Consider the following 117,607-nt stretch of genomic DNA (forward strand, 5'->3'; position numbering starts at 1 on the left):
TCTTGACGTCTCAAAGCGCTTTACAGAATATACTATAAAGTGAATTGACTGTATCCTTTTTTTGGGGGTGAAACGTGGCAACCAATGGCGCATGGCAGTGTAAATTTAAGTTATGAATTGAACTGCACTCTATCATTTACACACCTTATCCCAAATAAGACTTTATCCTGACGACTTAAACGGAGAAACAAATAAGATGACGGTGTTTGTTGGCCCCACTGGGGCTTAGCTAACATCACAGCTGAGCACAATACTGTTTGCACATAATATCTACAAATACACCCAAACACTGCAGCAGGAATTTCAGAAGTGGTAACTCTAGCTGTGTTTTTTTTTCCCTAGCCCGAGGCTACTGAGGTCAGTTGTATTGCTCCAGCTGAGATCACCGAATGCAGCAGAGGGAAGGGATTATCTTTGATGATTTCTTTAAGTATATAAGCAACGTGAGCCACACTCACATCACCGCCATTTTAGTTAGACTTTCTATTACTTTTTTTGCATTCTCCACCACCCATTCCATATACCACCCTGAGGCATAGGACAAGCGTGTAGTCCGGGCTCTGCTAAGCATCTCACTTAAACATCCCACACTGGGGTGATTGAAAAGCAGTATGAATGAGAGCTAGTGGGGGCACATACCCTCTTCCCCTCTCAGGTCTTTCCCTCCCTCGAGGTTATGGACCTTCATGTCTCTGAGGGGAGGGTTTCTCCCAAAAATGTTGCTTAGCCCAATATTGAGACTCCCCAATTATCCCTCCCTTCCAGTGCAATGCTCCCGAAATCAGAAACTCTTAGAGTTGAACTTGCAGCAATGCACTCAATGCTACTGCCTGTTTGCCAGAATGATTTTGGATGCCTACTGAACCAAGAGCATTGCTTTGGGCACTCTTGGCAACTTTAGCAAGGCAGGAAGGCATTTAGCCTGTAAAAGCAACCACATCCTTGCAGATGTTATGTGGACAAACAAAAAAAAGGTGCTGTATTAGTATATCCTAGCTGCATAGTAAGTGTTGCAGAAAGTCATACGATATTACCTGTACGGTTTGCAGTTCTTTTCATCCCTGATGGTCTGTGCAAGTTTGGAGCTCAATTCAATTTTCATTAAAAGAACCATATTGAATAACAATTTTAAAGAAGAGAAAAAATAGCTGGCTCGACATATTTAAGGTTATGGCTAACTTGACTTGCTGTACAATTTTCGAATGCGTTTTTGCAAGGTTCATTTCAGGGTCTCGACTTTGGTGTTTTATTTATTACAGCATAAAACATTTTGCCTAAATTATGCATGGTTTAGTCAAGTATAATCTTACTCGTCGGGAGGGAATGTGCGTATTAACATCAGCAGCAAATTAAAGTTCAACTCACGTTTGTGCTCATTCCAATAACTGGACAAAGAACTATTTTTTTTGGAAAAAAAAGTGTCAAACGTGTGTGCAAATGCAAACTGAAGCACCATTCACCTTGTCAATTTGATGCCGACAGTAATAGATATTGATTTCAGCTACTATACGACATTGAGTTAAGTTACTATTTCAGCTACTATGAATGCAGCTGAACCCCACATACCACACCCCTCTTTAATCTTTAAACTCTCTCCCTCCTCTGGTGCTGAAACTCACCGCTGCAGAGGTGATTGAGGCTTGTGTTGCTCTTAAGCCCACGAGTTGCAGGAATGCGAGTGGTGTCTGAGAGCTGAGTGAATCTCTATCCCGCATGTTGTAGCTAATCGCTTGGCAACGCAGATGCGAGCAAAGTGACATTAGCCATGCCTGACATCATGTTCCTGGCTTATTTCCACCACTCTCCACTGCTAACAATGACCGGAGTTGGCCGAGTGAATGGAGATTTACAAAAAAAAAGTTGCTGTTCTCTGTCGACAGAGAGAGGGAGAGAGAAGTGACTGCAGTTTCTGAGATTTGGACATCTCCATCGAAAAGAGAAAATAAGTCTAAAATAACAATCTGGAGTGACATGACAAGTTAGAAAATCATAACAAACGGATCATGGCAGATTCTTCTGGCGTTTATGGACTGGCTTTTTTCCATTAGCTGGTTTAGTCAAGAGATTTCAACTTTATTAAAGAAATATTTAATCATCCTAGCTTCAGTCATACCAGTTTATGCTGCCTTACCTCTAAGCAGAATTGGGACGCACAGTGTGTTAGTGCGATGATATTTAACAGTGCATAAAAATGGTGAAAAATCTTAGTTGCCCATTAACAGCAATATTATTTGTGCACTACTCTGGGAAGCCAGAGAAATCCATGTTAATATATCTTGCAGGATTTTTCTATCTTTATGCAGTGCAACCCGGCTCATGTCTAAATGGAGCCTTCAAAGCCACCTGGAAGGAATGTAGAGAGGTAATTTTCAAAATAAAACAAATTAAAAGTTAGTATCAGGACCCATGTCCCCATTTGGAGTTACTTCAAGACTTTTTTTTCTAAAAAGCTGCATGAGATGAGCAGGGAATAGAGTTAATTATAAATTCCGTGTGTGACCAATTCTTCATCTGCTCCTACATTAATAAAGGGAGATAACGGACAATGAAGATGTTTAATCTTGGACATATAAGTCTTTATCCTGCCATGGAATAAAATATACCCTTAGCACCGTGGCATTTCATAAATCAGATGCAATTTTGAACGCAAAATTTAATTTTACATTAAAATTTATCTGCAATTCTTCAAAATGCAAAGCCCCAAGTCAGGATTTTGAGCTCCCAGTCTAGCCTGACATCCCCCAATTGCAATGCTGAGGGATCATTGCAGTGTTAGTGGTGATGGCTTTTGGATGAGATTGCAAAGCTTACGAATAAGCAATCATTAACTACACTTCACAGTAAATCCTGTGAAGGCGCTTTGAGATTTTTGACGACCTGATTATATAACAAATGGAAGGATTATTCCAGCGATTGAAATTTGCATTACATTTATTTATAATCCCACAGGGAGAAATTGGTACAATTTACAAAATAGGCCAGACTGGGCGTTTAGCTCACGTTGATGGACAGGAGGCTATGTGGGCCGATGGTCTACTCCTGACCCAGATAGTTAATCTTGTTACCAGTGCATTCACTAAATGGACCCCAAAGAGCAGGACAGCTCCCTCACCTCTGTTAGCATTACTATAACATGTTGCCTACAGTTTCCTGCTGTGCACGAGTCAAAGATTGGGATGGCAATCTAAGCACATGATCCTACACCAATCAGTCTCTGTATAGCTGGCGGTCATGTAAATTCCAATTTTCATATCCAGTTTTATAAGCAATACATTCTGGAGGCATTACCAACAATGAAGGGAGAAAATAGCTATGGAATGTTGGTCATCTTTGTTGCTATCTGATTGCTGATAAGCACAGAGTGACCAAAAAGTCGTGATGACTACGCTATTATCTAAAATAATCTCACAATATCATTTCTTTAAGAATTATCAGACATTGTAATGGGATCACGACGTGTTGACCACCCTATATAATCATCACCCAAACGATTACTGTGCATCTTTATATAGAGGAGTTTTTTTTAAGTACAATAGCGGGATATTCTTTGTGAAAATTAGATAAATATCATTTTCCAAATTTCTGGCATTGCACTCATAGAGTTAACAGAGTACACACCGAAACATTTTCATCGATTTGTTTGGATCTGTTGAAAGCCATTTTTAGAGTAGGTTTATAATAGATCAGCCTAAACTGGTTTCTGAATCCTAGTGTGTATAACTCCATGGGCAGCCAAGTCATGAGCTAATCCCAGTGTCACTCCAAAGTTTCCATAGTCTGATTGGTTGTCAGTAACTCCCCCAAAGGTCCTCCTTCCTTTCAGGATCCAGAGTTCTTCTCAGAGCTCTCCTCCACTGCATCAGCCGGCTTGTCTATGACTCTCACTTGGAAGGGAATGACTTAGTTAGTTTCAGCAGTGTTGTGTAGTCAGTCCGCAAACGTTGTCAGTGAACGTGTGTTTCTCCCTTTTAACAGGCACCTCACCCAAAAAGAAAGTCAAAGTCCTGAGACAACAGCTGGGACAGTCTCTCTCTCTCTCTCTCTCTCACTCTCTCTTTCTTCTTTTCACAAACTGTAGTTCCTTCATCTGCAGAGCAGGAAGAATATGACTGAAAGTTGAAGGGTATGTGTACTATGCTTATTTATGTAATATGAGCTGTCTTCTTGATACTTACTTCAGGCTGGTCACTGTTTTACTAAATGCACTGCAGTTAGCAGTCCTTGTACTTATGTGCCCATGAAGAAATCCTTTGTGAAGTCTGTGTTAAAGAGAAAGAGAGCTCACAGTGGCATGACATTTCAGTCATTGCATTGGGCCCATCTTGTTGATAGCGGAAGAGAATATGAAGTTAGAAGATGTGTAACTTCAACAGTCAGTAACAGTTGGGACATGAAAATGTATGCGTTTTCCTGAATTCTAAAGATGCAATTAACCAGCCCTCTGTTTAATGATAGATTTTGTCATTACTTATGCTAATTGGTGCACTGTGTTGAATCTTGTCTGTGCTTTTTCATCACGGTGCTGTTATCATGCTGTTGTTGACATCAGTTTGACACTGGGCTGTATGAAGAGTTGTATAGATGCTTTATTAAATGAACTGAAGGATTTGTTTGCTTAGGCATTTCTGTATGTGTGCACAGATATATATATGTATATACATGAGTATTTCAGCTGTTTGTGTAATGTGGGCATTATGAATGTGAGCTACCACCTCCAAAAAGGGGTAAGTATTGACCACACATGAAAATCAGTACACAATCTGTTTGTGGTACTGCACCATGGGCAGTGTCAGTGATCAATTGACACATTATAGTTCAGTGACAACACATGAATATCCAGATGCTGTGTTCAGTTCTATGTATAACTGTTGCTGGTATAATGATGCACTAGAGTTCTGTTGTGGTGAGAGAAGAGTTTCTCCCTCTAGTGAGCTAAATGCAGATCACCAAAATCCTGCTTCATTTATATCCTGCAATAGCTTACAATATGATGTGCAAGTATGCAGTAGTCTTCGGACGTCCTCCTGATGTGAAAGGTGCTATACAAATGTAATTTGTTTGTTGTTGTTGTAGTGGATGAAGCGGATGTAATAGAGCAATGAATATCTGATTGCAGGACTGTAACCTAACGGAAAGGTTCAGGAAATATAATAAAGCCAGAGGTGAAGCCAGAGCAGTTCGGGAATATTGTCCATTTCCCTTGTTTAGGTTTTGCTTTTACTTCACTCCCTGGCGTCTAATATTTAAAGGGGTGTTGCCTTCACAAAAATAAGTTTGTCAAGCGTCTTCGTGTTGCTTATAGACATCACGGTAAATTATGTCAGAACAGATCAGGAGGTCGTTGACACAGTGAAATTGTTGCCATGAAGCTGACATGCAGTTCTCATGGCCCTCTTTTAAACAGCAACAAAGAAGGATTGCCAAACATTTTTCCATGATGACAGTAACCTTTAATAACTATGTGCAACTTTTACCTTTTTTGTTTAAGATTTCCATTTCGAAGAACATTCCAGTGTCTTGGCTGAGCCCAGAATGATGTACACAGAATGGTATTATATTCTCTCGACCTGCAGATTTTTATCCAGAAAACAATTTGTGATAGATAAGGGAAATTGACATATAAAATGCTATTTCGTTATGAAAGGATAGTTTTCAGGGTAAATCGGTGCTCAGGTATTTATCTTGCATGCGTGTCAATGACTTTCATCTGTGTCATAGTCCATACCTAATCTATAAATCTCGTGTTCAGAACCTAAACTCTTAGCTCTACAATGTGAACTCACATTGTGATTAAGTTATGACAATGTTGAGGCGGAGTAGGAACTGTGTTGCTGTATGTGTTGTATTCCATCAGTGCTACATCTTTCCGATGTCTGTATTCTGTATGTTGGTCTGGGCAGTAGTGTTAAGGAGACTTTCATTGTCTTGGGACGTCCTCCGACATGAAAGGCGCTGTACAAATGTAATTTGTTGTTGTTGTTGAGGCAAGTTGCCTTCTGTAAGAGGAGCCATTCCAACTCCAAAGACTTGTAATTACATTCTGCTGAATCTCTCCAAGGAAATGTCTATGAGGAATTAATTACATATTGTGGTTAAGTGAAATGGCTCCAACGAACATCTTCTTGTTATGATTTATAACTTTAAGACTATTCTGTCCTCTTCATGTTACAGTAGTGACTTAGTGCAGATTCGATGGTGTCAGATGCTTTCTGTACGACTTTTCTCCGAATGTCCTCCGTCTTTGACTAGTGCCTGTCCGTTCTTGTTTAATTCAAATACTTTGTGAGACTAATTTGAAGAGAAATGTTTTTAAAGACTTATAAAACTGCACGCCCTTTAGGCAGGCGATCAAGTTTTGACAAGACTTTACCTGCATCATGATGTTCTGATTGGTGCTTAGGATGCAGTCTTACAAAAATACTGGGCTGTATTGCAACTGTGGTGAGGTAATGTAAATATATTGTATCAGATATGTCTTTGTGGTGTGTCCTGTATTGCTATTTTCTGGAGAGCCGTTTTGTGAGAAATGGCTACCCTATATACAGTATACTTACTTATCTATATGATCTGCCACCATGAGCCTTAATTCCAGCTTTTCCCTTTTCATCTTCACTGCACCTTCCCTGAAAGCATTGAAACCAGAGACCATTCTTCACATGTGTGAGCCTGAACATTGGATGCAAGCAGGATAGATCACTGTAAATGACTGAATAGTGATAACGAGCTAAAACCCCAGGTCATTATTCCCCCTCCCTACTCAAGTGTACTGAAGCTGCTCCAACTAAGTTCAGTTAACTCATTGCAGGCTGAGAATTGAACCTCTTGATTCAAATAAAACTTGGATTAAACCATGGCTGTGCTCTTGCTCTTAATCTGCAAGTTCACCTGAATTTCTTAAAATGAAGCCGTTACCATTATAGCTTTTTGCTGAAAAACTATGCCGACACTGAGAACTGCGAGTTTCTCCAGTGAGTAGGTTTCCCAGCTAACAACAGACATTCAAAGCTTTGATTTTTTTTCAGTGCAACTTAATTACTATTGTTGATAAAAGATTAATGGTATCAAACGTCTCCTCTGTCGCCGGAATTACTTGCAATTTCCCAGCCTTTTCTGCCATCTGACAAACAATAAATCAAAGTAGTGATGGTCTGGTTTAAATATCCGTGGTTAATTTCTGTGTTTAACTCATCACCATCACTCAGTTAAAGACAACCAGCAGTTTATTGCACTGGTGACCTTTCGCCCCTCATAGTTATCATTCAGGTTTGGTAGCCCTTTTCTGATCATTAAGAATCACAAGGGATATAGGTACCCTGTTATCTCAGTAAAAGTTATTGATCAGTGTGGAATTGATTCATATTGCCCTGGAAGGTCCCTGGTTGGGTCTCCAGTGTGTGTTGAGCTAATCAAAGATCTTAGGAGTATGGGTCACTGCAACTTAAAATGTGTCATGACTGAGCTAATTTCAAATGCACTGTGACAGGATTGATTAAAGTCTGAAACAAGGATCAGTTTTAATAGTTTACATACTTTAAACAGTTAAATAATCAGACAGCAACAGGAAATAGCTTACTACGTACAACGACCAGCTACTACACTAAAAACTTGATAGCTTAAGGGCAAAATTTTTGCTATGTTAGTTAGAAGCTCTAGTTAACTAATGTTAAGGAATACCAATTAGAAGAGAGGTGCAAAAGTTCTTGGTTATATGAGCAGTGTGGAGCAAAGGTACAGAGAGCTATGTTGAGTTAAATGTTGACTGAGATTCTACAAGATTAAATTTTAATTAATCGGTAGGTATTTGAATTTGTTTTACAGTGTAATAAGAACCAGCATAGCAAACATTCACATTTTTGCAGGATTGCATTTACAAAGACATTGAAGGTGTAATTCAGTCCGACGCAGCATTGCAGTGTAGTGGTAGCAGAAAAGCATTGAGTTTATACTTGAACAGCTGAGTGTGGCTGTGCTGATCCAATTGTGGATCAGAATTGTTCTTTTCTGGAAAATTGCAGGATAATGGCATAGTCATATATCCAAACAAGACACTTAAGTGAAGTTGTATTAAATTACAAAGAAAGTGAGATAGACAGACAGACATAGTAATAAATAATACTTGCAGCTACAGGTTTTAGTGTAACCTGGCAGTTATCCAGCTTGTTGTTTGTCATAAAAGACTTTCTAAAAGGCCGAATAACATTCCAGGTAACTTAGTCAATGGCATGTTGGAAGTTGGATCAGAAGATTCTGTGTTTAAGTGGGTCCCCTCAGTCCCTTGCGCTTCAAGGGAGGTGGTGGTGTGGGGGTGGGGGGTGTACGGGGGTGCAGGTTGGTGAGGTAAATAGGACTCTCCCTTGTATTTAACTGTCTCCAAAGGAAAACACCTGGCAAAGCCAGGCATGTGCAAGTACGTCTGCCTTATCAATCAGACTTGGATATAGACATGTCCTTGATTCTTCATGCCAATGCCCCCGAAGATAGTGTTCCCAGCTGAACAAGCATTGTGAAAATGTAACAGTGTTTTTCCTCGTGGTTATCATTACGACTGAAAGCAAAGTTTCAAATAGCAAATTAATGTTATTGGAGATGTGCACGTTTCAAAAGTCTCATTTATTCTATTACACGGTTCAGTTGCATCTGGCTAACACGTGTAGATCTGAAATAGTTATATGTCAGGACATAGTTAACCTCTGGAGCGTGAATAGTGTGTCATAAAAGAGCAGCACTGTATCCATTCATTCTGACTGCAGTGTTACAGCTCACCCACACGTATCCAACAGACCGATAGTATTCCAATTGAACACAGCAGAAAGGATATGAGGAGTCCAAAATCATAATGAAAATTAGGATGGTCCAGACCTTATTTTGGTCACTAAATGTCATCGACATATTTATAACAACCTGCATTATTTCATCTACCAGCCCCCCCACACCCCCACCACCACAAATTTAACAGAGTCTGAACGCCCACTTGTTGAAATCTGCATAAAATTTAAAGAATGTAACTGACGAGTGAAAGTCAGCAGGTAGCCCACCTCAAAGATGACAGTCTTGACAATTTTTATAAGCTCATTTGAACTTGGATGTCACATTAGTCAATTATTGAACATAGGAACAGGAGGAGGACATTCAGCCGCTCAAGCCCGTTCCGCCATTCTATTAGATCATGGTTGATCTGTACCTCAACTCCAAACAGGATTTAGTTTTTAAATGCAATGCCCAAATGCAAACTGCAGGCCAGATCCAGACAGTCTATAGTCTTAGCGCTTCCCATTAAAACTCACTTATTCATTTCTTGTATCTTTCTTGGCTCTCCTTACTTTTTCCATCTTTTTCTGCATTCTCCTTATGTCTTGGGGTTTCTCCCTCCTTTCCTGGTTCCTGTATGTTCGTTGCTAATTTGCTTTGTTTTTTTGGCTTCTCGTTGTACTCCTGCAGTGAAGGAAAGAGAACATATGTGGACGAGCAGCAGATACTATTGTTGCTCATTAGCCATCAGTTTAGATGCGGTCAAAACTTTTAAATTCTATTTCATCTGTAAATTCTTTTTTTTTACAGTAAAATGCCTTTGGAAACACCACCAAGTTCTTTAACTTCCAACCTTAGTTCATTGTAGAAATCCCACTTGATGCTAGGTTGGAATTTATGTGTCACTTGAAAATGATTGGTATATAAAACTCAGATTAAAATCCCCAGGTACCCTCTGCTCTAAGTAAAAACATTAACTATTTGTCCAAAGTGGTAATCCGAAACTGTTTGGTGCACAAACGGGGTTGATGTGAGCATAAACACTATGAGATCAACTTTCAGTTCAAACATAGTTGCTTGGTCTGACCTGTGTGCAATTTAAACAGGACTTTAGAAAATGCTGCCTTTGGGATTAGACTTCTGTTGGTTTAGAGAACTCCAGCAGATATTGCCTATTATAGGCAGATTGAGAAGGGTTACTGCTAAACTGAAAATATTTACCTCCAAAAGAGATCTTATGATATTGTGATAACCTATTGCTACCAGGGGCACATCAAAATGTAACCAAGATCATAGCAAGACAATATATGATTGGCACAAACCAAAAATCAATTAGAAATATGTTTTCTCAAACTGATGCTAATAAATGCCCCCCAAAAAATCCACAAAATACTGCAGATGCTGGAAATCTGAAAACAAAAACAGAAGTCGCTGGGAACACTCAGTAGGTCAGGCAGCATCTATGGAGAAAGGAAAGTGAGTCAACATTTCGGGTCCATAACCCTTCGTCCTGATCTGCTGAGTGTTCCCAACGACTTTTATTTTTAATAAATGCATAATTCAGTGAGGGTAACATTATTAGCCGTACCTGCTGGGATTCATTTGTATTTCCATTGTTTTATCTTGAAGAATTTGTTTTTGACATACCCCTTTCTTGTTTGAATCGGGAGAAGGAAGACATGTTGTATTGTCTGTTTGTAAAAGCAGCAAAAAAAAAAGGTGTGTTACATTGTGCCATTTGAACACCCATATTAGGATTGCGTCCCTTAAAGGGATGCATAGAAGAATCATGTTATTTGACAATAGAAGCGTACAGCACAAACACAGGCCATTCAGCCCATCAAGTCTGTACTAGTGTTTTCTCCATATGATTCATGTAATCTAATACCTTTCTCCTCCTTGCTTGCAAAACCCTTTATTATTCCTCTTTCGAAAGAATGTATTCAAGAACAGTTTCTGGAAATAAATTCCACATTCCAACCACTCTTTGTGTTACTGTTGGCTCATGTCAGTGTGATTTTAGTAATCTTAGCTCAGTATTCATATTTTGCAGGTATGCAATGTCAACATTGGTTGTAATGATTTTGAACAGAAATTCTGTAGTTCACAATCACAAAAGCAAAGTTTAAAAGTTTGGAGGGCTCGTTTACACAGAAGTTTCCATTAAACTGACCAGTTGCTTGGACCGTATGTAACATTTGAAATGTAACTCTTCAAAGTTATATTTCCCATGTAAATATTTACAATTCCAGTGGATACAACATCAACATTCATTATTTATTTCCCAATTTGAAGTCGATACAGTACAAACATGATCAGTGCCTGAGCCATATATAATAAATATTATTTGCTAACGGTGAGAAGTTGACTGATTTCAAACTTTGAGATTGGCTTTGGAGATTCCAAAATTCAAGTTCTTTAAAACCAAGCACAAGGCTGAAGCCGGAATTACTTAAACCAGTGATACAAACCCAACATGGGGGTGGTTCTAATTCAAGCTTCCCAGTGTAATTGAAATTATTCAGTTTAGCTTAAGATAAGGATGGCAAATAAACTGTGCCATATAGAGTTTAACTTTATTTGGATACATTACTACCACTCCATACCCCAATAGACCCATAACCAAACAGAACCATGAGGCTATGTATTCTCACACTCACTAAATTACCAAGTATTAGAGACAGGGTTCACTAGACTCAAGTGGGTATTGATTCTGTCCCTATTAATTCTGAACTGGCAACAAACTGGTACGTGTTTTCAAAGTAAGAAATATATACAGTTGTGAGCAGACATGCGAGCACTCCCACCTCTGACTCAGATACTCACGGGTTCTAGGACACTGGAACTTTTGCTTAGGCTAACAGTGGGTTGTGGGATATATTCCATGAAGTAATACATGATTGACAATACAGTGTGAGATTAGATATGATTTGAATTAGACAGATGCTATGCCAAATTGGTTCTGGGCATGATTCAGTAAGATGCCTCAGCACTTGTGAATCAACAGATGCTATGAACTAACTGAAATAGAATCTCTTCTGGTACACTGGGCTAGAAATGAAATGTTTCAGAACAGATTCGATGTGGATACGTGTAGAATCGGTTACAAAATTTTGCATTTTTTACCCCCCCTTTTTCAAAGTAGTTGCATTTAGAATTTCAATTATCATTAATTGGCTGTGAACAGGAAATTGGAATGGCAGTAAAATCTAAACGTAAAAACATTGGATACTTAAGATTAGATAAGATCGGTCCAGTCCATTACATTGCAGTGTTCCCTTACCCACCTCAGACGTCACCTATTAGGTAGGGTGCAAAACAAATTAGACGATGCTGTCATTTTTCTGTTAGCTAGAGGAATGTCACCCTTTAAGGGGGACCAGGGCAGTATTATTGTTCACTCTGTTTCCTTACAAAATATTCATAATAGTCGTGAAAGTTTTAAAGTATTTTTTTGCAGCAAACAGTACGGTGCTGTGTTGAATGCCTCCAAAGGCTTTGGGTGCTCAAACAGAGGTTTTCATTGTTCACTGAATGCAGTGTGACATCCACATTTTATCCACTCCTCGAATAAAAGCCCAAGTTCAAACAGGAGGAGGGGAGGAAATGAAAGAAAGTATACAAAGACCTTCCTTGATGCATTAGTTTCACTGTCTGTGTTTACTGTAGTGACAAAAGGATTGAATATCTGTTCATCAAGGACAAGATAACCTTAACAATAATTGTAAAGAAGCTGAACGGCTTCTGTACATAAAAGTACAGTTTGCAGCAAACTTAGAAAAGCGATTTGTGTAACATTTTCAGGTAGGTAGAATTATATAAAAAAATTAAGGCACAATTAGCTCTCTTTTCCATTACTAATAATGGAGATGAGCACTGTAAAGATGAATGAATCTGGGCTTCTTGTTCACTGTAAATCATGGCATAAACGCTCACAGGGGACAAACAGCCAGTGTAGAGAATATTGCTTAGCTAATAAAAGAAGGTTAATGTACATGTTTCAAGAACAAATGGAAACTGTTATTAGACTCTAAAAAGTGACAAACAAGTCTCTCTCTCTTAATCTAAAGCATTTTATCTCGTTGGCACTCATTCAGAATGGTTTGGTCAATTGATTAATTGATCCAAAAGCACCACATTTTCATTTCACTCTCCGTGGAAGCTTTCCTGTAGGTACTAGAGTAAAGCATTTACAAATAGAAGACTTTGGAAAATTGTTGTAAACACGTGCTATTTACCAGCAAGTGGAAAATAACCCCCTTATTCCTGGAATCATATCAGATTTCATATTATTCTTGACTGGACATTTCCAATTCCAAAGAACTTCATATGTGGCATCATCTTCTGTCCAATTAGCTTAAGGCAAGTCTCCCGTAATCTCTATCGTGGAGCTGTGCAAAATGACAGGATCCAGGGCAGCAAAAGATTGATGGTGTTTGGTAAAAAGCGCTACATTGCTCACACAGCTAATTTCTGATTCCCCAAATGCCTTCAACAACAGACATTAATCTTAAACTACAAATTTTCACCAACTGAGAGGGGGTAAACCTGTCAAGCACATCGAGCCAGGTTCATACGGACCCAGTGGATGAACGTAGAGTGGGATTGGCAGTGGCTGAGAATAAGTTCCTCCTCCTCCTCAATAAGCGAATGTTGCACAAAAAAACTAGTGAAATTAACACTACGTAATAAATAATAATCCTTGCATTTAATGTAGCTTCATTTCACGTCCTCAAGACATCTCAAAGAGCTTCAAAAGTTTTATTGTAGAGTTTAATGACTGGCAAATTCAATAGGTAAATGCAGAAGCCAATTTGTACACAGCAATTTCCCATAAGCAGCCATGAATCGAATGACCAATTTTACCTGGGTGAATTGTTGGCAGGACACTGGGAGAAACTCCCCTCTCTTTTCAAATTGTGCCATTGGATCTTTAACGTCCACCTGAGTAGGCAGACATGGCTCCCAGTTTAACATCTCATCCAAAGAGCAGCACCTCCAATAATGCAGCATACTCCAGCACTTTGTTGGAATGTCATCTTAGACTATATGAGTACCAAGTCCCAACATGGGGCATGAACCCACAACCTTTTGACTCAGATGCGAGAGTGCTTCCAACTGAGCCAAGCTGGCATACATATATATGTGATTTTCTCCTTTTTGAACAAAACTCACAGAAATCTGTGAAGTAGCATCACCTTGCTTCAACATTACTCAAGTAAGGATAGTTTTACTGAATATTTGATCTGCCCTTTCAATAGGTTGCGTATCTTCATTCTTTCCGTTGGAATATGTGGTAGAAGGGGTCATCCAATTTAAGGAATCAAATTTGGAATTTGGCACATTTGGATGTTGTCCCACAGGAAACAAGGGATTCATTTTAGGAACGGAATTGTTTTTTTAAAATGGAAAGTCCTACTCATTTAAATTGAAAGCATTATGGGTTTATTGTTTAATTGTAAGCGATAATAAAGGAAGCTCCACCCAGGTCAAGAGTAATGTCACTTGTGTTGTGGAACCCATTATGTAGCAGTTAAGCAATTGATTCTGAATCCATTATGCAATGTCACAGAAAATCTTGGTTACAATTGCACTTCTTTTCCATTATCTTGCCTTTTGGATCTGACTATGTCATGCGCCATCTATTGAACAGATCTTAATATTATAATTTTTTTGACTTTTAAATGAAAAGACGGCATTTCTATTTGAATAAACAATTTTGTAAATTCTTTTAACGATTACAAAAAAATTATATTCAAGGTTAATACTTAATTCAACAATTTGGCAAATTCTGGATGTGCTAAAATTCTACATCAATGAAGTAAATATAGATTCAAGTGGACCTTCTCCCACACTATGCCCAGATGCCCTGATCTCAAGATTCTCTCACACTACTTGCAATCTGGGTACTTGTTGGCAATAGTCAATGAAACCTAAGTTTTAGAAGTATAGAAGACAGCGTTCATCGCTTATCTGAGTATTTTTCATGTTTAAAATACTGTTAAGTGTTACCATGTAGTATCAATCTGAACTTCTTCAAGGACAAAGTGAGCACAGTTCAACTTTGAATCAAAAGAATTAAACTAAGATTGCTAGACTGTCCGTCCTTGTTTTCAAAGCATCCCAAACTGATTATGTAATAAATTGTAGCCATCAGCAGCCCTCAATGAGTCAATACAACTTGTCAAGTTGTTTCTTGTTTGTTTATTAAACATGTGAATTTAACTTGTATCGCAATTATCCTCAATGCTGTTTATTAACTGGTGCTGGTTAATCATCTTCAATGCTGGGTCATTTCTTTTCTTGGATCAAAAATTCACAAAGATACACAAATTCTGCTTGAGAAGCATCCTAAGATGACTTCCATTGACCAATCCTCCTGCTATTCTATCTTCCCTCCTCCAACTTGACCTCACCTCACAAAAATGGGATCAACCCCTTATGGATCTTTCTGTTATAGTAACTAATTAGCTGATATCCAGTAGCACTTATTGACTTTACATGTCTCTTCCCCTGCCTACCCATTCTGGACAACGGGTCTGGTGTGTAATCTTGGGTTATTGTGTGTGCTGCAGCCTCAGAAAATCTAAACATAAATACTTATTTTTCACTGACTTGAAGCAGTTGATTAGTTTGATGATGTGCTTCCTTTTTTGCACAGCTGTTCCTGAAGATGCATGAAAACGATTATATTCAATATTGAACAGTTTGCGTGGAGCAGATATAACAACTCAGCATTTGGCAAAACAAACACAGCAGGGACTTGGAGGAAGAATTCCTGCCATTTGCTGCTGTCCATTCTCAACACTATTTCCAGAACAACAGATTTGTCTTAGTGGGATCCTGTCAGCAGCACAATCTCCGTATCATTGAATGATATTCAAATGCTTTTCTTCATGCACCAGCAAGGGAGCTTAAGAGCCAGGATAGCCTCTACAGTAGGTGATTACTGACACACACTGATCATTTAGTTGTACTTTGTAAATGGCAACATAAACAGTAAAATATATAGCTTCAAACAGACCAAGTTTTAGGCTTGTTAAAACTGCGGCTGTTTCATTACCGTTGTAATTAGCAAGGGTGACCCCAATGATGAGCAATAGTATTCACGAACAATTAGTTACTGTACTTTATCTTTATGAAGCATCAAATAACTGTCAGCAATCGAGCATTATGTACATCAGGCTGATGTATGCATTTATCATGGAATGTATCAGGGCCGCAGAAAATAAATCGCGCAATTTTGCTTTTTGGGCATTCTGAGAGAAATGGGGCCTGGGTGGCGGGGGAGTGCTACAGAAAAAAAAATTCTGTAACTTGGTAGCTTCTCTTGTCATCTGTTATACAGTCTGTGACTGTAAAAGTATTTGAGAAACAAACCCTTTTTATGATTTTGTAGAAGGCTGTAAATTGCCTGGACTTCTGGCCTCATTAAAACTTTGTGTGAAAGCCTTTTAATCACTCCCATTATTCTCAGTATTATAATGAAATGCGTTGATATTTGCAGGAAAAACTCAATGTTAATTTCTAAATCAGGAATATAACACTTTACATCTACTGCTAACTTGGTGAAAATGTGCAGGATTCCGGCACNAAAAAAGTCATGTTTACTTGGTAAAAGCATTTGAGCCAAATGAGATTTTCTTGTATTAATGAGGTTCAGGGCTGTTACTACAGTATAATGGTGTTTGTTTCCATCAGACTCTTTAATAATCCATTTAATTTGAAAAAGTGTTTGGGCTGGACTCCTAAAATCACAAAGACAATAAACCTGGTTTAATACTTTGCAGAGGCTTAATGTGGTTTATTATACTTCAGAGCAACACTAGCCTAATTGTGAAGCAAGACAGTGAAACAAAACAGTAATGCTGACAGCCCATTGTCTTTACCATCTAAATGGGCATTACTGAAAGTTTGCTTGTAATTATAAATATGTGTCACAGTACAGTGAGTTTGATGCCACTTACGTAAAACAAGTATTCCCTAGCAGTGGGGATTAGATATGTCTCCTCTATGCTTTCTTTGTCAGTTTGCATGTTCAGAATTGGATGGATTATCCGGCTATGAAATTATATAAAACATAAAGAAAAAGTCCTTGAGTCAGCATTGAACTCAATATTTCACAAACGCCCAATACAGCAAGGTGATGTATTACCTAATTTTAGCACAGGAACTTTTACTTGTAACAAAAAAAATCCAGTTATAAATTTTACCCTAGGGATATTCGTATTTGGAGCCTTGCACCCATCCTCAGATCTTCATCTCTCATATGCTGTCAGGAATTGACTGTTAGGGGAAATTTACACTGATAACTACAGGTTCTTGTGCAGCTCAAACACTTAAAATATTCTGCTATCCTAAAATCAGTTGCCCGGAGCACATGTTCAGCCAAAGGTGGGTAGGAATGAGCAGCAATCCAGCCATGTGAAATAACTCCATTAGTAAAATAAGGAAGAGTAGATTTTCTTCTTTGTCCGTCTTTAACATGAGGGATGTAAAGAGAATTGATACATTGATTGATTAATGGCTCTCAACAGGGACTGGACTTAATAACAAGTCTGATTACCTGTCAGTGTGTGATCACTATCATGGCAGAGGGAAATCACTCACTTAATGTTTTAATGACAGCAAGATTTTCTGCAACAGCAAAGTTTCAAAGCTTTTCAGAAATGGGCCTTCATAGGAGAAACTTGCAAACATCCTGAAAAAGGATCTTACTTAACAAACAATCTGGTCACTGAAGAAAATCAGCCAAGTTCCAACTGTTGGTTGTTATCCAGTGACATCTGTTGAAACATATGGTTTGTGGATGTTCAGTGAGAATAGGATAAACTCAGTCTATACCACCTCCCCAGCACATCCTGATATTTACTGCGTGAATGAACACAAGAAGAATAGGCGCCTGAGAGAGGGAACAGAGGGAAATGGTTGAACCTTATCCCAGAACAAGCCAATGCCTTCAGGAAAGGAGGGAAGATAATTGGATAAGAAGCAGAGATTCTGTACTATACTTTGTAATTCTATATAAAGTGTGCAGTGCGGACGACTATTAAAGACTCCCCTGAAGCTAGGGACATTTATAGCAACATTAAAAAAATGTTTATTAAAAAAAAGCAGTGAAATAAGCATCATATGAAGCAAGAGTTGCCAGAAAGCAAGTTAAATGCAAAACCTTAGTCTGTGGATTCAGATGTTTTTTATAAACCACTTAGATTCTGCTCTTGTCGCTTATGACATTATTTAGTCCTCTGGATTTGGTTACAGCCTTGTAATTCATTCCTGGGTAGCTATTATTCTACATGTCCTATCTGGAATGGGAATCAATACAAGGAATATATCAAGTGAGACAGAGGCGTGCATTTTATTGCTCTCTTGGGAAATCTGCAACTTCCAGGGGAAAAAAAGAAACAAAATGATTTTCTTCCACAGACATACAGCACTTCTTACAAATCAGAATTGGAATATTTCAGAGATGAGAATAGGTGTACGTATTGAAGTAACTCTGCTGAATCTCACATCCAGGCTCTTTCCGACAAGAAACCTTGAGCCCTGTTTATATTGCAATTTCGCCATTAGCTTGAGTCCCATGATATATGCCCAGAATGTTGGATTGATCTCAGCTGTAACTAAGACTGAGTTAATTCTGTATTGAATTTCAAATTCATATCAATGTGAATTAGACCAGTTTAGATGTATTCAAATTAAATTTAAATATTAGCCCAATTCAGATGATTTAGACTTTAAAAAAGGTCAGCAGGGGAACAATTTGCTATCTTGGATATTCTCGGTAATGGCTGAGAATGGGCATTACTGAGAATACACAAGATACTAAGGACCTAACTGACAGCTCTTTTTTGAGTGTGGTTTGTTTGTGTATGTTAAATTTTTATAAAGGTCTAGCAACATTCGGTTGTGGCAATCTTATTCAAGGACTTTGTGGATCAGCCAGTCAGTTCATTCCATCCATGAATTGCCTCTGATAAATATTATTTTGTAAATGACTTAGGGGATCTTACGCCACTCCCTGATCAAAATACTCGCGTCTGTTCTCAGAGTTAATATTTAGACAGACCATCAATGGATTTTATATCAAGCTATTAATTGCACAATCTTGTCCCGCTTTCCAGCTTGCTCTCCACATCCTTTTGCCTCCCCCGAAACGAAACGTTGCTAAGTTATGGAAAATCTTTAACTGGAGTTTATCGCAACACAAGATATAATACTATTTCCATTGAGTCATTAGTGCTTATCAATGACTACATGATATGGCAGGCTGATGGTGGCAGGATGGCAAAGATTTAGCATTTATGATCGTAACATGAATCAGTGCTATGCCATAGCTTTATGGTAGTTAATGCCACTTCAAGAAAGTAGTCTTGAATAAGGTTTTCTCATGAGTAAAATGCACATTCATTATCAAGTGAACTAGGAAACTATCTCATGAGACCAGATCAAATGAATGCATAGGTCTCAGAGGGTCTAAAATAATTAGATCCAGACAGTTTGACTTTAAAATTGGACAACAGTTCGTATTCAGGGATAGACTGAATGCTTTATTCAATAAATGTCCTCATTTGCTATATCCCCCTCAACCCCTATTATAGTTGCCCATACCAGTATAGTTTCAAATGCTGTGCTAGAAGTTTCGGAATGAATCATTTCCATTTTGATTGATTGCCGCTCAATTCAAATATAAGCTTAGAGTTTTCCAATAAAAAAATGAATCACCACAAACCCAGGCTGATTGAAAAGTTCAGGTTTTCTCTAATGTCGATCACTGTCCTTTTTTACACAGTGGTACAAATACCGAGGGGCGAGTGAGTCTCCGTTGCCAAACACACACACAGAGGTTCAGCCATTGCAATTTGTATAACGGGCCTTAAATAGCTAGCATAGGGCAATCTATTCCTGCTTTTTCATTAGGGATTTAAGTGAAACACCGCAGTAGTCCTCGTTCCAGTGACAAACAGGTTGGTAATGTATATAAATGAATGAATATACCATCTGCTGTTCCATCAGTTTTAACAAGACATTTGCATTTTCTTTTCTCTGGAGGCTGTAGTTTTACTTGTTTATGCAATGACCTTGAGGTTTACAGCGCATAACTGGATTTTATATCAAGCTATTTATCAGAATCCTGCAATATTTACTGTGCCCTTTGGGTCAGATTGCAAACATGGACTGAAAAAACAGTCATAAGTTTGGAAATAGTTTAGTGTGACACAGTACTTAAGACTTTCAGCAGACAGTAGACTTTTACCATCAATCATAGAAACAGGCAATAGAGCAAAATATTATTGCTAATTCCACTTTATAGTGTTTTCAGTACGAATAGTCCAGTGACTGCCAGTGTGAATGATACTGACACTTGGCTCACTGGTACTTGTGATTGCAACTGAGCCAGTGAGTGGACTGCTTCAAATCTTGACACACACTGCATTTACTAATAAAATTACAGGTATGTGGAATGCTGAGTAAGATTGATACATTCAGTCCTCTTGGTTGCTATTATAGCTTATAGTATACTTTCAGTATTTTCTCTCCTTTTTTGTTGCATTTCCTTATCTTACACATCATCTCCGCACAAAGGACATCTGGTGATCTTTTCCCAACATTTTACCAATATACTGTACCTGGCAGAGCCACATCTCATTGAAGATCTAGGAGAGTGCTCTTGTGTGTTGATTAAGCACTGCCACCTTAAGTATAGCATGGGCTGAGTGTAAGATAAGATCCCTTTACTCTGTCGCAACAGGGCAACTAACCACAACTTCAGAAGAATACTTGAACTGTACCATTTCGCTCACAAGCCAACAATTGATCTTTCAGATCAAGGCTAACCATTTTTAAATCCATAACCTGCTCACGATCCATAGCAGAGTGTGTTGCCAAGTTCAACAAAGCAGCAATGAAATAAGATAAGTCAAGAAAAAGGTGGCTGGTTGAGATATTTGAAACCACTATACATTGTACGAGAAAGGGTATACTTAGAGGTAAAGAATTCTTCAGTCTTGAGACTCTGGGAGATAATTATTTTAACCAGGAAAAGTGCATTAGTGGTACATAATCTCTTAAAAAAAATAATTTGGTCACTTCAATCCACAACTGTTTGTGGGACACTGCTGTGTGCAATTGGCTGCCACGTTTCGTCCATGAAATATACAGTCACATCACTTTACTGTATATTCTGTGAAGCACTTTGAGAAGTCTCGAAGACATGATGAGACGCTATATCAAAATGCAAAGATTATTATTCAGATCTGACCCAGGAAACCTGGGTCAGCTCTGAATCCCAGTTAGTATTTTCATTTGAAATCCTTCGTTGGTAACTTGTCAAATCTCAAGAATCACAGGTCGCAGTGCTGAGGCAGATGCCCACACTCAGCCTTTTATCCTTTGTTTCTCAGTCTATGAGAGCCCTAAAGGGAAAGAGAATAGGGATAAAAGTAGTTTATGCAGTATAAAATAACTTGAAGGGGCTTCAATAAACAGTGAGAAATTAATACAGATAAACAAACCATTTCTGGCAGGACTGAGCCTCTTGTGAGAAACAATCCCTTTGAAGTTCCACTTTTGATCTTTACTGCTGTGCTGTTATCCAGAAGGAGTTTGGTGCTGTTTTACATTAACTAGTCCTACCTCCTGAGGGGTGTATTTTTCAGCAAATGTTTGATGGTTTTGAGAAGATTTTGGCTCTGGAGACAATTTTTCCTCGTGAGATTCCTACAAAACACTTCATTAATGTCTCAGAAATCTGGACTAAAAAAAAACTGCTGGAATGCAGATCACAAGTTGAGTAAAGGCATCGTGTTCCCTACCTACCCAGCACCCCAAAAACAGATTTATTTTCCTCTTGAGGTAGCTTTCCTTTATACTATTATAGAATTTCACCCGAGGATATCATAAAACCAATGCCGACTGCAACTGTAAACTACAGGTAGCAAAGTATTGAAAAGCTGCCAAGTTCTAGTCAATAACAAGAGGGAGATTAAGCGAGAGGTTCAAGGGGAAAGGAGTATCTCAACACTTGTTTACCGTCAAATATTGGAGCGCCTTGGGACACCTTGGAGTTGGAGTTTTATTTGTTGTTGTATTTGTTATTGCTGTTATTGAAACTTTCTCTCTGATTTATGGACCTCGGCGGTCAATGTTTAGATTTTGTAGTCATGTGTTGGCAGTTTATGGAATATTGCTGTGTGTGGCAACCATCTACAAATTATGGTCACTGCACGTGACAGTGTTATTCCTGCGAAGGACGCTATATCAAATGAAAGGATTATTATTATTGTTGTTATTGCATTTCTCAATATAAACTCACACTGACACATTCTGCAAGGACCAGCGGAAAGTCTGATATTCTCATGCACTAAACTCCATACATTTACCAACAAGCAGAGATTTAACCCCAAGAATGGGCACTTATGTAATTAAAATGGCAGTAGCTCATCAGATATTATCTTTTTAATCTTTACACTTTTTTGGTCCGATTTGTGCTCATCTGTAAATCCTAGTACACAGGCAAACCGTTAAGATTAAGACATAGAGCTGAATTGTAGTGGACGAAACACACACTTCCCTCCCCCCTAATAGTGGGGTGACCACCTTAATTAGTTAATTAAACCTCTAGTCCTGCTCAGTCTATTCCTTACAACAACAAAAAGTCCAACTTCAATGTAAACTGTCTGCTTAAAAACTTATCGGTGGCAAATTATAATCTGGGCCAGAATGACCTGTCCCATTAGTTTTTGAATGTAAATGATATACGTTGTAAATATGTTAAGCACTCCGAGATGCTACCCTATGTGAAGTGCGCTAAATAAATGCAAGTTGTTGTTGTTGTTGTTGATTTGAATTCTGTCGAAAGAAAAAGAAACAGTGCCCAACCTTCAATCCAAATAAAGACATTGTAATTTGCTATAATGTTTTACTTCAGACTTGTAGCTGTAAACCTGTAATGCTTTGCACTCAGTCTAGGATATCAGTGCCTAATATGACGCACTATGGAACACTTATAGCAAATGAATGTTACAAGACATGAAATGCTGATCCGCTTGTGTTACATACTCCTGCCTTTTTTTAGTGACCAGTATATAAACTGGAAGATATTGGCTTTAATAAGCAGGAAGCTTACTTTACTAGTACCAGCTGCAACAAGCTATCGTCTTACAGCTGCTGGTGGAGACCCTTCAAATAACAGGCCTTCAAAGGCAAGAGGGCAAAACCAGGTCCTTACTGGTTAAATGTAAAACAATCAATCATTCTTGACCTTTTAATCCATGTCAAGAATTTGAAAATGCCTATTGTTTGCACAAAAGTTACAAGTGTAACATTGCTTTAAGAATGACCATACAATCTTTACTTCAGCGGCCTAACTATCTTTTAACTTTGTTTTCTGGGAACTACCAGGCCTGGTTTGTTGACATTGCACTAATGGGTATTAATGTACTCTGCTTGGGATTTCTGGATAGTCCAGAAAATGCTTCAGACAGATTAGTGTTTATTGGTGCAAGTAGGTTCCAAGTTCAGGCAGGGAGTTTTAATTCCCAATGCTGAAGTCAAAATAAAGCCTCCGAGCTGAATATGGCAATACCTGCCCGATGAGAGTTTCAACTCACCCACTCAAAGCGAATGGAATTGGCCTTCATGTGATTTCCCAAAGTAACTGTAGGCTGGTTCCCACAGTCACAAATTGTTAACAGTTTGACCACACAAGATGTTTGAGATTTTACAATGGATTTTTTTATTCCATTCAACCTCAGAAAAATAAATTTTCTGTACAAGTTAAATGTTTGTGTTGGAAATTGAAAAAATGCTGACAATCTGAGGCTTTTTCTCATTTAATCATCTCAACAACAACAACTTGCATTTATATAGCACCCTTCACGCTGGATAATGTCTCGGAGCAAAGGTGTCAGTAATAAAAGAACTTTCGTTTTAATAGTACTTTATTCGTCAAATGGCTCAAAGTGCTTTGCATTAATTGTTGTCTACTGTTTTTGTAGGCTAAGAGAAGTTAATATTTTAGTTCAGTTCTGGCCTACAAGGAAATTAGTCTGATAGGGTTTCAGCAACAGTTCACTTAAGTTAATATTTACGCAAACTAATATTCAAGAACTTGGGTTGAACAAGGCTGGGTTTTCAGATCAATTAGAATTTCATTTTCGGGTTCGTTAATTATTAGACTTAATTTTTTAAGTTCTTGCTAACCAAAAAGATTCAGGTTTATTAAATGAAAAGTAAGCCCTATTCAAAAGATTTCTGTGTGATTTGGATAGGTGGCTAAATAGTAAGCTTGATCTTTAGTGTTCGTTGTAGGAAGGGTTCTGTGAATATCAGGGTTTCCAGCTCGTGTTGGAGTTGCGGTGACAAGGTAGTTAGCCATCACTTACTCTGGTAGTAACAAATGAATTAGGCCCTTCAGGTATTCAAATCAATCCATAGCATCATCAAGACGATTGACTCAGGTTGACTGTGCAGAGGAACCTATATCTATTCTCTGCTCTCTAATAAACTATCACATTTATTGGCTTAAACCAACTGGTGACTAAAGATTTAGTATTTCAGAACTTCTGTTTCCTCAACGTGGCAAATTCATTGCCTGAACCATCGCTCCTACAGTCAGTTAACTTATTCTTACAATCTAACAAGAACTCCCATCTGAATTTGTAACCGTTTTCAAGGCTCTGGTAACCTATTCCAGTCATTAATTACCCTCTGGGTAAAGCAAAAACTCCTACTAGTGCTGTATTTTGGCCAAAATAAAAATGTACATTACTGGCACAGTAAAGAAAGATAGAAGACCAGCTAACAGGTTGCAGTAACATGGCATCATGCTGCTTTTCATCAATCATCCCATCCTCTACAACCTAAAGTGGTCACCAATGTTCGCAGTAATCAGATTGCAAAATATTGCTCAGTTAAATTTCCAGGAATACTAGCAGCAATCAGTAATCCTTAATCAACAATACAGAGAGCAACACAAGTAGTCTATGTCCCTATGGACAAGGGTTGTTTGGCTTAAAACCAGTTTAAACAAAATCAAGACACCCCATTGCATTATAGTAGCAATATCAACAAAGAGTAACACACACCCTGGAATGATTTCAAAGTTGTTAATCAAATTTTATGAGATGGAAGCATTAAAGAGATTCCCACTAGAGGGGCAGGACACTCTTATAATGAATCCACACACCAGCAATTGGTTCAAATGCTAAAATCAGGAGACATCGAACGTAGCATCCAACAGCTTCAACGTCTCACAGTGTCACGTTGTGCTGTAAAGAAGGCCGGAATATCAATTTATATGCAGAATACTTCAATCAGTAAAGAAAAGAGCTCCTGCAAGTAGGCTTTCATTTAAATATTTGATCTCAGGAATTACCAGAGAGCCATGAAAAGAAGATTGGGAGCTCTTACTGGTTGGATTGTGCTTTAATATTCAGCTATTGTTGTCTTAGTTTTTAGAAACAGAACATTTGTTTGTTGTTCTGCAAACCCAAAGCTAAGTGAAGGGATTATAAACAAATAAGAAGCATGAAATCATAGTGTATTTCTGTACAACTCTGGGGAGAACACTCCTGTATAAATCAGTTTCCTTGAGGGGACCCACCAAGGTATCAGATAGCAGCGCTTATAGAAGTACTACAGATGTAATATGACCAATTTAAATCCAGCAAAGTGAGGCCTGGACACTTCTTGAGCAAAAGAACAGACATTTCTCAACATCCAATTGACAGATTGAAAAGGGATCAGAGATGAATGCTGTAAATGAATTCAGGACCGAGAGTGTGCAAAGCAATTGGAGCTGTGTTGTTTTGATTAATTCCTTAAAAACAAACTGGATATGGATCTTCTTGGGAATAGTAATGGACATAATGTTCTGAATGGTGACACATTCCTGATGAGAATAAATCAATTTTAAGAAAAAACAAGCTTTTAAAATAAAGGTATTCGGGCAGATTGGTGTGATATTTTCTGCAGTACATTGGAAGAGTGTACGAGCAGGAAGATTGTCAGTAGAATTTGGGAATACAAATTTGCTCGTGCTGAGCAATGTATTCCATAAGAGTGCTGGATAAATGGTTAATTATATCGTGCTGCACTCTGATCACAGAGTAAGAAGAGCAGCTTTGTTTTCAACACGTGTAGCGATTAATTTGTGGTCCAAAACCTGATGAGCAGTCAGTGAGAAGCACACCTATAGTTGCAACTAGGAGCAAACATGTTCTCCCTTTGCCACCATCACAAGGGGTCATCTCATTCCCTTTTCAGATGAATCACATGGTCTTGTTGCTTTGAAGTATGGCGATCACATGCAGGTGTGGTATTATACTAAAGTGGGTGGAACACTTGGGAAAAGGAAAGCTAACCTTCCCAGCTGTTCATACCAGAACTATTAAAGATCAAAGGCAAAGTGGGAAAAAAATAACAGCGTGCATCTTACAAGTTTCTACTCTGCGTGGGTCAAAGGAACTGAAGTGGATTCTTAGCAGAAGAATGACCCAGGTAAAACAACAGTGTTGTAGGTGATGTGTAAGACAAGATGGTATGTTAATTGGGTGAATGATTAACAATGCATATATTGTTAGTAGTCATGGATTATGGAGAAGATGCTTTCTGTGTTTTTCTTTTTTTATGATGAACGTGTATACAAAGCAAATTCTAACAGATCACGGTGCAGCAAAAAATGTTCAACTATCCATTTTTTAAAAATCAGTGAAGATGTTAAAGAAACGAGTTGGATCAATAGTCCCAGTACAGCAATGAGTAATAGAGAATGTTGATCCATGGACAATGTGTAATTCAGATTATCATAAAACTGTTTATGTTGCTGTCAAGATTACCTAGGGTTATAATTCATATTCATGGAGCAGTGGCACACAGAATTTAAAGTAACAGATGGTCCTAAATCAAAGTTATTAAAAATTTGCTTGACAACTCAAATGTAGTTTTGGCTACTCAAAATTAAAAAGGTAATGGAATAACTGTTTTACGGCCAAATTATGTTACTGTTAATGGAAATGACCTTGTACAGGTTAACGATGTACTCCTTTACGGCTAATCCACCGTTACGAGAAATAAGAGGGACTCAAATTATTCTGTGAAAATTATCTGTGATTCACCAGCCAAGTGGATGCTAAATTCTAGAATGAAAACAATCTAAATGATGGCATACACAAACAAGTTGATCTAAAAGTGCTAAATGCTTTCTTTTCTAAAAGCAGGAATTTAGTGTACCTTCATTCATTAGTCATTACACGTCACCATACTTTTTAAATATTACCTTATATTCTCTAAAACAGCTGATTTGCCTCCCTCTAGCTGCAATGATAGGAATAATAGTGGTTCTCTGTGGCTGCATCATGTCTTTCTAAGAAATAGGGTTGGGAAAGAAGGCACAATTGCAGTCTCCCCAGTCCAACGTGTAAAATATAAGATAGACTTTTCACATTTGGAGGATGCCTCAAGCCGCTTCACAAGATTTGCTGCAAAGTGTAGTGACTGAATATTTTGTAGGAGAACGTTTTGGTCTTGTTGAAGTGGCAGCATTGGGAAAGGTCTTATTCTTATATACTAAGTCCCGTTTTCAGCAGGTTACTGGGAGAAAGGAGCAGAGCTTAGGCATTACCTCAGGGAGAAAGGGGAAAGAAAAACATCAGCATGCATTCCCATCAAATCATCTCCTGGCAGCTAGATACTGACTGACAGTCTGTGCACAAGTCACCTGCTTGATCTATCAACAGAAATAATGCAGGGTCCAACAGGATAGAAAGCAAGTGGAATTAACATGGGAGCATTTCTAAATACAATTTGAAAGTTGACATAAACCATATAATTACAAGCAACATTTCACACAGTTACAGTTGATGTTCTGAGGTCTCATATGTATGTAATGTGTGCTAATGACTCGATAAGTCCCTCTCATAAACTCATTGCTCTTGAGGTATGATGTCATCCACACATGTTAGATAAATTCAAACCCATCAGCATGTATGCTCCTCTGTTTCAGTGTAATGGAAACCTGCAGGAAGCATAACAGAAAGTCAGTGATAATTTATTATACACAGATGTTAAGTACTCCACATGAAGCAGCATGAAAACTTGCACCCTTCCCATTAACGTTTCCAGAAATTCATTGCTTTCCTCAAAAAGACTAAAGCTGCTGTAAGCCAGATCTACCCATATAAATTCTTAATTATACACATGTTTATCGGAAATGCCATTTTATTCCCAATTTACAGGCATATTTGCAAGGAAAAATTGTATGTTTTAGTTTGATAGTCCCAGATTGTATTTCATGACCTACAGAATATTGCTAGTTTTTGTGATTTGCTAAACATATGAAGCCATTTTTGACTTTCACAAATAGGAGAAGCGTGCACAACATATGTTTCTGTACAAGTGTAAAATCGAAAGGTGTATCTTTGAGAATATAAACCCCTGTATTTGAAGGGGTGCTATAGAAAGGCATCAAATAGATGGCTTGACATGGGATCGAAGCAAAATACAGAGGAACTATTCTCTGAGGACATGCTCAGTTCTGGTGTCATTTACCATGAATAGAAACTCGTTGAACACACCAAATATCCCAAGGTGACCACCGAAGAACCCAATTTTTCAGAGATGTATAACAAAAGTAGGAGGACCTGAGTGAGGTAGCATAAAAAGGAAAGAATAGGGTACCTGAGAATTGCAGGCCACTCAGAAAGAACGTAGCCAGGAGAAGTGACAGGTGTAAGAGGATAGTGTGCCAGCATTTAACACTGAGGCTCAAAGGCATAATTTATCTGTGGAATTAAACTATTTTCTGTATGAAAAGATCTCCTCAATGATCCGAGGTGGTCTGAAAGCCACACGTATGCAATCGATTGGTTCCAACCCATTCACGAAGTAGTTTATATTGTTGCTGTTACTAGTGGATGACTATAGGACTACTATATAATGAGCTTCTTTCTGGAGTCAGAAACGAACATATTCAAGTGAAACCTACAATTACAAATCTGTTCAATGCACATTGTCCACCACAATTATTTGAAATTAATCACATATACAAATGGTCATTCTTGTGATTTCTGGTAAACCTCCACTCCTTCTCGTAGATTGACTAAGCACCTCCTGATCACCAGGATATCTATCTGGTCTAGGAAACAAGTTACTATTCATCTATGACACTCATTCAAGGGGAGGAGGGGATTCATTAGTGTATCTTGTGTTTTTTTTAATCAGGCGTTCCAATTTATTATCCTCGTCTGTGCTTCTGACACCGTTGCTAAATAAGTACCGGGAAATAGTATCTCCCATGATTCTGGTCACTGTGACCTGCTGGGTTGAATCTTGGCAGAGTTTCATGAATAGCACTTGTGTGTTGATATGTTGCAAGCATTCCATCAGATTAATGTGGAACTTTACAATTTGCAGTGGAATAAAATGTGTGCCCAGTAGCACTTTGTGAAAATTCTGCAATTGACAAATTGTGAACGAAAGACCTTGATATATTGATGTCAATCAGCAAAAATAAGTGTATGAATATGTTGAATATAACACGACTCTGCTGTATTTGTTGTTCCACATAGAAGCACCTCACAGTAAACATCCACAAGCCTGTAGTTTTGTCACACAGATACTGATCTATGACTTCACTATTCCTCCAGGAGACAAATTGAGGTTGATTGCCACAGTGCATTAGGTTACCAGAACAGACAAATATGCCACTGGCTTCATCCAAGGAATTTTGCAAACAATAAGGTTTTGTCTTCGAAGTTGGTTTGCAGGACACCAAACAGTTATCTTCATCTAGTGTTTGTTTATTTTTAGAAAGTCAAACCTACTCTGAGCAAAACTGGGTAACGTTCTGTTCTGATGTTTCATCAAACGCACATTTTCTGTATTTAATGTATTTACATCAAGCAGCTGTCAGCAAAACTGAAAGGCATATTTAACATTTTCTATTCATTTCACATCACTTTGGCATTCCACGGTTAATAATCGTATGTTAAGATTCCACATTGATTTTCCTGCAGATGTGTGAAAGCCGCAGAATTCATAGCTACTATGATAAAATCAACATTATTTTTCTTCCCATTTTTCCTACACTGGTTAGTTTGTATGAAATGTCAGGAAATATGGTTGAGGCCAGGACACTGGACTCATTTTTTTAAAAACACAACTTGGATGAGTATTGTGGTAGGCTAGATCAAATGAGGCAATGGCATGATCTGAATCAATCTAGTGCAATGTTTTAGAATATGGAGAACATGCCAATAATAACTAATAATAATACTTTTTGTATTGTGCCTTTCAAGTTCCAAAGCACTTCACAGAATATATTGTAAAGTGTGGCTTGCACACGTGTTTTGTGGGCAAACACAGCAGCTAATTTGTACTCAGTAACCCCCACCCCACAAATGGCCATGAATTGAACAATCAATTTTATTTGAGGAATGGTTGGCCAGGACTCCGGGAGAAACTCCATTCTCGATGGTTCTCAGTGAAGAGGTTCAACTAGCTTCATAAATTGAGCATTGAAATGTAAATGGCTTATACAGTGATCAGACATCTGAGTCGCAAATGTTGCCTTATTTTTGAGTAAATTTCCCGATGAAGATATCTAAAATTGGAATTTTACGTTTATTCAGAGTGCGCTGTGAGTTAAGAAATGCTATCCATTTTTTTGGTATATTTGGATCATTGTTTTTTTTTGCAATTTTATGATGGAAATTTGCAGACATTATATTGTAGGAAGCAGAAGAATAGGCCTTTATGAGTGGTGACCAAACCATAATATTGAAGGCTTATGTGTTTGTGCAGCCGGTCTAAAATATGGGTCTGTTCACAGTTGGAGGGCCATCATTTGTTGGATAATCATTGGGTTACCAGTCCTTCAGTCTGCACAATAATGTGCTCCTGTCTGAAATTTCTGGAATCCCAGAACTTATAAATACTAGATTCTCCCAGGTCTGTAATCTTGACAGCATTTATATGTGTGACCAACTTAAATAGAATAAATGCCTTGCGTGATTGTTAACATGTTCCCAGTTTTAAAGCGTAGTCAGCATGCCAGCAAAACTGATCGGGTTCTTTGAAGACTATTCAAATAGGTTGCTATTGAAATGCATCAAAACGACTGTTTGCTCAACTATTTGGAGGAATTACTTGTGTACTTTACGCAGATTTTGACAAAGATGCTTCACATGTCAATTTTTTTTTATGCTGCCTTTTTGCTATAGTAGCTGTCAAAAGGGAATCGGAAAGGTATTCGAAAAGGAATAAAGTTGCAGGGCTATGGGATAAGAGCAGGGGAGCTGGATAGCTTTTCAAAGGGCCAGCACAAGCACGGCATCATATGGCCTCAGCCATATCAAAAAAAGGTTATGAATTTCTCTTTCAAACTATGTTCTCCTGTGTGGATTTAAGATAGTAATAGCTGGAGAGGACAACATGGTTACCACAAGTGATTGCAGACGGTTGCTATGCTGTGTTCCTCACGGCCTCAATAATGGATCAGTGGAGCTTTTGGAGACTTCAGAAACAATTTGCTCTTTAATCTCTGAAGAACCAAAATATTCATATGAAGTCCCATGAGAAGAATTACCCAATTCATAGCTCATGCGCTTGCGTCGCAGCAAGCCTCAATGAACAATCAGCAGGGATGGGCGTCTAGGTAGCTTCATACTTCTAGTTCAGGTTAGGCTGTGTGCAAATCAAGCGAGTAGATTTCATACCCAAACCTGAAATATTTAGACTGCTCCTACTACAGCAGAGATCGCTGCTGCTCCTCACCCAGCAGGGGCTTGGTTGCCCACTTATTATGTAAGTCAGTATAATCTATTGCATTTCTTGTAATGACCTTATATCCACACAATTTTGAAATCAACAAGAGGGGAGGGAGGGTCGATCTTAATTTGTCTGGGTATCAGGCTCTCTACAATAGTTTCACCCATACAAAAGAGTTTTGGTGATGTCTCAGAGTTCTTTAGAGAATATATTGTAAAGTGAAATTGACTGTATATTCTGTATTCCACTCCACTTTCAATTCCAGTTGCCCGATAGAAATAAATACAAAGTTCTACACATGCACAAACGCTGTAATATTACAAAATGGTTGAATTGAAAGGTCCTGCACTGTCTATTGATGGCCCAATAACCTTCATGAGGGAATGGGACCCAATTCAATTTCCAACTCTTGAGATTGTAAATTTCTCCTGAACCCACCTCAGCAAAATTGGGTCAGGAACCAGCTCAATTCAGATTTATATTGGACACTTGGTAGCAAATCACTGCCCAAATTACAGCAGTATCCTTCCAAACAAGTCGCATAAATGCAGAATTAATTACACATATTCAAGGTTGAAGTGCACTTCAAGACAGTTACACATTCACAAAGCGAGTAGATTTCATACCCAAAGCTCCAGTCCCCAAACACTGAAGCAACATACTCTTTATCCACAGCCACACAAAAAAAAATCATTCAAGCAGGCAGTGAATAATGAACTTTTAAAATCCAGGCCCTCTAAAATCAGTGCTCACTGCACAAGACAACAACAAGAAGATTCCATTTATAGAGCGCCTTTCACATTGGGAGGACGTCCCAAGGCGCTGTACAGTTGGGTCAGGACCCGAGCAGGGGGGAAATGGTCAGGGTGAGGGGAGGGAAGGGAGGGAGCGAGGAGGGGGTAGAGAGTCGAGAGGGAAGCTGAAGGCACGGTCAAAGAGAAGATATGCATTCATATAGCGCCCTTCGCGTAGGATAGTGTCTCGGAGTACCACAGCAGTAAGCGCACAGCAAAACACTACTTTTTGCTTATGTGCCCATGTTCAGTTAAGGCAAATATTTTTCTTCCCATCCACAAATTGAGGTCACCTGCCACATTACATTTCAACAACCCAATCTGACTAAAGCTGCCTCTGGCCATTTTTTCAGAGGTTCATGATGCAGTTAAATGTATAATCATCTGAATAAGGCATAGGGGGACTGACTAAAGAAACCAGAGCTTTCAGATGTACAGTGAACACTCGGAGTACAGTACGATATTTTCATTTATATGGACCTGACAGGCAGAAACCCAACCGGTATAATAAGCGATATGCTTCCGATTTTGAAGGCTCCTCTAAACACAATGGTGTGTTTGGTTGTGATTTTCTTTGTCCCCAGCTTTCAAGCAGTCTCATCACCACAAGCTGCAGCTAACATCTCTGACAAAGTAAGTTTTTTTCACTTGTTTTGCTTGCACTTTGCCTTCAAAGCAGCCAGAGCTAGTCAGGAAGAAAGTAGGACTCAAAATGTCCAGATCTAAATGACATTTTTTTTGAAGCTACTATTCTGAATATTTTATAATGTTTTTGCAAATAATGCAATTTCAATTTTAATCAAATCTGCTGCTCATATGCCTTATCCCTCCTTTTGTTTTTCACATGCTCCTCAGAATCATTTCTCTTCTATAACTTGTGTCATTTTGAAGATGATCAAGCTAGTTAGACTGTATTGTAACCAAAAATAGGTTGAATATTTGAAATGAATATAGAAATTGACAGCATACTTTCTAGTGATATGACTCATAGCTTATGTATAGTATTAACTGGCATATAAGGGATTTGAAATACAGCAAATCTTTGTTATAACTGAAGTCATTTATATATTGAGATATATTGTATTTTTGTTAAAAAACCCAGTTTTGCACTATATTCAGTCACCCACTTGGGTTCCGAACCTCTCACTAAGAAGTATTCTCCAATGGAGATTGTGTCTAGATTTCAACCTATTCTAATCTTGATTCAGCATTTAGCATTGCATGTAAGAGAACAGCTCAGAATCATCTATGGGGGGAGAGCAAGGGAGGTGTGATTGATTTGGATAAATCTTTTCAAAGTGCCGGCACAGACATGATGGGCCGAATGGCCTCCTTCTGTGCTGTATGATTCTATGATTCAATTTGCTGACTTTTATCTTTGTTCCATTGGGGAAAGCTTGACCTCGCTCCTCACCCTTTCCCTTGACACAACACAATGTTTACAGTCTTATTCCCACTAGTCTCCATCTCATTTACTTTTTTTGGAGGGGAAGAGGAAGGTGTTTGGACACTCCTTAATGACTCCTTGCTCACCCAGCCCATTCATAACTTTCCACACACGTTGCTCTATTCCCCAGCCAAGTGCTAGCAGGATACCTTTGCCACAATCTAGTGCACTGTAAAATGTGACTGAGCAGACAGACTCCTGTTTAGTATCTCCCAATATCACAGTGCAAATGGAGGAAAAAAAATACACCTCGAGGCATTCAATGTGTGAAGGTACCTTTGGAGTTCTGATCTCACTGTTTGTTGCAATCCACGTCACCTTCACAAATTACATGCTGCCAGCACTCTAAACCGTTCACCTTCAATACCAATGGGATCGGATTTCTCCGGAGTACATTTTGAGCCCCAAGCTAGGAAAGCTGAAAACACAGAACAAGAATGAGTTCTGCACAACGCTGTAACCTCATGGGCTGAGTACAAGGTTAACAAGTTACCAGAGCATAATCTAACAATAGAAGCCCTTCACTAAAGCAGGTCATTTTAAAGTACAGTTTAATCACAGTGCTACTTCTACAGCCAACAGCAACAAAGCAGTGACTGCTATCAGAGGCTCTTGTTGTCCAGTTGTTCCCTCAAGCTCTGTTACTTGTATTTTAGAAGATCTTTACTGTGGTAAATTTTATTCTGCTCAGAAAACATTCATTCTAATTTATGTGACTCAACTATGGTATTTTCACATTTTAGTATTTTTCTATTCTTTGCGTGAGTGTTTCATATTTAATTCAATTGGATGTTTTTTTCTGCATGCAATGATTTCAGCTTCTATCCCTGACTGTTCTGAGTCCACTCAGTCTTACCAGTGAGGTCCTCTACGTTAGTAGATCTAAGTTCAGGCTTGTTTCTGTTCCACTGTCAGCATATCCAAGCCAAAGCTGCAAGATGTCGATTTTACAGGCTGTCTCTCACATTCTTAATGAAGTGAAGTCTAACCACAACCTTACAGATTTGCCAAAATTGAGCTGTAAAGACGCAAAACGCTACTAAATCTCTCTCACTGTAAACTTTTTTAAAATAATTTTTATATACAAAACCACTAACGTGGCTACACACCCACCAACAGTACCTGATCTCTTTAAGCTGCAGCCAGTTACTCACACTTAATAAGAAGCTAACCAGTTCACTGGCAGGCACTCATGGACACGTGTGCATGAACACATTCGCAGAAGCGAACATAGTAAGAACACTGTAGCACAGCAACGTAATCAAAGGAGTAGGGTTGAGGATGTACTGCAACATGCACCCTTGTGGTGTGTGATCAGGTAAAGTCACTATATAATGGCCTCAACTCGTCCTGCCAAATGACAAGTAGAATTGTGTAAATTCTGTGTGGCTGCAATATCCTATGAATCACACACAAAAGAGTAGCCATTCCTTTGGGCCTTTGATCCGCTTGGCCACATACACACAAACACACACACACACAATGGTACAATTTTCTCACTTTTACAAATGATCGGATTCCGCTGAATGTTACAATTACAGTTAAGTACTGTTTGTTTCTTATTTATTCTTAGAATCAAACCAAATGATTGCCAGGCTCAACACCCTGTTATTCATTTAGGACAACCTGCAATCATACAGTGCCTCTTATTATCTACTCAGACCAGCCCACACATTTCATTGATTAGTTCGATTAGATTTAAAGGTCACACAAAGGCTGCATCAGAATTCACATGAAACAATGGCTGTATGATTTGGAGCAACACATTACAAATAAGCATTCAAGGCTGACCGAGTGAAAAGCAGGTCATTGAATCCCGACAAACATAAAATGAATTGGCAAGTAGGTTTGAGTTACACCCACAGAAATCCTTTCTCCTTTTGCAGCCCTTTTCCTCACAGCATTCTGGTGCAAGTCATTTCTGTTGAAAAATATAAAAATTGAGAACAAAATTCAATATGTGGGGTTTACTCAACGTCTACAGGACGTCAGGTAAACAGCGTGGGAGGTGTGGGGCCACAGACTACACTGTTTAGCGGGTTTATAACGGGGTGGGGGGTTATGGCAGATTCCACTGAAAAAATGCGACCGCACTTTTCTATCCGCCCAACATATTAGTCCCCGATTGAGTATATCTATGTATTCTGTCCTGCAGTATCTGGGTTCTTTTCCAGTGAATTGTTAGTGCTTTTTCAGTGCATCTGTTATCTGTGTTGCTAAAGTGGCTGCTGTAGTTTTATTAAAAAGCAATTATTACATTACATATAATGGCTTTATTCAGCCAGACATACCACGTTCTGCCTGATTTCACTGAACCCATCATCACCATGTTTTACAACGCTAATCTTTTCCGCTTAAATGGATCTCACAGAACAAAAGGAAAACAAAAACAACAACAACAACCACAAGACTACATTTGTATAGCACCTTTCACGTCGGGAGGACGTCCCAAGGCGATAGACAGTGTACAGTATTTCATGTGAAAATTAAAATGAAATAAAAATAGTTAACCCTTTTTCAACTGATAATCTTGGCGTGTTTATAGTCAGTGTACAGAATTTCATGTGAAACCATGTAGAATCATAATAAGAAATTACTGAATTACTAGGATAAATCATTCTAAATTTGTGTCAAGATGTACTTGAAGATCTCTTTGGAAGACACACAAGTTCTTAGTAATCAGTAGATCTTCTTCACTAAGCCAGGTTCCAAGTATTGCTATACTGACTCATGCTCACAAGTTCTGAGAGCTATGGAAGAGCTCCTGTAATTTACAAGCGCGGGTGAAATACCCTCCACAGCGACTGAAAAAGCTACAAACTGCTGCTTGAAATGGTATCTGTCATGTAATCGTATACACCTTCAAGTCAACTTCAGTTGTATTCTCCTTTTACTGCAATCTTGCTACCCTGCCTTGTTACTCTGCTCAGTTCATCCATTAATTAAGGGAGGAAGAACAAAGATTGGGCTGGTGTAATAACTGTGAGAGCAAATCATTATATAAAGATATAGAAGTGTAAAATAATGATGCAAGCACTCAGGAGCTAAAGGCCCTGAAACTGTCAACGCTCAACTTGACTAGTGAAATCGCCAGCATTCTGTGTCTCTCTTAGTCAGATGATACACAGCAATGCCTAGTGATGTACACAAAATATACAGTCAATCCACTTTACAGTATATTCTGTGAAGCACTTTGAGCCGTCTCGAAGATGTGATGAGGCACTATCATTAAATGCAAGGATTATTATTATTTTTATTGTAGGCTTTGTGTTTCACATATTTGCACAGAGTATCCTGTAATAGTGAATACTAGGGCCAAGTAATAATAATAATAATAATCCTTGCATTTGATATAGCGCTTTTCACGTCGGGAGGACGTCCCAAAGCGCTTCACAGAACACACTGTAAAGTGAATTGACTGTATATTTGTGGGCGAACGCGGCAGCCAATTGCGCACAGCAATGTCCCACAAACAGTCGTAGATTGAAAATGACCAATTTATTATTGTTTTTGGTTTTAGAGGGATTATTATTAGGCTCTGTGTGGAGTAAGGAAACTTGCCCAAGGTTTCGCCCTCTGCCTGGAATTGAACTCAGGTATCTCGCTTGCAAAGCGAGTGCTCTAACCACTGAGCTACAGGACTCCACGATCATTCTAAATCATCAATTCTTGAGAAATGGCAACACTACTTTCCATAAATCAATCCAGCTTTGTCCTGCATGACACGATGCTGCTTCAAAATTCAGAATGCATCAGAAACTTCCATGTCAAACAACCATTGTAATAACTAGACCATTGTCTATTTCAAAAGAGCAAGCTGCCCAGTGAACTGTATAAATGTGAGCAAACACCTGTAAATAAATGTAGATGGTAATTCGATCTTAGGATTCAAGAGTCAAAAACAAACAGCTCAATTTTCATTCTCATGTTCATGAGATCACCTATTTATTGGATTACTGCCTTGTAATTCACTTGTAGGGACTCATTATATAAATCACCAAGTTTTAATTGATTAATTTCATCAATTTTTTCTCAGTTTAAAAAGGATCATAATTCCCTTTCTTCAGTTAGCCCAAGAAACACTATCTTTAGATTAAACTAATATCTGAAACCAGCTTAAGAGGGTTTAACTTTAAGACCTGAGAAACATACAAATATTTATTCTAAAGATTAAACGTTTGCTTGGTTACGTCTCAAATATTTATAGTTTATTACACGATCCTGCTGCCGTTAAGCACAACAGACAGGGAGCAAGATTGAAGTCATCTGAAATGTCAAATCTAGTTTAGAATTCTGTTAAAAAGAATCCTGTAAGAATATTCACCAAGACCCAATCACTCAAAGCCTCTGATTGACGAGTGAGCATTATTTTTATTTGTAGAATCAGACTTCATCCAGCACCGAGCAACTTTGTATCTCTTAATTGGTCCTCTGGAATACTTTCTTTACATTGAAACGTACTAGATGTGTGTTTGATGAGCACTTTTGCAGTAAGTCACAGTTTTAAGCTTAGACAAGTATTGGTCATGTGAAGGGTTGCACGTAAATAATTCCAGACTTTGTCCATAACAGAGATGCCGGCAGGGATTCCCATACTAACATCATGATGTTACTCCAAACACAGTAATTAGATTTTGTAAGGCCAAGAACCTGGAAAGGCCTCTTCATAATGACTGCTAAATATTGTTACCCCGGTTGTGGGGGCATTTTTGACAAACAACCCAAATCTGAAACATATTTACAATAATCATTAAGGAAATTTTGTTGAGCCTTGTTATTCATTATCAGTGATCAAATTACCACGAAAATTGCTGCAATGTATAAGGTTTTTCGATCAGGTCATACGAGATAAATGTTAATGATTCCGATGACTAATTCAGATCAGTAAATGTTTGCAGGTGCAATTCACAATTTTGAGAGTTTTATTGACAGTTTTATGCTTTCCACGGAAAGTAATGGAGGAGAAAAGGGCTTTACTGTATTTAATGACCATTTGTACCGTTTTTGCTCAGCTTTTCTTGGCATGTTCATTGATGGCGTCTCTGGTATTTGTTAAAACTCTAATTACTTTTCCTTGCTTGCTGCTATAAAGCACATCTAACTTCTGCAATAGAAGTTCTCACAATTCAGATAGTGATTCAGGGTATTGGGTGCGGCAATGGTTTCAGCACACTGACAAGTGGTGTCTCTGGAAAGAATGACTTTTACAGCAGCAAACAGCTGGTGTGCTGCTGGAGAAGTTAGAGTCTGGAAACAGAATAAAATGGCACTCCATAGGGGAACCCAGTACTGAATAACAGGCGGCTTGAAGATCTGCTTTGGGAAACAAACCAGGCTCTCTTAATAGCACTAAGAACTTGTTCATTTCAGTTGTCCAGTCTCTATTTGTTTAACATTTCCATATGCAATGGTGTGACATTGTTCGTGCCTCTTTGCGAATAACAGACTTGTGTGTGTGTAAGTCTCACCTCACTCAAACAAAAGTGTAAAGAGTAATATTGTTGCTATACTGTTGGAACCAAAGGAATGTGATCCGTAGAATATAAAGAAATAGGTCGAATAATAGAGAGGGTGAATTCAGATTGGTATTCAAAGTGAAATCTAAGGCCTATTATAAATATATTAAATTCAATATCTGAATTGATTCCAGGTTTACAAGGCAATAAGACATTTTCTTTGTATTTTTAATGGGCTAATTCCTTTCTGGAATAATTAGTTCCAGCTGCACTAAACAGATTATGCTTTGCAAACATTTAAACAATGAGAGAACTAATGTGTGTAGATTGCAATTCTCAGTGGGTTAAGTGTTGTATTATTCATAGTGCCTCACGTGTTTGCAGTCCCAATGGTGCTGTGTTTATTTAGCTAAGTGCTGGACCTCCCACATAAGTCAACCTTGACAAATGTCAATCATTCACATCTCATCAGGATTCTTGAAGTCAGCTGGTGGAAATAAGTAGCCAATACTCTAGGGCAACAGCAAACCATCCAAATGGTTCTTTTAAGCTTTGTGGTAAAGATATGAAGGCAAGTCCTGAAGACCTGCTCGCAGAAAGGGCATCTTCTCGAGTCCCAAGACCCACTTCTAACAGAGTTTAAAGTACTTCCCTGGTTGGGGTTGCACCATCCAAGGCTCACTACTGAGCAACTTCAGCCCCAGAACCATAGGAGTCGAAATTCCAAAACAAGGAGAATAACTGTTCATTATGCTGTCAGTGGCAGATTGGCCAGTGATGGTTTTGCTATAAAAGTCAAAGTTATGTGGTTTTGGAGATTCTAATCTTTATAATTGTGGTCGCTATTAAAGATTTTAATTTGGTTTCATTACTGCAATTTCCTGGTTCCCGTAAGATGCAAAATGCACAATTAATGGGTCATTGCCATTTTTTAAGTAAGTGGTATCTCAATGGGAGAGTGCAGTGAATCAGTTAAAGTGACGGTAACTGGAAGCGTGCAGTGAATCGAACACAGAGACACATTATTAGTGTGCAATGAATTAAGTAAAGGTGACAGTGTAATGCCTTTTCAACAGCCCATATTAGGGTCATTGATTCCTGCGTGCAATTTGTTGATTATTTTGTTAAATTGATTCAAATACAATTAGAAAGTAGTCATTAGGAGAGTCCTATCTGTAAGGTAGTTGAATTAGTTTTTTTGGGTCTTAAATAAACAACTCGGCTGTAACAACACAATTCAGAACCGCATTCTGTTTGCGGGAGTGTTAGATTGCTCCGGGTGACATTGAATTTAAAATTAGAGTAAATGCAATCGAGAACAAAAAATTCGGTATCTCACTTGTGATTTCAATATTTTTCTCTTGGTCTTTTTTTTAATATCGATTTCCAAAACAAGGAAATTGTTAATTAAATGTTTAACTTTCGTGAAGATAACCAACAAGAGATCAAAGACCTCACCTTTGTTTTTTTAAAAGGGATGGTGATGGGGGAGAAGGGGGAAGGAGTTAAGTTAATTGAATAGAGCTCAAACACAGACTTTATTCATGCGATATGATAATATCATTTGATTTGGTAATAAAATTGGTATTTTATCAGATTTCAACTGTTTGACCCTATTGTATCGGAGTTTATTTGAATTGTGCCAGAGATTTCATAACTTAAACTGCCTTCAGACAGAAGCACTGATGGCTTAAATAGTACTCCCCATTTCCTCGGCACAGTACCAACTACAAAACGCTTAATTTAATGGATGTAGACATTAACTGACATTTATTTCGAAGGTACAATTGTATTAGAAAAGAGTATGAATTTAATCTGAAATGAGAGCCAAGCATTCATTCAGTAATAACGTGGCCCTTGGATAACGTCATATCCATAAGGTCATAAAATGAATGCTCTGCCTATCCTACGAATTCCACTGTATCCATTTAATTGCTAATTGCTGGTCACGTGCTGCTCAAGGCAGAAACATTCATTCTAAATGGAAAAGTTAGAACAAAATATTTTGAACAGATTTCTCTGCTTAAATGCACAATACTTTGACCCAAGTGAACTTTAAATCAGTTTACTTTAAAGATATTCTTGGTTTACAAAAGTGTTTCATGAAGAATGTTACTGCTTGGACATACTGTCCAGTGGATTTTCCTTTCTGTATCTCCATTTTAGGATTCATTCCAAATTAGTTTGGCTGAAAATATATAAATCTGGATTCTGTTTCAATCATAAGTAAAATCGTTCACTCAGTAAATGCATACTCTGATGTAATCCTGAACCAAACAGACCAGGAGGGTTCCAACTTGGAACCTCTGAGAAATTGGGTGACCCCAAACACAAGCAGAAAACAGTTTGTGTTTGTAATGTCAGGTTACAAATGTATTTGATAAATAATATTAAAAATCCTTCATTTGCTATATCACCTTTCAAGTTGGGCGGACATCGCAAAGTGCTTCATAGGATTTACTGTAAAGTGTAGTAGCTGTATTTTGTGGTAAACTGTAGCAGCCAATTTGCACACAGCATTGTTCCAAAAATAACCATGAACTGAATGGTCAACTTTAAGTGTTGTTGGCTAGGACACTGAGAAACATTCTCTTTAACGTCTACCTGAAAACAGGCAGACAGGACCTTGGGTTCAGCGGGCTCCGGCCTGCTCTATGTCTCCCGCCCGACCCGCCCTACCATCGGTGGCCGGGCTTTCAGTCTCTCTTCCCCCCCTCTCTGGAACTCCATCCCACAGTCCCTTCACCTTGCTTCCTCCCTTGCCTCCTTCAAGCCCGGTCTCAAGACCCTCCTCTTCGATCGTGCCTTCAGTCGCCCTCCCACCTCTCTGCCTTCCCTCATCCCTACCCCACTCCTCCCCCATGTTTGGGTCCTGACCCTTGACTGTCCAGCGCCTTGGGACGTCCTCCCGACATGAAAGGCGCTCTATAAATGTAATTTTGTTGTTGTTGGGTTTAACTTCTTATCCAAATGACAGCATCTCCAAAAATGCAGCACCTCTTCATGCACTACAGTGGACTATTATCCTAGGCTTTATGAGTTCAAAGTCCCTTGAATCCAGAACCATCTTGACTCAGAGGGGAGAGTGCTACCAACTGACAATAGTATTTTTTACTCTACATTGATCAGACAGCGCAAAATCCCACCAGAGAAAACACACATGGAACGGTATTGTTTGAGGACAAAATGTGTCAGTGCAGAAGCTGCTTAATTCAAAGGAACTCATTTCCCTTTCACTTCATTAATTTTTATTACTTTCCCTGTGCGATTCTGCTTAAGGTCATTTTGGATTTGCTACCAACCATAATACTGATTTAGATTACGTGATTATGTATTTTTATTAGTAGTATTGAGTATAATCTATACGTAGAAAAGACTGATCATTATACCTGTAATTCGCTATCAACTATTTTAGACATTGTTATTTTAATATAACGAGAGACGTTTTTTAAAAAAATGAAAAAGCAGAAGTGAGCATTTCCTTCTAGGAATTCTCTTTGTGAACCAAATCTCCAGTCAGTCGGGTTAGTCAGTCATTAAGGAGCTAAATCCAATTTGTCCATTGAGGTAAAACGGTTTAGATTTCTGAGTTTTGGGGTCAATGAGCTGAGCTCTGGTAATTAGCTAGAGCATTGGATGCCCAAGAGATTTGGGAAAGCTGAATGATTCTACACATCTGTTTCCTGGATGAACTCTTGCCTGCACAGAGTTTCCAGGTCATGCGGTTCTAAAGGGCATTGCTTTGTTCTCTTTAAAAAAGATAGCATCTCCTCTTTGATGGCTTTTACAGACAGTATTTGCACATATCAGAAGATCTTCTTCACCGCATCATGCCGTCAGTCTGCCTTGGTTATGCGCGAACTCGAAGTCAGGTTTGCTCATTTCATTTTGCTGATGTGATTTGTAAGACTGACTAAAAGGCTGATTTGGTTGCATTATCTTTGTTCGTTTCACGTGGAACCAAGAGAACATCTAATCGTATTCTAAACAGCATTTGTCAGCCCTTAATTCTCAGAATTAAAATATATACAGTTCTCCCAACCCTCCCTCCCTACATTGTTGCTGCATCGAAGTTGAATATAAACTAAAGCTTTCCTTTGATAACATTTTACAAGGTTCAAATTGAGAGTTTCACTGTGGAAACACAGAATCTGTAAATTACAGGCATCAACCTCACTGCAGATAAGATCCAAGGCTTTATTTGATAGAGCATTGATCCACTCTTCGCTCCTCCTTTCATCCAGATGAATGTGAGTGGTCGGTTTTGCCTTAAATCTTATTTAGAATAACAAATTAATGGCTATTTCTCAGGAAACCTTTCAGTGCAGATTTTCCAGTGTTATTAAAGTACATTTTGTTTGCAATAAAAAAAAGTCTACATCTGCCTGAGATTTGCAACCAGCTGCAGAGGCTTGTATCAGGTAGATGTTTCATGCTCTTACACNTTTTTTAATATAATTAAGAAACGCATGCATTCAGCCTCTAGCTGATAAAGCTGGTACCAGAAGCTCAGTAACTCTCATCCATTGCTGAATATACTTGAAGTGTAAACAATCACTAGCTTTGGATTTTAATAGGAAAAAAACACTTTGTTTATTCAGTGACTAGTTGAGGCCCACATTTGTATTGAGCAGACAATAATAATAATAATCCTTGCATTTGATTTAGCGCCTTATCATGTCTTGGAAATGTCTCAAAACGCTCCACAGAATGTACCCCAAAGTGAATTGACCGTAAATTTTGTGGGCGAATCTCATCTGAGTAGCAGTAGAGGCATTACTTTGTCTCATAATTGGCCTCAATGCTATTCAGTACTCTTTCATGTGTGGATACTGGGTGACAAAGTGGTTAGGCTTGGAGACGAGAGAAAATAAAATACATATTGGAGATATGACTGGCTTCCTTGTATTATGCCCGGCTAAGGAATCGGGAACTAAGCCCATTGGCTGTTCGCGGTCATGGTGTAAATACCTGCACCTTCCATGGCACAGTCCATTGCAGCTCATTTTTCTCCCTTCCTCCTTCTACTGACAATTGCAAATCTACAACAAAGAAAAGTAACATACTGTTTTAAAAAAAACCTAACATGACGCCAACCTTTTTCCTCAGTAGCGATTTGACTCTAGCACTGGGAGAACAGAGCTAAATAACAGTCCCTGCAGGGCTAACCCAGTGAACAACGAGTCATTCAGTGTAGTGTTAACAGCAGAGTGCAGAAACTGAGTAATCCAATACAATACAAAATTGCATTTGTATAGCGCCTTTCACATCGGCAGAAGAATGTGTGCACTGTCTTCATGGATCTTTGGAGCAGTGTTGTCTCTCTAGGTATAAATGTTAAAGGCATTAATCAGTATGTCACCCCTCTCCCTTCCCTTCTCTCCCCCACCTCTCCCCCGCCCACACACACAAAGTTACGCTACGTAAACTTAAAACTTAAAGTTGTCAAACAGCAATCAAGGTGTTTTTGACCAGTTGTCTCCGTCAAAAGTATGTGCACTCTTCCCATTTGGCAGCATTGCAATGTGAAACTGGCCAAGAGCTCAAGCCATTAAAGGGGAACGAAAGTAGAGTTGGATTACTGCGTGCTATCCCAGTGCTGTATGTTCCTGGAGTCGGATAGCTCAGGATCGGTTCCAAGGCCATTCGAAAGTATCCACCCCCACTGAAGTAAAGCACTGCAGAGCCATTCCTGGATATAAGCGGTGATGTAGCTGAGGAGAGGAGCAGATTAGAAACTGGGGCTGGGGGTGCTCAATGCCCCTCAAGATGTAAGGATATTTTACAAGTATAAAGTGCTCCCTTAGATTTTCTTTCCCCGTTAACCCATCTGTAACAGGACTCAATAAGGTGTACAAAAGGTGTGCATTTGTATATCACCCTTCACACAGGTAAACATCCCGGAGCGCTTTACACCAAGGTGTAAAGCGAGACTTGTGGAGCCTGTGTCTCTTCATAGCAAGATGTGTGGGCGAAGGCATCCAAAATACCTGTGCAGTGTTAGGTAAACCTTACCTATTTTTAAGAGACATAATCCATCCTCATTGCAAAGCTCTAGCAAATGAAAGGTTGTCCAGGCCTGCTGGCTGAGACTCGTCATGATAAAGAGCAACTCTTGTCTATATAGTTTGTTTGTTTCTTCATTCTAATGCACGAGAAGAAATGAATGAATCAATCCTAAACAAATTTCCCTATTAAGCAAACATTCTCGATTTAACAATGTGCTCGAAAGCTTGGCACGCACAGTAGAATTTGTTTAGCCAACATCCTTTTAGCTGAGATGGATAAAAAGATAACATATTTAATGAGGAACTTTTTGTTATTTTTGTCAAAAGCAAATCTTAAGACTAACAGGATCTGTCCTTTGTGAATCCAGCTGGTGTTAGAACAGTACTCAGCTGACTGGCACAAGCCAAAAGCACCCTGCACATTACACTCGGCATACAATGACTTTCCACTTACGTCTGAACACATCTGTGTATGGAAAGCCATTGATATTTTCTCTTGGAGCCAATTTCACTCAGCCATATTAACCCTGTCCTACGATTCCTTGAATCTATTTGGCTATCCGCCATTATTTATCCACATGAATTGAAGACTGGCACCGTCAAGGGTCACATACGGATGTGAATCTATACCCGGTAGAAGGAATAAAGAGTGAAAGGTCTTCAGGGAAGGAGGAGAGAAAATGGCAGAGAGAAAAATAAAGGAGTGACCCTTTTATTTTTTTCTGTGTTTCTGATTTTTTTTCCCCAACAGCGAGTTCTGGTATCATCGTTAGGAAACTGTCCGGGAAATGCTTGCTTGAGCCTGGCAGTGTGACAATCAGCAATTTGAATTAACATCTGTAGGCATCAGTAGCCAAGGGAGCTTCAGTCACTTGTCATTTGCACTGTGCTTGATGACTTAATTCCCAGCTCCCTCACACTGTTGAGCTCAGCAATCTTTCCTAGCCAGCTCCTCAATGTCATTAACTGCTTGTTTTTAGAAAATGAAACCGAAATTAACAAAAACAAAGGGCATTAGCATTAAGCATAATTGTATCGAACAGTTTAGAGGTGTTTTTGTATTCAAATCAGATAGCACTCTGTACTTGCTTGAAAATGTTTCTTTTTCTGGAATGCAGTGTGTACTCTCCCTGGAGAGATGCATGCATCCTGCTTCCATAATTCTTGAAAGTATTAGCCAAGATTTGGGGGCCTCAGAGTGTGCATTGGGGTCCCTGAGTTTAACAAACTAACACTGCTAGCCATTGCATTCCACAACTTGCATCTCCATAGGCTCCTTTCACACCTTGGTGTATTTGTACACCTTATTGAATCCTGTGCTCCAACAGCCACTTCCTGCAAATCATTCCCTACTCTGATAACCCATTCAATTAGATTTACCAAATTAATAGCAATGTGTGGTCAGGTTTATTGAGTGAACCTGTACTCTTTAGAAACTAGGTTGCCTCTGCCCAAACTTTTCAATTGAGATTCCTGTAGCTAGTAGGGAAAAGAGTTTTGCTGGATTTCTGAACCTGACTGCCTTATATGCTAGCGTTCCATTCAATGTGGCACCATAGGTTTCACAACCCACAACATATTAAAACAAAGTGCTAACTTGTAGAAAGTTTTCGTTGGGGCATCCCATGATCAGTTTTGCATATCAAACAATTCAATATTTCATCATTAAAAACTGGAAGGTGTTTCACAGTATGAATGAGTCAAGTCTTAGTTAAACTGGCCAGTTAGCTACATTAATAATAATAATCCTTGCATTTGATAAAGTGCTTTTTACATCTTCTAGATGTCTAGACTGCAAAGTGATTTGACTGTATATTTGTGGGCGAAACGCAGCAGCCAATTGCGCACAGCTGTGTCCCACAAACAGTCGTGGATTGAGTGCCAAATGTTACTGCTTTTTATTTCTTGATGGATTATTATCAGGCGTGCGGAGTAAGGAAACTTGCCCAAGGTTTCACCCTGCCGGGAATTGAACCCAGGTCTCTCGTTTGCAAGTAACCACTGAGCTTCAGGACTCCACATTCTGGCTCCTGGCAACACAGCTGGAACAATGATAATGCATTCTGTTAAACAACCTCAGAAAATGCCACTGGCGGAAATGGTCAGCATTTAGAATGATGTTATCAATAATGTAGCAATACTGAGGACAAAGAGGACTAATGTGTGCTGTAAGTGGATCACTGAATGGATGTACAGTATATTAACAACCAATGCTGTGTTTCTGAACTGTCATGACACGCGTTGCTTTGATCTGAGAGTTCAAAATGGGCCGGAAGTTTTCATACGTCTCTTAAGAGTCCACTGTCATAGTTGGTCTGGTGATTTCAATGTCCTGCTAAGAATAAATTCGAAACAGTCTGTGCAAACATTACAATATGTTTTCCCAGAGTGTGTTCCATTATAGGCTCGTCGATACAACCTATTAAATTATCAATTTATTTCATCCTTTTTTAAAAGTTGTTCTGCAAGTTGTGGGATTTCTCAAGATTAATTGCTCTTTTATTCTCAATAATTGAAGTTGTTAGTGGTTTGCTCCTTCTCCGACAATCTCAATCTGATCTTCTGCAGCTATTTAATTCTAAATGCTCGACCATATCTTGCTCATTAGAGGCATCAGGCTTTCTTTGTTCTGCTTCTGCGAGTCCAAAACTCAGTTCCAGTGGTATCATGTCGGAAACGACTGCCTACATCTTTATTACTGTAAGCAGTTAAAGAATAGCAAACTGGAAATAATGTCTTGCAGACTGATTCAGCGCTCTGAAAATGCCATGGCAAGATCCTGCCACAGTGAAATTTGGAGAATACATTTAGAACAAGTTCCCACCGAACTTCACGTAAATCCACACAGAGCAATCAATGCATTTTCTGTGACTGTGAGATCATCAAACCCTGCAATCTGGCAAGGAAGGAAACTCTTTCATGTTGATTTACTAGATGTTATAGTACAAAAGAATCGTGTACAAACATATCCCATGCTGAGGGAATTAACTAATGTCAAGGTTGTGTTGCTTTAGAGAGACGGACAAAAGGTCTGGTTTGAAATGAATTTGAGAAGTGTACCCATAAATATGAATAGAGATGATCAACTACACACACACACACACATACACACAAAGACTTCACGAAACACAATAGTTCTGAAGCTACTAAGAACCATATAAATGTTGTGCCTTGGAAAACATTGATAATAAGAGGTTGTAAGGTTTGATCTTTGCATTATTAATTTTTAGGGCAGAGAGAAACTTTGCAGAATTTACCTCTCTTTTGTCCTCCTAAACCCAAAAGGCAAAATAACATCCAAGATGTGCTACAGTCTGACTTAAATACAATTTGAAGATTACAGTTTCCCAATAATGTGGCCGGTGAGAAAGGAATAACCTTTTTTCACCACAAGTGAAAATTCAGTTGCGTTTCTGCCATGGAAATAGTTCCAGAATTGGATGAGAGAAAGAGCAGAGAATAGGATCCAGAATTGTGATGCCATTCTGCTAGTTACAACATGTTAACATGGTATCTATTTTTTGTCCGGAAAGATAGCCAATAATATTATCATCAAAGAGGGTATATTTTCTATGTATATTAACAGCACTTGTGATAACAGTATCATCGAGAACTAATGAGGCAAAATCCCATGTGGGTCAAAGCACAACTATATATGCAAGTTCTTAACAGAAAAACAGTCAAAAAAAAGATTAAGGCTGTAATTCAGAATGTGTAAACTTCTGGACACACTGAAATGGTACGTAAACAGAGTGAATCTAGATCCAGGTGAAATTTTCCTCCCATAAGAGTCCACGGTGACATTTACCTTGTATGTCTTAGCAAAATTAAAGATGTCGTAAAACAAGGGAGTGCAAAATAATCCAAGTAAAGAGATAAGAAACAATAGCAGGCGTGGAAGAGAGTACTTGATTCACACTGTGAAGCAAGAAAGCTCGACACTTGAATTTAGTTCTATTTTCACAGCCATCAGGGAGCAGAGAATTTCATCCCATCTGTCTGGATGGGATTCAAACCCACAGGTAAACGGATAAAGTTCCAGTCCACAGTATAGCACCGCCCAGTCTACTTAGGATAATAAAACTAAGTACAAGCAGAGACTAACCACGTTTGTTTTTGTTCAAGGAAATACTGGAAACTCAAAACTCCTTTGAAAATATATAATCCGACTCCAAAATGTCTTTTGTGGTCCGTTGTCAAAAGCTCTGAAAATATTCAAATTTGTTGTCCAACTCGATGAAAAATGGCACTTTTAGCAGTGTTTGGGTGGTGCGGGGGAAGGGGGTCAATCGCCCAGTATAGTAAAGCTTGTGGATTCTGAGAATGCCACATGAGAGATTCTTGGTGTTGAGGTGGAGCTATCATACATTTGTGTATTACTACATCAGGCAAAAGGAATTACACCAAATGTAATGGGCTTCATCCAAGAAGCAATGTCATTGACCGTAAGTTACTCAGCACTTCCATGAGCATTCCCCTTCTTGGCTGTTTATGGCATGTTGCTGTTTGTAGAGTGCTGCTGTGTTCACCTACAAAATGTACAAAAAATCCCGGGAAGCTCTCCCAACATGAAAGGCACTATATCAAAAACAAGAATTATTATTAACTAAGCTCCCACAAACGTGGAAGTAAATGTCCAGATAGCCACCGTTTTGTTGTGTGACAGTGTGGAATTTTAAATAACCGCGTATTTGTTTTATTCAAGCATTTCTTTATGTGGCCAGCTCAGTGAAATACACATTTGCAGTACCTCTTGAAGCACCAAACGAACTTGACAAAAACAAATAAACCTCCTGAGGAAAATATTGCAAGTTCAATCATATTAACAAAACAGATTGTTGCTATTAAGGATGTTAGAGGATAATAAACGTGAAATGTTGCGCTTTATGTCAGACAGTTAAGGAACTAACGCAGACCCCTCCTTAAGATGTCTGTCATAGCCTAGTTCTCCTGCAAATGCTTTGTATATATTCAGTTTAGCATCTCATCCAAAGAATGAGCATAGATCAGTTGTGCTTGTAATTGTTTTGAGATACATTTTTAGTTGTCAAAATATTTTTAAAAAGGGGGAATATTTTGATCCACTCAGTCACAACTTTTGGAACGGTTTTAAAGATTGTCTTCTTAAGGCCATTGTTTCTCAGGACTGAGTTGCAACACTACTTTTCTATTCACTTTCCATTCTGTCAAACATAGATAAGGAAGCGTCCAAGCATAGTCCAGCCCTTGTATCTGACTTCAGAGTGTTAAGCCATTTCCTTTTCACTCCTGTTCTACATCAATTTCCAAATCGAGAAACACTTGAACAGAAAACTGGGCCCAAACAGACAATGTTCCCAGTTATCTGCATCAATAAGAGCCGATGCAAGACCAGCAGGAATTAAATGATATCGGACCACTTTAGGATTAAATATGATTTTGTACAAATGTTTCATGTTGGTTTTCTTAAGATTGTTGCTGAGAGACTGATTAAGTGGACTGTGCTGCAGATTTGCCAATCAATGCGCCACTTTTCTAAATGTTTCCAGATCCGTATCACTTTCGCTACGATTTGAAATTTTGTTCTGCTTTCCTCTGTAACCATATTTGTGTGTGTTTTCCTCCATATCCATACGCAATATGGAAACAATTAAAATATTTGATCAATGGTATGTGTACAGGAAAACAGTGAATAATCACCAGGAAATTGTGTGATATACAGGAACAGGATGTAATAGCTGCAGAGTCCTTGCTTTCCTCCTTCAATTAAATAACAGTCCAAAGCGTATTTCAGAAACATACCAGCTTCTTGCTCGCACATTTTTTATGAGTTTCATGGAGTAATTCTCTGATCGTCGATAAATTTACTAGCCTTGGCGGGTGAACCCCTTTTATTCTCTGCTGGTCAGGACACCAACCAGGCATTGAGGGAAAGGAAGCCATAATTAATACTTCCCTAGAGGAAGGGCTGCAACTTGGTGCTAACAGCTTACTGTTATTAGAACTGTTACTGTTGCCCCAGCTGAGATCAGCTAACTCAGAACAACTTAGGGTTTGAACCTGTGACTTTTGGGTCTGTTTTGATTAGTGCGGTCTGTGCATCCATTTGGCCATCAGGGGAGCTATGCAGAATTTTGTTCGATCTTTTTTCCACCCATTTACAAATGTGCATCGTCACAGTCACTTGACTGAAAGAGGAACGCATATTTCATTCCCCCCTCGTCCCCAATCCTCATGTCACATTCCAAGAGATGTACTTATATGGCATCTTTCAGATAAGATATTAAACTGACATTCCTCCAAATTAATTGGCCAAATTAAATATCACCACTCGGGGCTCTTCAGTTTTGAGAGAAGACAACTCAGTGGGGAGCTGTGGAGATATAACATTTTAAATGGGATAAATAAAGCAAACCCAGAACAATACTTTAGGATGCACCAAAACATAGGTTTAAGGTTAATAGCTGAGTTAAAATCATTCCAAGGTATTTTTTTAAATAACATCTACTCATGTCAGTGTATAACTTTTATACAGGTATGGTTTATTTTATGCTGACGGTGGTTCAGATTGATCTAATTCCTGACCACAAAATATTTCGAAAGAAGCAAAGGTGCCTGAGCTCAAAGGGTTAAACTGCATGCATTTCTTTATAGCATTTTATTTTCTATTGGTTTAGCACCTTTTACCAATTTTAATCTTCCCTTTCCCAGTATAATTTACACTTCAGTGATTTGATTTATTACTCGAGTCACACTTGCCATAGAGTCCTCCACAAATGAGAAAAGAGGGGATACTTTAATTAGGTGAATAGACAGATTTATTGCCTGTTACACTGGAGACCTCAGGTTCTATAGGGCCATCGTCTCCTGTATTCTATTTGGTCTTTGCAACTTGTGTGTAATAAACCTGTTAAACTTAATCATAGGCATTACCTCTACTTTAAATTGGTTTAATACATGCAGTTATACGACATGATCCTTTGTTCAAGAGTTTTAATACATACTGTAATAAGATGGCGTTAAAAATCTGGTTGACTGGCAATATTATTAATAATGAAATACTAAATCATTTTTCCGTGTGTAACGTCGATCTTACTTCTCTTTTTTCAGTAATCCATTTGCCAAAACAAGATGAAGGCTGCTGACACCGAAGGGGGCAGCTAACAAATTTCTTATATTGTGAAGCACATCTGCTGCATGCATTAGGATCTCGGCAGGCGATTCCTACCACTGGCAAAATTACTTCACACTTGAATGTCTCAATGTCTCCTTGTGGATTGTAATGCCATTTCGATGCTGTGACAGGCCTACATCTAGGTCATATATCCAGATATTGGGAATGGATACCGACACCGTGACTGTACTGAACTTTACTACAATCTCCTGAGTGAGAAATAGAACACTGATAAATGACATGTGATTATTTGACTAGTGCAAGTCATACTGACATATTAATAGTGGTTTTAACTTGACCATGCATCCCATTTGTAGGCTTTGGAGCCAAGCCTTCTGAACCCAAAACTGGATTTACGACCCGATTTCTTCTGAGAAAGACTTGAGGATATTCAGGTTTATATTGGGTATATGTGACAGCTGGAACCCCAAAGCAGTCAGTTTAATGGTAGAGTACTGTTTCTAACCAGAGACGATTAATTACCTTTGTGACAAACAGTCGGGGCAAACTCCCTGCGAATCTGTGCTATGGCGGCAGCATACAGACTGGTCATTAGCACTGTAAACTGCTATAACAGTGTTACAATTGATCAGCGTTTTCAGCACACTGTACACTACTGTAATGGATCTTGCCAGGCTTTGAAGAATGCTACTGGTATTGACTGCAGTGTAGCCCATCATGGTGTATGTTCAGAGTTGCTCAGCCCTCCAGCTTTTCCTACTTGCAGTCTAAGACTCTCGGGTACTCCCGACCTGAACCACAAGTTGTCAACTACTGAAAGTATAGCCGCTTCCTCTGACATCGCCTCTGAGGATTGTCAGCAGTTTCTGCCTGGCAGTACTAGGGTCAAAAAGGGACAAGTCACACCAGGTTTGTCCAATCTGAAAGACATCACTGGGGATGCCATAAATTTGGCAAGTGGCAAAACTAAAGAGTTTTCATTCGAAAAGATGAAGTGTCCCTCAAGCCACGTGAGCTTCAGGAAAGGAAGAAAAGTAAAACCAGATGTGGCCAGCAGAAAATCTGCAGACTTTGATATAATTAACAACCATATCGGCAGTGACGAGAATTGTCCTCCTTTTGGTTTTGCACAGAAATCAGCTGTTGAGGAGAAGGGGACGAATCTAAGCATATTGCACGAACACAACATCAGCAATGCTGCACCTCTGTACCTCCAAAACTTCTTAGAAGAGAATTTAATTGCCAAAATTCTAGAAAAAAATAAAGCCGTTAGTTCGGGCTCAGGAGAGGACATAAGGGTTTGCTTGGACATTCTACTGAAGTGCTCAGAGGACCTCAAGAAATGCACAGAGATTATTAAGCAGTGTATTAAGAGCAAGGCCCTTGGTAATGTTGACAGAGATGCCAGCAACAATCCTGATATAATCTACAAGAATGTAATGGCCAGGCTTTCCAGCTACCTGAAGAAGCTGCCTTTTGAACTTGAACATGGGTTATCTGGGCACTCAAACCAGCATGATCTGACTGAACTGGTGAACAGTCTGCATAACCTGCAGCAAATGCCATATACCCCATTTGGGAATGATCAGCCTCCTCGATATGAAGATGTGGTCCAGTCATCAACATCTATTAACCTACCTCTTCCTCCGATGGAAATACAAAAGATCCATAAAGATACTAGCGGCAAGAGTACAAGGCCTCTTGACAGTGCTCCTGGTCTTCCATGTAATGGTAGTCTTCAAAACAATGGTATCCAACAAAAAAATACGATTGCTGTAAATCATCCCAGTGCACTACCTCACTTAATATCATCAAATTACACTGATAGCTGTTCCTCTGAAGACAAGCTCCTGTCCAAGAGGAGTGACATTATATCAAAAGTTCCCATGGAGCCTCTTTATATTCAGGAGGATTGTGACATTGACAAACTTTTGGGCCAGGATTCAAAAGGGAAAGGACACTTTGGGCTGTCACAGCTCAACCTTGACAAGCAAACTTCTTCTGAGGTTTGTAAGGGAACAGGAGAAATTGGGGTTCCAATCACCAATAACTTGGGACAAAAAAGAACCCATGTTGAGACAATGTCTGACTCTCCAAACGTTTCCGCTAATTTAAAAAGGGTGTACAACTTTACAGATCCCTCAAAGGTTACTCCAAAAAATGACAAAGATATCCAACAAGAAGATATTGAAAAACTACTAATGGAATTAGAGTCTTTTTCTCAGACTATAGAAGATGGACAGAAGTACAATTCTTCCAGAGGCAATGACGTTGATTTGAAAAACTGCAGTCCACAAACGGAACATCATCTTTTGGCTCCTGACTCAGGAAGTAATCACTTAGATGCAACACTGAGAGAAAGTGTAGCGTTATCGCCTAATGTAAGTAAAGGTGACGAGGACGATGGAGCCCTCCTATTACGCATCCTAGAGAGCATTGAGGGTTTTGCTCAGGAGCTCGTCGAACGTGGGAGTAATAAGGACATTTTAGCAAGAGAAAAAGAGGTAATGTGGATACTCCAAGACACATTAAAACAGACTACAGAGTCTTGCAAAACAGCAGAGCCAACCCAGACAGTTGTGGCTAAAGACACAGGCTCGCACTTATCAGTTCAACAGATCCCAGAGGTGATCAAGGTAAGTCTCGAAACTGCACACAATATTGGAATTCTGATTTACGGTCTTCATTTCTTACTGTCCACCCAAATGATTTGCTTTCGCAATTTGCTTCTTAGGTAAGAGGCACTTGAAGGTTAGGTAATTCTTTCCTTGAACCGCCGCCACTCCCATCTTTTTCCTCGTCTCAGAGAAAAAAATCTTAGCCAAAACTTATTTCCAACTCTCAAGGATAAAGAGATACATTTTGTGATGAAGGGGTGAAACGTTATCCGATCTTTCTCTTGCATTTGCTGATCGATCTATTATGTACATCTGCCATTTTTTTATTTTTAACTTCATTGGCAATTTAGTACATCAAAGAATTTTGTGTTTTGAAATTAAGTCTTTGAAGTTGGATATTGGGTGTCAACTATTGTTCTACTATAGTTGAGTTTTTCCTGGAATATGATTTATTTCTGCTATAGAACTGGATTTTCTAATTTATTTATAGCTTCATAATCTCTTCTGCAGATTTTAGTGTTCAGAGATCATTCACAGTACTATTTCGTTGACCTGGGACAAGATATTTTTATTCCTTTGTTTATCTTCCAGTTCAGTCCTGATTAGCTAAGGATGGAGGATATTTATTTAGTTGCACATCATATTACTAATGGAATATATTTAATGAAGGCCTTTGACATGTAGTGGATGACTTTTGACAAAAATGGCCCTTGAGAACGTTAACCATTATTCAAAATCAAATATGTGTAAGGGGTGTTTAAGAATATAATTTAAATGGCAATTTGACTGCATTTTATTGTGGTGTAACAATCATTGTAGAGATTTTGAAAAGGTTTGCCTAGGTCCACAAGTTGATTGTGTCAACTTCTCTGGTGACTCATTCAAGCTGAACCAAGTAATGCATAACCTTGGTGAAATGCTTAACCCTGAGGTGAATTTCAAACCCATCTGGTTCATCGCCAAAATAGCCCTCTTCCATCTCTGGAACATTGCTTACTTATGCCATTTGTCTCAGTACTGCTGACACTCTTATTTTTGCACCAAAGTCGATTCTGAGATAGTTTTTTCTTTTCTAAAGCTTTCCCTGCCAGTCTTCCTAGATCCACTCTCCAGAAATTCTAATCGACTCAAAACTCTGGAGTCTGAGTTCTCTCCAGCACAAGACTCTGCATTTCCAAATTGCTAAACCAAGCCAAGCTTTGTTGGCTCCCAGATCCTCAGATCCTTGTTCCATTTTTCAAATTCCTCCACATTCTTGACCCATCCTAACCAATCTCGCTCGCCCTGTATTCTCACCCATACCTTCTGCTGATGCACTTTATATATGATTTTCTCAGTGTTGAAATCCTGAAAAAATTCTAGGAATAACCTTTGTGTGTTGCAAAGCAAACTTCTCAGTCCTCGGTATATTTGCAGGACTATTTCCTATTGTTGTCTTGAGGCATGGAACAGGGGAAATTAGAAGTGCGTCATGAATGACAATGGCAAACTATGGGATTTTAGCTAGTGAAACTCCAGTAGTAGTGCATCAGACACTAGAGGTCCTCAAGCCTCACCAACATGCACTTAATACTCTCAGGAATTGGGCAAGGAGGGAGAGAGTCCACATTCCATTCCACTCACATAGGAAATTTCCACGTGTAGGAGGCCGACATATATGGAATTCTGTCTAGTTTGGATACTCTTAAGCATGATGATGTGTTTCCGCATCTGTCAGACACCCGGCTGACAGAAAATAAAGTACATTCTTTGAGTTTAATTGAAGTCAAATTCCAGTTTGCACTGCAGTGTAATGTATGGGAAAGGAATTAATACGGACGTCAAATGGACATTATACAGATGGCAATTAACACAATGACATGTTGTTCTGTTGTTTGGCCTATGACCTAAATAGAATGAGCTTGTAATCCATCACAATGCTGATTTTCCAGTTATTTCGGCATTGATATAGAACTAATAATAGTGATGAATTACAAAACAGAGTATCGGTTAAATTATTTTGTAATTAGTATGCATGTCAACACTGCAGCGTTTCTTGCTAAACCATTCAATTTTGATTTTTTTTAAATGGATAAGGAAAAAACACTTGCATTTTTATAGTTCATATGTTTTGCTTCGTAGGTAATGTTAAATGTGGTGCCCGTTTCTGTAGGCAAACGCAAAAACCATTTGCGCCAGCAGCAGTTCACAATAGCCACAAAGTGAAGGAATCTAGATTCTTTTGGCCAGGAGAAAGTTCCTTCTCTATTTATCATGAGATGTTGAATGCGTACCTGAACAGCAGTTAACATCTCATCCGAATAACAACATCTCCAAACAATGCTGCACTCGCCCAATCCTGGATTGGAGCGGTAGCCTAGACTGTGATCTAATGCTATAAAATGACTCTAGCTCTGCATTGATGGATGTGCTGTCTTTCAGATGCTTTACATTAAACCAAAGCTCCACCTTCCTGTTCACGTAGATGTTAACGATCCCAAGACACTTTCAAACTGCAACGAGCCAACATGGTGAGGTGAGATAGCCATCAAGGATACAGGTGTATTTATAGGGCGCAGTCTGCTGTTGATCTGAGCTTTGGAAATCTGGGTGTCATTACTCGGAACCTAATGATCTCTAATAACCCACCTTTTCTGAGGTGTGACCCCTTGTTTACTTTTCAACAGTTGCCATCACGTTGGACCCGTTACCAATCCGGCTGATGCTATTTATGTTGTTCAAAGTGGCAGCTGTTAGCTGAGGAATCCCTGATGTGACAAGTTAATACATCACATCTTTGGGTCTTTTTTGGCTCATTCAAGCAACCGTTTAGAATAGCAACACAGCTGAGTAAATGGAGCCCTGGCACCAGAGCGTATGCATTTCCAGTCATCGTACCTCAGCCTCAGTCAGTGTTAACAGGGAATGTTTTGGTGCCTGGTTTACTCTACAGCGAATGATGCAATGCCTCTTCCATTTCCCCTCTCCCAGTTCTTCAAAGTGGTCTCGTTGCCAATGGCAAGATACCAGCATATTTGGCACTTGTGATGTGCTTAAAGATTCTGCACCAACGTAGTATAGAGAGAGAAACCCTCCTTACGTGCTCACCCATATTCACATTCGCAGTCACAGCCGCAGATTATTTTGATATGAAATACAATCCCAATGCATACGAATGTGAAATGCATCTGTATTGTAAGAAGAGTCTGTACTGATTAAAAGTAAAGAATATCTCAAGGCTAATGGCAAGGTTTTGTCAACACAGATCAGTTTACGGATAATCGGTTCCAAATTCAAAATTATCAAGGTATGAAGAGCACTGCCACACGTTACACCAAGGTCATACGGCTCGATTTGCCAAAGCACCAATAAGAAACCCATTAGAAATCGAGGAGGATTTCTGCTGCAGCCCGGCTGCCAAGACTATCTTCAGAAGGAGGATTTACTACGATTTTGACTGTAAACAGAGTGAATTTATTATTTTTTTTAATGTTATTATAGACCCAACTGGACATAAAACAACTAACAGTGATTAGTGTTGCTCTGCAGTTCCATACATTGTTTAATTTCAATATTTGATTCAAAACTTACAGGAATTGTCAACAATTGCAACGCCAAGCAATACATTCTCAACTAGTCGAAGTTTGCATTTGGATTCACCAGTGAGTGTTTTGTTAGTTTGGGTCAGGTCATTAGAGAAGGAGAATTGTAGGACACTTCACCAACAATGTGTAAGGGTCCTACAATTGTTAAGTTCATCTTCTGGTAAGTTAACCAAAGAGTGGCATTGACTAACAGGTTTGAAACAGCCAGACTCGAGAAACAGCAATGGTGGTGAAATTCAAGACGAAGCCTGCTTTGAGAAGAGATAAGTTAAATAGGTAGGGTTGGGGGAAAATACGGGAGTTTTAAAAAAGCATGGAATCATACATGTGATATAATGAAGTGTGCGTTTTATAAATAGAGTCTTCCAAGCTTCGTTTTCAAAGGTAAACAGATTGAAGGTAAACAGAGTCACCAATGGTAACAAACCTAGCAAAACACTTGGGTATCTATTTCCCAATTTGGCCGTATACGAGTGACTCTCTAAAGTACAGGGTACAATCTGAGGCTTGCCGTTACCACGTGCTTCACCAATGGTTTAGCGTCCAAACAGCCACACCCGTCAGAGACGATAAGCATCTGCAAAGGCTCGAGACAGTCATCCAAATAAGGCAAGATCAAGCAAATGGAAGTGCCCAATGTGGACCTGATCCACGTAAGATGTGGTTTAAGGCATTGTTTGTGACAAGTTAAGAGAGTAAACAAACAAAGGTCCTGGCAGACTTATCGGCAGTAATGTGAAGACTTTCTTGTTTACTTCTGAAAGTAGATTGGAAAATTGCCTTTAGCAATAAAAGGCCGTTGGCAATTTCACAATGGAACTCTTAGATGAACTGAATATCATACTTGTATATGTCTCCTAAACCGATCAAATAAGCCACAAAGAACCTATTAGAATTCTTCATTCAAATGTTCGCTTTCTTTTTATTGTAGATCTGTACAAATTAATCTATAAAACAAACCAATGCAATATGTTGTTCCCATTAACTTCAGTTGCTTTTCTTCTATAAAACACATCTTGAATTGGTCTTATTCCCAATTTAAAAATCAAATATTACCTCTAGACTCTCTCACAATGATAACTATGCCACATGGTTTGAGATTATAGAAGTGTACGAAATTCCCTCTTTGATTCAGAGTAAGGTGTGTATGGGATCCTTCGTTCAACTGATTGAAGTTACAGATTACCTGATTCTTTGTTGGTTTAGGGATAGAGTTACATGAATGGAGCACCCTTGAGCAGCTCACACTAAAATATAAACACGAGACAGAAATCATAGAGCAACTTTCTTTAAATGAAGTCATGTAAAAAATTAGAGTCGTCATTAAACAACTTTTTCTGTAAATTTGAAGCGACTTTAACCTAACCTATCATGGGACAGAGCTGAACTTTTGATGAAGAGGCTGAAGAAACCTCATGTAGTGCAGCATTCCACTGGAGACACACTGTCGCCACTGTGAAAAACAAAACGTATCATGATTGAGGTCACTTTTGCGTGTTGGAATACCATCTTAGAATATGATCTGCCTTTGGCAGGAGCAAGCTATGAAGACTTGTGCTGGCAGTCTCTTATAGAGCCTTACACCTACAAATAATGAAAACGTGTTAATCTTACCAGTTAGCAAGTCAGTTATATAAACAAAAATCTGGGGGGAGGAGGCAGGGGGTCGGCCCTCTTTTTGACCTGTTAACCTCATGGCTAAATGCTATTTAATAACAACAAAATTACATTTGTATAGCGCCTTTCACATCAGGAGGACGTCCCAAGATGCTGGAATTTAATGCTATAAGTAAGAGCAGGAGTAGGCCATCCGGCCCCTCGAGCCTACCCTGCCATTTAATAAGGGAATTCCATGGACTCTGATCTTATGCAACAGTCTTTTATGTGGCTCTTTGTTCAATGCCTTCTGGAAATCCAAATGCACCACATCTACTTGTTCCCCCCTATCTAACCTATTAGTCACATCCTCAAAAAACTCTATAAGCTTTGTTAAACATGATTTCCCTTTTGTAAAGCCATGTTGACTCTGCCTAGTCATTTTATAATTTTCTAAGTACCCCACAACGACATCCTTATTTAAGGACTCTAGAATTTTCCCTACAACCGATGTCAGACTAACTGGTCTACAGTTCCCCATTTTTTGTCTCCCACCCTTCTTAAATATCAGTGTTACGTTTGCGACCTTCCAATCACTGGGAACCATTCCAGAATCCAAGAAATTTTGGAAGATCAAAAACAAAGCATTCACTATCTCTGCAGCCACCTCTTTTAAAACCTTAGGATGCAGGCCATCAAGTCCAGTGGATTTGTCGTTTTTTAATGCTATCAATTTCTCTAGTAACTCCTCCCGACATGAAAGACGCTCTACAAATGTATAAATGTAATTTTGTTGTTGTTGTTGTAGTACTATCGCTTTACTGATGTTCATTTCTTTAAGTTCCTCACTAACATTAGCCTCCAGGTTCCCCTCTATTTTCAGTAAGTTTTCAGTGTCCTCTAACATGAAGACAGAAGCAAAATAATTGTTTAATGGCTCTGCCATTTCTTTATTCCCCATTATAATTTCTCCTGTCTCTGCCTGCAATGGACCCACATTCACTTTTGATAGTCTCTTCCTCTTTATGTACTTGTAAAAACTCTTACAATCTGTCTTTATGTTTCTAGCTAGTTTACTCTCATATTCCATTTTCTCCCTCTTAATCAGTTTCTTGGTTTTCCTTTGCTGATCTCTAAATTCCTCCCAATCCTCAGGTTTACTGCTCTTTTTGGCAGTATTATGGGCCTCTTCTTTTAATTTTATACTTTCCCTAACTTTGCTAGTTAGCCAAGGTTGAACCACTTTTTCCGTGGTATTTTTATTTTTCAAGGGAATATGTGATCGCTGAGAATTATGTATTATATCTTTAAACGTTTGCCATTGCTGGTCTACCGTCATATTTTTTAATCTAATTTCCCAGTCTATTTTAGCCAAATCTTCTCTCATACCTGCAAAGTTGGATTTATTTAGAGTTAAGACCTTTGCTTAGGATTCAACTATATCACTCTCTAACATAATGTTAAATTCCATCATGGTCACTCTGCCCTAGAGGTGCCTTAACTTCCAGATTGCTGATTAGCCCTATTTCATTACACAAAACAAGATCCAGGATAGCCTGTTCCCTGGTTGGTTCCTCAGCATACTGTTCCAGATACTGTTACTGCATACTGTTATAATGCATTCTATAAACTCATCCTCTAGTTTACACTCAACCAAATTTTACTAACTCCCAGGAATTCCAGAGTTCAGTGTCCACACACATGCACTTTCCACAGTGATTTTTCCAAAAGAATAGCCAGTGTTCCTGCTGTTCACAACTATCTCGTTGACAACTATTTCTTTCCGTTTCTGAAGCCGTTTCTGAACACTTTGACCAATTTAAGTAACCTGACCAGCTGAGATCAAAGCTGATCCTTCCTAACCTGTGTTGCATTTATTTAGTAGAGCGTACAGGGTGACCCATTGTTTGGTAGATTAAGAAAAGAAAATAAGAATGAAAATTGTGAAATCGAGATCAGTATTTTACACAACAATGTAAATACACGCAACATTTAAGTGAACTAAAATGAGAATCTACGACAACAACTATTTTTTATAGATCGCCCTGCACATAGAGGATAACGTCTCAGAGAATCTATAAAAGAAGTCGTTAGCTACGATGAGAAAAGGAGGATTTTTAAAATCGGAATAATTCTTTGCTACGAAATCCAAGAATGGATCAAAAATGATGCCAAGATTGAGGAATGGACAGTAATGAGACAAACTTAAATTGATATCTAACTTGCATCATTCTGGACATGTGGAACGGCTGCAAGCAGCGCAAACAGTTATCAGCTGCTTCCGTGGCAGGCAGTATAAATTCTCTTCAGGCACAAACTTGACGTGTCAGAGATGTATCACGGATAGAAGTCCGGCATTGCCCCCCATAACACTTTTTAAAGATGGGCAAGTGCGTGTTGGTTGCTTCATCTTCATCCCTGTTTTAATCCAGTGAAACTGCCACGGATAAATTGGTTTTGGCAGAGTCTTTGTTCAATTCCGAACCTGATCAGATTAGCTGGACCCCAGCATAATTCTGAAGCAGTTAGTGGCGCAGCTATTTAAATGAGTTTGTAAAGATTATGTGACTGTTGATCTTCCATTCCATTGACAGGATGTCTTGAGCAAGATCACTTTCAACTTCAGGGGAACTAGTCTAGACTTCAAACCTTCTCAGGTCTCCAGAGTGCAGCCTACATAACAAACGTGCGGTGCTTGATGTCATTCTGTGATGAAGCCATCAATGAGGCAATACATCTAAAGCTTCTTGCATGTCCAGTAGTCTAATTATGAAGAGTTAAAGCCCCATTCAAAGTATGTTTACTGTGAGCTGTGTTCATGACTGTATTCATTGTCCTTAAAAACCTACCTCTTTGATCAAGCCTCCATGCCTCTTATCTCCCCTACCTTGCTTGTCTTCCCACACAATCTCTGTAAAGTGCTTTAAGCCATCTCCTACTTGAAGGTGTTATACAAGTGCAAGTTGTTGTTGAGTCATTTAATAAGGAATTAAAAGAAAAAGATAAAAATAGAAAAATAGAATGGAGAGATTACTTCCAGTGGAGGGATAGCATAGCACTGTGATTTAATTATTTGCTGAAATCTCCACGTTTCTAAAGTCAAATATTTTCCATGTTGTCGGTTTACAAAAAGTAAGTCCTGCAGGTTATTTTGGAGGAATTAAATGGTAGTAAGGCATTATGAAAATTTTCAAACCAGCAGGAAAGCATAGACTGCTGCAAAGTCTACAATATCAACAGCAATGCCTCGGAGCAGTCTCGTATTCAGAAAAGCTTCTTTATCCTGTCTATTTACTGCGTGCAGCAGGATTTCACTGTGATTTTAGTGCAAATGGGCTTTGTACTGCTAAAAAAAACAATAAAAAACACGACAGCTTTAATATGCAGTCACCCACCCCAGGTCAGGAGCTCTCTGACACCAGAACTGTGCTGACAAGGCATTAGGTCCTTTCTGCACCTGTCAATGCTGCTCATTTATTACCACAGTGACAGGGCTCCCAATGTAGCTGAGAAGTGGAGGGCAGTAATAAATCTAACATTCCTGTAAGGGTCTGAATGCTGGAAAGCTGACAGAAGGAACATTTTTGGCAAGGATACAGCAGGAATAATTTGCCAGAAGCATTGCACTGAAAGTAGCATCACGACAGCAAAAGCCTTTCGTTTTCTGACTTTTGTGGAAAAAAAATTAAGTTTATTTCTTCAAAACGTACAACTTCCTTTCAAGCTTCGATCGGATTAGTGCCTTGTTCAACAGAAGGAAGGAGTCAGAGATTCGACTGGATCAGCAAGGCTAGTTTACAACAGCAACAATTGACACTTACATACTACAATGGGACCTGAACTGGGGGTTGGAGGGGCTGAAGGGTAGTGGGGGTGCGGGTGGAAGGATGGCACAGTTGAAAAGTGAGTCTTAAGATCTGTTTTGAAGGTGGGAAAGGGGGTATGGAGCTGGGGCATAAGGTGAAAGGTGTCCAGGATGGAGTGCCGCAGAGCTGGGGCAATGGCTGGAAGCTCACTTGTCAAACGAGGAAACAGCAAAGGACAAAAAGATCATTTGGAGGTATTCTCTTAGAATAGACTCATTCATTTTTCCATAGATCATTTCTTGGTTTGCACAATAAAATTGCTTAGTAGTCTGACTGATTTGTTGCTGTCGTGTGTACTCACTGGCTGGATCCAGTGACTCAAAGTAGGGAAGGCAGCCAAGTAATAGAAAATGAATAGTATAGGACCATTAGGGAGCAATATAATATGGTCATTGGATTGGAAGACGATTCAAGTTTGCTACACATNAAAAAAGGTCACTTAGGAAAATGCCAGCTTCTAAGCAGCTTAGTGATTTAGGTTTACAAAAGATTGGAATCAAGATACTTTATTGAACTAAAATCTATTCTGTCTCATTATTCACTTGACAACTGAAAAACAAAGTCATTACATTTAATCATACACATGTGGACTGAAAGATTGATGGATCTTAGTCTCTTTGGCTTCACATTATTCTGCACACAAACATCCTGTAATTGTAACTTTCGATCTCAGACATTGGGTGATGCTGATCTCTGCCCGATAGTTGGTAATCGTATAGGTTGATACTAGACTAACAGCAAAATTAGCAAATGATACAGATCAAGAGGGTTTGACCAGCATTTATGTAGGGCACTTTTCATACTGGGTTTTTAGTCTTGATTCAATGTAAAAATCTAACGTAAATCCAGATTGCAGCATGCACTTGTCAATCATGCTTCTGAGCGTCTGACAAGCGGCTGGTTTGGGGACGCAAAGCGTTCAGTTGTAGTTTAAATACAAGTGGTGAGTTGTAAGATTTGGTATTCAAGGTTGTATAAGGTCTAAATTGCATCATAAATACATCAGCCTATCTTTTGCACATCAAATCACGATGGAAATAACACATGTCCTCTGTTTGCTTCTCCTGCTTCCCAAATAATAAAACGATTTCCCAAACACTTCATTCCTGAACACTGTGTCCCTTTAAAAGAGAACTGCCATCCCATGTTGCTTGAAATAGTTTAATCTGCTACCCGCAATCTCCAAACTGGCAGTGATCTTTTCATCTCCACTATTTGTTAAGAGCTTAAAGTTAGAACGTAGTCTGGACACAGCAGCGTGGGCAAAGGACGAGAGGGTCAGACTATCAATCCTTCCAACTGAATGAGAACTAATAAAGAATACAGAGGAAGGGGATTCATATTCTGATTGTTTAAAAGGGGTCAAAACACCCCTTTTAAACAATCAGAAGTGTAATTTCCTCGCCTCGGACGACCCTCTCAATGTATTCATTGTGTGTTCTGAATCACATAGCAACACCTCAATTTGCTGGTTGAAACTTGGGGCTCGAAGAGTTTGGCTTCAAACCCAATGGATCCAAATCAGCCCTTCACCTAGTTGAGGCTGATAAATTGAGAACTGCTTAGATATGTGACATGCAGCCTGGTTCCTATTATCCACAAAGCAAATTTCCATGGCAACCTTCTTTTGATTTTGGAACGAGACGCTTTTTAAAAATGTAGCCTACATTAAGAAGTGATTACCTCAGTACTATGCACCTCAGTACTTGAACCTTGTTCAAGTTTCTCCTTTGCATCAGAAGTGGCAGGGAGGAGGAGCAAGCCTGAAGAAGTTCTCATAGAGAAGCGCTTTCTAGCCCCATCAGAAAAGCCTTAACAATTACCCCTTTTTCCTTCCTCAAATAATTGCTGTAGAATGAGATTATCACTTTCGGAATTTATCAGCACATTGCATTACCTTCAGAAATCCATTCCAGAGCCTTGAAAATGACTCCGCCACAGAATTTCTGAAAATGGGTACATCTTCACTAAAGGAATGGAAACTGTCACTTCACATCAGTGCTCAGAAAAAAATAATGCAGGATTTCGAAGGCTCACCATTAAGTGTGCACTTAGAAACTGGATAGAAGGAATGAAAGGAGGAATGTAAAATATTATAATCTATGGAAAAAAATGGACCAAAATAGACTGTAATACAACAATCAGACGTATTTGATTCAAGGTCACAAACCACATCTGGCGAGCCTTCTGATTATCAGGCCAAGAGAATCCTTCAGTCTGCACCTAAACCAAAGGGAGTGGGGGGGTGGTGGGGGGGAGTTAACCTTCTTATATAGACAACCAATGTCTAAATATGGAACAAAGCCATAACGCCTTTTGACATTCTACATAGACTCAAGAATCTGATTTGGAAAAGTTTGGTATGCAAACAGTTCTTTCGCCAGTTTTCCTGCCTGTTGTAAAGACAGTACCTCATGCAGGGAATGGTTCTTTAAGAGTCTACAATCCTCAGTCCTGCTCTTAAAAGACCATGTCCTACAAAAGGTGTCACAGTCTTCACTCCACGGTCGTACCTGTGCCCATGTATGTTTTTCATCAGGGCTTACTGAACAGTAAACAGATGGGAGTGGAAACTCTCGACTAATTTTAACTCTTCCCCAACCCAGGGAATATGAGGCCAGTTGTATTGTATATATTATTATAGTACTGTTATTACCAACCATGTGGCAATCAAAACTCATAACATAAACTGTTCAAACCCAGGGCCTTCTGGTGTGTATGGTAGATACATTTGGACAATGTTAATCTTCCCTCAAGAATAATAGTAATAATAATAATCCTTGCATTTGATAAAGCACCTTATCACGTTCTTCGAGATGTCTCAAAGCTCTTCACAGAATATACTGTGAAGTGAATTGACTGTATATTTTGTGGGCGTATCGCGGAAGCCTTCACAATGCAGAGATAATATTTCTAGTCCTGGATGATAAGAGTGATATCATAGGAATCGCAAAGGCGACTGCCAGGCTAACGGTGTTAGCAGAGAACAGGGGATTTTTGTTTCTGAAAAACCTAGGTACTTTAGAAAAAAAATTGAAGTTGATCAAGATTGAACCATGTAACTCATGTTAAGCAGAACTCATAGAATAACTGCATGACAGCAAATTGACTCTCTGGTGTCTTCTGGTGTCTGTCTGTAGGTATCACAAGTGAAATTCAAGGGACTAAAATGAGTGTTCTCTATTTTTAAGAATTGGGCCCCTTTTGATCCTGTTGACATTCACTAAAGAACATCGCAGATGTGGTGCAAAAAAAATCAAAGCATCTTTTGTATCCAATTAACCAACAGATACAAAGATTTATAAACTAAAGTCAAATCCTGTCATTATAAATACACTAAAGGCAGCAAACTGGAGTTGATTTTCTAACCAGAGCTTTGAGATTATCAAGATTTGAGGTCTATTTCCAAGTATCGTCAGAATTTCTGTCACAAGCAGCAACTTTTTTTTAACTATAATAACCCATCTATAGCAGACTTTATTGTTGACAGCTTTGGCTGTCGCCCACTTTCTATAATTCTTTATTTCTCCATTTACATGTGGCTATCATCAACAGCCACAATAGCTAGCCAACCATGTGGAAATTGCGACTAGTCTTTTCTATCTACTGCATCACCAGGATAGTCACAAATATTTTCCATGACATTGGATTGCCAAGTTTCTAAATATTTACCAGCTCTCAAAGTATCATAACCTCCAGTCAAGATAGCAACGGTTTTATTAATTTCTTTGGCGCATTTAATCTCATCCTTCCAGCAGTTCAAATGATGTCTTAGCCCTTTTATTTGAAATCCAAACCAGATAACAACACAGTGGATACATTGATTGGTTACCAGACAGTTCCACACACAAGTATTTGCTTCCAAGTCTTACACACTTTGTGGAATTCTGAACCGGTCGATTATCCAAAGGGCTGTTCTTCGCGGGTATTCAGCATTCCATACACAGCATAAAGAGAGGACATCTGAGGCCAAATCATTGCTATCAATTCCATTTAGATTAATGCTTTCAGCCGTTATAAGGCGAATACATTTATATTGGATTATACATATGCATCAACTAAACCTATTACCTACTTTACTGCCTCATTTCTCAGCACCAGGTGAAGGAATTGTCCAATTATCATATAATCCCAAATTCACCACAGTTTCACAAAATCACAAGCAGCAAGCACTGCCTCTAGGGTCCAGACTGAATGAGTTGCCTCTTTGCACCTTCAGGTAATTCAAGAAATACTGTAGTTCTCAATTCATGTTTAGAAGTTCATCAGTGGTGGTTGGTGATGCTGTTCCTATATCAGCTTAATGGTCTCCGTGGAAATGAGCAACTAAGGTACATGGAGTTGAAATTGACAAGTAGATTCTTACAGGTAAAGCAACACTTTAACCACTCAAGGCCAGTGTAAAAGACTTTAGGTCCACGCAGCTTATACAAATTGCTAAGAGGATCATGCAAATGGTGCTTTGACATAAAGACATAAAAGGTCCTTTTATTGACCATTACTCCTTGCTGAAACTAAATCGGTCAGACGTTTAACCTAAAAGCGCCCAATCCCATTTGTGAAGCTCAGGATTCCAGACCCATTTTCCAATAACATTACAGGAACGCTATACTGCTAAACAACAATAATCAGTAGTTACATTCTTGACATGTCTGCACCTACAGTACTTACTGGCCAAAGTTACTTCTTGTAACTCATATTTAGACTAATACGTTGCATTTGTATGTAGAAGGGTGGGGTTAGTATTAAACTATAAACTACTTGCTACAGTATTTCTTTGTGGTTAATGTGGGGTCCAAGCAACTGATGTAAAATTCTGTGGTGATGAATTGGTCTTGAGATACCGTGTCCAGAAACAACATGCTCATTTGTAGTGATTTCAAATAAACACCAATTTCTTTCCCTCTCATGCTCCTTTCTCCATCTAATGGTTATGGTTTGTTCATGAGCAAGATACCACTGATTGGTATCTGACCCATTATTCATGTGTGAGCCTTTTTTATGTGTATGGTCAACAGATTTGACTGGAAAGGGAAGAAAATTCACAGCTGAGCCCATTCCTGTCCTCAATTGACATTATGCTTGATTTACTGGATAACTGTCAGGATGGGAACATCTTTGATTTGGTCGTTGGCACCCAACACAAATTCTATAGCCTTCTCCCACCTTCAAGCAATCATTGTGGTTCAATGCGCCAATTCCTTGTTGCCAATTCTGCTATCAAGCAACTAAAGAGACATTTAAAGGCAGAGAACAATTAAAAGGCAATTAAAGAGTGAAATATGGAAGAAGTGTGTAAAAAGAAATCTTGCTGCGTGGACTAAAATTCAGTTAAAATCAATCCACTAAGCATGGATAAACCAATGATTTTATATTGTACACCAACCATGGATTTTGCATAACTCACTCACCATCCATTGGTTTGATTGCCATACAGTCGTGACCCTGAGCCACATTGTTCTATTTAATAGATAGAATGATCATTAAGGACCACTTTATATCAAAGAACCATTTGCATGATCCTCAGAGACCTGAGCAATTTTAGAAAATAGTATTTGTTTGTAGCAGCAGCGATCATCGCTAGTGTTAAGTGCTGGTTTCTGGTTTAGTGCCACAATTCTGTGTGAGCTGCAGAGTTTATGTTTTGACACCAAGCAAGAAATAAATCAAAGGGCACAATAAAAATTAGAAGAAAGAGGACTGCAGTTACGAGGAACAGAATGCAGAGAGCGAGAGTCTAACTGGAGATAAACAAGCACTGGATTGGCACAAGTGCAGTTCATGTGATGAGAGGGAAACACATCTGCAATCATTTTGTGGTCATAATTGATCACTCTGGATGTTAACAATGATCATGTACGTTGACCTCATTCTAAGCGGTGTTCTCAACCTTTTGATCGTAATGGTTCAATTTCCTTTTCCAGCTTTGTGGTTCGATCGCCGCTAATAAATAGCAGAGGCTTGAAAAATAAACTCTTGAATTCACAAGAATTCTGGAACACGCAGCACAAAAGTTTCTCATCATCCCTAGATTTATAAACAGGACTGGACTCGCTCTCGCGCTTACTTTAAAGAACAAATTGGCGTTTGGGTGAATTTTTGCTTTCTAACAAATTTTAAAATGACAAACACATAGGGAAGCACTCCGAGACACTGTCCGGCATTAAGGCTGTTATACAAATTCAAGTTGTTGTTGTAGTTCACACATTTATACTGTTTGGGGTCTCAAATTCCCCTTCTCTTATTTCCCCAGTCATTCCCTATCTGTAGCTGAGAGGATAAGCTGTCAAGTGACCTAGAGTTATAAGCTCAGACTAAACCTCCTCCTATCTGCATCTCTGTGGTGAGCTGCATGTTTAACCCACATCCTATCTTTTTGTGATAGTCTTTGACTTTGAGACGTCAGACTGTCTCAAAGTCAAAATTTTAATCTAAGCAGTGCATTTGCTATATTTTTTCAAGCACTTTGAAATAATGATAATTTATTAATAATAATCTTGCATTTGGTATAGCACCTTAGCCTTAGCCTCCTTCAAGTCACGCCTCAAAACACTCCTCTTCGACCATGCCATCGATCACCGCTCTTCCCCTCCCCTCCCTTCTCCCCCCCTACCCCCCCGACCCCAGCTCGTACACTGTCCATCGCCTTCGGACATCCTCCCGAAGTGAAAGGCGCTATACAAATGTAATCTTGTTGTTGTTGTTATGTATCACTGTACCAAATGCAAGGATAATTGTTTGGACTAGAAAGAGAAGCCAACAAAGAGTGTGATAAAATTAAATGCAAAATTTGGTCAACGTAATAAAACAGAATCGCTGCCTTGATTACGTTTATGTCCACAGACTGTGGGCTTTTAACACACAAATAGATGAGGATCATCCAGCAATTCTAATCTAATCGTCATAAAAACGTAACCTTTGTCTCCACCCAGTGGTAATAGAATAGCTTTGCACTGAAGCATTTAATTAAATGCTGTTTTACAAAATTGTCACCGATAGATGGTGTTAGGTTCTGAAAATTTATGTTAAGGATGCAACAGCCTGGAGGCCTAATTCATGTTGGCAATAGAAAATACAGCTAAAAGGGGAAGCACAAAAATGTGGAAACCAGAGCTACATTTTCATTTTAAAAACACTGTGTGCGACAAATATATATAAAGAGCATCTTTTATAGCCTTTCCAGAAGCAGGATTCATTAGCCACTGCATTTTAATCATATTTCAGTTTAGATAAACATTGGTTTTCATGACAGAGTCAACACAAGCGGAATGAAACACCATAAAATGACTGAAATAATATTTGAGAGGGCAGCTCAAGTCAAGTCAAGTCAAGCCTGTTCAAATACTGTCAGTAGAAAGTCTAGAGAAGTCCGGTTGCATTACATGTCACATTGGGTTAATGTGCTGAAAGGATTAACTTCAGCAGAAAAATGGTCAGTTCTCATCCCATGTCTTATGAGACGCCATCCGGCGTGGAGGGCCAAGTTGTTGTTGTTGTTGAAAGGCCATTTGATGGAGCTCAAGCACTCTTGTTGGAAAGAGTAAGGGAGCAACTTCAATGAACATAATAATAACCTTTACATTTGATATAGCTCCTTATCACGTTTTTGAGACGTCTCAAAGGATATACTCTAAAGTGTAGTGTGTATGTTTTGTGGGCGAAACAAATATCAATGCCACCATTTCAGTCATCGGCAGTGGGTGGCTTTTTATAGAGCAAATGCTGACCTATGGATATCTCTGTACAGACTTTCCAAGATAAATAAGTGTAAGCTTAAGAGGCAGTTGGAAGTGTAAGTGCTTTTCGCAGAGCAATGTTGACCTATGGGAATCTGTATGCAGCACAGATTTTTCCAAGATAAATAAGGAGGCAAATGCAGGAAAGGATTAACTTCAGCAGACAAATCGTACAAGAGAACCAAATTATTTGCATGTTAAATACAGCAAAAAAAGAACAGATTTTAATTAGGTCTCTCTACATTTCAATACCTCTGCACTTCAACTGTGCCCTGCAGTCTCAGTCCCACTTCTCTATCGTTGCCATTCTACAGTGTTTCAAGCCCAGATTTCAAGTGCGGGATCTTTTCCTCATAAGAGCATTCAGCAGAAAATGGCCTTGGCTAAGGACTGGAGGTCACTCAGTAACCTTTGAACAAGAAGAATTAATTCTCTTAAGAGAAGAGCGTAGAAAACTGAGGAAGGAAGGGAAGAAGAGCAATACTGTACATAAAACTTTAAATGTTAACCGGATCCCTTTTCTGGGGGGAATAGTCCGTTCAAAATAATAATAATGGTAATAATTTGGTCACTCAATCCACGATTGTTTGTGGGACACTGCTGTGAGCTATTAGTATTACTGACAAAATATACAGTCAAACCACTTTACAGTATATTTTGTGAAGCGCTTTTAAGATGTCTCGAAGACGTGATAAGGCACTATATCAAATGCAAAGATTATTGTTGGTATTATTTAGATATAAAAGGATTTTGCCAGTCAACACCAACAAACAGCTTGTGTTGAAATTGCTTGTGCAGTCATAGGGATCTGTAGGAAAAGGTTTGCTTCTGCCCTCTGGGGGTTAGTTTTAGCTACACAAGAATGCTCTCAACTTCCTTAAATACTTCTTGCTTATACATGGCTGGCGGAGAAAATGGAGCCAGTTGATTTGTAATATGCAACCTTTGTTCTAAGTATAAGCACAACAGCTGTCGTCTAATGATTTCAAACATGACTGTGGTGAAAACCTCCATTTTGTGATGTTATTTCAGTAAAAACTGCCTCACAGCTGAAGACTCAGTAGATTGCAGTTTAAAACGGTGCCAAAATAATGGAAAGTGAATTTTCCATACCCTTGAAAGAATGCCTTCAAGAATGCAATCGGTTATTTTAAAGTTTTAGAAAGGGACAGGCAAGTTCACTTTTCGTAACTGACATGGACTGAGATAGATATCGTCTTTCAACTATTCCCATTATTATTTGAAAATCAATTTGATAATAATAATAATCCTTGCGTTTGATTTAGCGCCTTATAGCATTATGGAAGTCAAATGGTTTCCATGAGTTACATGCCCGCCAATAGCCTCCTATGTAAAGGCTCCTATGTACCAGTGAACCATTTCAGACCAGGGCATGGCAGGTTCAAACCCTTGTCTGTGGGGAGTTAGCTGTAGGCAGAGCAGCAGCTGAAGACACTACCCCAGTCCTCTCCCCAGTGCTTCTTCCACTGGGGAGAGGAGGGAAAGGGGAGTAAAGTCAGCCAAGCATCCCATTTGAGATTGGAAAGGAACAGAAAGATGGCATACCACTTTACGCACACCACGTGGAACAGATATGAATCAAATGGGTGCCTTGGAAAACACGTATCCCTTTAATTGGCATTAAACGCGCTGAACCACTGTCTAAGAAAATCTTTTAAGGTTAAAAAATGACATCTCTAAAGACTGGGGCGATGAAAGAGACTTTGAACATCACCAATAATGTTCCTCCAATGTGAAAGTGTGTTTAAATTCCTGCCACGTTCATTCTAAGCTCATAGTTCAGGAACAAGCCTTCAGCAAGGAATGCATAATTTATCCAGTAACAATAAAAAATATTTGTGAACCAGTGTAAACAATTACCAAACATTCAGTGAAGACAACACCCAACAAATATACAACAACAACTTGCATTTATATAGCGCCCTTCACATCGGACGGTGTCTCAGAGCACTTATACCACCATAACTCCAGAATTGTCCCAGCAGAACTGCTTGAGTAAGTTTGGGTGCCAGTGTTAAATCCAAAGTTTATGCTTGAGTGCAGTTTATGCTGCAATTTGAATTCTGGAATTGAATCTGCACTAAATTCCCTCTCAGAACATTGTGCAAGTAATCCAGGGTGGGTCTCACATCCTTTGGGCCATGGTTACCTATGGGACTCGCAAATCATTCAGCAAGATTTATATTGAAAAAACAAATTGAAAATCAAACCTTAAAATAACCCCATAAAATGGAAAGCGCATTGCATTGACTGGCAGTTGACAATCCAATGGAAATGCACCCTAAATAAATACGCAACACATGCATCTTAGAGGTGCGTAGAAATTTCAGAATTAGTATATGTGGAGCTGTTTATAAAGGGGGCGGGGGAATAAAATGTATTCACTGGGCGAGTTGCAAACTTGCTCAGAGAAGCAGAAGTGGGTGATAGGACATGGCTATTGCCAAACACGTTGATGCTTAGGAATCTTGATATGTTTGATATTCCCCATAACAGCAGCTGTTGGTTGGTGGAGTAATCTGGGAGGGCTGTAGGGCTGAAATGTCAGGAGATTGACTATGCCAACAGCAAGTATGAAAGTTATTTATACATCAAGCTGGGGCCAAGGGGGAGCAAAAGTGGGGGGATGGTGGCATAAAGAGAGGGTGTGTTGGAACACATTAATCTCCTACAGAGTTAACTAACAACTATTAAGTTCCATTGTAAAATTAAATGTGTGGATTTGCTCTCGTTCATTTCTATTCCCAAGAACAGCAAAAGATTGTCCAAACCCCAGTCAATCCTCCATTAAACTTCTTTCCTTTAATTTGCATTAATCTTACTTCTCCATTGTTTTGTGCTGTGATCTGCTCCTCAAGTATCTGGGGGGTCAGTCAGGAACAACCTCCGCCACCCCCCCCCCCCCCACCCCCCCTACCGTTTTGGAGCATTATTTGCTTTGTGGAAAGTATTGTATGATTTATGGTTTCCCGAAGCCTGCGTCTCACATTCAGATTACAAGGTTATTAGTGTAAACAGTGTCATCACGGGCTGATTACACTGTGGCTTCTGCAGCGTGTCTAACTATAGCTCTTCTGGTGGAGGGTTCTTCGTTTCCCACAATCCACTCGTAGTCTTGGACACATCAATTGTGGTGAAGCTTCCAATAGAACAGAACCCAGTGGAGGTCAGGTTCCTGGGTACACCAGAGCAGACAACCAACCACAGGCTGGAGGACTGGACAGTTTGAAAGTCAGCATGGGACTTTGACTTCAGTGGCAAGGTACAATGCATGGACATTCTCAGACTGCGAGACAACAGCAAACTGTGTGGCGCCCGAAGGCAGCAGCTCTCACTCCTGGCTGTGAACTGGGACGCTGAGTGCTTTCTCGATCTATATTTACCCCGTACAAAAGGACACGCGCAAACCGGAGGCATTGCTGAGCAAGGCTTTTCAAAATGATGATCAAGGAAACTTCCTTGCGGAGGGACCCTGACCTGCGAGGGGAACTCGCTTTCCTCGCCCGTGGATGTGATTTTGTTCTGCCGTCGCGTTTCAAGAAGAGGTTGAAATCTTTCCAGCAGGCGCAGGTTCGAAAAGATAGGACCTTAACACTTGCTTTGTCGTCTGGTTAAAATAGTGTGCTCTTTTGCTTATTGCTGTCAGCTGTCTTTAGAGGCATTCATTGCATGATTTGCACTTGTACCAACAGGTTTATAAATAGGACTCCCAAGATCTAGCTGAAAAAAGACCGTGTGATGCATCTTTGAGGGAGGGAAAGGAATCTAGGAAACGGTGGCTTTAGTTGCTACTTTTTTTTTGGAAAATGCTTCGTAACATTTTTAAAAAAAACTTTAACCCTGTGTCGACTAATCTTTGGGGTCGGGTCAAGGAGAGGACTGAAAGCGAATCTCTACATTGGAACGGTTGTTTTCTTTCACACTGGTAGCTTTGAGTTAACAGAGTGTAAAATATTAACCTATGTCTCTTGTTCATGTATGCCTTCCCCCCCCCCCACCACCCCGCCTTCCACACCCACCCCCTTCCTCTACCACCCAGAATAGTAGCCGCACAACAAGCTGTTCCTCACATGACTGAATTTTATAACGAAATGCCTTGAATTTTATGACGAAAATAATTTAATAGAAAATTGATAGAATTTCCCAGTTGTGTTGGGAAATTTATTGAACAGGACTAAGTGTCTGTCTGTATATTGACTTTTGCTGTCATTGTTAATTACAGATTTCAGTCGGTTAACATTGTTAACCCATTCCATGTTTGCGATTTGCTTTAACACTATTAAACCCCATGCAGCAGAACAGAAACATCTGTATTCTTAATATCTGGATAGCAGTCTGTTGAATCTAAAACATAGAATTGTGCAGGTGAAAATTTTATGCCATTAAAATGTTTTTTTCTTGGAAACAGTGTATCATAGAAAAAAGAGTGCAACATTTAGATGAAAACTTCCCAATGAAGCAGCATCTCAACTTAGTAACCAACAGTACAAAATAGCCTTTTAACTTCTCTAATTAACAGCCGACAGTATTGGATATATTAATCATAATCCTTGCATTTGATTATAGCGCCTTATCACGTCTTCGGGACGTCTCAAAGCGCTTCACAGAATACACTGTAAAGTGAATTGACTGTATATTGTGTGGGCGAAACACGGCAGCCAATTGCGCACAGCAGCGTCCCACAAACAGTCGTGGATTGAGTGACCAATTGTTTTTTTATACAGATCGCATGTGCAGGCATCATTAGAAATGATTTAATGATTCCAATCTGGTCAATTTGACTGATATAGATTCTAGTCCCAATTTAAAAATCTTGGTTTCCGAAATATCATCCTTGCTTGCTTTGAAACGCTCAATGTTTCCCGCTGACCAGAAAGCCAGTGGCAGGACACAGTATAATATGGGGAACTAAATTACATGTACAGCGATTGGTGCCCTGGGAGATGCAGCAGAGTATATCCAACACGAACTGTCTTCTGTATGTAATGTGGCGAGACCCAGTTCAGTCGATTTGCAATGTGGAGTTGATAATTCATTGGCGACTCCATCAGAGGTTGAAGTTAACAGCAAAATCTCATTAACTTCATGTTGATACCCAGCATGGGTCACAGTGCAGATAGCCTCGTGTAAGAGAGTGTGACCAATCCTTGATGTTTGGCATGTCAGCTTACACAATATGCATTTCCTAGCATTTGTGTCAGGCCTTGACTTCCTTTTATTAAAAGTAGCTAGGTTCCAGCAGTTTAACCCGCGTGAAGTCCCATCCCAATAATTATGGTTAATGTTGAACATCACTACGGTAAGAATTAGCAGGGCTATTCTCTGCGAGCTGCCTGTTGTGAATTTGCAAATATAATGCACTTTTAATGTGTTCACAATACTGTGGTACTTTTGCAACGTGAATGAGATCATAGAGCAGAGTGTTTACAAACAGAGGAGAAAACGTTCTAACGCCTTTATAGGGGAGATTCTTCTTGGATTTGATTTTATCCACTACCATCCTGTTATGAAGGTTGTGCCTTTTGCTGGTGAAAGTTTAGTTGGACATGTTCAGGCCTCCGGTACATTGCCCAAACAGCCATTCCTTCATATTTGAGCACCTTAGTTGAGTCTGACACTAAGTTATATGTCCAGCGATTGGTGTCCTGGGAGATGCAGCCTCTACACACACATCCTTTGCGTGGGTATTAGGTGAGGGTGGCTAATGTAGCAAGGGGGGGGGGGAAATAAAAGTAAAGCTACAGTGTCAGTGCAAAACATCTGGCGATTCCTGATTTACAATTCAATGTAACATTTCACAGCTAACTACAAATGGTCATCATTTCACATTCCAACACATGTCATTTGGGTCCCTAATTTTTCACTCCCCTCCATCCCCGCCCCCCCACCTGTGTAGTTAATATAAATAAAATTTGGTCCTTCCAACCTCGTTTTAACTGGAAAAGACCCCTGGGCCCATTATGTAAACCAAATAAAATTCAGCATATCATGTACCTCATCATTTAATGTAAATATTACCATCTAAACACATCAGGTTGGTGTGACAGCTTTAACAACGACACAAAGCAGGTGCAAAGTTCTGCCCATAACTGGAACTGAATTTGCCCGTGGACACAGCGTAAAGGCATCAAACAGAATTCCTGCATTAGATTAAGCAGAAAATATTTATAAAATCCTCTTAACTACTTAACTGTGCTGGTAGTTAATATACACACACTCAGGTTTTTTTCCATAAGGTTTTAAACAAAATAAATCAACTACGTACAATCCCTTTACAGCAAATATTAAAACAAACCTAGTTTAAAAAAAGGTGCAAAAAAAGTATGTTTCAAATGCCAAGCAAATCATATCAGATAAGTGCAATATTTAAAATGATTTCAAGAGAGGAGCCTACTGACCCCCGTAATTATATTGAGTATTATGTCAAGATACATTCAGATTATTTTGGTACTGTGTTCAAATAAAAATAGTCATCAACCTTCAGCTTCTGTATATGTTTCTTGGTATGTTCCTTCTAAACTGAGCTGCCCCTCCATGTAACCGGAAGCCAATATATCAGTACTGGTTCTTAAAAAGGCGAGCATCAACACAAAAAGGTTTTCGATGAATCCTTTATCTCTAGTCATCAAATCCTGTACTGCGAGTACTTACTATAATAGCTCGGGGAAACATCAGTGTTCACTTGTATGGGATATAGTTACAATGAAAATCAACTGCAGCTGGACTTCCAGTTGTTCTCCTTCACCAGTGAGCAAGGAAGGCAGTGAACAGAATTGCTGAGTTTGAGTTAGATTAATGTGAATGTTTTACCAATTCCTCTCGACACAATTCTGCTGGTGATTGTTCCACCTACACACAGAATTACATTACAGCGCAGTAACAGGCCATTGAGTCCAACTAGTCTGCACCAGTATTTATACTCCGCATGAGTCTCCAACTCATCTAATTCCCTCTTCCATACCCCTTTATTCCTTTCTCCCTCATGAGGAACTATTTCTACTGGCAGGTGGGTCGGTAACCCGAGGACACCGATTTAAAATAGTTGTTAAAAGAAACGGAGTAGAGGGGAGGTGAGGAGAAATTTTTTCATACAGCGAGTTGCTCGGATCTGGGATGCATTGCCTGAAAGGGTAGTGGAAGCCGATTCGATAACAACTTTTAAGAGAGAAGTAGATGATTATTTGTGGAGAACAAGTTTGCAGGGCTGTGGGGAGAGAGCAGGGGAGTGGGATTGAATTGGATAGCTCTTTTCAAAGAGCCGGCAGACACGATGGGCCGAATGGCCTCCTTCTGTCCTGTGTAATTCTATGATTCTATGTCATGCATGTATCACATTTCACATGTGTCAACTGAGTAGCTGATGGTAGCGTTTTTCTGAATCAAGAGTCTTATTACTGAACCGCTCGGGGTGGGGGTGGGGTTGGGGAGGGTGTTAGTTCCATCACTGACCTATGCATGATCAGATCCTGGAGTGCTTAAGAACCATAGTGAGTACCAAGCACAGGCAGAACATTCACAGGCTTGTGCACTGTCACCCAACAGATATCACCGACAACGATGCTGTAGTTTTCACCACAAAATCAGAGTTCTTCTCTCCCTTCGTTTATATGCTCAGTGCCACAGGTAACATTGCACACCAGGGAGATACGGATCAATTGCAAATCAGCATTTGGTGACGCTTCACTCAGTCACTTCAAAAGTGATAACCTTTTCGTAAGTGGAGATGGCACACTTAAAAAGTCAAGGTCTTTAAGACACAATTACTATGAAAATTTATCTGCCCCAATTAAGTGATCATTTAGGTCCAGTGCGATACTGACCCAAACAGATTAAAAGATCACAGGCTAGATTCCCAATCTGTTGATGGATCTCATCGGGGAGAGCAATGGGGATGCTATAGTTTGCCTCAGCACACCTAACCCAAGGCACTGAGATCAATTCTAGTGCCAACTGGGCTGAGATCAGACCAGAACATTCCCGAGCTGCCTGTATCAGGTATATTCAGCTTTCAGTACTCGTGACCTTTCATGCTCCCAAACAATTTCAACAGAACACCTGATGGTTATGTTAGTACTATTTTTAAATCCAGAGAGTATAATATTTACACTGTTAACCTAAATAAACCTCCGTTACTTTCTTTTCCCTGCGTCGGTCTTTTTCATCTTTATTTTTCTTCGAAGAATTTATTGAAACGAAGCGTTTGATGTTTATATACATTGTTACGAAGACACCTCTGGGCATTAACAGTCAGAGGGAACTCTTTAAGGCATCCTCAGTCTGAGATATGATACAAGATGTCTTAATCATAGAAGCCAGTGCAACAGATCTGTAAACGACAACTGGGCTAATCCAAAATAATCTCTTCCATAAAGACAAAATCACGGGGCGGGGGTTTGTTCTCTATATCTGGAGTCACACTGAAAATTTTTAACTCTTTGGAAGACTGCACTGATTTCAAGAGATTCTGTGAGAGCCTAGTGTTTCAGCTCTTTGTACAATCTCTTGACTTTCTTGAAACATGGTTCATTTTTGAAGTATTTATGCCCCCAGATTCTTTCAGACAATACAGGGCAACCTGAAATTATTAACCGTATGGTATTATTGCACAAGTCTATACATGGGTTATAACGTTGTAATAGGAAGACGCTGGGTGGGGTGAGTATTCTTGAAAGGTGAAATCAAAGTCAAAGGCCTTCTATATCCAAAGCTCTCATCGTTTAAAATAATGAAAGCTTCCTAAACTAGTCTGAAGCGACATTCACCATTAGAAATCTACCAAAAAAAAACATGCTGAGTTAGTTTCTCTCAAACAGGTATTCAATTTTTTTCTCAAAAATAGGAAAAGAGTACTGTAGTTTGAGAACAAGAATATAATGTATTACACCAAGATTGCAATACTTAGGAAAGCATTTGAACAGGAAAAGGGATAACTTTATGGTGTTTGAGAAACAACTGATCTAGTTTAGGTTAGAAGTCTCGAAGCCCTTTTATAAATCATTACCTCACACTTAAACCCATGAAGAGAGACATTTAATAGTGTCAGAATCCATTATCAAACCACTGAGATATGCCTGGAACCTACACTCCATTCTCAAATATTCTCGTGCTTAATCCATTCATAAAATGCTAATGCAGTGGTTTTCGGGAAATATTGCTAAGTAAATATGAATCATTTATAATGCCATAATGAATTACTTTTATTGAAAGTTGCATTTTAGATACAAGAAACATAACACAACCTGCAGTATGTACTTGAATGGATTGATCCACTCCCTCCCTCACCATAAAACTGTAAATCATTCAGGATTCGTGAAGCATTCTTGAAAGGGAGACAATACATTTCAGACAGTATGCTAGTAAGTGTCACACACAAAACACTATTTTACAAGACAGGAGCCCACAGAATCTTCAATTCTGATGGTTTCTGGATTATCTAGCGTTGATGCATACCAAGTGATAAATCCATGGGAGTCTTAAGGAATTAGAAGTCATATCTCTGCATAACTACACAAGTCACACTGTGCCTGGCTATTTGCAGCATTTGGGCCTCAGCCACCAGAGCACTAATAGCAAAATATAACATCAGTACGATATTTGCCAATTGTGTCATCAAGGCTTTAAAGTGGAGGAACATGCTGAAGCTGGGAAACAATACGGAACAGCTGTTGGAGAAAATATAGCTCACTGAAACCTAACTGGTTGTTAGTAGCATTTTTACCTCTACTTGTAAAATAGATAGCCTTAAAGGAGCAAGTTCTTCAAAAAAAAATCTCACATTTTAAGATAGAACTTTTTTTATTCGTACAATTTAATAATAATCCTTGCATTTGATATAGCGCCTTATCACGCCTTCGAGATGTCTCAAACCGCTTCACAGAATATAATGTGAACTGAATTCACGATATATTTTGTTGTGAAATGCGGCAGCCAATTGCGCGCAGCAGTATACACTATATACCTGAAAAATAATTTAAAATTAAAACGCAAATCAAACGTTTTTCTGGCCCTGGTAGTAGTCTAGGCTGAGGTCAGATACAAAGCAGCTAAGACGCAATTAAGGACGTAGAAAAGAGAAAATAAAACATTTTTTAAAAAAATCTGCAATTCCAAAAACCCAACAAATTAGTCTAAAGAAGTCCAAAACCATCTTCCTAAAGGTCTGACACTGTAAACCACTAAATTATATTACATAACAGCTTGGTGGAATTTGATGTTGCAAATTTCACTTGAAATTTCTAAAGTGACCTTGGAAATTTGTTTTGGAAGATAAGACAGCTAGTTGCATACAGGCTCTGAAAGGAAAAGTGTGTATATGCGGTAATATGTATCTATCAATCTTACACAAGGGTCAGATAAAGAAGACCCTTCGACCATGTTGACAACTGTTAATTGCTAAATAACAGAACTAGTTATTAAAAGCTACCGTAAAGTTAAAGTACAAAAGCAGTTATTTCCCCTTCCTGTATAATAAGCAATGTTGTTCAGCTAAGACAGAGGTGTGGGGGGGGGAAGTAAGAGGCAATAACAGAGTTGGGGAGTTCATATTATCTGAGAGTCATGTACATATTTAGAACAGTGGATAATGGACGTTTTGCTGATGAAAACAGAGAAAGAAGAAAGGTTACAAATGAAAAAGAGAAACTTTGGAGAGAGAGAGAGAAAGTTTGCAGATCAGAGGTGAGAGAATTGCACATCAGATAGTAAACCATTTTGTTCGGACATGAAATGCTAGAAGCCTTGTGGCGTCCTTCCCGACGTGAAAGGCACTATACAAATGTAATTTGTTGTTGTTGTAGTAGGAGATATGGGATCAGTATTCAAAGATGGTTACGTTACATTGATGGTCCTCTTATTAAGGTACTAATGACATTGATATCAGTCTTGGACAACATACTGTATACAAATATTCACGACTGCAATCGATCAGCACAATTCCGCTGTAATATGCACTACCACTTTGATACTTTCTGTCAACTTGGGTGTGGTTGGTTGGCATTTCTCATGTGTGACTACTGGGAACCTTGAAGAGGAACCAACATTTATCTCACACAAGAAATTTATTTCAGTGAAAGTCACCAAAATGCAAGTCGTTAGCTTCTCTTTTCAATGAACCAGCAGCTTCCACAGCGATCACGCACTTCTCCAGGGCAACGGCACAATTCTCTCTGCTTTGTTAAACTGGTTTGCCACGTCTATGCCGCGTTGCAAGAACAAATCTAGGAAACGTGCGTATTACCATGCGACCCTCGCCGCCCAAGACGGCAATCGCTTAGAGTTAAGAATGTAAGCGCGAGTTTATTAAAAGTTGACAGTCTGGAAATATCACATTTTCGACTGCGTTAACATCAGTGTTGTGTAAAATAGCCTGCTTCGTTACGGTAGCCGTATTTCTTCACTTCACTCAACCGCGCTGCGCCCATCAGTAAAATTATAAAATGCCGTTTTTGTTGGGCGGGGGTTTCTTACGATAGGATTGCATCGTCTTTATTTTGTGTTTTCTCCGTGCATTTAATAGCCCGTGACTTCAGTGAATTGCAATTCAGTGCAGGCATCGCTTTGGATTACTGAGGTCCTGAGGGGGAAGGGAGGTCTTAGCGTCTTTGTTCACTCTATCCTCGGCAAAGAATGGAGCAGAGACCGATGCTGTGGTAGGGAGAGTGAAGGCGGTTAAAGTCCTTGTGCAACCTGTAAAGTAACATTTTATTTGTGTCTGCGCCGGTTCCTATGGCTTTTTATTTTATTTTTAACCCTTTGAGGATCAAGTAGCATTTCTGCACCCAAAACCACCAAACAAACAAAAAAAAAAGGGGGAACGAGCATCTCACAAGATTGCAATGTTTTTTCAGTCCGTCCCAAGAATAGTCAGTGGTTCTGTGTATCTGGCCCGCGACTCCTCATAAAAATGTTTGCCTTTAAAAATTTACAGAAAATCATTTTTTGCGGATGTTATACGAAAGAAAAAAGGTGCGTAGAGCGTTTTAAGATCAAAAAAAAACTTCGTTTTAGTTCTCAAGGAGTTAAAAAAAAAAGCCGAATGAGACTGTGGAACTTACTCATATGTGTTGTGTTTATTTGTGAAGTGAAGCAAAATATGGTGTTTGGTGATATTCTACGTGCGATACAATTTTTCAGAGCTTTCAAGACTAATTTTTCATAGGAAAATCGCCTTAGACTTAAATGGCTTTAATGATTTAAAAACCTGCCTGAATGCAAATGCTATAATCCTGATGTTTGATTTTGTAAGCACAAATTGACATTTTAAAGATTGTGCGGAATTAGTAATTCACTAATTATTTATATTTTAATTCCATTACATTTATTTCTCTATTAAAAAATTAAGACTGAGAACCCCTTCAGCTTCCCCCAGTCCCAAATCAAAAGCTGAATCCTGCAAGTGTCACTTATAAAGCCAGTATAATACTGTGTTGTTGATGTGACAGAGTGCTTGGAGTGAATTTCTTTAGGTTTTTAGTCTTCGGCGTTCTCACTGGGTCACAGGCTTCTTGAAATCAGGTCACTTTCAGCAATCGTGACCATAGCCACAATGAGTGTGGTGTAATTTGCATTTAATCATTTCATTAGAGAACAAGCAACAAAAAAAATGGTTTGACAGACACTTTGACTGCTTCTTTAATTACTTTTGATGTGCAGCGTAGGCATTGTAACCTACCTTTACCGTTTCCATTACAATATTTCAGCACAGTAATTCTGTGTGCAATATTAAACTGACTAACAGTTACAGAAACCTCTTTTGAAATAAATACAATCTTTTATTGGTTATAAATTGTTGCATAATTCCCAGTTAGCTGGAGGCACTTGCCCAATCTCATTGAAACCTGTGTGGACTGTATACGGTTTGTTCCATGGCAACCAAGATGAGTTGAATGGCCTCCTTCTGTGCTGTAAATGTTTTATAATTCTACGATTTAAAAGACTTGTATCCAGTGTCATGATGTTTTAATAGCAGAGTTTGGAATGTTAATCAAAACTGGGGAGAGGGAAGATGGTGCAAGGATAAGGTATTATTCTGAAAGTGAACTAAATTTATCCGTTTGCATATGAAAATAATTCAACAATTCTTTTTCATTTTAAGTTGGTGCACGATTGGCTGCACCATTTCGCCCAAAAATATACTGTCAATTCAGCTGACAGTATATTCTACGCAGTGCTTTGCAGCGTCTTGATGACGTGATAAGGGGCTATATCAAATCCAAGGATTATTATTATTAAGTTTCAAAAGGAAACTCGCTCTAAAGAGTTTAAGATACTTAGTATTGGCTCAGTCAGTAACAAAAACAACAACAAGATTACATTTGTATAGCGCCTTTCACGTTGGGAGGACGTCCCAAGGCGCGGAACTCCCTTGTAACTCCCAATGTTGGAAGTGTGGGAGCGCCCAAACACGAGAGGATTCCCTCTGACGAGCATTTCAGGCAGCTCAGATTTTCAACATTACAGTTGCATATAGTTTGAACTCTTGTAGAAATCAAAACATATTGGATAAACCACTTCAGTATTTGTAAAAAGGCAAAAAGTCTCAATATTACTGAAGTGGTAATATTTTGTACATTTTGATATGAGATATCGCATTACTTTGTACTAGAATGTACTTGAGAATATCTTTTGAAGTGGATTTTAAAATAACAGGTTTAACAAATCAAGGAATGGAAATATTGAGAAAAGCAGAGCATCCTAGTGAGCAATAACATCGCAATCCTGTGCAACTTTCCACTAACTGCTAATCTATACAAATATCTAACCCTTTAAAGAGTCCCTTGAACTAATAATGCACGACAGTTAAATACCATCATCAACAGACAGTGGCCAGTACCAAGAAGTGAAAGTCATTTCTCCTCTTTCTTCCTTCCCCCTAATCCCCATGTGTCTTATTTTTAAAGAAGTTGCTAAAAGAATTTAAAACAGTTTTACTGTAATATTACCTTAATCTGGTGCTGCTAATATTTTCGAGCAGCGCTGGAAAGTTCATAATGATTAATTGGTAATACGTGTGTCTGTAGAATGTTGCTTCACGTGGAACAGGGTGGTTGAACACTTGTCAGTTACATAGCCTGTGAAAGCAGACACCCTAAGTACAGAATGTATAACAATCTCTACTGTCAGAAGCATTTCTATTTCTAGCATCTGACCAAAGAGAAAATCTGGTACTGGAAGGATTTCCCCCCGCCCCCCTCAAGCAAAAGCACTTGTGCGCAAATTAAGATGTTTTTTCAAAAAAGTGCAAATCGCTGGGAAACCTGAAATAAAAACAGAAAATGCTGAAAAAACAATCAGCATCTAAAAGAGAACGGTGGTTTAATGTTTCAGCTCCGACCCCTCATTAGAAAGTTCTCAGGATGCTTTTCTGGCAGAAACCATGAAATCTTGTTAGTTCAATTTTATTATTATCTGCTTTCTGTTCCATGTAGAATACTGCTTTTGTGGAATTTATGTGACGTGTTCTATTGTGCTTATAACAGGTCCAAAGCAATAAAGAGAAGAAACCCGGAACTCCACCTCCTGCTGTGACTAACACTGCTCCTAGTCCTCGTCCCCCTTCAAATAAGGTTGTTGTCAGTACTCCCGCATCTGTAAACATTCCACGCTTCTACTTCCCTAAAGGACTTCCAAACGCTAACAATGACCATGATGAGACCGTTATCAAGATTGAAGCAGCCTTCTCAGAGTTTGAGGATGAAAACGCTGATATTTATGAAATGGGCAAAATCGCAAAGGTATGAAACTGTAAACACAGGAATTGAAGCTCCATACTGGGGGTTTGCTGTAGACTGAAAAAAAAATAAAGCTCAGTTGAAAAAAAATGTAAAAATATCATGCTCTACCATTGCATGAAATCAAGTTGTCAATTTAAGGAGCAGTGACTAAAAATAGTTTTGCCACCACAATTAGTGTAGACAGTTGCCAATGGAGCACCAAATTATGGGTACTCAGGATTACATGTTGTACAGCCACTGAAGCCTGAGCAGCATCTTACATAAATGTATCACTCCCCTACTTTTGCATTTAGTATCATAGGTCTATTATATATTATATACAAATTCAGAACCAGTGTATTTTTTAATGACTTTTCTATACTTGCACACCTTCGATATCAGCTCTTCGACATCATTAAGACCATTTAGCAATACTATTGTACTTCCTGATTTTATTCTTCGTCATGACAATATTGAAGTGCATTTCTTCTTTTTTTTATTAAAAAAAAAGGCTTGTGGCTGTCCTTTATATTGGAAAGCCCCCATGTTTATTTCTGCTGGTGGAGAAAGGACAGGATGCGCGTCTGTGCACTCGTTTGTGGCAACGTGGAGAAAGTGAGTATGGAAGTTCAGGTCACTCCCCTCTCTCTATTCCACACCCTTTAAAATGTTAGGTGATGCAGTCATTTCCCCCACAGCTTTCTTTCAGCTTTAAATATCAGATTCTTTTACTGGGCCCCTAAACAGTAACTTCAATGGTCTTGTCTTTCACAGAGTGTTACAGACCTGCCACGACGATGCATCAAGGTTTGTCTACCTTCTTGCCAAACCTTCCTGCAACTACCTGGAACAGGAAGACTTCATTCCACTGTTGCAGGTACGCAAAACAACAGCGCATTACATTTGTATAGAGTCTTTTACATTGGGAGGACATCCCAAGGCACTGGACCGTCAAGGATTTGAACTCAAGCAGGGGATTGGGATCAGGAGGAGTGGAAGAGGGCAGGGAGGGTAGGGGGGTGACTGAAGGCACGGTCCAAGAGGAGGATCTTGAGACCTGCCTTGAAGGAGACAAGGGAGTGAGCGAGGCAAAAGGACTGTGGGATGGAGTTTCGAAGGGTGGGGGACACCTTTCAACACAACAAAGAAAACAAACAAGCCAAACAACAATAAATTGCATTTGCATAGCACCCTTTACACCGGGTAGCATCTCGGAATGCTTAAATCGGGCCATTCGCCTGTGTGCCATTAGTTATTGATGGCCTTACAAGTCATTCTCACTGAACACCTGTCATTAGACCCCAGTCAACCACAACATAGATTTAACCTATGGTTGAAACAATAGGAGCCAAAGCAGAATAATAAATATTACACTTCATTTTAAATACATCAAAGACAACAACAGTAGAAACTTTTAAAAGTGTAAAGAACTTTATCCATCACAAAAGAGATAGCTTAAGCTCCTTATTGCAGTGCTCTGTTGTATAGCGTTCATTAGAATACATTACAAAACCTGCTCTGATAATTGTTTCAACCATCCGAACTCCAGATATAGAATCACATACTACTTGACACATGGGAAAATAGACACTCTCAGAACCTGCTAAGCAAATAACAGTTCAGAAAAGTAGTGGGCACGCTTTTCAGGCACTTGATGGTGAAAATGAGTGAACTTTTCTTTCTAGGCAATATCACTGGCATATTCTCCTCACGCATGCCAGCTTAAGTACTCAATGCGGTTGCTTCATTAAATCCAATGTACAATAGTCCACAAGGAATCATAGCTAACCTTTCCACTGCTAATCATGTGTACAGCCCCATACAGTACATCTCTTGAAGGTCTTCTAATCAATGTCAATTAAACGTAGAATGTCAGGGCATAAGTATCTTGGTTGGTTGGTTAATTTAGTTAGAAAATAATTTAACAGGATTCCCAGATAGTGGAGAAGTTTTCTCATATGCACATGAACATGCTACTTAGAATCTGTTTTACACAAGGACAACTGACTCCCAGTCCAGGTCAAACATCTCTGAGGATCTAAGCACTTCAACTTAGAAGAGAAATTGACTAAATTAAATGTTATGATCAATTACCTCCAGCTACAGGAAAAGAAAACAATAGTTTTTTGTGTTTTTAAAAGATAGATTATTCTAAAACTGAGGCAGCAGAAATATTTCTTACCTGAGTCTTACCTTACAAGTCCTGGAGGTTTACTATAACATTTTGAGTTCAAGAAGACATTTCAAGCTTTATTTTCTTATTTTCTTGGCATTTTAGCTGTGCTTATTCACCATCCTTCAAGAAATTTGGATGATTGATACATTTGAATGATCTCGTTCTATACAGGCTGTTGAAATGTTGGATACCGTTGTCTCTTTACCCCTGTAACTGAGCACAGGTGGAATCATTGCCCAATGTTTCCCAAGATCTCTATATCAAATGGAAGGATTATTATTATGTATCTGGGGTGCAAAGCAGGAAGAGTCTGAATCACTGACAGATTTCAGCTGCAAACCTCTCCCCACTTGATCATATGCATTGGGCAGATAATTTAGTCACTCCCATTCCATTATGTCAGCCAAATGCTGATAAATTTCAGTTGAGACAGCTTGACCCAGTTGAGTCTGATCACAAAGAGGCTTGATTTACATAGAATGACCAAAGTAAAGATCATTGGGAGCCAATCACCTTTTGCATGGATTATTTGGGGAAAATTGGACAAATGTTCATCTCAATTACAAATTAATCAAAGTTTTAACAGCCTTTAGCTAGTTCAGCTACAACCCAAATAAGATGATGCTTTTATGAAATGATTATTTTAATTCCCGAAAGTCCTTTAAAAGTATCTCATCAACTGATAAAATGGCCAAGAATTATAATCATGCATCTGCTATTGGATCTGCCATTAGCTGGGGTAAAATTGATAGCAGAAAATGTGATGCTTTCCAGCACTGACTTCAAGTTTGGCGAGACCCTTTAAACACATGGGGTGATCCTTCCCATGCTGAACAGTTGTATTCCTTCCGTGTTTTTTTGCCTCTTTTAAGGGAAATCGTTTTTTCACATAGATCATGGGATGCAGAATTAAAAACAGGCATTTCCTTACAGGAAGAGAAAGATAAACAGAATAAGAAACCTGGTCACAATCTCAACCAACCTCTGGTAGCCAGAACTGCACCTGGAGAACAGGCCACATGGCTCAATGGGTCAAAGAGGCGAATAGAAACATTTAAAAAATAAATGCATAATTTAGATTCAGACCCACGCCAAATCAAGATGGGTGCTGTAGGACTAGTGCCACCTATTGACCTGATAAAGTACCTGACTGAATCTGTGCAGGCAAGACGTAAGTGATCATCATTAAAATAATTTGAACTCGATAATTATGAACGTCATACCTGGTGCACATAAAATAATGATCTGATTTCCCTGAGAGACATCTTGCGATTGCTTTTCTACCTCCCAAATAAAATGTAAGAGAGCGAAAATATTAGAATGTGGAAAATGTAAAGCAAATTAATCAGCATGGGGAGTGTGTTTCTGACAACTTGGACAAAAATGATTATACACACACACACGTGTCAATTTGAAATGTATCGGGGCTAGAAATATGTAATTCTTCAAGAGTCAGGCACAATGATGAAGTTCGGACATCAGCAGCCCATTATCACTGCTCTTAAAGTATTTCAGCGTGGTTAGAGAACTGTCTTCTCACAAAGGTTTTTATTAAGGTTTTACAAGCAGCATTAGCAAATACCAGATCATCTTCCACGATTAAATAAAACTCATTAGGACCAGTGGAATTTTCCATTGATCACATTACAGCACATTGCAAAAGAGGAGGCTGTTCTCCATTGCAACTTGGGACACGAGCATTCCCAATCCACAAGTTTATCTCACATACCAATCCTCCCGAGCCTTTTAATTACCGTCGCTTATGACAATGGGTTCAATTTAGCGATATGTTGAATATTTACCACATTGAATGTTGGCGACTGTTCACAATGGTAATGCTAAAGAATGTGAGTCCGTGGTATTGGATATCTGACTTACAGATAACAGCAGTCACCTGATGGGCATCAGTAACTTGGCTACTCAAACATTTGTTGTTTGCTGGAGAGACTGTTTGCATTTGGGTGACACATGCTGGTCAATTCGAATAAGTGCAGCTTCAGGACACATCTCTTGTCGCTTTCTCCTTGTCTCTTCTCTGAAGTTTGCCGTGTCTTCTATTATTTACCAGCTGAGAGGTTAGGCTTGGGTGCTCTTCTCCCGGGCTTGTATCAATGCCACAGCAGACGTAAGCACAAATAAGACATTCTCCTTAAATAATAAGTCAGGTTTTGGGAGGTGTTATTCTGCTCCACAGGTGGAGTAACTCTTTCCATGTACATTAATAACAGGGCATTGAAAGAATGAGGAACAACTAATCCATTTTAATCCTTCCTTATTTGTACAGCGCCTTTCACGTCGGGAGGACATCCCAAGGAGTGGACCCAAGCTGGGGGTTGGGATCGGGCAGAGTGGAGGGTGGCGAGAGTAGGAGGGTGGCTGAAGGCACGGTGGAACAGGAGGGTTTTGATATCACGATTTCTAGCGGAACCTCATTCAGGCAATCGAGACTCACTTCATTTTCGATCTCTCTTCCCTAGGACATTGTGGATACACACCCGGGTCTGACATTTCTGAAGGATGCACCAGAATTCCATTCACGATACATTACCACGGTAAGATCACGTTGCATACGCCATGGTTTTCAACGTTCTGCTACAGTTCCTTCACACTATTCGGATTATTTTACATTGTAAGTGAAATAAATATACAGGGATTAAAGAGATAGATCATTGTGGTCAGTTCACTTGTGACCAGGCCGAAAGTTGGAAGAATATCATTTGATACTCAGCCTGTTTTATCCTCCAATTGCTTTTCTTATCACACACCAACTCTTACGGTACAGTGTTCAGAATAGCCTTTTGGATGAAATACCAGTGGCCAGCTGTCATGTTTAAAACTGCTCCGGGTAAGAGTCAGTGCCTTCAGGAGAGGAGGGAGAAATTTCAGCAGGGTGATAGTTGACTCCATTAATTGCTGCCACAATTTTCCTTACTTCTGTAAATGCTTATGAACTACAAATCCTGACTTTTTTTTAAAAAAAAAGTTTGAAAGATTAAATCCCGAAGAGCGAGAGTGTGGCAATATTAGCTGTTTATATTAGACGCTCGAGCAACTGCAGAGGATTTCAAAATCACTATGTCATGGAAAGAATGATTGTACCTGAAGGTGATCCCTAACACATGACTATCCCTATTAGGGAGTTTGGCACTAGTTATTGTATCTGTCAATAATGCTCATCCCTTTGTCTGTTAACTAATTCGCAGGGAGAAGATTTAAAATAGATCAATTTCTCCTTGGAGCAGGCTTGTTGGCTGAAACTCGTGCCTGGCAGGACAGTGTTATTTAGGTTAACAGGTCACTGGATTTAACCTGTGGCATGTAACTTTGCTGCCAGTTTGCCGTTTCCTCTATCTTCCAGGGATGAGAGTTCTTTTTTATTAATATCTCTGCAATGAATAGTTATTTGTGGTTTGTTTACTGTCTCCTCTCATATAGGTCATACAGAGAATATTTTACACAGTCAACAGATCCTGGTCTGGCAAGATAACCCTGACAGAACTGAGGAAGAGCAACTTCCTGCAAGTATGTCACTCCTCCACCAAAGGCTACAGACGTAGGTCAAGACCTATCACACGTTTGTCAAACTGGACAACATGCTACCAGTGTTAGAGCTAGAGATCGGAAAGCAAGAAACCGTTAGATGCAATATGCATATAATGGACTCCTACGTGTAATATGCAAGACTCCACAATCACATCTGAAGATTAATAAATAACAGAAATAGGAAATATGTAGCTTTTCTACCTCTATCCTAGACGTCTCTTATGCTCTCTGTAAATTCTCTGCTTTGAACACAAGAAAGGATTTATTTGTTTTGAGTTTTCAGGCAGGTTTTTAGCGATGTTTATGTTCAGTGCCAGTAGAGTAGAACCAAAAAAATCCCGATAGAGTCAAGAGAGAGGGGAAAGTCATGGTTTGACATAATACTCTCTTGCTGCTTTCTAACACTTATCAATCCTTGTGTTTTTTTACTTTTCTTAAGACTCTTGCGCTCCTGGAAGAAGAAGATGACATAAACCAAATCACAGACTACTTCTCATATGAGCACTTCTATGTAATTTACTGTAAGTTCTGGGAACTAGACACTGACCATGACCTCTTTGTTGATCAGAAGGACTTGGCCAGACACAATGATCATGGTGAGTGATTCTATAAATTACATACCTGTAAATGTAAGTCTTGTATCCTTTACATTTCCTGGAGGAAAAGATAAAGTTATGGCAGGTTTAAAACAACTGGGATTTTATTTACTGCAGCAGAGAAAGTTAGCGGGGGTGAAATTTGAAGGTTTGCCTACATCTCTCATCCTGTTCACCAGAATCTGGTACCAGTGATGCAGGAGACTATGAAGGGAAGAAAATCAAGCTTAAAAAATATATGGACATTCAGACTGTTTGTGGGACACTGCTATGCACAATTGGCTGCCGTGTTTCGCCCACAAAATATATGATATATGACAATATTACAATATATTCTGTGAAGCGCCTCAAATCGTCTCAACGACATGGTATATCAAATGCAAGGATTATTATTAAATGCATTTTACACTGCACTATTTCCAAGCAGTTTCCTCTGCAGTAAAAATAAGAGGCATTGACTCTTACCATTGTTGTGTTTTTCCACAGCTATCTCCAATAGAATTATTGAAAGAATATTCTCTGGAGCAGTTACAAGGTGGGTCAAACGTTTTTCGTTCCTACAACTGGATAATTTCTTGATGGTTATGAATTCAATATGTTGATCAGACGTTTTAAAAAGGAAGTGTTTGCAAGATTTAACTGAAGCACAAAGCTTTTGGGTCACATTCATGGAAATGATTTGATATCAGCCACGTTGGCTGATTTGTACCTCAACTAATCCTTTCAATTCGAATCTCCCGCTTTCTCCTCATATCCTTTAATACCCTGACCTACCAATGCAGCACAAAGCCACACAGAAAGTTGCAATCTCGAATCATGATTTGGGTTGAGTTAGCTGATCTCAGCCAGTATATTAGTTAGGAAAATATTCATAGTGTTCCTGGGTTAGGAAAAGTAAAAATCAGGCAGGGTTCCTGGTGCTGATTGTAATCCAGTGACCCCCAGCTGTATCTTGTGTGTGTTGCATATATGTTGGGTGGCAACAGGTTCAGGATCAGCCTATATTCACTGTTCAGTATCGCCAAAGAGCTATTGGCAGCCAAAGAACCGTTTGGAGTTGGAAGCAGTGTATAAACATTATGCGTAAACAACATAAAGTTGCCAATTATTTTGTGGTCTTGACTATTAAATGGAATCATCTCCAGTGGGTGCTCTCTATTTTCAGGGGTAATTCTGTGCAGAAGGATGGGCGAATGAGCTATGCTGACTTTGTTTGGTTTTTGGTTTCTGAAGAGGATAAGAAGAATGCCACCAGGTAATTCTCGGTGATGCTGCCACGAATGCCAAATCCCATCATCTCCAGTATACATTTGGAGTTGTAATAGGCTATATTACTAAATTGCGCTATATCAAATCCAAGGATTATTATTATTATTATTTTTGTCAGCACATCCTGTGATCTTTATCCTTTATGAGGAAGAAAAAGCATTGTTTTGCAGAAACATTGCAATCTTCATTCTATGAGGTCATATATTGTAAAATATAGTGTTCTCACACATGAAATGTTATAATAATAATAAATAATCCTTGCATTTGATATAGCGCCTTATCATGTCTTCGAGACGTCTCAAAGCGCTTTGCAGAACATACTGTAAAGTGAAGCGACTGTATATTTTGTGGGCGAAACTGTTGCTGCTAATAAGTCTTTAACATAAATGCCCTCTCACACCCTTAAAACAAGGATCAGATTGCAGTGTAGGTTTCTATCAAGCAATAATTGATGATGGGATGTTGAGAATTGCACCATAACTCCCGAGTTAACCTGGGAACTATTTAGATGATTTATGATGACACCATGGTGAACACCTCATCCATAGATCCAAGATAAAAATATATATAGCTTTCAAGTAAGAGGATGGAAGGAAGGTAAGTTACCACAGGTTGTAATGTGTTTTCTTCCTTGTTCTAGTATGGAGTACTGGTTCCGGGCCATGGACATTGATGGTGATGGTGTGCTCTCTATGTATGAGCTGGAGTATTTCTACGAAGAACAATGTGAACGGATGGAGGGAATGGGCATCGAGCCATTGCCATTCCACGACCTCCTGTGCCAGATGCTGGATCTAGTGAAGCCAGAATGTGAAGGTGAATGAATGGAATAAAGCATTGTCGGCGTGAGCAGAAACAGTCCTGTTTAACACTTTAAATAGTCAGGTTAGCTTAATGGCCGGGGTAACCAACAATACCGAGTTATTGATGTTCTATTTCTCCAGAAGGACACTGTTGCCTTTTAAGGGAGAATCAAGTCAGTTTGACTTCCTAGAAGTGAGGAACAGTGTGTTCCTGGTATACAGGTGCTATATTAGCCACTGTGAAAGTTCAGATATATCTTATATCTTGTACAATGCAAACTGTATCACTATTTTTACATGAACAACTTTTTAAAACTTCCTCTTCGCGCAAGGAATGTCATATGTGTACGAGTCTAGAAAAGTGAAGTACCACATCGTTCTTCACTTTGTGAAAGGGAATCATTTGCTGTGTAGATGGTGCTAATCTTTGAATGTTCCTCAATTATCTTGATCACTCCCCGAACTCTTTTCTTTCCAGGAAAAATCACCCTGCGAGATCTGAAGAGGTGCAGAATGGCACATATATTTTATGACACTTGCTTCAACTTAGAGAAATATCTGGACCATGAGCAGAGAGATCCATTTGCTGTGCAGAAGGTAACCGTGGGTTCATAGTGGAGGGGAAAATATAATTTCATATTACATTGTCATGAACTTAAACAATATTGGAAATAATAATAATTATCCTTGCATTTGGTATAGCATCTTATGACATGAGACAACTCAGTGCTTCAGAGAATATACTGTAAAGTAAATAGACTGTATTTTACAGGCGAAATAGAATGACAGTGTAATATAAATCCTAACCACAATAATGGAATAGTTACACAGTTCGCCCCTGTGCCTGTTCATACCATGACAAGGTCAGTAAATATAATGACCAGAGAAGAATCAAACACAATCATCTACCAGGGTTGGTAAATATATGAATGAGCATTTAGGTAACGTGTTTTATTGAGAGTTTATGCCTCAAAGTATTTAGTAGCTGAGTTATTGGCCTATGGATTCATTTGAATTTGTCACAATTCTGATTAGGTAAACTTTCATTTTACATTTTTTTTAAAATACAAAAATAAATTGAGATTTTCTCTCGCAGTTAAGTTTAGACTTTTTCAATGTGAGCTGATAATTGGATTTTTTTTTAAAAATTGACTACCCTTAACAATTACCCTTGAGGATTAGTCTTGCGATATTATTGCATTTTCTTCTAATGCTAACTGTCATTCTTTGCTTTTTGCAGGATATTGAGAGTGATAGTCCAGAGCCTTCGGATTGGGACAAATATGCAGCAGAAGAATATGAAATTTTGGTGGCAGAGGAGTCTGCCAATGAGCAGTTACAGGAAGGGTGAGTTCATGGAGGCAATTGCATGTGTTTTGAATTGTTAGATGTAGGTGCCACAGTGTAGCAGGATGAACTTAGTGGAGATCAAAGGCTTCTTCAATGGGAAACTGGGAATATCAGAGTGATGACCATCCCAGGCCTCCTTAAGTACCTCTTGGAGGCAGAAGTAAGGCCAGTGGCAGAGGGCTTACACCCAGTCGCTTGCCCAGGCTCTTCAGTGAATCGTTTGACATGGGTAGATATGGTTTACATTGTCTTAGCTAGTGGACCTCAGGACTACAATCAGCTCTGAATTGTTGACAACTGATTACATTTTAATGTTTATTACAGTGACATGTTGGCAGCAATCAGACTGCTGTAATGCTACAGCCTTGCATATCAATTCACATCTGAAACAACCTCTTGGAGGTGTGTTGTCACAAGATTCCACTCCAGGTCATATTAATGTTAGTTTACTAATGTCACACCAGAGTTATATTACACTTTGAATCCTCAATCAACACAGAAACTGCATCAAACAAACTGCGTAGTATAACTGCATTACTGGAACTGACACTAAACTTCTAAGTGGCGTAGCTCGCAGCGCTTCTCAGTCTTGTGTACTCCCTGAAAAATTTGCGAAATAAAACTATTGTAGCTTCACAAATTATGACATTACTATAAATTCACCAATTCCCACCCATTCAATAGTACTGCCTTTTAAGACTACCATTCAATAGTAACTACCATTCAATAGTAGTATATATAGGAGAGATCAAACTATAACACTTGCTTTACATGCCAATTAAACATAATAACACTTAGTGGTAATGCTGATTTTTAAGGCTGGTGCACAGGAAATTAAACTTCATTCCAAATCTTTTTATTTCACAGTGCCACCTAGTGTTGCATTCCAGGTGTTATAGCTCCACATGTTCTTTGAAAAACATTATGTGGAGTAAAACCCACACAAGAGTAAACTGATTCATGTTTCTCGGATGGTGGAGAAAAGAGCTTAGCGGATTATAATTATCAAACTGTAAATTAGCATTCGCTGCCATCAAAAAAAACACTGCTGACTTAACTGAAAGTCCACCCTAAAGTACTGCCACCTGCTGCTCAAAGAAAAGTCAATACCCAAGCTAATTATATTCCTACCCTCTGACTATTACCGAGGGACCATGGCTGGAAACAGTGACTGTCAGGTGAAAACAAGATTGGACTCATTCGTAATTTCTTTCCCCTCTCCACTTCACCTGGTGGAACAGTCTGCCAACATTCACTATTATAGCTCACACATTAACTCTATAGTCAATTGGACAGGATACAGTCAGTACCTGTGCAGCGTGAATCAGCACCTTCAGAAGACAAGGGGCAAATGTTGTTGAAAAAAGCAAAATGATTGAGTTAGAAACATAGATGGAAACATAAAAATCTACAGTGCAGAAGGATCTACAGCCCATTCAGCCAATCAAGCCTGCACCGACTCAGAACAAAAATATCACTTCAATCCCACCGCTCCTCCTTATCTCATTGCCCCTTCAAGCTCCTCTCTTTCATATATGCTTGTTTACTTCCCTCATGAAAGCTAAAGTGGACTCTGTCTCCACCACCCTACTCAGCAGGTCAATTCACATCCCAACTACTCTTGGGGTGAAAAAAATCCTCCTAGTCCTCCTTTCACTATTCTTACGGTTATCTTATAACTATGTTCCCTAGTTACTGACTCCCCTATCAATGGAAATAACCTCTTTGGACCATGGTAAATTCGTTTTTTCTCTCCCTCACAGATCATTTGAGGATGACTATGAATCAGATGAACTGACCACTGGCCCCGAACTCAGCAACAAGATGGACAAGCTTGTCATTTCTGACCTTCCGACATAAATTCAAAGCTAGGTCAACTGCTGGACAGTCAGATTGACCAGTAGGCATCAACTCTAAGGACTGACTATTACCCTGTCAGCAATGTAGAGAGAGCAAACTGTTTATATCTCCTTTGTTTTGTTTTTTTAAAGAGATTATGCCAGATTTTATATCAGAACGAAGAAGTACATGCTTATTGTGTGCAATGGACTTTATTCTAAATCAAATACTATCTGTTCGTGCAATATGTCTTAAAGTGCAGTGTTATGTATATGGATTTCTGCTTGCTACCCATCGCTGTGTGTTGTCCTCATTTAGTTCTTAATTTCACTTTTCATCTTTCTTTTGACAACAGTTCCTAGTTATTTTCTTATGAAGCATTCTTTACTTAGTGCCTTATGAATGCCTGGTAGAATTCCTTTCCTGCTACTAGTACTTACTATTTCTTCACACGTCGTTTCATATACTCTTGCTACTCATAGACGCAATACATTCACAGAGATGAAGGAATGTGAACCAACCCATATGCCTGGGTAAAATGTGGAGCTGATTAGCTACAAGAGCCAAACTTTGAGAATATCTGTTGGAATGTATGAAATCCATCTCACGAGACTCAGATTGGGGCATTGACCAGTGACAAAGTATTTACCAGTTTCTAGAAATTGGGCAATGTATATCTCTGTAAATACCCATACCATAGCCTGACCTTATGCCATCGAGTTCAAACCTCAAGCAGCCCAAGAGATGTTTTCGAAGCAACACTTTGGCTCATGCCACATTTGTCAACGGTTTCAAATTATCGTCTGAAAGGTTTTCTGATTGTCAAGCAAAGTTCATACCTGAAATTAACAGAGGCTCCGTTTTGGCTCTAAATGTGTGGTTTTACGATGGAGGCATGAAAATATAGAAATTAACGGAATGAATAATTTCCAGAGCATTGTAGCACCAAAGCCATGGTTTGTCGAATCAACTTCATGGAGAAAACGTCTGCCAACAACAGAAAATCAGGGAGTTATTTCTCTCTTGCAGTTATAATTATCTTAAAGATTATTTGACCTCTTCTCATGGTTCACTGAATATATTTAGATAGGAAAAGAAAAATCAACCCGATTTCATGCTCCTGATTGATATCCAGTGTCCACTTTTGCTGGAAAGTGACCGTTTGTGGATTTTGGGTGCGGACAGAATTGGGCTCAGCTGCGATTTTTCCACTTGATTCAATTGAACACTCAATGTCAAAGTTCTTACATGAACAATAAGCTCTTGGATGAAGGAAGGAAGTGGCCCTATGTCCTGGGTTTAAGGGGGGAAAAGGAATCAAAAAAATGCTTTCAGAAAAGAGAAGAGAAACCGGAAAGACAAAAGTTGTTACTTTTCCTCCCCCTCAAACACTGATTTGATTGTTAGTTTATCCTTTCATTAATCAAGATCCTTAATTTGTAAAAATTAAATGCCCACACAATGTGAAAATATGCATTTAGAAGCAGCACAAAAATCTAAAATGGTGCTTTCACCTTGAATGTTAAAAGCAGAATAGTTCAATCTATTTATATTTAATCTACTATCTTTCAATCAGAATAATTTATTAGCATAGTTTGTGCACATCAAGGTGAGATGTTACCTGCCCCAACAATCAGCCTCAGCACCCAATCACCAGTGTGAAATTGTTCTTATGCCACTGGAACCAAGTAATATTGTCGATTCAGTGCTAAACCAAGGGCTTTTTTGTGCTCTGAGCCCAGAGGGGCTGGGTTGAGACTTTCATGCCTGGACTGAAGCCGAGCTGTGAGGTGGAGGGCCAATTCCTCCACCTAAAGTTCTTTTTTTGACATTGCTATTATCTTCTCCTTTCTCACCCTGATATGCTGCTTTATCAGGACAAGTCGACTCTGCAAAAACATCCCCAAGGACACCATAATGGCTGTTCTTGTTTAATCGATCAGAAAGTATGTCTCAGTGATAAGGGAAGGAATCCGTCTCCCACTCTCGCCATGTCTCTCTGTTTCCCTCAACCTATGAGAGATGCACAACGCAAAGTTTACCCTTTAGGTACCCCTGAATGTGAATGTTAAGATTTTAATTTTGGTCTTCTGTTCAAGAGTACAGTGCTTTAGTATCACAGTAACAATATAACAATGTTGTACCTGTATTGAGATAGAAACTACAGGTGATCCCTCAAAGCAACTAGTAATTATTTTTTCTTTAAAATTTTGCTCCTCCCAAACCACTTCAGACATAACTCTCCAAACATTGTAGTGTAATGGAGTGACTAATATTTTGAGAACTAATTCATTGAGGTACAATTCACATTATTGATAGAGGAGAGCTGGCTGAGTAGAAGAACCAGCAAAGTCTACACCAAGGAAGCTAGGTTTCCAGAAACTAATGTGCAAAACAAAACAGATGACGATGTGAAATGTGTGTGAGCGGGATTCTTTGATAGTCTTGGTGTATGCTTTATCCAACCCCTTTTTAGACATGTTGTGAAAGCAACTGCAGATTACAAAAACTAAAAGGCTTATTCTGCTTCATTTGCTACAGCAATTCTTTCTGTTTGTAGTGGGATTAAGTTCACATTAAAAGATTGGCCACACATAGCAAATGGAGCAAAATAACTTCCTATACAAGTATTTTGTAAACCTTTGTAATTTGTGCTTATCAAAGGATTGACAATGTTTTGGGAAGATAACATTTCCCCCCATTTTCCACAGATTGAAAGCTGAAGCACCTAGATGGGAAACCCAAGTAAAGCCAATTTACCAGTTCTGTTTGTCACATAGTCTACTCTCATAGCCTGAGGAGTAATGTTGCCAAATTAGTGTCAATTATCCAGCATATAAAATTGTTCCACTGAAAAAAGTAAAGGAACATTAACAATGACCCGTTTTCTCCAAACTGCAAAGCAATAAATTGTGAATTCCTGAAGCCAGAATAATGGGGGATGAGGAAACGCTTCTGAGGACAATATTTTAACAGCAGACCTACTGTATTTGTGCTTTAAACGTCTGTATTTTGTTTAAATTATTTAAATTTAGCAGTTTTAAACATGGATCGCTCATCAAGGTAAAGTTTTTTTTTGCAATGGCCCTTCTCGTTGTGTTGAAACAAGGAAGAATGCAATTGACATTATCAACATATATTGCCAGCTGTCGATTTAAAAAAACATTTCAATAGAAACGTAGGCTAAACAATCTCGCTTTGAAAACGTGTGGTGCGGTAGACAGTGTCTCTTGCAGCCAACATGATAGTGTGCAACTATATGTTTTCCCACCTAACCTTTATCAGGAATTAAGCCTGCTGAAAAATATCCTAAGAGCAAATGGATACCTCTTTTTAAAGAGTTGTCAGAGAGAGAAAACATCACTGATGTCTGTAAGAGATGGAATTAAATACAGACTTCCCTAGTGAAGTTCACTACCCCTTTCTAGGTTAGATGTAAATATTGTTACTGTACACACAAGTTTATTTGGTATATGTTCTTGACATCTCCTACCTAAGTAGTAATAGGAGGTGAGGATGTAACAAACCATTTTTTGTTTTGTAAAAACAATTGTATATTATTTTGGCAAAGTGAACATTTAGGTGCATGAGGTGCCAATTTACAATAGAGAACCCCTCATAATTTCAATTTCCAAAATAATCCTGTGATAATCCTTTGATTGTGCCCAATCAAAAATGCCAAGTTAGTGAGCAGTGGTTCATTCAAAATCAATGCACAGATGGCCACACAGTGCAGAGATGATATAATTTTCTTAGAAGGTCTGAAATAATTTCCAATTTGTCTCCCTTTAAGATTGGCTATCACACAGCCAACTGAATCACTGTTTCTATTGTACTTGATGGCTAAAGCAGTGTGTGCACTCTGTGCAGTCGAAGTGAATAAGCAGATAATGTTATACAAAATGTGACTCTTTAAAAAAGGAACATAGAAATATTTCTTTCTCCTCAAAGAACAATAAAGTTATTAACTTGCATCATGCTGAAAAATGAGCAACATTGTAAAAGGGGAAAAAATGTTCAACATCTCTGATAAATTGGAAGGACAATTTGATTTGTTTAGAGATACGGAAATTCAAGCGTTTTAAGCCCCAGACTGTTGTTACATTCAGCATGTGGTGGGGGGGGGGGGGGGGTGGCCCTAATTTGAGTGATATCAAAAGACGGTTTTTACTTTGACCTGATGTTGTCTTTTACAGTAAATTAGAAGAAGTATTGAAAGTCATTAATTGGATTCAGAACCAAATGGCATTTTGATTAAAAAAAGCATGTAATGCAACAGACGAACATTTGATCCCTTTATGAAGCTCTCAGGGTGTGTGACCTTGAGAACATTACGCATATTGCCACAGATGAAAGAGTTCAGATACTTGTCCATCAACAGGCAATGATGAATATTTGCTCTTTGTTCAATGGGTTTATAATTAAGTCACATTTTCTTTCTCCATTCCCAAACTGGGGTAGTGCAATGGACCATTGTCTTCATTGTCCACTGCCATCTGTACAAGCTCAAATCTGGCATTAAGATCCTATATCTTGGCTAGTTATCTGACCTGGTCGCCAAATACTGTTCTGGACTAAAACATTATTTCTTACTTGGATAAGAATTTTGAATAGGATAGGCTAAAACATAATCTCCAAAATAAACCTTTTTTTTCTTGCCCGAGCTTTACATCCATCAAATAATTTGCAGTTTCACTGCAAATGTAGACAAAATGGTACTATCCGCTTTCCTTCAAACTCTGCAAAGCAATAATTTGCTGGACTCCGTACAATATATTATAACCCTATCTCAGAAAAGGATATTTTCATCTCCTTACATAATATTTCATTTCCTTAGCCAAATATGTAGCAAGTTTAACAAGCAGCATAACAAAATACGACTATAAAGTTAATGCATATAGATTTTCAAATTGGTTGATGACAGTGATATGCAATTGGCTATTTCTACAAACTATATGAAAGTGATCAGATGGGAGGGTTTATCTCCCTCCACACCCCCCCCATTTTTATGTTTCTCCTAATCCCAATGAGATTTCCAAGAGAATAAACAGGCTCAATTTGTAACTTAATGCAATAGAATTTATACTGTTACAAAATTTGCACTTTTGTTTTCGCAGATCATTAATAGGATTTTCCAAATCTTTCTTTTAAGCCAGATGTGAAAAATGAGAATTTTTATTCACTTTTAAAAAGGTACCACTTTGCACTGATTAGAAACTACTCATTTTAGCCTTTTAGTTCTGTTTCTCTTTTGCTTTATCTGGTATAGACTCTAATTTGTTGAAATATACTTTTAGGCTTGTATATCTGTATTCTAAATCTCTAACATCTACTCTGGCGCGTAGGCGATATCGACATCTGCAATACACACAAATATGGCACATTTCTTCAACTGCTGGTTAAGTTCCTACCTGTTAACACTAAATATTTTTGAAACCGTGCCTTACTTGTGACCTACAGTTGGTCTGGATTTTTAATGTACACATTTGTATAGAACTTGATTATCTCTGTAAGTAGTGTAAAAAGGCATCTGCCAAAATGTGTGAAATTTGTTGTCTTCTGAGTGGTTTGCCAGTATAGAAACAATAGGATATCTGTAAATTTAATACATTTCCTACATATAGGATTTTTTAAAAAAATAAACAATTTGACTGCAGCTTTAGAGAATAATTTCTTATTTCATTATGTTCTAGGAGAGGAACTGGACAGATTTATATATAAAATTTAAATAGCTGCAGTATAGTTATTTATAGCAATAGGTCTTCTGCTGTTTCTTTCAGACACACTCATTGAGATGTGGCATAACCTGTACCAAATGACTGAACACTTGAGATAAGTACTGCCATTTAAGCCACAGTAATTATTAGCTCTATGCAAACACATGGGGGCATCAATGAAACATGTGAGCTACTGTACAGCAATTCAAAAACTGCTCATGGTGTTTTTTTCAGAAACAAATATTGTAATTGTTAATATTAAAAACTTGTAGAGATGTGTTAGAATGAAAACTGCATTTGTGTTCTGACTTACTTATTTGGTTGCTAAGGATAATCAGTTACTCAAGTGGTGTGAAATATGCTGGTTGCTTGTGTTAGCATGGCTTTTACATTTGCAGACTTTTCTTTGGAAGTTTGAAAATTAAATAAACATTTGTAAAGATTCAAAGGTTTTGTACTTGTATTTTAAATTGTAATATCCTTGCTTTAATTTACACTGCGCATAAGACATTTCTATCATGTACTTATTTCAAAAATTGGTAATCTTGACAATTTACCCTACTCAGATGGAGTCATATTCATGCTGAACAGTTTGCTGCTATGGTTGTACAGCACAGTTCAAGGTGTATTCAGGATCAGACCATTTGAACACTTCATGATATACTCTGAAATACGACTGGGATTTGCTGTCCCTCCTCAAACAGAAGGATTTGCTGACATCTACACTGGTAGAAAAATGAAGATTAACTTCTCAAAGAAGAAGAATACATAATCATTGAAACACACTGAACATGGACAGTATACATAGATTTTTTTCATTCAATTGGATTTTAAGTTAGCAGGTCTTTCATACTTATGAAATTGTACCCAACATCGGTCATACACCAGACCCATTTTCATTTAAACATTGCTTTCTTAATGCTGTTTATTTACATAATGGTGATGTGGCACATTACCACTTCTGAAGAAACAATCGCCCTTATTTAGAGATGGACAACAGAATTACATCATGATATATGCGAAATCGTAACTATGGGGTGGGGGGGGGGGGGGGAGGAGACGTGTACAGCAGATTGATTAAAAATGGGAGTTTTTGAAAGGGCAAAACTTATTGTGTCTGCTCAGAATTTCCATTCAATTAAAATGTAATTTTGTATACTAAAACTTTTGCCACACAAATATTTATCCTTATTGCTTTACAAACAGGAACAAAGGCACTTTGATTCTTTCAGGTTTTAAAAACAAAGTTATCACTTGTTAAATATACTTTAATCAGATTAACACAAAAACAAACGACCTTTGATATCCTCCCTGACAACATGTGATCTTGGCACCTTGAACATTTCCTAAACAGGGATTAAGACAAAATGATTTTACTCGTATGTCACAGCCCTAAAAATATATATTTTGCTCCACTTAATTTTTAAAAAAAAAAGTTTTCTTATATTGGTATTACATTCTGGAAGGCTTAGAGAGTGCTATACTAAAGAAAACTGTGGAAAATGTAAACCAAAATTTCTAAATAATTCAACATAGAATGAAATCCATTTACAATGTATTGCAAGGACTGGAATAATTTAAACGTTTCGGTCTGTGGAAACCGTATTACAATGCTTATGGGTCTCTAAACTGCTGAGGTGCTTATGAGTATCCAAACCCTTGGGAGTTTCATTATATGTATGATTTCCATGTGTCATATCTGAACCATAGAATTACGATACCTAGTGTATCAAACCGCATCCTATTTTATTGAACTCCTGAATTAGCGAAACCCTTGGGATTCAAAACTGGACTCTTTGAAATCTAGAAATAATCTTGATACGAGGTGAAGACAGCCCTCATAATGTGACATTTAATGATGGCCTCTTCTGATATTCCTCTTCCACTGTGGGTATGTTCAGTTATGACATGGATTCTCACTTCTCCATGCTGGATATTCATAGCTCATATGAATTTCAATTGCAACCAACTGGATTTCCAGCCTAAAAGATGTTTCCGACATACAGCATTTAAAACAAAGTTCTTAACTAAATTCTCACAATGGTTACAGCAACTCAAGTACAATCCTCACAAACCAACACATCAGGAAAGTAGAAAACTAAACCAGCACCTGTTTTTATTATAGTACTGGTTTAACAGAGATTAGTGATTTTTTTGTATAACTGAATACAAAGATGAAGATTGTCTAAAATAATATTTAAAATTTTACAGTAGATTTATCGTTCATTGGCCCTCCAACACATGGACTGGAACAGAAAAAACCCCCCCACAAAAGCCTGGATTGTCTGAAGAAACTGGAATGCGTTATAGAAGGTATAAATACAATCGAACCGGTACTAATCCGCTGTCAAAGTGCTTAATCTACTCGAGAGTTCTTCTTTCTCTTTCCCATCTCCCCCTCCCACAGAAATTGCTACAGCATTTTTATGCTACGTTTATATGTAAAGTGCCTGGCTGTTGTACCTTCCAGAATGTTTAAGAACACTGCCAAAGGTATCTGTAGTGCCAAGGTCTTATCAATTGCGCAAGTCTTAATAGAAACTGCCCTTGTGCTGAATGACCTGGCTACCATAGAGATCCGCAAGTTAAACTTGGGAATAACTCTCTGCTCTCCGTGGAAACATCTAGCAACCTAGTCATCCTCCTCCCAATAACAGCTAAGATCGAGAGCTCAGCAGATACTTGCACCTCCCAAGAATAGTGCTTCACACACTTTTTGTAACTATTGTCATCTATGTCTTCCAGATATGAAGTTACTGAAGCTAAATTGAAGATGCAAATGATTTGAATTAATATATGAAGTTGAAATCACAAGTCTGTGTGAAGCACCCATAGCTATTGAATGTATTGCTATTTGTATTATTTCACCTCCAATAATGTCTATGCAGAACCTTTGACAATGTCAGTACTGTGCTTACACGAGAAAACATTGCCAGACAGGCAGAAACACAAAATAATAACAAAATGTTAAAAGTTCATCATAACAGATTCAGTCTATTTTACTTTCAGAAGGCATACTACTGGCAAGAATCCCGTTTTAAACATCTTTCTATTACATTCCTTTTGACCGTCATCTTTAAAAAAAATTGCATGTCCCAGACATTTTTACTTCAAGTTACCAAATTGATCAGATAGAATACACCATAAACACACATAAATATCCGAAAATCCTTGTATGATCAATACAGTAGTTTAACCACTAGTATCCTAAATGTAGCTAAACCAAAGTAGTATAAAACTAATGCATTTATTCATTACTTTCTTGTACATGTTCCGGAAAAGAGGCAGTGAGAAGTTAGCATTTTGTAAGAAAAAATTAAAATGTAGTTTTTTTTCTGGATTTCTCAATGTAATCAGCACCACTTGGAACAGGAAAACAATGTAGTCAATAGTGTTAATTACGGAAATACGAAATGCTATTTTGGACTTTTTGTGCCTAATACCAGTACTTGCTTTCAACATAGGAACAGTAAGCGCAGATTTCATGCCAGAGTTCGGATTGACCATCTAATCAATTCATGGAATTTTTGGGTCAGTATACAGAAACCGCATTGTACAAATACAAAGAAACATTGATTTGTAACAGTCTACCAAGGAGGTCAAAATTTAAATACGTCGGTGCCTTAGGTGCCAAAAAAGACAAGTAAACTGAAGAAGCATTTTCCACCATTTACTCTCATTATCAAAAATAGTTTTCAACTCTTCTTGCAAAACAAAAAAGGAAAAAAACAACCAAAAAATTAAAGTACAGACTGGACACAAAACATCACATTATTCCTATGGCTTCAAACGCTACTTGACCACATTCACAGGAAATGACACCGGCTACACTATAAAAACAAAAAGAGGTGCCATTTGATCTCTTTCTGCATGTGAAAGTTTACCTGCACATTTACACTATGTGAGTAACCATTGTTGTGCATGCTATGTGCCAAACCAGAGTGAGGCCGAGGAGTAATTTCATATACATCATTACAATGGTGGACAGTGGTACAAGCAGTTCAGCCACATTGACATTATGTAAGGGGATAAAGATTTTGTTTGTTGCTGAAAGAGTGGACGGGGAGGGAGGGCGGGGGTGCTAGGAGAAATAACAAGGGAAAGTACATGCACCAGCCTCCATTTTGAAGTGCTTTTTTTAAAAACTGTTCTTTGTTCCTTTTGATCACAGATGAACTTGTGGCCCAATTTATTTATTATTCAGTTGCAGGTGCTTTCAATTTTCTTACTTGTCCGGATGTAAAGCCTGAATTTGCCAATGTTGCAAAAATGTATTATAGTTTTAACAAGACTTGAGGGCATTTAGTTAATCAAATGCAATACTGAATATCTGCCATTAGAGGGCACTGGTGCATGTTGTAAATAGCACATAACAAGACGAGCTTGTGCCATCTAGTGGCAGCCAACCAGCAATGCAGAGACACTACCACATTTAATCATAATCCTTGCATTTGATATAGCACCTTAGTACGTTGTTGAAACGTTTCAAAGCGCATCACAGAATTTTACTGTAAAGTGTAGTGACTGTATTTGTAGGTGATGAAAAGGATATAATTCTTCACCACTTTGTTTTTCACATTATAATTGGAAACTGTAGCCATCGTTAGCATGCATCTAACCCATACCCCATATACTTCCAACAATTTATGAGCAGCCTGGTCAGATGTTAAACAGAAATGCTTCCGCCAAGTATTCTTAGGCCATATTAAATGATATCAGTTGACACATTTGTGCAAAACTGAGCAGACGCAGCTTCATCTGTACACATTTTCATTAAGATGGGACCGATATCCTCTTTTAGGCATCCGAGTGCGTGCGTGGAGTGGGGTCTTCCAGCAACCACCATCCATGGTAAGATTATACATTGAGCACCAGATAGCTCTTCTAATTAAAATTAGCAGACCTGAGGGAAAAGAAATATAGATCATGTGCGTCTAAAGCGTCATCCTCATTTCTATTTGAAACTGTGACTACACAGGTGTAATGGGAGTGTTTTGCTTTGTGCAACTGATCATGCAAATGCATTCATTAGAAAATAATGAGGCATTTTGTTTTAAATATATTCTTGGGTCATCTAATGACATTACCAAAATAAAACAGAACCAATGATTTTGATTTAGAGAACACAAAAATAATCTGCATATAAAAAGTGACATTATATTCTACATGTAATTTAAACTGTTCGTACTGTAGTTCACCATTTTCTGTTCTTTAAATTACACCTTTACCTTTTGCGATTATGCACAATGCATAAGCAGCAACAATGAGGTCAAATTTCTTTTGCCAAAGATCATTCAGTATAAACCACTTGCAACAGTTCATTAATTACAACTTAGACACATTAGCCTATTTCCCATTTTGGAGCTAGGCCTATTAATCAAACATTTATTTCAAGTGATCTATACCCAAAGGACTAGGGCAAGTTCAACTAAGTTTTTTTTAAACAGAACTATAGCTGCCTTAAAGTTGTAGCTGTCCCTATTAATAGAGACGAGCCTAAGGTCTACCAGATCAATTCCAATCTAACAGTCATATCTATAGTCAATAGTTTCCTCCAAGCTTTTGTCCTCTCGTGGACTGGCAGCTAGGAAAGTAGGTATGGGCGACCCCGTTGTCACATTAATGACACTCGCACTCGTGCTTGCACTCCGCACCACATTGCTGATGCTGGTTAAGCTGATGCCCACAGTAAGCCTGGTCTGCTCCAAGGCTTTTTCTGGCACAGCAAAAGCCTCCAGCTTTTTCTCGCCGTTGGCCATGTAGGAGTTCTGGCAGCCACGGCAAATGCAGTCCAAACAGGCCTTGCGATTTGAGTAACAAGGGCACCGTTGCCCACGACATGTAAGAACACTTGGGTTTTGTGTAGCACGTCCACACTTGCACCCCTTTTTCTCTTGGGGTTTTTTGTACACTATTTTTGATGGGCTGCCAGGCATTACAGTACTACTGTGAACTTTCTCTTTAGTTTTAGATTTGGTTGTTCCCTGCTTTACTTTTGAGTGCGCTTTCTTTGCCCCGTGTTCTACATGCTTTTTAACACTTTTACTGGCCGTAAGCAAAGCCTTTCCCACTTTTGGTGTGCCACCATTTGGCACTGTGACAACAGTCTCCGTGGACAACTTGGTCTCTCGTTTGGCGGGAACAGGAGTAGCAGCCCCCAGCGGTGGTCCATGTATGATGCTGGAAATGGGCAGGGGCTGAATTCTTTCACTGTCACTCTCCGATCGAGAGCGCTTCCGATTCACCCGTACAATTTTCGGTGTGGCTGCTACACAGGGATTACCATGAGGGGGTGCATTGCTAGAAACAAAAATACTGCTTTTAGGAGGCAAGGAGGTGGGTTTGGCATCTTTATGAGGTCCGTTGGATGCACTTGCCTCAGAAATGGGTTGTGAATCAGTGCTACAGGCCTCAAGATTGCTTGAAACAGTTTCTTGAAATACATGTTCACTGCTGAGTAATAAACAGCCAATAGGCTTTATATCTTCATTATAACTGCAAACGTCAGCTCCTACTATATCCAGACTGCCAACAGAAACAGTTTTGCTGGTTATCTGCAAGCTGTCAGAAACTGCAATATCTTTGAAGTCCTCTCCAGTGGAGGATATATGGAGTCCATCCGAATTTTCTGCAGAAGAAATAGTATTTACAGCAAGTTCATCTGCAGCAAGTCCATTGCAACCAGGCAACCCATTGATACTAGAGCAGATCATTTCAACATTGCTTGAGACTAACGTGCTGTCCGGAGGAGTGCTTTCAATGACTTGAGGTGCTGCCATTTCCAGGTCATTGATGCATTCCGAGCTTGAGGGTGGTGGAGAATTTGACAAGTGTAAAGTATTAGCCGAACCAGAGGTCCCTTGCCTTCCGTCATCTAACGACAGTCCTTCTTGCAACAGTGTTAAGATGTCAGGAGCACCATCCACAGCTGTAGCAAGGTGTTCGGAAATTGGTGATTCAGCTATGTATTCACATAGTTTCTTGTAGCAGCACACCAGGATGCTCAGCTGTTTATTTTCCTCAAACCGCTCATAATCTTTACACCAGCTACAGGAGGGTTTCATCATCATCTTTTTACCTTTGCAGACTTTGCAGACATAGTGCTGACAAGTGGAGTTTGTTGGAGCAATTGGATCTTTCAATAAGTTTCCTGTAAAAAAAACAAACATGTGTTGATGTTCTAGAAATTAATTCAGATTCATTAAAGCTTTGAAGACCATGAAACATTTAGGAAAGATTTATATAGCTCATCTCTCTTTAAGACTGATAACTTCTCGTAAATAAATGTTTGATTGGTTGTCAGTAAATATCTGCTTGTTAGACAAGTACATTTTTCTGAGGAGGAAGGACATGTAATCACTGGATCTTAGTTTTGAATAAAAATTAAGCAATGTATTTATAGCAGTGCTTGCACATATCTTTCCCTCAATTTTTATATATATATTACATACATGCAGTCAATTCACTTTACAATAGATTTTGTGAAGCACTTTGAGACATCTCGAAGACGTGATAAGGCGCTATATTAAATGCAAGGATTATATTATGTAGATTTATAATACTATTCCTTGCATTTCATATAACACCATTCACATCAGGATGACATCTCAACATACTTCACAGGATATGCTGTAAAGTATAGAGATTTGGTAATTTGTAGATTTATATCTATTTGAAACAAACAAGTCAACATGAAAGAGTACACACTTGAACAATTAAACAAGAAATCGAGTCTTAGTGGTGCACAACTTGCTTCGCACTCCAAACAACAAATTACATTTGAATAGTGCCTTTCACGTCAGAAGGACGTCCCAAGGTATTGGACAGGTAAGGGCTTGCACCTGAGCTGGGGGTTGGAATCAAGAGTGATGGAGGGTAGAGGGGTGGGACGGTGGCCGAAGCCACAGTCAAAGAGGAAGGTCTTGAAACGGGCCTTGAAGGAGGCAAGGGATGGGTGAGATTCCAGGATGGGATTCCAGGATGGAATTTCAGAACAGAAAAGCTGATACCCAAAGATGGATAAAAAGAAAGGATGAGATCAAATGAGCTGAAGGGCCTTCCGCACCCAAACTCCTCTTGTGAAATACTTTAAAATCCATTTCCTTTACATTCGAGTTTATTAATCTTTGTACTGGAAGAGCATTTATAAAACTTAACTGTAAATTTTTGTTGAACAGACCAAACATTTCTAAAATGTGCTCAATAAACTATTATATTTTAGAATAATTATGTTGAACCGGTAAGTTTTTTTCCCCATTTCTGTAATAAATCAGTGTGACTGTGTAATTTGTCTGCAAACGCAGCAAGTGTTTGTGCCTCGAATGTCATATTACTCAAGAGGCCAACAGTGTGCTAACATTTTGAAATTCATCATCTCTTCTCCCTTAACAGGCAGTAATTTCCAAAACTTCATACTTTGTAAACATACCATTTATGACAGTAAACACTTCATAAAATGAAATATTTAAAGAGGTTTTAAAATGATAGTCCGTTGCCTTTGAATGCAACACTTCATAAGGTCTCAGTAAAATAGAAATATAATATAAAGAAATTTTTCATGCTTCCAGTCCAACAATACCCAGGCCTGTATGGTTTTACAGTTAACTAAGAATATGTTGTCCATGGTGCTAATACTAAAACGATATTCAATGTAACGCTCCAGATTTTACTTTCTTGTTGCCAACTTCAAAAGTATTACATTTTCATCAAATTCAATTGTACTGATCTAAACATGTGAGCAAATTAAATATACTGGGATTACATTTTCCAATAGTAATGTCTCTTAAGGCTTTCCGGTGCTTCCCAGCTTTCTAGAATTAAGCATTTATTTATATAAATGCAGCAGAATCTTAAATAAAATGAACTAAAAATGTTATGTCAACTGCAGGAAGTAAATTTGGAGAGATTTGCTTTTGTCATTTAGACTAATTGTACCCACATTTCGCAGATTATCCTCATTCTTCTTTTCTCCAGTGCATAGTAAATGACCTTACCTTTGGCTCTTTGCCCAGAGCTTGGCGCCCAAACAATGAGGCAGACATATAAACTGCATCAGGCACCAGCTATCCATCTCTTGCAAAACCTGCTTATGTAATACATGGATGGAAATAGGTGGGCGGGCCTTCCTAAATTTACTTTTTCAAAAGAAAATTAAACTTTTGATTTCATTTCCTCAAACAATAGTACACTAAGGTGAGTAAACATATCCAACTTCCCAATCTGTGCCGATGAAAAAAAAAGTAGTTTACAAGCATCAGAATTTCCACTAACATATTTGAATATTATTTTATCCCTTGCAATTATTTTTACTTAACCTAAAGTCATTTACAGAAATTGCTTTTGCCTTAACAATTGTATTGTTTAAAGAGAATTATGATAATATTCTCTCCTCTTATTATAAATCACTGAATGGACCAATGCAATCTCAAATGTTATATTGGTAACTGCAGAATTTTTTTTATTCCTCTCATTTTAAATTTACAACATCCATTATATAGTGAACGTGTTTATAGATTTTAAAACACTAATTAAATCATTTACATGCAATAGTTATTCCGAAACTCTTCATGCTTAAATAACAATAATCCTTGCATTTGATATAGCGCCCTGTCGTATTGTTGAGACGTCCTCAAAGCGCTTCACAGAATATACTATAAAGTGAATTGACTATTTTGTGGGCAAAAAATGTTGACTTAAATGTCAGTACCACATATTATGATATAAAATTGTTCCTCCCGACATGAAAGGCATGACATGAAATGTAATTTTGTTATTGTTGTCGGATATTGAAACTTCAAAACAAACCATACTCCTCATGCCTTTTTTCAATAAAATAAATGTCAACTGTGTGGAGATAAGCTCCAGTACGAGCAAAACAATATCAGTGCCTGACCTTAGGCAGCTCTGTGCTTATTGATTCCCCACACAATAGTGCCAACCTTGGTTGGGTTTACAGAACAAGGTACCAAACAGAGACCAGTTGCTTCTTTTTAAGGAAGGATGGGGGAAACCAAAGTGAGAAAGCAGGTCACTCCCAACTGCCCTGAAGAAGGGCAGAGGCCAAGAACAAGTGAAGGTTACTGGGTTGGAAAGTAGAAAGAGCAACGGCCGATTCTTGAAAGAACACCTGGTAAAGCTTCACAAAACGAGAATTAGGAATGAAATGAATGCCAGGCAGGAAAACCCAGCACCTGTTGCCGTGTTCCCAGCATAAATCTCGATGAATTCCCACTCAGACACTGAAGGGTTAACACAACGAGATGCGGCGAGTGTGTGACGATCAGCGAAAAGAATCGTTCAAGTTCCTCGAGGACTCGCAACAACCGATCGAACGTTTCCAAAACAGTTGTGTGTGTACAAAAATGAAACGGTCGCCCAATCTCGAGATTTTCAGAGACTTAACGCGAAGAAAACTCCGACGTGGATGATGACAAGTGTCTGAAAATAGCACTTGGGCTGCAGGGGCGGAGGATGTTCAGAGCTGAACTCGCGGTGTTGCTGGATCCCAGAGCAGACACGTGCGCGTGTTTACTTTCGGGCAGAACATAAAACGCGATCGCTTTAAGTAATATAGAGGCCCTGTCCCCCCCCCCGGCAACGGGAAACACATTCCGCCTTTTAAGTTTAAAAGAAAATCAACGTTAAATGTACCTGCAGCCGGATAACGTGCAGGCATCATATTTGCAATAGGTTACGGCAATGCAAACGCGATGAGTGGTTTTACATGATAGGCAACCCGCTGAGGTTTTAAGTCAGGTTATTGGACAGCAACGAGCCACTTTGCAAACACTTAATTGATTTTTTTTTCAAATGCATGTTGAGCCATTTTGCTATACGTACGTTATCGCTAAGTCACGTCTCGATCCGAGTAGGGGGGGGGATGAAAAAAATATTTGCTCGAATGTCGAAAAAGACCAACTTAAATTGGTTACCTGAATGCAGACATGATACAAACCAATGGAATTAAGGTTATGTTCCTGTAGCCTTGACTTCCCAAGATCTCCGATATACCAGGCAAAGAAACTGGCAAAAATGTTACACATTCTTTCAGATAAAGACAACCACCACCACCACTTTGTCTACTATTCTTAATAGTTTCTAAATCACAGAGCTTTCCGAGTAACTGAAACCCTCACTGTTTATGTTGGAAATCTCATCGTAAATTCACAGCAGTGCGAAGCCTTCACCGGAAATCAAAGCAGGGATACCAATTACTATGTAATTAATCAATGGAGTATGTTCATACAAATGCAAGCAATTTATTTGTAATACGTCCTGTACTGTACGATTGCATGAAATGATCTCCTAAAATAGCAATGGAATTCCCAATACCACACCCCCAGACTGTTTAACCATGAACCTCAGCATTGTAAACAGTGCGAAAGGAGCCTTATCTTGAGTAAAATAGTACAGTATTTACTTTAAGATCATTTGCAATTGAACTACTGCAGCCCCTTTCAAATGGATTTCTGCAAGAAGTAATGCAAATCCAGTTGCACTCCACAGCATTGTCAGCAGGCCATGGTGCAGTGCAAAGAATAAATCTTATACAAGCGGGAAAAAGCTCCACAATATGTAATGAGGTGGAAGAATGGAGACCGAGCGAGAATCACCCCAGTGAGTATGATTATTTTCTCCAGGAAAATTGTCATTTTAAAAATGGAATCCAGCAAATCAAAACGTACGTAAACCTTGTGTTTTTTTTTAAAAAAAAAGAATTAAATGCAGATTATAATTATGTTCATGAGCTGAGCAGAGAAGGCCTCTGGTGCAATGCACAAATCGTCCACATACAGAACACATACATACACACACACACACACACACATAGGAGTGGGGGGGGGGGAACAGAGGGAAAGAGAGTATTGCATGAGATTTGCAGGAATTCGCTCTCACACTGAAGCCAACCACTAACAGGGATGCATACGTGTGGGTGGGGGCATTTTAAAATCCTTGCCCGGTACCGGGGTTATTGTGTGTGTGTGTGTGTGTGTGTGTGTAATGCTCACCGCAGACACAGCAGGAGAGGGACTGGCGCAGGTAGGGCAGCAATTTGTAGAGATCGGAGAAGGAGCCGGGCTCTTGCGGTTCGCACTGCATGATGTAGCGGCAGGTCGAGACGTACAGACTGGTGGCGTTCACCGGATTCATGGCGGCGGAGGCGGCGGCGGCGGCCGAGGAGGAGGAGGAGGAGGCGCAGCTCAGGCCCTTCTTCTTTTGCTTCTGGTGTTGTTGCTGCCGCCGCTCAGCGCTGCCGAGGATGGGGCACAGAGGGTTTCTTCTACGCTTTTTTCTCCGACGCCCACTTTCGGTGGTGGTGGCGTTGCTAATGTCCATTTAAAGCGAGGGGTTGGCGGCGGCGCAGGTGGTGGTGGTGGCGGCGGCGGCGGCTTCTTCTTCTTCCTGCTGCTCGGTTCGGATCCGGCGGCGGCTCCGTTGTTGCTCGCCCACAGCCATAACAACATCAATAACAACAGTTGCAGCAGACAGCGGCGGCAGCAGCGGTGGCCATTGCGTCCAGGAGCGGCGCGCCTTCCATCCGAGCTTCAGCTCCGGCTCCCAACTGACTTTTAACTCGACAACGGGACGGCCTCGAGTCGCCTCACAGATCTCGCCATTCGCGAGAACTCACTCGCCTTTACTACTACACCACCTCCTCCTCCTCCTCCTTCTCGTCGTCGTCGTTTCCTTCCTTCCTTTTACTGCGCCGAGATCAGCTTTGGGTGCAAAGCAACCAAACCCCCCCTCCCGAGCCCGGCGGGCGACACGGGCAGCCTCCGCTCCCCGGGAGGAGGAGGAGGAGGAGGCGGAGGAGGGGAATGTGGAGGGAGGGAGGGAGGGAGGGGAGTGTGAAGAGAGGGAGAGGCGGGGAGGGGATTATACAGAAGCAAAAGGCGAGAGGGAGAGAGACTCAGTCGCTCGCACTCCGCCCCGACACCACCATTATTATTATTATTATTATGGCGGCGCTGCTGGCGCTGCTGCTGCTGCTGCTGCTTCTTCCCCCCCCCCCTTTCGCCGCCGTTGCTTGAAGCGGTGTGTGCGTCTCGCGGGCTCGGTCGGCGGGCGGGCGGGCGGGAGGGAAGCGCGAGGCGAGGCGCGGCGGCCGTTGCTTTTTAAAACGGGCGAAACGTTCGATTTCGAGCGGAGGAGAGAGAGAGAGAAAAAAACGGAAAAGGGGCTCGAGCCTTCGTCACGTGACGGCGGAAAAGTGGAGGGGGGGAGAGAGAGTGGAGGAGGAGAGGGGGGGGGGGGGGAGAGAAACACGGAGTGTCCGCCGCACTGCCTGATTTTTTTTCACATTACACACACTGAATAATATGTGTAACACGCCCAATCCCTCCCCCGAGCCATTGGTTATCTCTCTCTCCCCCCCACACCTTTCCTCCTCCTCCTCCTCCTCCCGTTTTATATTCTACCGATCCGAATAAATTAATTTTATTTTTTTTCCCCCCGTCTGGATTGATTAATCTCAAGTGTAGTTTTCGCTCTCAAATTTAAAAAAAAAATGACTCTCGAGTTGCCGCATTGGTAAAAGGGTGACGGATTTTACGGTACATTAGATTTGTTCCGCTCTTTTCACCCCCCACCCCCCCACCACAACAAATATCGTCCTCCTTCGCTTTCTATATTGCCTCCCACTCCCCTCCGCCGGGAACCGACGCGACGCTCGTGTTGAGTTATATCGTGAGCCGTGCAGTTGCTCAGCCAATACGACAGATAAGTCCTGAGGTCTTTCGGTTTTACACAGGGCGCCTATACGGCTCGCGGTGGCCGCTGGGAGTTGTAGTCCGCGTCCGTCCCCCCTCCCCCCCGGGCGCCGCTCTGCTGTCACGTGGCCTC

At 39.1% G+C, this 117,607-nt stretch overlaps 2 protein-coding genes and 1 long non-coding RNA gene across 6 annotated transcripts; 1 reads left to right on the plus strand and 2 right to left on the minus strand.

Annotated features, from left to right (window-relative positions):
* The first annotated feature begins 3,859 nt into the window (after positions 1-3,859).
* Positions 3,860-99,387, plus strand: ppp2r3a (protein phosphatase 2, regulatory subunit B'', alpha). 4 transcript variants are annotated; one of them, XM_007887364.2, is made up of 14 exons: positions 3,860-4,123; positions 52,316-54,976; positions 86,239-86,493; positions 86,984-87,087; positions 87,247-87,349; positions 91,126-91,200; positions 92,084-92,170; positions 92,631-92,787; positions 93,274-93,322; positions 93,953-94,042; positions 94,697-94,872; positions 95,338-95,456; positions 96,100-96,206; positions 97,973-99,387. In XM_007887364.2, the coding sequence occupies exons 2-14, from the start codon at positions 52,907-52,909 to the stop codon at positions 98,067-98,069; spliced, it is 3,489 nt and encodes a 1,162-aa protein (XP_007885555.2). In that variant the 5' UTR covers positions 3,860-4,123; positions 52,316-52,906; the 3' UTR covers positions 98,070-99,387. The 4 variants fall into 4 exon arrangements, with proteins under 4 accessions (XP_007885555.2, XP_042195262.1, XP_042195263.1 ...); XM_042339330.1 differs by lacking the exons at positions 3,860-4,123; positions 52,316-54,976 and adding exons at positions 83,334-83,409; positions 83,688-83,725; XM_042339328.1 differs by lacking the exons at positions 3,860-4,123; positions 52,316-54,976 and adding an exon at positions 74,886-75,331.
* LOC103174812 lies at positions 9,185-34,167 on the minus strand. The gene is made up of 3 exons (XR_487385.2): positions 34,039-34,167; positions 10,337-10,439; positions 9,185-9,432 (listed from the first exon to the last, which is right to left on the minus strand). It is a non-coding gene; the product is annotated as an uncharacterized LOC103174812 (long non-coding RNA).
* An 8,865-nt stretch (positions 99,388-108,252) lies between the features above and the next one.
* On the minus strand, positions 108,253-116,538 carry LOC103174814 (MSL complex subunit 2). Its single transcript, XM_007887365.2, has 2 exons — positions 115,774-116,538; positions 108,253-110,915 (listed from the first exon to the last, which is right to left on the minus strand). Exons 1-2 carry the CDS (start codon positions 116,099-116,101, stop codon positions 109,288-109,290), a joined length of 1,956 nt encoding a protein of 651 aa, XP_007885556.2. The 5' UTR covers positions 116,102-116,538; the 3' UTR covers positions 108,253-109,287.
* Between the last annotated feature and the right edge of the window lie 1,069 nt (positions 116,539-117,607).

The sequence above is a fragment of the Callorhinchus milii genome, unplaced genomic scaffold (genome assembly GCF_018977255.1).
Source record: "Callorhinchus milii isolate IMCB2004 unplaced genomic scaffold, IMCB_Cmil_1.0 Scaffold11, whole genome shotgun sequence".
Lineage (NCBI taxonomy): Eukaryota > Metazoa > Chordata > Chondrichthyes > Chimaeriformes > Callorhinchidae > Callorhinchus > Callorhinchus milii.

Bases quoted from the DNA above. Each gene is read 5' to 3' on its own strand.
- ppp2r3a (XM_007887364.2), top strand. From the start codon at position 52,907: ATGGCGGCAGCATACAGACTGGTCATTAGCACTGTAAACTGCTATAAC. The intron at 94,873-95,337 runs GTGAATGAATGG...TTTTCTTTCCAG, and splicing joins AGTGAAGCCAGAATGTGAAG to GAAAAATCACCCTGCGAGAT. The intron at 96,207-97,972 runs GTGAGTTCATGG...TCTCCCTCACAG, and splicing joins AATGAGCAGTTACAGGAAGG to ATCATTTGAGGATGACTATG.
- LOC103174814 (XM_007887365.2), bottom strand. From the start codon at position 116,101: ATGGACATTAGCAACGCCACCACCACCGAAAGTGGGCGTCGGAGAAAA. The intron at 110,916-115,773 runs GTGAGCATTACA...TTTTTTTTACAG, and splicing joins CCTCTCCTGCTGTGTCTGCG to GAAACTTATTGAAAGATCCA.